We start from the raw sequence: 144179 nt of genomic DNA, 5'->3' as shown, positions 1-144179 counted from the left end.
GAATGTGTCAAAATCTTAAAAATTAACAGGTGCCCAAGCAATTTCATGCTAGAATCATCATCCAGATGCCAAAATAAACTAAATACAGCAAAAGATTTGAGTGCACAACCTTTGGTTTAGATTTGACAGCCATAATCAGCAATTGTGTACATTTGAGCTGAATGTGTCAAAATCTTAAAAATTAACAGGTGCCCAAGCAATTTCATGCTAGAATCATCATCCGGATGCCAAAATAAACTAAATACAGCAAAAGATTTGAGTGCACAACGTTTGGTTTAGATTTGACAGCCATAATCAGCAATTGTGTACATTTGAGCTGAATGTGTCAAAATCTTAAAAATTAACAGGTGCCCAAGCAATTTCATGCTAGAATCATCATCCGGATGCCAAAATAAACTAAATACAGCAAAAGATTTGAGTGCACAACGTTTGGTTTAGATTTGACAGCCATAATCAGCAATTGTGTACATTTGAGCTGAATGTGTCAAAATCTTAAAAATTAACAGGTGCCCAAGCAATTTCATGCTAGAATCATCATCCGGATGCCAAAATAAACTAAATACAGCAAAAGATTTGAGTGCACAACGTTTGGTTTAGGTTTGACAGCCATAATCACCTTTTTATTGCTTTAAATGCGTTTGTAGCGCATGATTGTACATTTGAGCTGAATGTGTCAAAATCTTAAAAATTAACAGGTGCCCAAGCAATTTCATGCTAAAATCATCATCCGGATGCCAAAATACACTAAATACAGCAAAAGATTTGAGTGCACAACGTTTGGTTTAGATTTGACAGCCATAATCAGCAATTGTGTACATTTGAGATGAATGTGTCAAAATCTTAAAAATTAACAGGTGCCCAAGCAATTTCATGCTAGAATCATCATCCGGATGCCAAAATAAACTAAATACAGCAAAAGATTTGAGTGCACAACGTTTGGTTTAGATTTGACAGCCATAATCAGCAATTGTGTACATTTGAGCTGAATGTGTCAAAATCTTAAAAATTAACAGGTGCCCAAGCAATTTCATGCTAGAATCATCATCCGGATGCCAAAATAAACTAAATACAGCAAAAGATTTGAGTGCACAACGTTTGGTTTAGGTTTGACAGCCATAATCACCTTTTATTGCTTTAAATGCGTTTTTAGCGCATGATTGTACATTTGAGCTGAATGTGTCAAAATCTTAAAAATTAACAGGTGCCCAAGCAATTTCATGCTAGAATCATCATCCGGATGCCAAAATAAACTAAATACAGCAAAAGATTTGAGTGCACAACGTTTGGTTTAGATTTGACAGCCATAATCAGCAATTGTGTACATTTGAGCTGAATGTGTCAAAATCTTAAAAATTAACAGGTGCCCAAGCAATTTCATGCTAGAATCATCATCCGGATGCCAAAATAAACTAAATACAGCAAAAGATTTGAGTGCACAACCTTTGGTTTAGATTTGACAGCCATAATCAGCAATTGTGTACATTTGAGCTGAATGTGTCAAAATCTTAAAAATTAACAGGTGCCCAAGCAATTTCATGCTAGAATCATCATCCGGATGCCAAAATAAACTAAATACAGCAAAAGATTTGAGTGCACAACGTTTGGTTTAGATTTGACAGCCATAATCAGCAATTGTGTACATTTGAGCTGAATGTGTCAAAATCTTAAAAATTAACAGGTGCCCAAGCAATTTCATGCTAGAATCATCATCCGGATGCCAAAATAAACTAAATACAGCAAAAGATTTGAGTGCACAACGTTTGGTTTAGGTTTGACAGCCATAATCACCTTTTTATTGCTTTAAATGCGTTTGTAGCGCATGATTGTACATTTGAGCTGAATGTGTCAAAATCTTAAAAATTAACAGGTGCCCAAGCAATTTCATGCTAAAATCATCATCCGGATGCCAAAATACACTAAATACAGCAAAAGATTTGAGTGCACAACGTTTGGTTTAGATTTGACAGCCATAATCAGCAATTGTGTACATTTGAGCTGAATGTGTCAAAATCTTAAAAATTAACAGGTGCCCAAGCAATTTCATGCTAGAATCATCATCCGGATGCCAAAATAAACTAAATACAGCAAAAGATTTGAGTGCACAACGTTTGGTTTAGATTTGACAGCCATAATCAGCAATTGTGTACATTTGAGCTGAATGTGTCAAAATCTTAAAAATTAACAGGTGCCCAAGCAATTTCATGCTAGAATCATCATCCAGATGCCAAAATAAACTAAATACAGCAAAAGATTTGAGTGCACAACGTTTGGTTTAGGTTTGACAGCTATAATCACCTTTTTATTGCTTTAAATGCGTTTTTAGCGCATGATTGTACATTTGAGCTGAATGTGTCAAAATCTTAAAAATTAACAGGTGCCCAAGCAATTTCATGCTAGAATCATCATCCGGATGCCAAAATAAACTAAATACAGCAAAAGATTTGAGTGCACAACGTTTGGTTTAGATTTGACAGCCATAATCAGCAATTGTGTACATTTGAGCTGAATGTGTCAAAATCTTAAAAATTAACAGGTGCCCAAGCAATTTCATGCTAAAATCATCATCCGGATGCCAAAATACACTAAATACAGCAAAAGATTTGAGTGCACAACGTTTGGTTTAGATTTGACAGCCATAATCAGCAATTGTGTACATTTGAGCTGAATGTGTCAAAATCTTAAAAATTAACAGGTGCCCAAGCAATTTCATGCTAGAATCATCATCCGGATGCCAAAATAAACTAAATACAGCAAAAGATTTGAGTGCACAACGTTTGGTTTAGATTTGACAGCCATAATCAGCAATTGTGTACATTTGAGCTGAATGTGTCAAAATCTTAAAAATTAACAGGTGCCCAAGCAATTTCATGCTAGAATCATCATCCAGATGCCAAAATAAACTAAATACAGCAAAAGATTTGAGTGCACAACCTTTGGTTTAGATTTGACAGCCATAATCAGCAATTGTGTACATTTGAGCTGAATGTGTCAAAATCTTAAAAATTAACAGGTGCCCAAGCAATTTCATGCTAGAATCATCATCCGGATGCCAAAATAAACTAAATACAGCAAAAGATTTGAGTGCACAACGTTTGGTTTAGATTTGACAGCCATAATCAGCAATTGTGTACATTTGAGCTGAATGTGTCAAAATCTTAAAAATTAACAGGTGCCCAAGCAATTTCATGCTAGAATCATCATCCGGATGCCAAAATAAACTAAATACAGCAAAAGATTTGAGTGCACAACGTTTGGTTTAGATTTGACAGCCATAATCAGCAATTGTGTACATTTGAGCTGAATGTGTCAAAATCTTAAAAATTAACAGGTGCCCAAGCAATTTCATGCTAGAATCATCATCCGGATGCCAAAATAAACTAAATACAGCAAAAGATTTGAGTGCACAACGTTTGGTTTAGGTTTGACAGCCATAATCACCTTTTTATTGCTTTAAATGCGTTTGTAGCGCATGATTGTACATTTGAGCTGAATGTGTCAAAATCTTAAAAATTAACAGGTGCCCAAGCAATTTCATGCTAAAATCATCATCCGGATGCCAAAATACACTAAATACAGCAAAAGATTTGAGTGCACAACGTTTGGTTTAGATTTGACAGCCATAATCAGCAATTGTGTACATTTGAGATGAATGTGTCAAAATCTTAAAAATTAACAGGTGCCCAAGCAATTTCATGCTAGAATCATCATCCGGATGCCAAAATAAACTAAATACAGCAAAAGATTTGAGTGCACAACGTTTGGTTTAGATTTGACAGCCATAATCAGCAATTGTGTACATTTGAGCTGAATGTGTCAAAATCTTAAAAATTAACAGGTGCCCAAGCAATTTCATGCTAGAATCATCATCCAGATGCCAAAATAAACTAAATACAGCAAAAGATTTGAGTGCACAACGTTTGGTTTAGGTTTGACAGCTATAATCACCTTTTTATTGCTTTAAATGCGTTTTAAGCGCATGATTGTACATTTGAGCTGAATGTGTCAAAATCTTAAAAATTAACAGGTGCCCAAGCAATTTCATGCTAGAATCATCATCCGGATGCCAAAATAAACTAAATACAGCAAAAGATTTGAGTGCACAACCTTTGGTTTAGATTTGACAGCCATAATCAGCAATTGTGTACATTTGAGCTGAATGTGTCAAAATCTTAAAAATTAACAGGTGCCCAAGCAATTTCATGCTAGAATCATCATCCGGATGCCAAAATAAACTAAATACAGCAAAAGATTTGAGTGCACAACGTTTGGTTTAGATTTGACAGCCATAATCAGCAATTGTGTACATTTGAGCTGAATGTGTCAAAATCTTAAAAATTAACAGGTGCCCAAGCAATTTCATGCTAGAATCATCATCCGGATGCCAAAATAAACTAAATACAGCAAAAGATTTGAGTGCACAACCTTTGGTTTAGATTTGACAGCCATAATCAGCAATTGTGTACATTTGAGCTGAATGTGTCAAAATCTTAAAAATTAACAGGTGCCCAAGCAATTTCATGCTAGAATCATCATCCGGATGCCAAAATAAACTAAATACAGCAAAAGATTTGAGTGCACAACGTTTGGTTTAGATTTGACAGCCATAATCAGCAATTGTGTACATTTGAGCTGAATGTGTCAAAATCTTAAAAATTAACAGGTGCCCAAGCAATTTCATGCTAGAATCATCATCCGGATGCCAAAATAAACTAAATACAGCAAAAGATTTGAGTACACAACGTTTGGTTTAGATTTGACAGCCATAATCAGCAATTGTGTACATTTGAGCTGAATGTGTCAAAATCTTAAAAATTAACAGGTGCCCAAGCAATTTCATGCTAGAATCATCATCCGGATGCCAAAATAAACTAAATACAGCAAAAGATTTGAGTGCACAACGTTTGGTTTAGGTTTGACAGCCATAATCACCTTTTTATTGCTTTAAATGCGTTTGTAGCGCATGATTGTACATTTGAGCTGAATGTGTCAAAATCTTAAAAATTAACAGGTGCCCAAGCAATTTCATGCTAAAATCATCATCCGGATGCCAAAATACACTAAATACAGCAAAAGATTTGAGTGCACAACGTTTGGTTTAGATTTGACAGCCATAATCAGCAATTGTGTACATTTGAGCTGAATGTGTCAAAATCTTAAAAATTAACAGGTGCCCAAGCAATTTCATGCTAGAATCATCATCCGGATGCCAAAATAAACTAAATACAGCAAAAGATTTGAGTGCACAACGTTTGGTTTAGATTTGACAGCCATAATCAGCAATTGTGTACATTTGAGCTGAATGTGTCAAAATCTTAAAAATTAACAGGTGCCCAAGCAATTTCATGCTAGAATCATCATCCAGATGCCAAAATAAACTAAATACAGCAAAAGATTTGAGTGCACAACGTTTGGTTTAGGTTTGACAGCTATAATCACCTTTTTATTGCTTTAAATGCGTTTTTAGCGCATGATTGTACATTTGAGCTGAATGTGTCAAAATCTTAAAAATTAACAGGTGCCCAAGCAATTTCATGCTAGAATCATCATCCGGATGCCAAAATAAACTAAATACAGCAAAAGATTTGAGTGCACAACCTTTGGTTTAGATTTGACAGCCATAATCAGCAATTGTGTACATTTGAGCTGAATGTGTCAAAATCTTAAAAATTAACAGGTGCCCAAGCAATTTCATGCTAGAATCATCATCCGGATGCCAAAATAAACTAAATACAGCAAAAGATTTGAGTGCACAACGTTTGGTTTAGATTTGACAGCCATAATCAGCAATTGTGTACATTTGAGCTGAATGTGTCAAAATCTTAAAAATTAACAGGTGCCCAAGCAATTTCATGCTAGAATCATCATCCGGATGCCAAAATAAACTAAATACAGCAAAAGATTTGAGTGCACAACCTTTGGTTTAGATTTGACAGCCATAATCAGCAATTGTGTACATTTGAGCTGAATGTGTCAAAATCTTAAAAATTAACAGGTGCCCAAGCAATTTCATGCTAGAATCATCATCCGGATGCCAAAATAAACTAAATACAGCAAAAGATTTGAGTGCACAACGTTTGGTTTAGATTTGACAGCCATAATCAGCAATTGTGTACATTTGAGCTGAATGTGTCAAAATCTTAAAAATTAACAGGTGCCCAAGCAATTTCATGCTAGAATCATCATCCGGATGCCAAAATAAACTAAATACAGCAAAAGATTTGAGTGCACAACGTTTGGTTTAGATTTGACAGCCATAATCAGCAATTGTGTACATTTGAGCTGAATGTGTCAAAATCTTAAAAATTAACAGGTGCCCAAGCAATTTCATGCTAGAATCATCATCCGGATGCCAAAATAAACTAAATACAGCAAAAGATTTGAGTGCACAACGTTTGGTTTAGGTTTGACAGCCATAATCACCTTTTTATTGCTTTAAATGCGTTTGTAGCGCATGATTGTACATTTGAGCTGAATGTGTCAAAATCTTAAAAATTAACAGGTGCCCAAGCAATTTCATGCTAAAATCATCATCCGGATGCCAAAATACACTAAATACAGCAAAAGATTTGAGTGCACAACGTTTGGTTTAGATTTGACAGCCATAATCAGCAATTGTGTACATTTGAGCTGAATGTGTCAAAATCTTAAAAATTAACAGGTGCCCAAGCAATTTCATGCTAGAATCATCATCCGGATGCCAAAATAAACTAAATACAGCAAAAGATTTGAGTGCACAACGTTTGGTTTAGGTTTGACAGCCATAATCACCTTTTATTGCTTTAAATGCGTTTTTAGCGCATGATTGTACATTTGAGCTGAATGTGTCAAAATCTTAAAAATTAACAGGTGCCCAAGCAATTTCATGCTAGAATCATCATCCGGATGACAAAATAAACTAAATACACCAAAAGATTTGAGTGCACAACGTTTGGTTTAGGTTTGACAGCCATAATCAGCAATTGTGTACATTTGAGCTGAATGTGTCAAAATCTTAAAAATTAACAGGTGCCAAAGCAATTTCATGCTAGAATCATATTCCGGATGCCAAAATAAACTAAATATAGCAAAAGATTTGAGTGCACAACGTTTGGTTTAGATTTGACAGCCATAATCAGCAATTGTGTACATTTGAGCTGAATGTGTCAAAATCTTAAAAATTAACAGGTGCCCAAGCAATTTCATGCTAGAATCATCATCCGGATGCCAAAATAAACTAAATTACAGCAAAAGATTTGAGTGCACAACGTTTGGTTTAGGTTTGACAGCCATAATCACCTTTTTATTGCTTTAAATGCGTTTTTAGCGCATGATTGTACATTTGAGCTGAATGTGTCAAAATCTTAAAAATTAACAGGTGCCCAAGCAATTTCATGCTAGAATCATCATCCGGATGCCAAAATAAACTAAATACAGCAAAAGATTTGAGTGCACAACGTTTGGTTTAGATTTGACAGCCATAATCAGCAATTGTGTACATTTGAGCTGAATGTGTCAAAATCTTAAAAATTAACAGGTGCCCAAGCAATTTCATGCTAGAATCATCATCCAGATGCCAAAATAAACTAAATACAGCAAAAGATTTGAGTGCACAACGTTTGGTTTAGGTTTGACAGCTATAATCACCTTTTTATTGCTTTAAATGCGTTTTTAGCGCGTGATTGTACATTTGAGCTGAATGTGTCAAAATCTTAAAAATTAACAGGTGCCCAAGCAATTTCATGCTAGAATCATCATCCGGATGCCAAAATAAACTAAATATAGCAAAATATTTGAGTGCACAACGTTTGGTTTAGGTTTGACAGCCATAATCAGCAATTGTGTACATTTGAGCTGAATGTGTCAAAATCTTAAAAATTAACAGGTGCCAAAGCAATTTCATGCTAGAATCATATTCCGGATGCCAAAATAAACTAAATATAGCAAAAGATTTGAGTGCACAACGTTTGGTTTAGATTTGACAGCCATAATCAGCAATTGTGTACATTTGAGCTGAATGTGTCAAAATCTTAAAAATTAACAGGTGCCCAAGCAATTTCATGCTAGAATCATCATCCGGATGCCAAAATAAACTAAATTACAGCAAAAGATTTGAGTGCACAACGTTTGGTTTAGGTTTGACAGCCATAATCACCTTTTTATTGCTTTAAATGCGTTTTTAGCGCATGATTGTACATTTGAGCTGAATGTGTCAAAATCTTAAAAATTAACAGGTGCCCAAGCAATTTCATGCTAGAATCATCATCCGGATGCCAAAATAAACTAAATACAGCAAAAGATTTGAGTGCACAACGTTTGGTTTAGATTTGACAGCCATAATCAGCAATTGTGTACATTTGAGCTGAATGTGTCAAAATCTTAAAAATTAACAGGTGCCCAAGCAATTTCATGCTAGAATCATCATCCGGATGCCAAAATAAACTAAATACAGCAAAAGATTTGAGTGCACAACGTTTGGTTTAGGTTTGACAGCCATAATCACCTTTTATTGCTTTAAATGCGTTTTTAGCGCATGATTGTACATTTGAGCTGAATGTGTCAAAATCTTAAAAATTAACAGGTGCCCAAGCAATTTCATGCTAGAATCATCATCCGGATGCCAAAATAAACTAAATACAGCAAAAGATTTGAGTGCACAACGTTTGGTTTAGATTTGACAGCCATAATCAGCAATTGTGTACATTTGAGCTGAATGTGTCAAAATCTTAAAAATTAACAGGTGCCCAAGCAATTTCATGCTAGAATCATCATCCGGATGCCAAAATAAACTAAATACAGCAAAAGATTTGAGTGCACAACGTTTGGTTTAGATTTGACAGCCATAATCAGCAATTGTGTACATTTGAGCTGAATGTGTCAAAATCTTAAAAATTAACAGGTGCCCAAGCAATTTCATGCTAGAATCATCATCCGGATGCCAAAATAAACTAAATACAGCAAAAGATTTGAGTGCACAACGTTTGGTTTAGGTTTGACAGCCATAATCACCTTTTTATTGCTTTAAATGCGTTTGTAGCGCATGATTGTACATTTGAGCTGAATGTGTCAAAATCTTAAAAATTAACAGGTGCCCAAGCAATTTCATGCTAAAATCATCATCCGGATGCCAAAATACACTAAATACAGCAAAAGATTTGAGTGCACAACGTTTGGTTTAGATTTGACAGCCATAATCAGCAATTGTGTACATTTGAGCTGAATGTGTCAAAATCTTAAAAATTAACAGGTGCCCAAGCAATTTCATGCTAGAATCATCATCCGGATGCCAAAATAAACTAAATACAGCAAAAGATTTGAGTGCACAACGTTTGGTTTAGGTTTGACAGCCATAATCACCTTTTATTGCTTTAAATGCGTTTTTAGCGCATGATTGTACATTTGAGCTGAATGTGTCAAAATCTTAAAAATTAACAGGTGCCCAAGCAATTTCATGCTAGAATCATCATCCGGATGACAAAATAAACTAAATACAGCAAAAGATTTGAGTGCACAACGTTTGGTTTAGGTTTGACAGCCATAATCAGCAATTGTGTACATTTGAGCTGAATGTGTCAAAATCTTAAAAATTAACAGGTGCCAAAGCAATTTCATGCTAGAATCATATTCCGGATGCCAAAATAAACTAAATATAGCAAAAGATTTGAGTGCACAACGTTTGGTTTAGATTTGACAGCCATAATCAGCAATTGTGTACATTTGAGCTGAATGTGTCAAAATCTTAAAAATTAACAGGTGCCCAAGCAATTTCATGCTAGAATCATCATCCGGATGCCAAAATAAACTAAATTACAGCAAAAGATTTGAGTGCACAACGTTTGGTTTAGGTTTGACAGCCATAATCACCTTTTTATTGCTTTAAATGCGTTTTTAGCGCATGATTGTACATTTGAGCTGAATGTGTCAAAATCTTAAAAATTAACAGGTGCCCAAGCAATTTCATGCTAGAATCATCATCCGGATGCCAAAATAAACTAAATACAGCAAAAGATTTGAGTGCACAACGTTTGGTTTAGATTTGACAGCCATAATCAGCAATTGTGTACATTTGAGCTGAATGTGTCAAAATCTTAAAAATTAACAGGTGCCCAAGCAATTTCATGCTAGAATCATCATCCAGATGCCAAAATAAACTAAATACAGCAAAAGATTTGAGTGCACAACGTTTGGTTTAGGTTTGACAGCTATAATCACCTTTTTATTGCTTTAAATGCGTTTTTAGCGCGTGATTGTACATTTGAGCTGAATGTGTCAAAATCTTAAAAATTAACAGGTGCCCAAGCAATTTCATGCTAGAATCATCATCCGGATGCCAAAATAAACTAAATATAGCAAAATATTTGAGTGCACAACGTTTGGTTTAGGTTTGACAGCCATAATCAGCAATTGTGTACATTTGAGCTGAATGTGTCAAAATCTTAAAAATTAACAGGTGCCAAAGCAATTTCATGCTAGAATCATATTCCGGATGCCAAAATAAACTAAATATAGCAAAAGATTTGAGTGCACAACGTTTGGTTTAGATTTGACAGCCATAATCAGCAATTGTGTACATTTGAGCTGAATGTGTCAAAATCTTAAAAATTAACAGGTGCCCAAGCAATTTCATGCTAGAATCATCATCCGGATGCCAAAATAAACTAAATTACAGCAAAAGATTTGAGTGCACAACGTTTGGTTTAGGTTTGACAGCCATAATCACCTTTTTATTGCTTTAAATGCGTTTTTAGCGCATGATTGTACATTTGAGCTGAATGTGTCAAAATCTTAAAAATTAACAGGTGCCCAAGCAATTTCATGCTAGAATCATCATCCGGATGCCAAAATAAACTAAATACAGCAAAAGATTTGAGTGCACAACGTTTGGTTTAGATTTGACAGCCATAATCAGCAATTGTGTACATTTGAGCTGAATGTGTCAAAATCTTAAAAATTAACAGGTGCCCAAGCAATTTCATGCTAGAATCATCATCCGGATGCCAAAATAAACTAAATACAGCAAAAGATTTGAGTGCACAACGTTTGGTTTAGGTTTGACAGCCATAATCACCTTTTATTGCTTTAAATGCGTTTTTAGCGCATGATTGTACATTTGAGCTGAATGTGTCAAAATCTTAAAAATTAACAGGTGCCCAAGCAATTTCATGCTAGAATCATCATCCGGATGCCAAAATAAACTAAATACAGCAAAAGATTTGAGTGCACAACGTTTGGTTTAGATTTGACAGCCATAATCAGCAATTGTGTACATTTGAGCTGAATGTGTCAAAATCTTAAAAATTAACAGGTGCCCAAGCAATTTCATGCTAGAATCATCATCCGGATGCCAAAATAAACTAAATACAGCAAAAGATTTGAGTGCACAACCTTTGGTTTAGATTTGACAGCCATAATCAGCAATTGTGTACATTTGAGCTGAATGTGTCAAAATCTTAAAAATTAACAGGTGCCCAAGCAATTTCATGCTAGAATCATCATCCGGATGCCAAAATAAACTAAATACAGCAAAAGATTTGAGTGCACAACGTTTGGTTTAGATTTGACAGCCATAATCAGCAATTGTGTACATTTGAGCTGAATGTGTCAAAATCTTAAAAATTAACAGGTGCCCAAGCAATTTCATGCTAGAATCATCATCCGGATGCCAAAATAAACTAAATACAGCAAAAGATTTGAGTGCACAACGTTTGGTTTAGATTTGACAGCCATAATCAGCAATTGTGTACATTTGAGCTGAATGTGTCAAAATCTTAAAAATTAACAGGTGCCCAAGCAATTTCATGCTAGAATCATCATCCGGATGCCAAAATAAACTAAATACAGCAAAAGATTTGAGTGCACAACGTTTGGTTTAGGTTTGACAGCCATAATCACCTTTTTATTGCTTTAAATGCGTTTGTAGCGCATGATTGTACATTTGAGCTGAATGTGTCAAAATCTTAAAAATTAACAGGTGCCCAAGCAATTTCATGCTAAAATCATCATCCGGATGCCAAAATACACTAAATACAGCAAAAGATTTGAGTGCACAACGTTTGGTTTAGATTTGACAGCCATAATCAGCAATTGTGTACATTTGAGCTGAATGTGTCAAAATCTTAAAAATTAACAGGTGCCCAAGCAATTTCATGCTAGAATCATCATCCGGATGCCAAAATAAACTAAATACAGCAAAAGATTTGAGTGCACAACGTTTGGTTTAGATTTGACAGCCATAATCAGCAATTGTGTACATTTGAGCTGAATGTGTCAAAATCTTAAAAATTAACAGGTGCCCAAGCAATTTCATGCTAGAATCATCATCCAGATGCCAAAATAAACTAAATACAGCAAAAGATTTGAGTGCACAACGTTTGGTTTAGGTTTGACAGCTATAATCACCTTTTTATTGCTTTAAATGCGTTTTTAGCGCATGATTGTACATTTGAGCTGAATGTGTCAAAATCTTAAAAATTAACAGGTGCCCAAGCAATTTCATGCTAGAATCATCATCCGGATGCCAAAATAAACTAAATACAGCAAAAGATTTGAGTGCACAACGTTTGGTTTAGATTTGACAGCCATAATCAGCAATTGTGTACATTTGAGCTGAATGTGTCAAAATCTTAAAAATTAACAGGTGCCCAAGCAATTTCATGCTAAAATCATCATCCGGATGCCAAAATACACTAAATACAGCAAAAGATTTGAGTGCACAACGTTTGGTTTAGATTTGACAGCCATAATCAGCAATTGTGTACATTTGAGCTGAATGTGTCAAAATCTTAAAAATTAACAGGTGCCCAAGCAATTTCATGCTAGAATCATCATCCGGATGCCAAAATAAACTAAATACAGCAAAAGATTTGAGTGCACAACGTTTGGTTTAGATTTGACAGCCATAATCAGCAATTGTGTACATTTGAGCTGAATGTGTCAAAATCTTAAAAATTAACAGGTGCCCAAGCAATTTCATGCTAGAATCATCATCCAGATGCCAAAATAAACTAAATACAGCAAAAGATTTGAGTGCACAACCTTTGGTTTAGATTTGACAGCCATAATCAGCAATTGTGTACATTTGAGCTGAATGTGTCAAAATCTTAAAAATTAACAGGTGCCCAAGCAATTTCATGCTAGAATCATCATCCGGATGCCAAAATAAACTAAATACAGCAAAAGATTTGAGTGCACAACGTTTGGTTTAGATTTGACAGCCATAATCAGCAATTGTGTACATTTGAGCTGAATGTGTCAAAATCTTAAAAATTAACAGGTGCCCAAGCAATTTCATGCTAGAATCATCATCCGGATGCCAAAATAAACTAAATACAGCAAAAGATTTGAGTGCACAACGTTTGGTTTAGATTTGACAGCCATAATCAGCAATTGTGTACATTTGAGCTGAATGTGTCAAAATCTTAAAAATTAACAGGTGCCCAAGCAATTTCATGCTAGAATCATCATCCGGATGCCAAAATAAACTAAATACAGCAAAAGATTTGAGTGCACAACGTTTGGTTTAGGTTTGACAGCCATAATCACCTTTTTATTGCTTTAAATGCGTTTGTAGCGCATGATTGTACATTTGAGCTGAATGTGTCAAAATCTTAAAAATTAACAGGTGCCCAAGCAATTTCATGCTAAAATCATCATCCGGATGCCAAAATACACTAAATACAGCAAAAGATTTGAGTGCACAACGTTTGGTTTAGATTTGACAGCCATAATCAGCAATTGTGTACATTTGAGATGAATGTGTCAAAATCTTAAAAATTAACAGGTGCCCAAGCAATTTCATGCTAGAATCATCATCCGGATGCCAAAATAAACTAAATACAGCAAAAGATTTGAGTGCACAACGTTTGGTTTAGATTTGACAGCCATAATCAGCAATTGTGTACATTTGAGCTGAATGTGTCAAAATCTTAAAAATTAACAGGTGCCCAAGCAATTTCATGCTAGAATCATCATCCAGATGCCAAAATAAACTAAATACAGCAAAAGATTTGAGTGCACAACGTTTGGTTTAGGTTTGACAGCTATAATCACCTTTTTATTGCTTTAAATGCGTTTTTAGCGCATGATTGTACATTTGAGCTGAATGTGTCAAAATCTTAAAAATTAACAGGTGCCCAAGCAATTTCATGCTAGAATCATCATCCGGATGCCAAAATAAACTAAATACAGCAAAAGATTTGAGTGCACAACCTTTGGTTTAGATTTGACAGCCATAATCAGCAATTGTGTACATTTGAGCTGAATGTGTCAAAATCTTAAAAATTAACAGGTGCCCAAGCAATTTCATGCTAGAATCATCATCCGGATGCCAAAATAAACTAAATACAGCAAAAGATTTGAGTGCACAACGTTTGGTTTAGATTTGACAGCCATAATCAGCAATTGTGTACATTTGAGCTGAATGTGTCAAAATCTTAAAAATTAACAGGTGCCCAAGCAATTTCATGCTAGAATCATCATCCAGATGCCAAAATAAACTAAATACAGCAAAAGATTTGAGTGCACAACGTTTGGTTTAGGTTTGACAGCTATAATCACCTTTTTATTGCTTTAAATGCGTTTTTAGCGCGTGATTGTACATTTGAGCTGAATGTGTCAAAATCTTAAAAATTAACAGGTGCCAAAGCAATTTCATGCTAGAATCATATTCCGGATGCCAAAATAAACTAAATATAGCAAAAGATTTGAGTGCACAACGTTTGGTTTAGATTTGACAGCCATAATCAGCAATTGTGTACATTTGAGCTGAATGTGTCAAAATCTTAAAAATTAACAGGTGCCCAAGCAATTTCATGCTAGAATCATCATCCGGATGCCAAAATAAACTAAATTACAGCAAAAGATTTGAGTGCACAACGTTTGGTTTAGGTTTGACAGCCATAATCACCTTTTTATTGCTTTAAATGCGTTTTTAGCGCATGATTGTACATTTGAGCTGAATGTGTCAAAATCTTAAAAATTAACAGGTGCCCAAGCAATTTCATGCTAGAATCATCATCCGGATGCCAAAATAAACTAAATACAGCAAAAGATTTGAGTGCACAACGTTTGGTTTAGATTTGACAGCCATAATCAGCAATTGTGTACATTTGAGCTGAATGTGTCAAAATCTTAAAAATTAACAGGTGCCCAAGCAATTTCATGCTAGAATCATCATCCGGATGCCAAAATAAACTAAATACAGCAAAAGATTTGAGTGCACAACGTTTGGTTTAGGTTTGACAGCCATAATCACCTTTTATTGCTTTAAATGCGTTTTTAGCGCATGATTGTACATTTGAGCTGAATGTGTCAAAATCTTAAAAATTAACAGGTGCCCAAGCAATTTCATGCTAGAATCATCATCCGGATGCCAAAATAAACTAAATACAGCAAAAGATTTGAGTGCACAACGTTTGGTTTAGATTTGACAGCCATAATCAGCAATTGTGTACATTTGAGCTGAATGTGTCAAAATCTTAAAAATTAACAGGTGCCCAAGCAATTTCATGCTAGAATCATCATCCGGATGCCAAAATAAACTAAATACAGCAAAAGATTTGAGTGCACAACCTTTGGTTTAGATTTGACAGCCATAATCAGCAATTGTGTACATTTGAGCTGAATGTGTCAAAATCTTAAAAATTAACAGGTGCCCAAGCAATTTCATGCTAGAATCATCATCCGGATGCCAAAATAAACTAAATACAGCAAAAGATTTGAGTGCACAACGTTTGGTTTAGATTTGACAGCCATAATCAGCAATTGTGTACATTTGAGCTGAATGTGTCAAAATCTTAAAAATTAACAGGTGCCCAAGCAATTTCATGCTAGAATCATCATCCGGATGCCAAAATAAACTAAATACAGCAAAAGATTTGAGTGCACAACGTTTGGTTTAGATTTGACAGCCATAATCAGCAATTGTGTACATTTGAGCTGAATGTGTCAAAATCTTAAAAATTAACAGGTGCCCAAGCAATTTCATGCTAGAATCATCATCCGGATGCCAAAATAAACTAAATACAGCAAAAGATTTGAGTGCACAACGTTTGGTTTAGGTTTGACAGCCATAATCACCTTTTTATTGCTTTAAATGCGTTTGTAGCGCATGATTGTACATTTGAGCTGAATGTGTCAAAATCTTAAAAATTAACAGGTGCCCAAGCAATTTCATGCTAAAATCATCATCCGGATGCCAAAATACACTAAATACAGCAAAAGATTTGAGTGCACAACGTTTGGTTTAGATTTGACAGCCATAATCAGCAATTGTGTACATTTGAGCTGAATGTGTCAAAATCTTAAAAATTAACAGGTGCCCAAGCAATTTCATGCTAGAATCATCATCCGGATGCCAAAATAAACTAAATACAGCAAAAGATTTGAGTGCACAACGTTTGGTTTAGATTTGACAGCCATAATCAGCAATTGTGTACATTTGAGCTGAATGTGTCAAAATCTTAAAAATTAACAGGTGCCCAAGCAATTTCATGCTAGAATCATCATCCAGATGCCAAAATAAACTAAATACAGCAAAAGATTTGAGTGCACAACGTTTGGTTTAGGTTTGACAGCTATAATCACCTTTTTATTGCTTTAAATGCGTTTTTAGCGCATGATTGTACATTTGAGCTGAATGTGTCAAAATCTTAAAAATTAACAGGTGCCCAAGCAATTTCATGCTAGAATCATCATCCGGATGCCAAAATAAACTAAATACAGCAAAAGATTTGAGTGCACAACGTTTGGTTTAGATTTGACAGCCATAATCAGCAATTGTGTACATTTGAGCTGAATGTGTCAAAATCTTAAAAATTAACAGGTGCCCAAGCAATTTCATGCTAAAATCATCATCCGGATGCCAAAATACACTAAATACAGCAAAAGATTTGAGTGCACAACGTTTGGTTTAGATTTGACAGCCATAATCAGCAATTGTGTACATTTGAGCTGAATGTGTCAAAATCTTAAAAATTAACAGGTGCCCAAGCAATTTCATGCTAGAATCATCATCCGGATGCCAAAATAAACTAAATACAGCAAAAGATTTGAGTGCACAACGTTTGGTTTAGATTTGACAGCCATAATCAGCAATTGTGTACATTTGAGCTGAATGTGTCAAAATCTTAAAAATTAACAGGTGCCCAAGCAATTTCATGCTAGAATCATCATCCAGATGCCAAAATAAACTAAATACAGCAAAAGATTTGAGTGCACAACCTTTGGTTTAGATTTGACAGCCATAATCAGCAATTGTGTACATTTGAGCTGAATGTGTCAAAATCTTAAAAATTAACAGGTGCCCAAGCAATTTCATGCTAGAATCATCATCCGGATGCCAAAATAAACTAAATACAGCAAAAGATTTGAGTGCACAACGTTTGGTTTAGATTTGACAGCCATAATCAGCAATTGTGTACATTTGAGCTGAATGTGTCAAAATCTTAAAAATTAACAGGTGCCCAAGCAATTTCATGCTAGAATCATCATCCGGATGCCAAAATAAACTAAATACAGCAAAAGATTTGAGTGCACAACGTTTGGTTTAGATTTGACAGCCATAATCAGCAATTGTGTACATTTGAGCTGAATGTGTCAAAATCTTAAAAATTAACAGGTGCCCAAGCAATTTCATGCTAGAATCATCATCCGGATGCCAAAATAAACTAAATACAGCAAAAGATTTGAGTGCACAACGTTTGGTTTAGGTTTGACAGCCATAATCACCTTTTTATTGCTTTAAATGCGTTTGTAGCGCATGATTGTACATTTGAGCTGAATGTGTCAAAATCTTAAAAATTAACAGGTGCCCAAGCAATTTCATGCTAAAATCATCATCCGGATGCCAAAATACACTAAATACAGCAAAAGATTTGAGTGCACAACGTTTGGTTTAGATTTGACAGCCATAATCAGCAATTGTGTACATTTGAGATGAATGTGTCAAAATCTTAAAAATTAACAGGTGCCCAAGCAATTTCATGCTAGAATCATCATCCGGATGCCAAAATAAACTAAATACAGCAAAAGATTTGAGTGCACAACGTTTGGTTTAGATTTGACAGCCATAATCAGCAATTGTGTACATTTGAGCTGAATGTGTCAAAATCTTAAAAATTAACAGGTGCCCAAGCAATTTCATGCTAGAATCATCATCCAGATGCCAAAATAAACTAAATACAGCAAAAGATTTGAGTGCACAACGTTTGGTTTAGGTTTGACAGCTATAATCACCTTTTTATTGCTTTAAATGCGTTTTTAGCGCATGATTGTACATTTGAGCTGAATGTGTCAAAATCTTAAAAATTAACAGGTGCCCAAGCAATTTCATGCTAGAATCATCATCCGGATGCCAAAATAAACTAAATACAGCAAAAGATTTGAGTGCACAACCTTTGGTTTAGATTTGACAGCCATAATCAGCAATTGTGTACATTTGAGCTGAATGTGTCAAAATCTTAAAAATTAACAGGTGCCCAAGCAATTTCATGCTAGAATCATCATCCGGATGCCAAAATAAACTAAATACAGCAAAAGATTTGAGTGCACAACGTTTGGTTTAGATTTGACAGCCATAATCAGCAATTGTGTACATTTGAGCTGAATGTGTCAAAATCTTAAAAATTAACAGGTGCCCAAGCAATTTCATGCTAGAATCATCATCCGGATGCCAAAATAAACTAAATACAGCAAAAGATTTGAGTGCACAACCTTTGGTTTAGATTTGACAGCCATAATCAGCAATTGTGTACATTTGAGCTGAATGTGTCAAAATCTTAAAAATTAACAGGTGCCCAAGCAATTTCATGCTAGAATCATCATCCGGATGCCAAAATAAACTAAATACAGCAAAAGATTTGAGTGCACAACGTTTGGTTTAGATTTGACAGCCATAATCAGCAATTGTGTACATTTGAGCTGAATGTGTCAAAATCTTAAAAATTAACAGGTGCCCAAGCAATTTCATGCTAGAATCATCATCCGGATGCCAAAATAAACTAAATACAGCAAAAGATTTGAGTACACAACGTTTGGTTTAGATTTGACAGCCATAATCAGCAATTGTGTACATTTGAGCTGAATGTGTCAAAATCTTAAAAATTAACAGGTGCCCAAGCAATTTCATGCTAGAATCATCATCCAGATGCCAAAATAAACTAAATACAGCAAAAGATTTGAGTGCACAACGTTTGGTTTAGGTTTGACAGCTATAATCACCTTTTTATTGCTTTAAATGCGTTTTTAGCGCGTGATTGTACATTTGAGCTGAATGTGTCAAAATCTTAAAAATTAACAGGTGCCCAAGCAATTTCATGCTAGAATCATCATCCGGATGCCAAAATAAACTAAATATAGCAAAAGATTTGAGTGCACAACGTTTGGTTTAGGTTTGACAGCCATAATCAGCAATTGTGTACATTTGAGCTGAATGTGTCAAAATCTTAAAAATTAACAGGTGCCAAAGCAATTTCATGCTAGAATCATATTCCGGATGCCAAAATAAACTAAATATAGCAAAAGATTTGAGTGCACAACGTTTGGTTTAGGTTTGACAGCCATAATCACCTTTTATTGCTTTAAATGCGTTTTTAGCGCATGATTGTACATTTGAGCTGAATGTGTCAAAATCTTAAAAATTAACAGGTGCCCAAGCAATTTCATGCTAGAATCATCATCCGGATGCCAAAATAAACTAAATACAGCAAAAGATTTGAGTGCACAACGTTTGGTTTAGATTTGACAGCCATAATCAGCAATTGTGTACATTTGAGCTGAATGTGTCAAAATCTTAAAAATTAACAGGTGCCCAAGCAATTTCATGCTAGAATCATCATCCGGATGCCAAAATAAACTAAATACAGCAAAAGATTTGAGTGCACAACCTTTGGTTTAGATTTGACAGCCATAATCAGCAATTGTGTACATTTGAGCTGAATGTGTCAAAATCTTAAAAATTAACAGGTGCCCAAGCAATTTCATGCTAGAATCATCATCCGGATGCCAAAATAAACTAAATACAGCAAAAGATTTGAGTGCACAACGTTTGGTTTAGATTTGACAGCCATAATCAGCAATTGTGTACATTTGAGCTGAATGTGTCAAAATCTTAAAAATTAACAGGTGCCCAAGCAATTTCATGCTAGAATCATCATCCGGATGCCAAAATAAACTAAATACAGCAAAAGATTTGAGTGCACAACGTTTGGTTTAGATTTGACAGCCATAATCAGCAATTGTGTACATTTGAGCTGAATGTGTCAAAATCTTAAAAATTAACAGGTGCCCAAGCAATTTCATGCTAGAATCATCATCCGGATGCCAAAATAAACTAAATACAGCAAAGGATTTGAGTGCACAACGTTTGGTTTAGGTTTGACAGCCATAATCACCTTTTTATTGCTTTAAATGCGTTTGTAGCGCATGATTGTACATTTGAGCTGAATGTGTCAAAATCTTAAAAATTAACAGGTGCCCAAGCAATTTCATGCTAAAATCATCATCCGGATGCCAAAATACACTAAATACAGCAAAAGATTTGAGTGCACAACGTTTGGTTTAGATTTGACAGCCATAATCAGCAATTGTGTACATTTGAGCTGAATGTGTCAAAATCTTAAAAATTAACAGGTGCCCAAGCAATTTCATGCTAGAATCATCATCCGGATGCCAAAATAAACTAAATACAGCAAAAGATTTGAGTGCACAACCTTTGGTTTAGATTTGACAGCCATAATCAGCAATTGTGTACATTTGAGCTGAATGTGTCAAAATCTTAAAAATTAACAGGTGCCCAAGCAATTTCATGCTAGAATCATCATCCGGATGCCAAAATAAACTAAATACAGCAAAAGATTTGAGTGCACAACGTTTGGTTTAGATTTGACAGCCATAATCAGCAATTGTGTACATTTGAGCTGAATGTGTCAAAATCTTAAAAATTAACAGGTGCCCAAGCAATTTCATGCTAGAATCATCATCCGGATGCCAAAATAAACTAAATACAGCAAAAGATTTGAGTGCACAACGTTTGGTTTAGGTTTGACAGCCATAATCACCTTTTTATTGCTTTAAATGCGTTTGTAGCGCATGATTGTACATTTGAGCTGAATGTGTCAAAATCTTAAAAATTAACAGGTGCCCAAGCAATTTCATGCTAAAATCATCATCCGGATGCCAAAATACACTAAATACAGCAAAAGATTTGAGTGCACAACGTTTGGTTTAGATTTGACAGCCATAATCAGCAATTGTGTACATTTGAGCTGAATGTGTCAAAATCTTAAAAATTAACAGGTGCCCAAGCAATTTCATGCTAGAATCATCATCCGGATGCCAAAATAAACTAAATACAGCAAAAGATTTGAGTGCACAACGTTTGGTTTAGATTTGACAGCCATAATCAGCAATTGTGTACATTTGAGCTGAATGTGTCAAAATCTTAAAAATTAACAGGTGCCCAAGCAATTTCATGCTAGAATCATCATCCAGATGCCAAAATAAACTAAATACAGCAAAAGATTTGAGTGCACAACGTTTGGTTTAGGTTTGACAGCTATAATCACCTTTTTATTGCTTTAAATGCGTTTTTAGCGCATGATTGTACATTTGAGCTGAATGTGTCAAAATCTTAAAAATTAACAGGTGCCCAAGCAATTTCATGCTAGAATCATCATCCGGATGCCAAAATAAACTAAATACAGCAAAAGATTTGAGTGCACAACGTTTGGTTTAGATTTGACAGCCATAATCAGCAATTGTGTACATTTGAGCTGAATGTGTCAAAATCTTAAAAATTAACAGGTGCCCAAGCAATTTCATGCTAAAATCATCATCCGGATGCCAAAATACACTAAATACAGCAAAAGATTTGAGTGCACAACGTTTGGTTTAGATTTGACAGCCATAATCAGCAATTGTGTACATTTGAGCTGAATGTGTCAAAATCTTAAAAATTAACAGGTGCCCAAGCAATTTCATGCTAGAATCATCATCCAGATGCCAAAATAAACTAAATACAGCAAAAGATTTGAGTGCACAACGTTTGGTTTAGGTTTGACAGCTATAATCACCTTTTTATTGCTTTAAATGCGTTTTTAGCGCATGATTGTACATTTGAGCTGAATGTGTCAAAATCTTAAAAATTAACAGGTGCCCAAGCAATTTCATGCTAGAATCATCATCCGGATGCCAAAATAAACTAAATACAGCAAAAGATTTGAGTGCACAACGTTTGGTTTAGATTTGACAGCCATAATCAGCAATTGTGTACATTTGAGCTGAATGTGTCAAAATCTTAAAAATTAACAGGTGCCCAAGCAATTTCATGCTAAAATCATCATCCGGATGCCAAAATACACTAAATACAGCAAAAGATTTGAGTGCACAACGTTTGGTTTAGATTTGACAGCCATAATCAGCAATTGTGTACATTTGAGCTGAATGTGTCAAAATCTTAAAAATTAACAGGTGCCCAAGCAATTTCATGCTAGAATCATCATCCGGATGCCAAAATAAACTAAATACAGCAAAAGATTTGAGTGCACAACGTTTGGTTTAGATTTGACAGCCATAATCAGCAATTGTGTACATTTGAGCTGAATGTGTCAAAATCTTAAAAATTAACAGGTGCCCAAGCAATTTCATGCTAGAATCATCATCCAGATGCCAAAATAAACTAAATACAGCAAAAGATTTGAGTGCACAACCTTTGGTTTAGATTTGACAGCCATAATCAGCAATTGTGTACATTTGAGCTGAATGTGTCAAAATCTTAAAAATTAACAGGTGCCCAAGCAATTTCATGCTAGAATCATCATCCGGATGCCAAAATAAACTAAATACAGCAAAAGATTTGAGTGCACAACGTTTGGTTTAGATTTGACAGCCATAATCAGCAATTGTGTACATTTGAGCTGAATGTGTCAAAATCTTAAAAATTAACAGGTGCCCAAGCAATTTCATGCTAGAATCATCATCCGGATGCCAAAATAAACTAAATACAGCAAAAGATTTGAGTGCACAACGTTTGGTTTAGATTTGACAGCCATAATCAGCAATTGTGTACATTTGAGCTGAATGTGTCAAAATCTTAAAAATTAACAGGTGCCCAAGCAATTTCATGCTAGAATCATCATCCGGATGCCAAAATAAACTAAATACAGCAAAAGATTTGAGTGCACAACGTTTGGTTTAGGTTTGACAGCCATAATCACCTTTTTATTGCTTTAAATGCGTTTGTAGCGCATGATTGTACATTTGAGCTGAATGTGTCAAAATCTTAAAAATTAACAGGTGCCCAAGCAATTTCATGCTAAAATCATCATCCGGATGCCAAAATACACTAAATACAGCAAAAGATTTGAGTGCACAACGTTTGGTTTAGATTTGACAGCCATAATCAGCAATTGTGTACATTTGAGCTGAATGTGTCAAAATCTTAAAAATTAACAGGTGCCCAAGCAATTTCATGCTAGAATCATCATCCGGATGCCAAAATAAACTAAATACAGCAAAAGATTTGAGTGCACAACGTTTGGTTTAGATTTGACAGCCATAATCAGCAATTGTGTACATTTGAGCTGAATGTGTCAAAATCTTAAAAATTAACAGGTGCCCAAGCAATTTCATGCTAGAATCATCATCCAGATGCCAAAATAAACTAAATACAGCAAAAGATTTGAGTGCACAACGTTTGGTTTAGGTTTGACAGCTATAATCACCTTTTTATTGCTTTAAATGCGTTTTTAGCGCATGATTGTACATTTGAGCTGAATGTGTCAAAATCTTAAAAATTAACAGGTGCCCAAGCAATTTCATGCTAGAATCATCATCCGGATGCCAAAATAAACTAAATACAGCAAAAGATTTGAGTGCACAACCTTTGGTTTAGATTTGACAGCCATAATCAGCAATTGTGTACATTTGAGCTGAATGTGTCAAAATCTTAAAAATTAACAGGTGCCCAAGCAATTTCATGCTAGAATCATCATCCGGATACCAAAATAAACTAAATACAGCAAAAGATTTGAGTGCACAACGTTTGGTTTAGATTTGACAGCCATAATCAGCAATTGTGTACATTTGAGCTGAATGTGTCAAAATCTTAAAAATTAACAGGTGCCCAAGCAATTTCATGCTAGAATCATCATCCGGATGCCAAAATAAACTAAATACAGCAAAAGATTTGAGTGCACAACCTTTGGTTTAGATTTGACAGCCATAATCAGCAATTGTGTACATTTGAGCTGAATGTGTCAAAATCTTAAAAATTAACAGGTGCCCAAGCAATTTCATGCTAGAATCATCATCCGGATGCCAAAATAAACTAAATACAGCAAAAGATTTGAGTGCACAACCTTTGGTTTAGATTTGACAGCCATAATCAGCAATTGTGTACATTTGAGCTGAATGTGTCAAAATCTTAAAAATTAACAGGTGCCCAAGCAATTTCATGCTAGAATCATCATCCGGATGCCAAAATAAACTAAATACAGCAAAAGATTTGAGTGCACAACGTTTGGTTTAGATTTGACAGCCATAATCAGCAATTGTGTACATTTGAGCTGAATGTGTCAAAATCTTAAAAATTAACAGGTGCCCAAGCAATTTCATGCTAGAATCATCATCCGGATGCCAAAATAAACTAAATACAGCAAAAGATTTGAGTGCACAACGTTTGGTTTAGATTTGACAGCCATAATCAGCAATTGTGTACATTTGAGCTGAATGTGTCAAAATCTTAAAAATTAACAGGTGCCCAAGCAATTTCATGCTAGAATCATCATCCGGATGCCAAAATAAACTAAATACAGCAAAAGATTTGAGTGCACAACGTTTGGTTTAGGTTTGACAGCCATAATCACCTTTTTATTGCTTTAAATGCGTTTGTAGCGCATGATTGTACATTTGAGCTGAATGTGTCAAAATCTTAAAAATTAACAGGTGCCCAAGCAATTTCATGCTAAAATCATCATCCGGATGCCAAAATACACTAAATACAGCAAAAGATTTGAGTGCACAACGTTTGGTTTAGATTTGACAGCCATAATCAGCAATTGTGTACATTTGAGCTGAATGTGTCAAAATCTTAAAAATTAACAGGTGCCCAAGCAATTTCATGCTAGAATCATCATCCGGATGCCAAAATAAACTAAATACAGCAAAAGATTTGAGTGCACAACGTTTGGTTTAGATTTGACAGCCATAATCAGCAATTGTGTACATTTGAGCTGAATGTGTCAAAATCTTAAAAATTAACAGGTGCCCAAGCAATTTCATGCTAGAATCATCATCCAGATGCCAAAATAAACTAAATACAGCAAAAGATTTGAGTGCACAACGTTTGGTTTAGGTTTGACAGCTATAATCACCTTTTTATTGCTTTAAATGCGTTTTTAGCGCATGATTGTACATTTGAGCTGAATGTGTCAAAATCTTAAAAATTAACAGGTGCCCAAGCAATTTCATGCTAGAATCATCATCCGGATGCCAAAATAAACTAAATACAGCAAAAGATTTGAGTGCACAACGTTTGGTTTAGATTTGACAGCCATAATCAGCAATTGTGTACATTTGAGCTGAATGTGTCAAAATCTTAAAAATTAACAGGTGCCCAAGCAATTTCATGCTAAAATCATCATCCGGATGCCAAAATACACTAAATACAGCAAAAGATTTGAGTGCACAACGTTTGGTTTAGATTTGACAGCCATAATCAGCAATTGTGTACATTTGAGCTGAATGTGTCAAAATCTTAAAAATTAACAGGTGCCCAAGCAATTTCATGCTAGAATCATCATCCGGATGCCAAAATAAACTAAATACAGCAAAAGATTTGAGTGCACAACGTTTGGTTTAGATTTGACAGCCATAATCAGCAATTGTGTACATTTGAGCTGAATGTGTCAAAATCTTAAAAATTAACAGGTGCCCAAGCAATTTCATGCTAGAATCATCATCCAGATGCCAAAATAAACTAAATACAGCAAAAGATTTGAGTGCACAACCTTTGGTTTAGATTTGACAGCCATAATCAGCAATTGTGTACATTTGAGCTGAATGTGTCAAAATCTTAAAAATTAACAGGTGCCCAAGCAATTTCATGCTAGAATCATCATCCGGATGCCAAAATAAACTAAATACAGCAAAAGATTTGAGTGCACAACGTTTGGTTTAGATTTGACAGCCATAATCAGCAATTGTGTACATTTGAGCTGAATGTGTCAAAATCTTAAAAATTAACAGGTGCCCAAGCAATTTCATGCTAGAATCATCATCCGGATGCCAAAATAAACTAAATACAGCAAAAGATTTGAGTGCACAACGTTTGGTTTAGATTTGACAGCCATAATCAGCAATTGTGTACATTTGAGCTGAATGTGTCAAAATCTTAAAAATTAACAGGTGCCCAAGCAATTTCATGCTAGAATCATCATCCGGATGCCAAAATAAACTAAATACAGCAAAAGATTTGAGTGCACAACGTTTGGTTTAGGTTTGACAGCCATAATCACCTTTTTATTGCTTTAAATGCGTTTGTAGCGCATGATTGTACATTTGAGCTGAATGTGTCAAAATCTTAAAAATTAACAGGTGCCCAAGCAATTTCATGCTAAAATCATCATCCGGATGCCAAAATACACTAAATACAGCAAAAGATTTGAGTGCACAACGTTTGGTTTAGATTTGACAGCCATAATCAGCAATTGTGTACATTTGAGCTGAATGTGTCAAAATCTTAAAAATTAACAGGTGCCCAAGCAATTTCATGCTAGAATCATCATCCGGATGCCAAAATAAACTAAATACAGCAAAAGATTTGAGTGCACAACGTTTGGTTTAGATTTGACAGCCATAATCAGCAATTGTGTACATTTGAGCTGAATGTGTCAAAATCTTAAAAATTAACAGGTGCCCAAGCAATTTCATGCTAGAATCATCATCCAGATGCCAAAATAAACTAAATACAGCAAAAGATTTGAGTGCACAACGTTTGGTTTAGGTTTGACAGCTATAATCACCTTTTTATTGCTTTAAATGCGTTTTTAGCGCATGATTGTACATTTGAGCTGAATGTGTCAAAATCTTAAAAATTAACAGGTGCCCAAGCAATTTCATGCTAGAATCATCATCCGGATGCCAAAATAAACTAAATACAGCAAAAGATTTGAGTGCACAACCTTTGGTTTAGATTTGACAGCCATAATCAGCAATTGTGTACATTTGAGCTGAATGTGTCAAAATCTTAAAAATTAACAGGTGCCCAAGCAATTTCATGCTAGAATCATCATCCGGATACCAAAATAAACTAAATACAGCAAAAGATTTGAGTGCACAACGTTTGGTTTAGATTTGACAGCCATAATCAGCAATTGTGTACATTTGAGCTGAATGTGTCAAAATCTTAAAAATTAACAGGTGCCCAAGCAATTTCATGCTAGAATCATCATCCGGATGCCAAAATAAACTAAATACAGCAAAAGATTTGAGTGCACAACCTTTGGTTTAGATTTGACAGCCATAATCAGCAATTGTGTACATTTGAGCTGAATGTGTCAAAATCTTAAAAATTAACAGGTGCCCAAGCAATTTCATGCTAGAATCATCATCCGGATGCCAAAATAAACTAAATACAGCAAAAGATTTGAGTGCACAACCTTTGGTTTAGATTTGACAGCCATAATCAGCAATTGTGTACATTTGAGCTGAATGTGTCAAAATCTTAAAAATTAACAGGTGCCCAAGCAATTTCATGCTAGAATCATCATCCGGATGCCAAAATAAACTAAATACAGCAAAAGATTTGAGTGCACAACGTTTGGTTTAGATTTGACAGCCATAATCAGCAATTGTGTACATTTGAGCTGAATGTGTCAAAATCTTAAAAATTAACAGGTGCCCAAGCAATTTCATGCTAGAATCATCATCCGGATGCCAAAATAAACTAAATACAGCAAAAGATTTGAGTGCACAACGTTTGGTTTAGATTTGACAGCCATAATCAGCAATTGTGTACATTTGAGCTGAATGTGTCAAAATCTTAAAAATTAACAGGTGCCCAAGCAATTTCATGCTAGAATCATCATCCGGATGCCAAAATAAACTAAATACAGCAAAAGATTTGAGTGCACAACGTTTGGTTTAGGTTTGACAGCCATAATCACCTTTTTATTGCTTTAAATGCGTTTGTAGCGCATGATTGTACATTTGAGCTGAATGTGTCAAAATCTTAAAAATTAACAGGTGCCCAAGCAATTTCATGCTAAAATCATCATCCGGATGCCAAAATACACTAAATACAGCAAAAGATTTGAGTGCACAACGTTTGGTTTAGATTTGACAGCCATAATCAGCAATTGTGTACATTTGAGCTGAATGTGTCAAAATCTTAAAAATTAACAGGTGCCCAAGCAATTTCATGCTAGAATCATCATCCGGATGCCAAAATAAACTAAATACAGCAAAAGATTTGAGTGCACAACGTTTGGTTTAGATTTGACAGCCATAATCAGCAATTGTGTACATTTGAGCTGAATGTGTCAAAATCTTAAAAATTAACAGGTGCCCAAGCAATTTCATGCTAGAATCATCATCCAGATGCCAAAATAAACTAAATACAGCAAAAGATTTGAGTGCACAACGTTTGGTTTAGGTTTGACAGCTATAATCACCTTTTTATTGCTTTAAATGCGTTTTTAGCGCATGATTGTACATTTGAGCTGAATGTGTCAAAATCTTAAAAATTAACAGGTGCCCAAGCAATTTCATGCTAGAATCATCATCCGGATGCCAAAATAAACTAAATACAGCAAAAGATTTGAGTGCACAACCTTTGGTTTAGATTTGACAGCCATAATCAGCAATTGTGTACATTTGAGCTGAATGTGTCAAAATCTTAAAAATTAACAGGTGCCCAAGCAATTTCATGCTAGAATCATCATCCGGATGCCAAAATAAACTAAATACAGCAAAAGATTTGAGTGCACAACGTTTGGTTTAGATTTGACAGCCATAATCAGCAATTGTGTACATTTGAGCTGAATGTGTCAAAATCTTAAAAATTAACAGGTGCCCAAGCAATTTCATGCTAGAATCATCATCCGGATGCCAAAATAAACTAAATACAGCAAAAGATTTGAGTGCACAACCTTTGGTTTAGATTTGACAGCCATAATCAGCAATTGTGTACATTTGAGCTGAATGTGTCAAAATCTTAAAAATTAACAGGTGCCCAAGCAATTTCATGCTAGAATCATCATCCGGATGCCAAAATAAACTAAATACAGCAAAAGATTTGAGTGCACAACGTTTGGTTTAGATTTGACAGCCATAATCAGCAATTGTGTACATTTGAGCTGAATGTGTCAAAATCTTAAAAATTAACAGGTGCCCAAGCAATTTCATGCTAGAATCATCATCCGGATGCCAAAATAAACTAAATACAGCAAAAGATTTGAGTGCACAACGTTTGGTTTAGATTTGACAGCCATAATCAGCAATTGTGTACATTTGAGCTGAATGTGTCAAAATCTTAAAAATTAACAGGTGCCCAAGCAATTTCATGCTAGAATCATCATCCGGATGCCAAAATAAACTAAATACAGCAAAAGATTTGAGTACACAACGTTTGGTTTAGATTTGACAGCCATAATCAGCAATTGTGTACATTTGAGCTGAATGTGTCAAAATCTTAAAAATTAACAGGTGCCCAAGCAATTTCATGCTAGAATCATCATCCAGATGCCAAAATAAACTAAATACAGCAAAAGATTTGAGTGCACAACGTTTGGTTTAGGTTTGACAGCTATAATCACCTTTTTATTGCTTTAAATGCGTTTTTAGCGCGTGATTGTACATTTGAGCTGAATGTGTCAAAATCTTAAAAATTAACAGGTGCCCAAGCAATTTCATGCTAGAATCATCATCCGGATGCCAAAATAAACTAAATATAGCAAAAGATTTGAGTGCACAACGTTTGGTTTAGGTTTGACAGCCATAATCAGCAATTGTGTACATTTGAGCTGAATGTGTCAAAATCTTAAAAATTAACAGGTGCCAAAGCAATTTCATGCTAGAATCATATTCCGGATGCCAAAATAAACTAAATATAGCAAAAGATTTGAGTGCACAACGTTTGGTTTAGATTTGACAGCCATAATCAGCAATTGTGTACATTTGAGCTGAATGTGTCAAAATCTTAAAAATTAACAGGTGCCCAAGCAATTTCATGCTAGAATCATCATCCGGATGCCAAAATAAACTAAATTACAGCAAAAGATTTGAGTGCACAACGTTTGGTTTAGGTTTGACAGCCATAATCACCTTTTTATTGCTTTAAATGCGTTTTTAGCGCATGATTGTACATTTGAGCTGAATGTGTCAAAATCTTAAAAATTAACAGGTGCCCAAGCAATTTCATGCTAGAATCATCATCGGATGCCAAAATAAACTAAATACAGCAAAAGATTTGAGTGCACAACGTTTGGTTTAGATTTGACAGCCATAATCAGCAATTGTGTACATTTGAGCTGAATGTGTCAAAATCTTAAAAATTAACAGGTGCCCAAGCAATTTCATGCTAGAATCATCATCCGGATGCCAAAATAAACTAAATACAGCAAAAGATTTGAGTGCACAACGTTTGGTTTAGGTTTGACAGCCATAATCACCTTTTATTGCTTTAAATGCGTTTTTAGCGCATGATTGTACATTTGAGCTGAATGTGTCAAAATCTTAAAAATTAACAGGTGCCCAAGCAATTTCATGCTAGAATCATCATCCGGATGACAAAATAAACTAAATACAGCAAAAGATTTGAGTGCACAACGTTTGGTTTAGATTTGACAGCCATAATCAGCAATTGTGTACATTTGAGCTGAATGTGTCAAAATCTTAAAAATTAACAGGTGCCCAAGCAATTTCATGCTAGAATCATCATCCGGATGCCAAAATAAACTAAATACAGCAAAAGATTTGAGTGCACAACCTTTGGTTTAGATTTGACAGCCATAATCAGCAATTGTGTACATTTGAGCTGAATGTGTCAAAATCTTAAAAATTAACAGGTGCCCAAGCAATTTCATGCTAGAATCATCATCCGGATGCCAAAATAAACTAAATACAGCAAAAGATTTGAGTGCACAACGTTTGGTTTAGATTTGACAGCCATAATCAGCAATTGTGTACATTTGAGCTGAATGTGTCAAAATCTTAAAAATTAACAGGTGCCCAAGCAATTTCATGCTAGAATCATCATCCAGATGCCAAAATAAACTAAATACAGCAAAAGATTTGAGTGCACAACGTTTGGTTTAGGTTTGACAGCTATAATCACCTTTTTATTGCTTTAAATGCGTTTTTAGCGCATGATTGTACATTTGAGCTGAATGTGTCAAAATCTTAAAAATTAACAGGTGCCCAAGCAATTTCATGCTAGAATCATCATCCGGATGCCAAAATAAATTAAATATAGCAAAAGATTTGAGTGCACAACGTTTGGTTTAGGTTTGACGGCCATAATCAGCAATTGTGTACATTTGAGCTGAATGTGTCAAAATCTTAAAAATTAACAGGTGCCAAAGCAATTTCATGCTAGAATCATATTCCGGATGCCAAAATAAACTAAATATAGCAAAAGATTTGAGTGCACAACGTTTGGTTTAGATTTGACAGCCATAATCAGCAATTGTGTACATTTGAGCTGAATGTGTCAAAATCTTAAAAATTAACAGGTGCCCAAGCAATTTCATGCTAGAATCATCATCCGGATGCCAAAATAAACTAAATTACAGCAAAAGATTTGAGTGCACAACGTTTGGTTTAGGTTTGACAGCCATAATCACCTTTTTATTGCTTTAAATGCGTTTTTAGCGCATGATTGTACATTTGAGCTGAATGTGTCAAAATCTTAAAAATTAACAGGTGCCCAAGCAATTTCATGCTAGAATCATCATCCGGATGCCAAAATAAACTAAATACAGCAAAAGATTTGAGTGCACAACGTTTGGTTTAGATTTGACAGCCATAATCAGCAATTGTGTACATTTGAGCTGAATGTGTCAAAATCTTAAAAATTAACAGGTGCCCAAGCAATTTCATGCTAGAATCATCATCCGGATGCCAAAATAAACTAAATACAGCAAAAGATTTGAGTGCACAACGTTTGGTTTAGATTTGACAGCCATAATCAGCAATTGTGTACATTTGAGCTGAATGTGTCAAAATCTTAAAAATTAACAGGTGCCCAAGCAATTTCATGCTAGAATCATCATCCGGATGCCAAAATAAACTAAATACAGCAAAAGATTTGAGTACACAACGTTTGGTTTAGATTTGACAGCCATAATCAGCAATTGTGTACATTTGAGCTGAATGTGTCAAAATCTTAAAAATTAACAGGTGCCCAAGCAATTTCATGCTAGAATCATCATCCAGATGCCAAAATAAACTAAATACAGCAAAAGATTTGAGTGCACAACGTTTGGTTTAGGTTTGACAGCTATAATCACCTTTTTATTGCTTTAAATGCGTTTTTAGCGCGTGATTGTACATTTGAGCTGAATGTGTCAAAATCTTAAAAATTAACAGGTGCCCAAGCAATTTCATGCTAGAATCATCATCCGGATGCCAAAATAAACTAAATATAGCAAAAGATTTGAGTGCACAACGTTTGGTTTAGGTTTGACAGCCATAATCAGCAATTGTGTACATTTGAGCTGAATGTGTCAAAATCTTAAAAATTAACAGGTGCCCAAGCAATTTCATGCTAGAATCATCATCCGGATGCCAAAATAAACTAAATACAGCAAAAGATTTGAGTGCACAACGTTTGGTTTAGATTTGACAGCCATAATCAGCAATTGTGTACATTTGAGCTGAATGTGTCAAAATCTTAAAAATTAACAGGTGCCCAAGCAATTTCATGCTAGAATCATCATCCGGATGCCAAAATAAACTAAATACAGCAAAAGATTTGAGTGCACAACGTTTGGTTTAGATTTGACAGCCATAATCAGCAATTGTGTACATTTGAGCTGAATGTGTCAAAATCTTAAAAATTAACAGGTGCCCAAGCAATTTCATGCTAGAATCATCATCCGGATGCCAAAATAAACTAAATACAGCAAAAGATTTGAGTACACAACGTTTGGTTTAGATTTGACAGCCATAATCAGCAATTGTGTACATTTGAGCTGAATGTGTCAAAATCTTAAAAATTAACAGGTGCCCAAGCAATTTCATGCTAGAATCATCATCCAGATGCCAAAATAAACTAAATACAGCAAAAGATTTGAGTGCACAACGTTTGGTTTAGGTTTGACAGCTATAATCACCTTTTTATTGCTTTAAATGCGTTTTTAGCGCGTGATTGTACATTTGAGCTGAATGTGTCAAAATCTTAAAAATTAACAGGTGCCCAAGCAATTTCATGCTAGAATCATCATCCGGATGCCAAAATAAACTAAATATAGCAAAAGATTTGAGTGCACAACGTTTGGTTTAGGTTTGACAGCCATAATCAGCAATTGTGTACATTTGAGCTGAATGTGTCAAAATCTTAAAAATTAACAGGTGCCAAAGCAATTTCATGCTAGAATCATATTCCGGATGCCAAAATAAACTAAATATAGCAAAAGATTTGAGTGCACAACGTTTGGTTTAGATTTGACAGCCATAATCAGCAATTGTGTACATTTGAGCTGAATGTGTCAAAATCTTAAAAATTAACAGGTGCCCAAGCAATTTCATGCTAGAATCATCATCCGGATGCCAAAATAAACTAAATTACAGCAAAAGATTTGAGTGCACAACGTTTGGTTTAGGTTTGACAGCCATAATCACCTTTTTATTGCTTTAAATGCGTTTTTAGCGCATGATTGTACATTTGAGCTGAATGTGTCAAAATCTTAAAAATTAACAGGTGCCCAAGCAATTTCATGCTAGAATCATCATCCGGATGCCAAAATAAACTAAATACAGCAAAAGATTTGAGTGCACAACGTTTGGTTTAGATTTGACAGCCATAATCAGCAATTGTGTACATTTGAGCTGAATGTGTCAAAATCTTAAAAATTAACAGGTGCCCAAGCAATTTCATGCTAAAATCATCATCCGGATGCCAAAATACACTAAATACAGCAAAAGATTTGAGTGCACAACGTTTGGTTTAGATTTGACAGCCATAATCAGCAATTGTGTACATTTGAGCTGAATGTGTCAAAATCTTAAAAATTAACAGGTGCCCAAGCAATTTCATGCTAGAATCATCATCCGGATGCCAAAATAAACTAAATACAGCAAAAGATTTGAGTGCACAACGTTTGGTTTAGATTTGACAGCCATAATCAGCAATTGTGTACATTTGAGCTGAATGTGTCAAAATCTTAAAAATTAACAGGTGCCCAAGCAATTTCATGCTAGAATCATCATCCAGATGCCAAAATAAACTAAATACAGCAAAAGATTTGAGTGCACAACCTTTGGTTTAGATTTGACAGCCATAATCAGCAATTGTGTACATTTGAGCTGAATGTGTCAAAATCTTAAAAATTAACAGGTGCCCAAGCAATTTCATGCTAGAATCATCATCCGGATGCCAAAATAAACTAAATACAGCAAAAGATTTGAGTGCACAACGTTTGGTTTAGATTTGACAGCCATAATCAGCAATTGTGTACATTTGAGCTGAATGTGTCAAAATCTTAAAAATTAACAGGTGCCCAAGCAATTTCATGCTAGAATCATCATCCGGATGCCAAAATAAACTAAATACAGCAAAAGATTTGAGTGCACAACGTTTGGTTTAGATTTGACAGCCATAATCAGCAATTGTGTACATTTGAGCTGAATGTGTCAAAATCTTAAAAATTAACAGGTGCCCAAGCAATTTCATGCTAGAATCATCATCCGGATGCCAAAATAAACTAAATACAGCAAAAGATTTGAGTGCACAACGTTTGGTTTAGGTTTGACAGCCATAATCACCTTTTTATTGCTTTAAATGCGTTTGTAGCGCATGATTGTACATTTGAGCTGAATGTGTCAAAATCTTAAAAATTAACAGGTGCCCAAGCAATTTCATGCTAAAATCATCATCCGGATGCCAAAATACACTAAATACAGCAAAAGATTTGAGTGCACAACGTTTGGTTTAGATTTGACAGCCATAATCAGCAATTGTGTACATTTGAGCTGAATGTGTCAAAATCTTAAAAATTAACAGGTGCCCAAGCAATTTCATGCTAGAATCATCATCCGGATGCCAAAATAAACTAAATACAGCAAAAGATTTGAGTGCACAACGTTTGGTTTAGATTTGACAGCCATAATCAGCAATTGTGTACATTTGAGCTGAATGTGTCAAAATCTTAAAAATTAACAGGTGCCCAAGCAATTTCATGCTAGAATCATCATCCAGATGCCAAAATAAACTAAATACAGCAAAAGATTTGAGTGCACAACGTTTGGTTTAGGTTTGACAGCTATAATCACCTTTTTATTGCTTTAAATGCGTTTTTAGCGCATGATTGTACATTTGAGCTGAATGTGTCAAAATCTTAAAAATTAACAGGTGCCCAAGCAATTTCATGCTAGAATCATCATCCGGATGCCAAAATAAACTAAATACAGCAAAAGATTTGAGTGCACAACCTTTGGTTTAGATTTGACAGCCATAATCAGCAATTGTGTACATTTGAGCTGAATGTGTCAAAATCTTAAAAATTAACAGGTGCCCAAGCAATTTCATGCTAGAATCATCATCCGGATGCCAAAATAAACTAAATACAGCAAAAGATTTGAGTGCACAACGTTTGGTTTAGATTTGACAGCCATAATCAGCAATTGTGTACATTTGAGCTGAATGTGTCAAAATCTTAAAAATTAACAGGTGCCCAAGCAATTTCATGCTAGAATCATCATCCGGATGCCAAAATAAACTAAATACAGCAAAAGATTTGAGTGCACAACCTTTGGTTTAGATTTGACAGCCATAATCAGCAATTGTGTACATTTGAGCTGAATGTGTCAAAATCTTAAAAATTAACAGGTGCCCAAGCAATTTCATGCTAGAATCATCATCCGGATGCCAAAATAAACTAAATACAGCAAAAGATTTGAGTGCACAACGTTTGGTTTAGATTTGACAGCCATAATCAGCAATTGTGTACATTTGAGCTGAATGTGTCAAAATCTTAAAAATTAACAGGTGCCCAAGCAATTTCATGCTAGAATTATCATCCGGATGCCAAAATAAACTAAATACAGCAAAAGATTTGAGTGCACAACGTTTGGTTTAGATTTGACAGCCATAATCAGCAATTGTGTACATTTGAGCTGAATGTGTCAAAATCTTAAAAATTAACAGGTGCCCAAGCAATTTCATGCTAGAATCATCATCCGGATGCCAAAATAAACTAAATACAGCAAAAGATTTGAGTACACAACGTTTGGTTTAGATTTGACAGCCATAATCAGCAATTGTGTACATTTGAGCTGAATGTGTCAAAATCTTAAAAATTAACAGGTGCCCAAGCAATTTCATGCTAGAATCATCATCCAGATGCCAAAATAAACTAAATACAGCAAAAGATTTGAGTGCACAACGTTTGGTTTAGGTTTGACAGCTATAATCACCTTTTTATTGCTTTAAATGCGTTTTTAGCGCGTGATTGTACATTTGAGCTGAATGTGTCAAAATCTTAAAAATTAACAGGTGCCCAAGCAATTTCATGCTAGAATCATCATCCGGATGCCAAAATAAACTAAATATAGCAAAAGATTTGAGTGCACAACGTTTGGTTTAGGTTTGACAGCCATAATCAGCAATTGTGTACATTTGAGCTGAATGTGTCAAAATCTTAAAAATTAACAGGTGCCCAAGCAATTTCATGCTAGAATCATCATCCGGATGCCAAAATAAACTAAATACAGCAAAAGATTTGAGTGCACAACGTTTGGTTTAGATTTGACAGCCATAATCAGCAATTGTGTACATTTGAGCTGAATGTGTCAAAATCTTAAAAATTAACAGGTGCCCAAGCAATTTCATGCTAGAATCATCATCCGGATGCCAAAATAAACTAAATACAGCAAAAGATTTGAGTGCACAACGTTTGGTTTAGATTTGACAGCCATAATCAGCAATTGTGTACATTTGAGCTGAATGTGTCAAAATCTTAAAAATTAACAGGTGCCCAAGCAATTTCATGCTAGAATCATCATCCGGATGCCAAAATAAACTAAATACAGCAAAAGATTTGAGTACACAACGTTTGGTTTAGATTTGACAGCCATAATCAGCAATTGTGTACATTTGAGCTGAATGTGTCAAAATCTTAAAAATTAACAGGTGCCCAAGCAATTTCATGCTAGAATCATCATCCAGATGCCAAAATAAACTAAATACAGCAAAAGATTTGAGTGCACAACGTTTGGTTTAGGTTTGACAGCTATAATCACCTTTTTATTGCTTTAAATGCGTTTTTAGCGCGTGATTGTACATTTGAGCTGAATGTGTCAAAATCTTAAAAATTAACAGGTGCCCAAGCAATTTCATGCTAGAATCATCATCCGGATGCCAAAATAAACTAAATATAGCAAAAGATTTGAGTGCACAACGTTTGGTTTAGGTTTGACAGCCATAATCAGCAATTGTGTACATTTGAGCTGAATGTGTCAAAATCTTAAAAATTAACAGGTGCCAAAGCAATTTCATGCTAGAATCATATTCCGGATGCCAAAATAAACTAAATATAGCAAAAGATTTGAGTGCACAACGTTTGGTTTAGATTTGACAGCCATAATCAGCAATTGTGTACATTTGAGCTGAATGTGTCAAAATCTTAAAAATTAACAGGTGCCCAAGCAATTTCATGCTAGAATCATCATCCGGATGCCAAAATAAACTAAATACAGCAAAAGATTTGAGTGCACAACGTTTGGTTTAGATTTGACAGCCATAATCAGCAATTGTGTACATTTGAGCTGAATGTGTCAAAATCTTAAAAATTAACAGGTGCCCAAGCAATTTCATGCTAGAATCATCATCCAGATGCCAAAATAAACTAAATACAGCAAAAGATTTGAGTGCACAACGTTTGGTTTAGGTTTGACAGCTATAATCACCTTTTTATTGCTTTAAATGCGTTTTTAGCGCATGATTGTACATTTGAGCTGAATGTGTCAAAATCTTAAAAATTAACAGGTGCCCAAGCAATTTCATGCTAGAATCATCATCCGGATGCCAAAATAAACTAAATACAGCAAAAGATTTGAGTGCACAACCTTTGGTTTAGATTTGACAGCCATAATCAGCAATTGTGTACATTTGAGCTGAATGTGTCAAAATCTTAAAAATTAACAGGTGCCCAAGCAATTTCATACTAGAATCATCATCCGGATGCCAAAATAAACTAAATACAGCAAAAGATTTGAGTGCACAACGTTTGGTTTAGATTTGACAGCCATAATCAGCAATTGTGTACATTTGAGCTGAATGTGTCAAAATCTTAAAAATTAACAGGTGCCCAAGCAATTTCATGCTAGAATCATCATCCGGATGCCAAAATAAACTAAATACAGCAAAAGATTTGAGTGCACAACCTTTGGTTTAGATTTGACAGCCATAATCAGCAATTGTGTACATTTGAGCTGAATGTGTCAAAATCTTAAAAATTAACAGGTGCCCAAGCAATTTCATGCTAGAATCATCATCCGGATGCCAAAATAAACTAAATACAGCAAAAGATTTGAGTGCACAACGTTTGGTTTAGATTTGACAGCCATAATCAGCAATTGTGTACATTTGAGCTGAATGTGTCAAAATCTTAAAAATTAACAGGTGCCCAAGCAATTTCATGCTAGAATCATCATCCGGATGCCAAAATAAACTAAATACAGCAAAAGATTTGAGTGCACAACGTTTGGTTTAGATTTGACAGCCATAATCAGCAATTGTGTACATTTGAGCTGAATGTGTCAAAATCTTAAAAATTAACAGGTGCCCAAGCAATTTCATGCTAGAATCATCATCCGGATGCCAAAATAAACTAAATACAGCAAAAGATTTGAGTACACAACGTTTGGTTTAGATTTGACAGCCATAATCAGCAATTGTGTACATTTGAGCTGAATGTGTCAAAATCTTAAAAATTAACAGGTGCCCAAGCAATTTCATGCTAGAATCATCATCCAGATGCCAAAATAAACTAAATACAGCAAAAGATTTGAGTGCACAACGTTTGGTTTAGGTTTGACAGCTATAATCACCTTTTTATTGCTTTAAATGCGTTTTTAGCGCGTGATTGTACATTTGAGCTGAATGTGTCAAAATCTTAAAAATTAACAGGTGCCCAAGCAATTTCATGCTAGAATCATCATCCGGATGCCAAAATAAACTAAATATAGCAAAAGATTTGAGTGCACAACGTTTGGTTTAGGTTTGACAGCCATAATCAGCAATTGTGTACATTTGAGCTGAATGTGTCAAAATCTTAAAAATTAACAGGTGCCAAAGCAATTTCATGCTAGAATCATATTCCGGATGCCAAAATAAACTAAATATAGCAAAAGATTTGAGTGCACAACGTTTGGTTTAGATTTGACAGCCATAATCAGCAATTGTGTACATTTGAGCTGAATGTGTCAAAATCTTAAAAATTAACAGGTGCCCAAGCAATTTCATGCTAGAATCATCATCCGGATGCCAAAATAAACTAAATTACAGCAAAAGATTTGAGTGCACAACGTTTGGTTTAGGTTTGACAGCCATAATCACCTTTTTATTGCTTTAAATGCGTTTTTAGCGCATGATTGTACATTTGAGCTGAATGTGTCAAAATCTTAAAAATTAACAGGTGCCCAAGCAATTTCATGCTAGAATCATCATCGGATGCCAAAATAAACTAAATACAGCAAAAGATTTGAGTGCACAACGTTTGGTTTAGATTTGACAGCCATAATCAGCAATTGTGTACATTTGAGCTGAATGTGTCAAAATCTTAAAAATTAACAGGTGCCCAAGCAATTTCATGCTAGAATCATCATCCGGATGCCAAAATAAACTAAATACAGCAAAAGATTTGAGTGCACAACGTTTGGTTTAGGTTTGACAGCCATAATCACCTTTTATTGCTTTAAATGCGTTTTTAGCGCATGATTGTACATTTGAGCTGAATGTGTCAAAATCTTAAAAATTAACAGGTGCCCAAGCAATTTCATGCTAGAATCATCATCCGGATGCCAAAATAAACTAAATACAGCAAAAGATTTGAGTGCACAACCTTTGGTTTAGATTTGACAGCCATAATCAGCAATTGTGTACATTTGAGCTGAATGTGTCAAAATCTTAAAAATTAACAGGTGCCCAAGCAATTTCATGCTAGAATCATCATCCGGATGCCAAAATAAACTAAATACAGCAAAAGATTTGAGTGCACAACGTTTGGTTTAGATTTGACAGCCATAATCAGCAATTGTGTACATTTGAGCTGAATGTGTCAAAATCTTAAAAATTAACAGGTGCCCAAGCAATTTCATGCTAGAATCATCATCCGGATGCCAAAATAAACTAAATACAGCAAAAGATTTGAGTGCACAACCTTTGGTTTAGATTTGACAGCCATAATCAGCAATTGTGTACATTTGAGCTGAATGTGTCAAAATCTTAAAAATTAACAGGTGCCCAAGCAATTTCATGCTAGAATCATCATCCGGATGCCAAAATAAACTAAATACAGCAAAAGATTTGAGTGCACAACGTTTGGTTTAGATTTGACAGCCATAATCAGCAATTGTGTACATTTGAGCTGAATGTGTCAAAATCTTAAAAATTAACAGGTGCCCAAGCAATTTCATGCTAGAATCATCATCCAGATGCCAAAATAAACTAAATACAGCAAAAGATTTGAGTGCACAACGTTTGGTTTAGGTTTGACAGCTATAATCACCTTTTTATTGCTTTAAATGCGTTTTTAGCGCATGATTGTACATTTGAGCTGAATGTGTCAAAATCTTAAAAATTAACAGGTGCCCAAGCAATTTCATGCTAGAATCATCATCCGGATGCCAAAATAAATTAAATATAGCAAAAGATTTGAGTGCACAACGTTTGGTTTAGGTTTGACAGCCATAATCAGCAATTGTGTACATTTGAGCTGAATGTGTCAAAATCTTAAAAATTAACAGGTGCCAAAGCAATTTCATGCTAGAATCATATTCCGGATGCCAAAATAAACTAAATATAGCAAAAGATTTGAGTGCATAACGTTTGGTTTAGATTTGACAGCCATAATCAGCAATTGTGTACATTTGAGCTGAATGTGTCAAAATCTTAAAAATTAACAGGTGCCCAAGCAATTTCATGCTAGAATCATCATCCGGATGCCAAAATAAACTAAATTACAGCAAAAGATTTGAGTGCACAACGTTTGGTTTAGGTTTGACAGCCATAATCACCTTTTTATTGCTTTAAATGCGTTTTTAGCGCATGATTGTACATTTGAGCTGAATGTGTCAAAATCTTAAAAATTAACAGGTGCCCAAGCAATTTCATGCTAGAATCATCATCCGGATGCCAAAATAAACTAAATACAGCAAAAGATTTGAGTGCACAACGTTTGGTTTAGATTTGACAGCCATAATCAGCAATTGTGTACATTTGAGCTGAATGTGTCAAAATCTTAAAAATTAACAGGTGCCCAAGCAATTTCATGCTAGAATCATCATCCGGATGCCAAAATAAACTAAATACAGCAAAAGATTTGAGTGCACAACGTTTGGTTTAGGTTTGACAGCCATAATCACCTTTTATTGCTTTAAATGCGTTTTTAGCGCATGATTGTACATTTGAGCTGAATGTGTCAAAATCTTAAAAATTAACAGGTGCCCAAGCAATTTCATGCTAGAATCATCATCCGGATGCCAAAATAAACTAAATACAGCAAAAGATTTGAGTGCACAACGTTTGGTTTAGATTTGACAGCCATAATCAGCAATTGTGTACATTTGAGCTGAATGTGTCAAAATCTTAAAAATTAACAGGTGCCCAAGCAATTTCATGCTAGAATCATCATCCGGATGCCAAAATAAACTAAATACAGCAAAAGATTTGAGTGCACAACGTTTGGTTTAGATTTGACAGCCATAATCAGCAATTGTGTACATTTGAGCTGAATGTGTCAAAATCTTAAAAATTAACAGGTGCCCAAGCAATTTCATGCTAGAATCATCATCCGGATGCCAAAATAAACTAAATACAGCAAAAGATTTGAGTACACAACGTTTGGTTTAGATTTGACAGCCATAATCAGCAATTGTGTACATTTGAGCTGAATGTGTCAAAATCTTAAAAATTAACAGGTGCCCAAGCAATTTCATGCTAGAATCATCATCCAGATGCCAAAATAAACTAAATACAGCAAAAGATTTGAGTGCACAACGTTTGGTTTAGGTTTGACAGCTATAATCACCTTTTTATTGCTTTAAATGCGTTTTTAGCGCGTGATTGTACATTTGAGCTGAATGTGTCAAAATCTTAAAAATTAACAGGTGCCCAAGCAATTTCATGCTAGAATCATCATCCGGATGCCAAAATAAACTAAATATAGCAAAAGATTTGAGTGCACAACGTTTGGTTTAGGTTTGACAGCCATAATCAGCAATTGTGTACATTTGAGCTGAATGTGTCAAAATCTTAAAAATTAACAGGTGCCCAAGCAATTTCATGCTAGAATCATCATCCGGATGCCAAAATAAACTAAATACAGCAAAAGATTTGAGTGCACAACGTTTGGTTTAGATTTGACAGCCATAATCAGCAATTGTGTACATTTGAGCTGAATGTGTCAAAATCTTAAAAATTAACAGGTGCCCAAGCAATTTCATGCTAGAATCATCATCCGGATGCCAAAATAAACTAAATACAGCAAAAGATTTGAGTGCACAACGTTTGGTTTAGATTTGACAGCCATAATCAGCAATTGTGTACATTTGAGCTGAATGTGTCAAAATCTTAAAAATTAACAGGTGCCCAAGCAATTTCATGCTAGAATCATCATCCGGATGCCAAAATAAACTAAATACAGCAAAAGATTTGAGTACACAACGTTTGGTTTAGATTTGACAGCCATAATCAGCAATTGTGTACATTTGAGCTGAATGTGTCAAAATCTTAAAAATTAACAGGTGCCCAAGCAATTTCATGCTAGAATCATCATCCAGATGCCAAAATAAACTAAATACAGCAAAAGATTTGAGTGCACAACGTTTGGTTTAGGTTTGACAGCTATAATCACCTTTTTATTGCTTTAAATGCGTTTTTAGCGCGTGATTGTACATTTGAGCTGAATGTGTCAAAATCTTAAAAATTAACAGGTGCCCAAGCAATTTCATGCTAGAATCATCATCCGGATGCCAAAATAAACTAAATATAGCAAAAGATTTGAGTGCACAACGTTTGGTTTAGGTTTGACAGCCATAATCAGCAATTGTGTACATTTGAGCTGAATGTGTCAAAATCTTAAAAATTAACAGGTGCCAAAGCAATTTCATGCTAGAATCATATTCCGGATGCCAAAATAAACTAAATATAGCAAAAGATTTGAGTGCACAACGTTTGGTTTAGATTTGACAGCCATAATCAGCAATTGTGTACATTTGAGCTGAATGTGTCAAAATCTTAAAAATTAACAGGTGCCCAAGCAATTTCATGCTAGAATCATCATCCGGATGCCAAAATAAACTAAATACAGCAAAAGATTTGAGTGCACAACGTTTGGTTTAGGTTTGACAGCCATAATCACCTTTTTATTGCTTTAAATGCGTTTTTAGCGCATGATTGTACATTTGAGCTGAATGTGTCAAAATCTTAAAAATTAACAGGTGCCCAAGCAATTTCATGCTAGAATCATCATCCGGATGCCAAAATAAACTAAATACAGCAAAAGATTTGAGTGCACAACGTTTGGTTTAGGTTTGACAGCCATAATCACCTTTTTATTGCTTTAAATGCGTTTGTAGCGCATGATTGTACATTTGAGCTGAATGTGTCAAAATCTTAAAAATTAACAGGTGCCCAAGCAATTTCATGCTAGAATCATCATCCGGATGCCAAAATAAACTAAATACAGCAAAAGATTTGAGTGCACAACGTTTGGTTTAGGTTTGACAGCCATAATCACCTTTTTATTGCTTTAAATGCGTTTTTAGCGCATGATTGTACATTTGAGCTGAATGTGTCAAAATCTTAAAAATTAACAGGTGCCCAAGCAATTTCATGCTAGAATCATCATCCGGATGCCAAAATAAACTAAATACAGCAAAAGATTTGAGTGCACAACGTTTGGTTTAGATTTGACAGCCATAATCAGCAATTGTGTACATTTGAGCTGAATGTGTCAAAATCTTAAAAATTAACAGGTGCCCAAGCAATTTCATGCTAGAATCATCATCCGGATGCCAAAATAAACTAAATACAGCAAAGGATTTGAGTGCACAACGTTTGGTTTAGGTTTGACAGCCATAATCACCTTTTTATTGCTTTAAATGCGTTTTTAGCGCATGATTGTACATTTGAGCTGAATGTGTCAAAATCTTAAAAATTAACAGGTGCCCAAGCAATTTCATGCTAGAATCATCATCCGGATGCCAAAATAAACTAAATACAGCAAAAGATTTGAGTGCACAACGTTTGGTTTAGATTTGACAGCCATAATCAGCAATTGTGTACATTTGAGCTGAATGTGTCAAAATCTTAAAAATTAACAGGTGCCAAAGCAATTTCATGCTAGAATCATATTCCGGATGCCAAAATAAACTAAATATAGCAAAAGATTTGAGTGCACAACGTTTGGTTTAGATTTGACAGCCATAATCAGCAATTGTGTACATTTGAGCTGAATGTGTCAAAATCTTAAAAATTAACAGGTGCCCAAGCAATTTCATGCTAGAATCATCATCCGGATGCCAAAATAAACTAAATACAGCAAAAGATTTGAGTGCACAACGTTTGGTTTAGGTTTGACAGCCATAATCACCTTTTTATTGCTTTAAATGCGTTTTTAGCGCATGATTGTACATTTGAGCTGAATGTGTCAAAATCTTAAAAATTAACAGGTGCCCAAGCAATTTCATGCTAGAATCATCATCCGGATGCCAAAATAAACTAAATACAGCAAAAGATTTGAGTGCACAACGTTTGGTTTAGGTTTGACAGCCATAATCACCTTTTTATTGCTTTAAATGCGTTTGTAGCGCATGATTGTACATTTGAGCTGAATGTGTCAAAATCTTAAAAATTAACAGGTGCCCAAGCAATTTCATGCTAGAATCATCATCCGGATGCCAAAATAAACTAAATACAGCAAAAGATTTGAGTGCACAACGTTTGGTTTAGGTTTGACAGCCATAATCACCTTTTTATTGCTTTAAATGCGTTTTTAGCGCATGATTGTACATTTGAGCTGAATGTGTCAAAATCTTAAAAATTAACAGGTGCCCAAGCAATTTCATGCTAGAATCATCATCCGGATGCCAAAATAAACTAAATACAGCAAAAGATTTGAGTGCACAACGTTTGGTTTAGATTTGACAGCCATAATCAGCAATTGTGTACATTTGAGCTGAATGTGTCAAAATCTTAAAAATTAACAGGTGCCCAAGCAATTTCATGCTAGAATCATCATCCGGATGCCAAAATAAACTAAATACAGCAAAGGATTTGAGTGCACAACGTTTGGTTTAGGTTTGACAGCCATAATCACCTTTTTATTGCTTTAAATGCGTTTTTAGCGCATGATTGTACATTTGAGCTGAATGTGTCAAAATCTTAAAAATTAACAGGTGCCCAAGCAATTTCATGCTAGAATCATCATCCGGATGCCAAAATAAACTAAATACAGCAAAAGATTTGAGTGCACAACGTTTGGTTTAGATTTGACAGCCATAATCAGCAATTGTGTACATTTGAGCTGAATGTGTCAAAATCTTAAAAATTAACAGGTGCCCAAGCAATTTCATGCTAGAATCATCATCCGGATGCCAAAATAAACTAAATACAGCAAAAGATTTGAGTGCACAACGTTTGGTTTAGGTTTGACAGCCATAATCACCTTTTTATTGCTTTAAATGCGTTTTTAGCGCATGATTGTACATTTGAGCTGAATGTGTCAAAATCTTAAAAATTAACAGGTGCCCAAGCAATTTCATGCTAGAATCATCATCCGGATGCCAAAATAAACTAAATACAGCAAAAGATTTGAGTGCACAACGTTTGGTTTAGATTTGACAGCCATAATCAGCAATTGTGTACATTTGAGCTGAATGTGTCAAAATCTTAAAAATTAACAGGTGCCCAAGCAATTTCATGCTAGAATCATCATCCGGATGCCAAAATAAACTAAATACAGCAAAAGATTTGAGTGCACAACGTTTGGTTTAGGTTTGACAGCCATAATCACCTTTTTATTGCTTTAAATGCGTTTTTAGCGCATGATTGTACATTTGAGCTGAATGTGTCAAAATCTTAAAAATTAACAGGTGCCCAAGCAATTTCATGCTAGAATCATCATCCGGATGCCAAAATAAACTAAATACAGCAAAAGATTTGAGTGCACAACGTTTGGTTTAGATTTGACAGCCATAATCAGCAATTGTGTACATTTGAGCTGAATGTGTCAAAATCTTAAAAATTAACAGGTGCCCAAGCAATTTCATGCTAGAATCATCATCCGGATGCCAAAATAAACTAAATACAGCAAAAGATTTGAGTGCACAACGTTTGGTTTAGGTTTGACAGCCATAATCACCTTTTTATTGCTTTAAATGCGTTTTTAGCGCATGATTGTACATTTGAGCTGAATGTGTCAAAATCTTAAAAATTAACAGGTGCCCAAGCAATTTCATGCTAGAATCATCATCCGGATGCCAAAATAAACTAAATACAGCAAAAGATTTGAGTGCACAACGTTTGGTTTAGATTTGACAGCCATAATCAGCAATTGTGTACATTTGAGCTGAATGTGTCAAAATCTTAAAAATTAACAGGTGCCCAAGCAATTTCATGCTAGAATCATCATCCGGATGCCAAAATAAACTAAATACAGCAAAAGATTTGAGTGCACAACGTTTGGTTTAGATTTGACAGCCATAATCATCAATTGTGTACATTTGAGCTGAATGTGTCAAAATCTTAAAAATTAACAGGTGCCCAAGCAATTTCATGCTAGAATCATCATCCGGATGCCAAAATAAACTAAATACAGCAAAAGATTTGAGTGCACAACGTTTGGTTTAGGTTTGACAGCCATAATCACCTTTTTATTGCTTTAAATGCGTTTTTAGCGCATGGTTGTACATTTGAGCTGAATGTGTCAAAATCTTAAAAATTAACAGGTGCCCAAGCAATTTCATGCTAGAATCATCATCCGGATGCCAAAATAAACTAAATACAGCAAAAGATTTGAGTGCACAACGTTTGGTTTAGGTTTGACAGCCATAATCACCTTTTTATTGCTTTAAATGCGTTTTTAGCGCATGATTGTACATTTGAGCTGAATGTGTCAAAATCTTAAAAATTAACAGGTGCCCAAGCAATTTCATGCTAGAATCATCATCCGGATGCCAAAATAAACTAAATACAGCAAAAGATTTGAGTGCACAACGTTTGGTTTAGATTTGACAGCCATAATCAGCAATTGTGTACATTTGAGCTGAATGTGTCAAAATCTTAAAAATTAACAGGTGCCCAAGCAATTTCATGCTAGGATCATCATCCGGATGCCAAAATAAACTAAATACAGCAAAAGATTTGAGTGCACAACGTTTGGTTTAGATTTGACAGCCATAATCATCAATTGTGTACATTTGAGCTGAATGTGTCAAAATCTTAAAAATTAACAGGTGCCCAAGCAATTTCATGCTAGAATCATCATCCGGATGCCAAAATAAACTAAATACAGCAAAAGATTTGAGTGCACAACGTTCGGTTTAGATTTGACAGCCATAATCAGCAATTGTGTACATTTGAGCTGAATGTGTCAAAATCTTAAAAATTAACAGGTGCCCAGCAATTTCATGCTAGAATCATCATCCGGATGCCAAAATAAACTAAATACAGCAAAAGATTTGAGTGCACAACGTTTGGTTTAGGTTTGACAGCCATAATCACCTTTTTATTGCTTTAAATGCGTTTTTAGCGCATGGTTGTACATTTGAGCTGAATGTGTCAAAATCTTAAAAATTAACAGGTGCCCAAGCAATTTCATGCTAGAATCATCATCCGGATGCCAAAATAAACTAAATACAGCAAAAGATTTGAGTGCACAACGTTTGGTTTAGGTTTGACAGCCATAATCACCTTTTTATTGCTTTAAATGCGTTTTTAGCGCATGATTGTACATTTGAGCTGAATGTGTCAAAATCTTAAAAATTAACAGGTGCCCAAGCAATTTCATGCTAGAATCATCATCCGGATGCCAAAATAAACTAAATACAGCAAAAGATTTGAGTGCACAACGTTTGGTTTAGATTTGACAGCCATAATCAGCAATTGTGTACATTTGAGCTGAATGTGTCAAAATCTTAAAAATTAACAGGTGCCCAAGCAATTTCATGCTAGAATCATCATCCGGATGCCAAAATAAACTAAATACAGCAAAAGATTTGAGTGCACAACGTTTGGTTTAGATTTGACAGCCATAATCATCAATTGTGTACATTTGAGCTGAATGTGTCAAAATCTTAAAAATTAACAGGTGCCCAAGCAATTTCATGCTAGAATCATCATCCGGATGCCAAAATAAACTAAATACAGCAAAAGATTTGAGTGCACAACGTTCGGTTTAGATTTGACAGCCATAATCAGCAATTGTGTACATTTGAGCTGAATGTGTCAAAATCTTAAAAATTAACAGGTGCCCAGCAATTTCATGCTAGAATCATCATCCGGATGCCAAAATAAACTAAATACAGCAAAAGATTTGAGTGCACAACGTTTGGTTTAGGTTTGACAGCCATAATCACCTTTTTATTGCTTTAAATGCGTTTGTAGCGCATGATTGTACATTTGAGCTGAATGTGTCAAAATCTTAAAAATTAACAGGTGCCCAAGCAATTTCATGCTAGAATCATCATCCGGATGCCAAAATAAACTAAATACAGCAAAAGATTTGAGTGCACAACGTTTGGTTTAGATTTGACAGCCATAATCAGCAATTGTGTACATTTGAGCTGAATGTGTCAAAATCTTAAAAATTAACAGGTGCCCAAGCAATTTCATGCTAGAATCATCATCCGGATGCCAAAATAAACTAAATACAGCAAAGGATTTGAGTGCACAACGTTTGGTTTAGGTTTGACAGCCATAATCACCTTTTTATTGCTTTAAATGCGTTTTTAGCGCATGATTGTACATTTGAGCTGAATGTGTCAAAATCGTAAAAATTAACAGGTGCCCAAGCAATTTCATGCTAGAATCATCATCCGGATGCCAAAATAAACTAAATACAGCAAAAGATTTGAGTGCACAACGTTTGGTTTAGATTTGACAGCCATAATCAGCAATTGTGTACATTTGAGCTGAATGTGTCAAAATCTTAAAAATTAACAGGTGCCCAAGCAATTTCATGCTAGAATCATCATCCGGATGCCAAAATAAACTAAATACAGCAAAAGACTTGAGTGCACAACGTTTGGTTTAGGTTTGACAGCCATAATCACCTTTTTATTGCTTTAAATGCATTTTTAGCGCATGATTGTACATTTGAGCTGAATGTGTCAAAATCTTAAAAATTAACAGGTGCCCAAGCAATTTCATGCTAGAATCATCATCCGGATGCCAAAATAAACTAAATACAGCAAAAGATTTGAGTGCACAACGTTTGGTTTAGATTTGACAGCCATAATCAGCAATTGTGTACATTTGAGGTGAATGTGTCAAAATCTTAAAAATTAACAGGTGCCCAAGCAATTTCATGCTAGAATCATCATCCGGATGCCAAAATAAACTAAATACAGCAAAAGATTTGAGTGCACAACGTTTGGTTTAGGTTTGACAGCCATAATCACCTTTTTATTGCTTTAAATGCGTTTTTAGCGCATGATTGTACATTTGAGCTGAATGTGTCAAAATCTTAAAAATTAACAGGTGCCCAAGCAATTTCATGCTAGAATCATCATCCGGATGCCAAAATAAACTAAATACAGCAAAAGATTTGAGTGCACAACGTTTGGTTTAGATTTGACAGCCATAATCAGCAATTGTGTACATTTGAGCTGAATGTGTCAAAATCTTAAAAATTAACAGGTGCCCAAGCAATTTCATGCTAGAATCATCATCCGGATGCCAAAATAAACTAAATATAGCAAAAGATTTGAGTGCACAACGTTTGGTTTAGGTTTGACAGCCATAATCAGCAATTGTGTACATTTGAGCTGAATGTGTCAAAATCTTAAAAATTAACAGGTGCCAAAGCAATTTCATGCTAGAATCATATTCCGGATGCCAAAATAAACTAAATATAGCAAAAGATTTGAGTGCACAACGTTTGGTTTAGATTTGACAGCCATAATCAGCAATTGTGTACATTTGAGCTGAATGTGTCAAAATCTTAAAAATTAACAGGTGCCCAAGCAATTTCATGCTAGAATCATCATCCGGATGCCAAAATAAACTAAATACAGCAAAAGATTTGAGTGCACAACGTTTGGTTTAGGTTTGACAGCCATAATCACCTTTTTATTGCTTTAAATGCGTTTTTAGCGCATGATTGTACATTTGAGCTGAATGTGTCAAAATCTTAAAAATTAACAGGTGCCCAAGCAATTTCATGCTAGAATCATCATCCGGATGCCAAAATAAACTAAATACAGCAAAAGATTTGAGTGCACAACGTTTGGTTTAGGTTTGACAGCCATAATCACCTTTTTATTGCTTTAAATGCGTTTGTAGCGCATGATTGTACATTTGAGCTGAATGTGTCAAAATCTTAAAAATTAACAGGTGCCCAAGCAATTTCATGCTAGAATCATCATCCGGATGCCAAAATAAACTAAATACAGCAAAAGATTTGAGTGCACAACGTTTGGTTTAGGTTTGACAGCCATAATCACCTTTTTATTGCTTTAAATGCGTTTTTAGCGCATGATTGTACATTTGAGCTGAATGTGTCAAAATCTTAAAAATTTACAGGTGCCCAAGCAATTTCATGCTAGAATCATCATCCGGATGCCAAAATAAACTAAATACAGCAAAAGATTTGAGTGCACAACGTTTGGTTTAGATTTGACAGCCATAATCAGCAATTGTGTACATTTGAGCTGAATGTGTCAAAATCTTAAAAATTAACAGGTGCCCAAGCAATTTCATGCTAGAATCATCATCCGGATGCCAAAATAAACTAAATACAGCAAAGGATTTGAGTGCACAACGTTTGGTTTAGGTTTGACAGCCATAATCACCTTTTTATTGCTTTAAATGCGTTTTTAGCGCATGATTGTACATTTGAGCTGAATGTGTCAAAATCTTAAAAATTAACAGGTGCCCAAGCAATTTCATGCTAGAATCATCATCCGGATGCCAAAATAAACTAAATACAGCAAAAGATTTGAGTGCACAACGTTTGGTTTAGATTTGACAGCCATAATCAGCAATTGTGTACATTTGAGCTGAATGTGTCAAAATCTTAAAAATTAACAGGTGCCCAAGCAATTTCATGCTAGAATCATCATCCGGATGCCAAAATAAACTAAATACAGCAAAAGATTTGAGTGCACAACGTTTGGTTTAGGTTTGACAGCCATAATCACCTTTTTATTGCTTTAAATGCGTTTTTAGCGCATGATTGTACATTTGAGCTGAATGTGTCAAAATCTTAAAAATTAACAGGTGCCCAAGCAATTTCATGCTAGAATCATCATCCGGATGCCAAAATAAACTAAATACAGCAAAAGATTTGAGTGCACAACGTTTGGTTTAGATTTGACAGCCATAATCAGCAATTGTGTACATTTGAGCTGAATGTGTCAAAATCTTAAAAATTAACAGGTGCCCAAGCAATTTCATGCTAGAATCATCATCCGGATGCCAAAATAAACTAAATACAGCAAAAGATTTGAGTGCACAACGTTTGGTTTAGGTTTGACAGCCATAATCACCTTTTTATTGCTTTAAATGCGTTTTTAGCGCATGATTGTACATTTGAGCTGAATGTGTCAAAATCTTAAAAATTAACAGGTGCCCAAGCAATTTCATGCTAGAATCATCATCCGGATGCCAAAATAAACTAAATACAGCAAAAGATTTGAGTGCACAACGTTTGGTTTAGATTTGACAGCCATAATCAGCAATTGTGTACATTTGAGCTGAATGTGTCAAAATCTTAAAAATTAACAGGTGCCCAAGCAATTTCATGCTAGAATCATCATCCGGATGCCAAAATAAACTAAATACAGCAAAAGATTTGAGTGCACAACGTTTGGTTTAGGTTTGACAGCCATAATCACCTTTTTATTGCTTTAAATGCGTTTTTAGCGCATGATTGTACATTTGAGCTGAATGTGTCAAAATCTTAAAAATTAACAGGTGCCCAAGCAATTTCATGCTAGAATCATCATCCGGATGCCAAAATAAACTAAATACAGCAAAAGATTTGAGTGCACAACGTTTGGTTTAGATTTGACAGCCATAATCAGCAATTGTGTACATTTGAGCTGAATGTGTCAAAATCTTAAAAATTAACAGGTGCCCAAGCAATTTCATGCTAGAATCATCATCCGGATGCCAAAATAAACTAAATACAGCAAAAGATTTGAGTGCACAACGTTTGGTTTAGATTTGACAGCCATAATCATCAATTGTGTACATTTGAGCTGAATGTGTCAAAATCTTAAAAATTAACAGGTGCCCAAGCAATTTCATGCTAGAATCATCATCCGGATGCCAAAATAAACTAAATACAGCAAAAGATTTGAGTGCACAACGTTTGGTTTAGGTTTGACAGCCATAATCACCTTTTTATTGCTTTAAATGCGTTTTTAGCGCATGGTTGTACATTTGAGCTGAATGTGTCAAAATCTTAAAAATTAACAGGTGCCCAAGCAATTTCATGCTAGAATCATCATCCGGATGCCAAAATAAACTAAATACAGCAAAAGATTTGAGTGCACAACGTTTGGTTTAGGTTTGACAGCCATAATCACCTTTTTATTGCTTTAAATGCGTTTTTAGCGCATGATTGTACATTTGAGCTGAATGTGTCAAAATCTTAAAAATTAACAGGTGCCCAAGCAATTTCATGCTAGAATCATCATCCGGATGCCAAAATAAACTAAATACAGCAAAAGATTTGAGTGCACAACGTTTGGTTTAGATTTGACAGCCATAATCAGCAATTGTGTACATTTGAGCTGAATGTGTCAAAATCTTAAAAATTAACAGGTGCCCAAGCAATTTCATGCTAGGATCATCATCCGGATGCCAAAATAAACTAAATACAGCAAAAGATTTGAGTGCACAACGTTTGGTTTAGATTTGACAGCCATAATCATCAATTGTGTACATTTGAGCTGAATGTGTCAAAATCTTAAAAATTAACAGGTGCCCAAGCAATTTCATGCTAGAATCATCATCCGGATGCCAAAATAAACTAAATACAGCAAAAGATTTGAGTGCACAACGTTCGGTTTAGATTTGACAGCCATAATCAGCAATTGTGTACATTTGAGCTGAATGTGTCAAAATCTTAAAAATTAACAGGTGCCCAGCAATTTCATGCTAGAATCATCATCCGGATGCCAAAATAAACTAAATACAGCAAAAGATTTGAGTGCACAACGTTTGGTTTAGGTTTGACAGCCATAATCACCTTTTTATTGCTTTAAATGCGTTTTTAGCGCATGGTTGTACATTTGAGCTGAATGTGTCAAAATCTTAAAAATTAACAGGTGCCCAAGCAATTTCATGCTAGAATCATCATCCGGATGCCAAAATAAACTAAATACAGCAAAAGATTTGAGTGCACAACGTTTGGTTTAGGTTTGACAGCCATAATCACCTTTTTATTGCTTTAAATGCGTTTTTAGCGCATGATTGTACATTTGAGCTGAATGTGTCAAAATCTTAAAAATTAACAGGTGCCCAAGCAATTTCATGCTAGAATCATCATCCGGATGCCAAAATAAACTAAATACAGCAAAAGATTTGAGTGCACAACGTTTGGTTTAGATTTGACAGCCATAATCAGCAATTGTGTACATTTGAGCTGAATGTGTCAAAATCTTAAAAATTAACAGGTGCCCAAGCAATTTCATGCTAGAATCATCATCCGGATGCCAAAATAAACTAAATACAGCAAAAGATTTGAGTGCACAACGTTTGGTTTAGATTTGACAGCCATAATCATCAATTGTGTACATTTGAGCTGAATGTGTCAAAATCTTAAAAATTAACAGGTGCCCAAGCAATTTCATGCTAGAATCATCATCCGGATGCCAAAATAAACTAAATACAGCAAAAGATTTGAGTGCACAACGTTCGGTTTAGATTTGACAGCCATAATCAGCAATTGTGTACATTTGAGCTGAATGTGTCAAAATCTTAAAAATTAACAGGTGCCCAGCAATTTCATGCTAGAATCATCATCCGGATGCCAAAATAAACTAAATACAGCAAAAGATTTGAGTGCACAACGTTTGGTTTAGGTTTGACAGCCATAATCACCTTTTTATTGCTTTAAATGCGTTTGTAGCGCATGATTGTACATTTGAGCTGAATGTGTCAAAATCTTAAAAATTAACAGGTGCCCAAGCAATTTCATGCTAGAATCATCATCCGGATGCCAAAATAAACTAAATACAGCAAAAGATTTGAGTGCACAACGTTTGGTTTAGATTTGACAGCCATAATCAGCAATTGTGTACATTTGAGCTGAATGTGTCAAAATCTTAAAAATTAACAGGTGCCCAAGCAATTTCATGCTAGAATCATCATCCGGATGCCAAAATAAACTAAATACAGCAAAGGATTTGAGTGCACAACGTTTGGTTTAGGTTTGACAGCCATAATCACCTTTTTATTGCTTTAAATGCGTTTTTAGCGCATGATTGTACATTTGAGCTGAATGTGTCAAAATCGTAAAAATTAACAGGTGCCCAAGCAATTTCATGCTAGAATCATCATCCGGATGCCAAAATAAACTAAATACAGCAAAAGATTTGAGTGCACAACGTTTGGTTTAGATTTGACAGCCATAATCAGCAATTGTGTACATTTGAGCTGAATGTGTCAAAATCTTAAAAATTAACAGGTGCCCAAGCAATTTCATGCTAGAATCATCATCCGGATGCCAAAATAAACTAAATACAGCAAAAGACTTGAGTGCACAACGTTTGGTTTAGGTTTGACAGCCATAATCACCTTTTTATTGCTTTAAATGCATTTTTAGCGCATGATTGTACATTTGAGCTGAATGTGTCAAAATCTTAAAAATTAACAGGTGCCCAAGCAATTTCATGCTAGAATCATCATCCGGATGCCAAAATAAACTAAATACAGCAAAAGATTTGAGTGCACAACGTTTGGTTTAGATTTGACAGCCATAATCAGCAATTGTGTACATTTGAGGTGAATGTGTCAAAATCTTAAAAATTAACAGGTGCCCAAGCAATTTCATGCTAGAATCATCATCCGGATGCCAAAATAAACTAAATACAGCAAAAGATTTGAGTGCACAACGTTTGGTTTAGGTTTGACAGCCATAATCACCTTTTTATTGCTTTAAATGCGTTTTTAGCGCATGATTGTACATTTGAGCTGAATGTGTCAAAATCTTAAAAATTAACAGGTGCCCAAGCAATTTCATGCTAGAATCATCATCCGGATGCCAAAATAAACTAAATACAGCAAAAGATTTGAGTGCACAACGTTTGGTTTAGATTTGACAGCCATAATCAGCAATTGTGTACATTTGAGCTGAATGTGTCAAAATCTTAAAAATTAACAGGTGCCCAAGCAATTTCATGCTAGAATCATCATCCGGATGCCAAAATAAACTAAATATAGCAAAAGATTTGAGTGCACAACGTTTGGTTTAGGTTTGACAGCCATAATCAGCAATTGTGTACATTTGAGCTGAATGTGTCAAAATCTTAAAAATTAACAGGTGCCAAAGCAATTTCATGCTAGAATCATATTCCGGATGCCAAAATAAACTAAATATAGCAAAAGATTTGAGTGCACAACGTTTGGTTTAGATTTGACAGCCATAATCAGCAATTGTGTACATTTGAGCTGAATGTGTCAAAATCTTAAAAATTAACAGGTGCCCAAGCAATTTCATGCTAGAATCATCATCCGGATGCCAAAATAAACTAAATACAGCAAAAGATTTGAGTGCACAACGTTTGGTTTAGGTTTGACAGCCATAATCACCTTTTTATTGCTTTAAATGCGTTTTTAGCGCATGATTGTACATTTGAGCTGAATGTGTCAAAATCTTAAAAATTAACAGGTGCCCAAGCAATTTCATGCTAGAATCATCATCCGGATGCCAAAATAAACTAAATACAGCAAAAGATTTGAGTGCACAACGTTTGGTTTAGGTTTGACAGCCATAATCACCTTTTTATTGCTTTAAATGCGTTTGTAGCGCATGATTGTACATTTGAGCTGAATGTGTCAAAATCTTAAAAATTAACAGGTGCCCAAGCAATTTCATGCTAGAATCATCATCCGGATGCCAAAATAAACTAAATACAGCAAAAGATTTGAGTGCACAACGTTTGGTTTAGGTTTGACAGCCATAATCACCTTTTTATTGCTTTAAATGCGTTTTTAGCGCATGATTGTACATTTGAGCTGAATGTGTCAAAATCTTAAAAATTTACAGGTGCCCAAGCAATTTCATGCTAGAATCATCATCCGGATGCCAAAATAAACTAAATACAGCAAAAGATTTGAGTGCACAACGTTTGGTTTAGATTTGACAGCCATAATCAGCAATTGTGTACATTTGAGCTGAATGTGTCAAAATCTTAAAAATTAACAGGTGCCCAAGCAATTTCATGCTAGAATCATCATCCGGATGCCAAAATAAACTAAATACAGCAAAGGATTTGAGTGCACAACGTTTGGTTTAGGTTTGACAGCCATAATCACCTTTTTATTGCTTTAAATGCGTTTTTAGCGCATGATTGTACATTTGAGCTGAATGTGTCAAAATCTTAAAAATTAACAGGTGCCCAAGCAATTTCATGCTAGAATCATCATCCGGATGCCAAAATAAACTAAATACAGCAAAAGATTTGAGTGCACAACGTTTGGTTTAGATTTGACAGCCATAATCAGCAATTGTGTACATTTGAGCTGAATGTGTCAAAATCTTAAAAATTAACAGGTGCCAAAGCAATTTCATGCTAGAATCATATTCCGGATGCCAAAATAAACTAAATATAGCAAAAGATTTGAGTGCACAACGTTTGGTTTAGATTTGACAGCCATAATCAGCAATTGTGTACATTTGAGCTGAATGTGTCAAAATCTTAAAAATTAACAGGTGCCCAAGCAATTTCATGCTAGAATCATCATCCGGATGCCAAAATAAACTAAATACAGCAAAAGATTTGAGTGCACAACGTTTGGTTTAGGTTTGACAGCCATAATCACCTTTTTATTGCTTTAAATGCGTTTTTAGCGCATGATTGTACATTTGAGCTGAATGTGTCAAAATCTTAAAAATTAACAGGTGCCCAAGCAATTTCATGCTAGAATCATCATCCGGATGCCAAAATAAACTAAATACAGCAAAAGATTTGAGTGCACAACGTTTGGTTTAGGTTTGACAGCCATAATCACCTTTTTATTGCTTTAAATGCGTTTGTAGCGCATGATTGTACATTTGAGCTGAATGTGTCAAAATCTTAAAAATTAACAGGTGCCCAAGCAATTTCATGCTAGAATCATCATCCGGATGCCAAAATAAACTAAATACAGCAAAAGATTTGAGTGCACAACGTTTGGTTTAGGTTTGACAGCCATAATCACCTTTTTATTGCTTTAAATGCGTTTTTAGCGCATGATTGTACATTTGAGCTGAATGTGTCAAAATCTTAAAAATTAACAGGTGCCCAAGCAATTTCATGCTAGAATCATCATCCGGATGCCAAAATAAACTAAATACAGCAAAAGATTTGAGTGCACAACGTTTGGTTTAGATTTGACAGCCATAATCAGCAATTGTGTACATTTGAGCTGAATGTGTCAAAATCTTAAAAATTAACAGGTGCCCAAGCAATTTCATGCTAGAATCATCATCCGGATGCCAAAATAAACTAAATACAGCAAAGGATTTGAGTGCACAACGTTTGGTTTAGGTTTGACAGCCATAATCACCTTTTTATTGCTTTAAATGCGTTTTTAGCGCATGATTGTACATTTGAGCTGAATGTGTCAAAATCTTAAAAATTAACAGGTGCCCAAGCAATTTCATGCTAGAATCATCATCCGGATGCCAAAATAAACTAAATACAGCAAAAGATTTGAGTGCACAACGTTTGGTTTAGATTTGACAGCCATAATCAGCAATTGTGTACATTTGAGCTGAATGTGTCAAAATCTTAAAAATTAACAGGTGCCCAAGCAATTTCATGCTAGAATCATCATCCGGATGCCAAAATAAACTAAATACAGCAAAAGATTTGAGTGCACAACGTTTGGTTTAGGTTTGACAGCCATAATCACCTTTTTATTGCTTTAAATGCGTTTTTAGCGCATGATTGTACATTTGAGCTGAATGTGTCAAAATCTTAAAAATTAACAGGTGCCCAAGCAATTTCATGCTAGAATCATCATCCGGATGCCAAAATAAACTAAATACAGCAAAAGATTTGAGTGCACAACGTTTGGTTTAGATTTGACAGCCATAATCAGCAATTGTGTACATTTGAGCTGAATGTGTCAAAATCTTAAAAATTAACAGGTGCCCAAGCAATTTCATGCTAGAATCATCATCCGGATGCCAAAATAAACTAAATACAGCAAAAGATTTTAGTGCACAACGTTTGGTTTAGGTTTGACAGCCATAATCACCTTTTTATTGCTTTAAATGCGTTTTTAGCGCATGATTGTACATTTGAGCTGAATGTGTCAAAATCTTAAAAATTAACAGGTGCCCAAGCAATTTCATGCTAGAATCATCATCCGGATGCCAAAATAAACTAAATACAGCAAAAGATTTGAGTGCACAACGTTTGGTTTAGATTTGACAGCCATAATCAGCAATTGTGTACATTTGAGCTGAATGTGTCAAAATCTTAAAAATTAACAGGTGCCCAAGCAATTTCATGCTAGAATCATCATCCGGATGCCAAAATAAACTAAATACAGCAAAAGATTTGAGTGCACAACGTTTGGTTTAGATTTGACAGCCATAATCATCAATTGTGTACATTTGAGCTGAATGTGTCAAAATCTTAAAAATTAACAGGTGCCCAAGCAATTTCATGCTAGAATCATCATCCGGATGCCAAAATAAACTAAATACAGCAAAAGATTTGAGTGCACAACGTTTGGTTTAGGTTTGACAGCCATAATCACCTTTTTATTGCTTTAAATGCGTTTTTAGCGCATGGTTGTACATTTGAGCTGAATGTGTCAAAATCTTAAAAATTAACAGGTGCCCAAGCAATTTCATGCTAGAATCATCATCCGGATGCCAAAATAAACTAAATACAGCAAAAGATTTGAGTGCACAACGTTTGGTTTAGGTTTGACAGCCATAATCACCTTTTTATTGCTTTAAATGCGTTTTTAGCGCATGATTGTACATTTGAGCTGAATGTGTCAAAATCTTAAAAATTAACAGGTGCCCAAGCAATTTCATGCTAGAATCATCATCCGGATGCCAAAATAAACTAAATACAGCAAAAGATTTGAGTGCACAACGTTTGGTTTAGATTTGACAGCCATAATCAGCAATTGTGTACATTTGAGCTGAATGTGTCAAAATCTTAAAAATTAACAGGTGCCCAAGCAATTTCATGCTAGAATCATCATCCGGATGCCAAAATAAACTAAATACAGCAAAAGATTTGAGTGCACAACGTTTGGTTTAGATTTGACAGCCATAATCATCAATTGTGTACATTTGAGCTGAATGTGTCAAAATCTTAAAAATTAACAGGTGCCCAAGCAATTTCATGCTAGAATCATCATCCGGATGCCAAAATAAACTAAATACAGCAAAAGATTTGAGTGCACAACGTTTGGTTTAGGTTTGACAGCCATAATCACCTTTTTATTGCTTTAAATGCGTTTTTAGCGCATGGTTGTACATTTGAGCTGAATGTGTCAAAATCTTAAAAATTAACAGGTGCCCAAGCAATTTCATGCTAGAATCATCATCCGGATGCCAAAATAAACTAAATACAGCAAAAGATTTGAGTGCACAACGTTTGGTTTAGATTTGACAGCCATAATCAGCAATTGTGTACATTTGAGCTGAATGTGTCAAAATCTTAAAAATTAACAGGTGCCCAAGCAATTTCATGCTAGAATCATCATCCGGATGCCAAAATAAACTAAATACAGCAAAAGATTTGAGTGCACAACGTTTGGTTTAGGTTTGACAGCCATAATCACCTTTTTATTGCTTTAAATGCGTTTTTAGCGCATGATTGTACATTTGAGCTGAATGTGTCAAAATCTTAAAAATTAACAGGTGCCCAAGCAATTTCATGCTAGAATCATCATCCGGATGCCAAAATAAACTAAATACAGCAAAAGATTTGAGTGCACAACGTTTGGTTTAGATTTGACAGCCATAATCAGCAATTGTGTACATTTGAGGTGAATGTGTCAAAATCTTAAAAATTAACAGGTGCCCAAGCAATTTCATGCTAGAATCATCATCCGGACGCCAAAATAAACTAAATACAGCAAAAGATTTGAGTGCACAACGTTTGGTTTAGGTTTGACAGCCATAATCACCTTTTTATTGCTTTAAATGCGTTTTTAGCGCATGATTGTACATTTGAGCTGAATGTGTCAAAATCTTAAAAATTAACAGGTGCCCAAGCAATTTCATGCTAGAATCATCATCCGGATGCCAAAATAAACTAAATACAGCAAAAGATTTGAGTGCACAACGTTTGGTTTAGATTTGACAGCCATAATCAGCAATTCTGTACATTTGAGCTGAATGTGTCAAAATCTTAAAAATTAACAGGTGCCCAAGCAATTTCATGCTAGAATCATCATCCGGATGCCAAAATAAACTAAATACAGCAAAAGATTTGAGTGCACAACGTTTGGTTTAGGTTTGACAGCCATAATCACCTTTTTATTGCTTTAAATGCGTTTGTAGCGCATGATTGTACATTTGAGCTGAATGTGTCAAAATCTTAAAAATTAACAGGTGCCCAAGCAATTTCATGCTAGAATCATCATCCGGATGCCAAAATAAACTAAATACAGCAAAAGATTTGAGTGCACAACGTTTGGTTTAGATTTGACAGCCATAATCAGCAATTGTGTACATTTGAGCTGAATGTGTCAAAATCTTAAAAATTAACAGGTGCCCAAGCAATTTCATGCTAGAATCATCATCCGGATGCCAAAATAAACTAAATACAGCAAAGGATTTGAGTGCACAACGTTTGGTTTAGGTTTGACAGCCATAATCACCTTTTTATTGCTTTAAATGCGTTTTTAGCGCATGATTGTACATTTGAGCTGAATGTGTCAAAATCTTAAAAATTAACAGGTGCCCAAGCAATTTCATGCTAGAATCATCATCCGGATGCCAAAATAAACTAAATACAGCAAAAGATTTGAGTGCACAACGTTTGGTTTAGATTTGACAGCCATAATCAGCAATTGTGTACATTTGAGCTGAATGTGTCAAAATCTTAAAAATTAACAGGTGCCCAAGCAATTTCATGCTAGAATCATCATCCGGATGCCAAAATAAACTAAATACAGCAAAATATTTGAGTGCACAACGTTTGGTTTAGGTTTGACAGCCATAATCACCTTTTTATTGCTTTAAATGCGTTTGTAGCGCATGATTGTACATTTGAGCTGAATGTGTCAAAATCTTAAAAATTAACAGGTGCCCAAGCAATTTCATGCTAAAATCATCATCCGGATGCCAAAATACACTAAATACAGCAAAAGATTTGAGTGCACAACGTTTGGTTTAGATTTGACAGCCATAATCAGCAATTGTGTACATTTGAGCTGAATGTGTCAAAATCTTAAAAATTAACAGGTGCCCAAGCAATTTCATGCTAGAATCATCATCCGGATGCCAAAATAAACTAAATACAGCAAAAGATTTGAGTGCACAACGTTTGGTTTAGATTTGACAGCCATAATCAGCAATTGTGTACATTTGAGCTGAATGTGTCAAAATCTTAAAAATTAACAGGTGCCCAAGCAATTTCATGCTAGAATCATCATCCAGATGCCAAAATAAACTAAATACAGCAAAAGATTTGAGTGCACAACGTTTGGTTTAGGTTTGACAGCTATAATCACCTTTTTATTGCTTTAAATGCGTTTTTAGCGCATGATTGTACATTTGAGCTGAATGTGTCAAAATCTTAAAAATTAACAGGTGCCCAAGCAATTTCATGCTAGAATCATCATCCGGATGCCAAAATAAACTAAATACAGCAAAAGATTTGAGTGCACAACCTTTGGTTTAGATTTGACAGCCATAATCAGCAATTGTGTACATTTGAGCTGAATGTGTCAAAATCTTAAAAATTAACAGGTGCCCAAGCAATTTCATGCTAGAATCATCATCCGGATGCCAAAATAAACTAAATACAGCAAAAGATTTGAGTGCACAACGTTTGGTTTAGATTTGACAGCCATAATCAGCAATTGTGTACATTTGAGCTGAATGTGTCAAAATCTTAAAAATTAACAGGTGCCCAAGCAATTTCATGCTAGAATCATCATCCGGATGCCAAAATAAACTAAATACAGCAAAAGATTTGAGTGCACAACCTTTGGTTTAGATTTGACAGCCATAATCAGCAATTGTGTACATTTGAGCTGAATGTGTCAAAATCTTAAAAATTAACAGGTGCCCAAGCAATTTCATGCTAGAATCATCATCCGGATGCCAAAATAAACTAAATACAGCAAAAGATTTGAGTGCACAACGTTTGGTTTAGATTTGACAGCCATAATCAGCAATTGTGTACATTTGAGCTGAATGTGTCAAAATCTTAAAAATTAACAGGTGCCCAAGCAATTTCATGCTAGAATTATCATCCGGATGCCAAAATAAACTAAATACAGCAAAAGATTTGAGTGCACAACGTTTGGTTTAGATTTGACAGCCATAATCAGCAATTGTGTACATTTGAGCTGAATGTGTCAAAATCTTAAAAATTAACAGGTGCCCAAGCAATTTCATGCTAGAATCATCATCCGGATGCCAAAATAAACTAAATACAGCAAAAGATTTGAGTACACAACGTTTGGTTTAGATTTGACAGCCATAATCAGCAATTGTGTACATTTGAGCTGAATGTGTCAAAATCTTAAAAATTAACAGGTGCCCAAGCAATTTCATGCTAGAATCATCATCCAGATGCCAAAATAAACTAAATACAGCAAAAGATTTGAGTGCACAACGTTTGGTTTAGGTTTGACAGCTATAATCACCTTTTTATTGCTTTAAATGCGTTTTTAGCGCGTGATTGTACATTTGAGCTGAATGTGTCAAAATCTTAAAAATTAACAGGTGCCCAAGCAATTTCATGCTAGAATCATCATCCGGATGCCAAAATAAACTAAATATAGCAAAAGATTTGAGTGCACAACGTTTGGTTTAGGTTTGACAGCCATAATCAGCAATTGTGTACATTTGAGCTGAATGTGTCAAAATCTTAAAAATTAACAGGTGCCCAAGCAATTTCATGCTAGAATCATCATCCGGATGCCAAAATAAACTAAATACAGCAAAAGATTTGAGTGCACAACGTTTGGTTTAGATTTGACAGCCATAATCAGCAATTGTGTACATTTGAGCTGAATGTGTCAAAATCTTAAAAATTAACAGGTGCCCAAGCAATTTCATGCTAGAATCATCATCCGGATGCCAAAATAAACTAAATACAGCAAAAGATTTGAGTGCACAACGTTTGGTTTAGATTTGACAGCCATAATCAGCAATTGTGTACATTTGAGCTGAATGTGTCAAAATCTTAAAAATTAACAGGTGCCCAAGCAATTTCATGCTAGAATCATCATCCGGATGCCAAAATAAACTAAATACAGCAAAAGATTTGAGTACACAACGTTTGGTTTAGATTTGACAGCCATAATCAGCAATTGTGTACATTTGAGCTGAATGTGTCAAAATCTTAAAAATTAACAGGTGCCCAAGCAATTTCATGCTAGAATCATCATCCAGATGCCAAAATAAACTAAATACAGCAAAAGATTTGAGTGCACAACGTTTGGTTTAGGTTTGACAGCTATAATCACCTTTTTATTGCTTTAAATGCGTTTTTAGCGCGTGATTGTACATTTGAGCTGAATGTGTCAAAATCTTAAAAATTAACAGGTGCCCAAGCAATTTCATGCTAGAATCATCATCCGGATGCCAAAATAAACTAAATATAGCAAAAGATTTGAGTGCACAACGTTTGGTTTAGGTTTGACAGCCATAATCAGCAATTGTGTACATTTGAGCTGAATGTGTCAAAATCTTAAAAATTAACAGGTGCCAAAGCAATTTCATGCTAGAATCATATTCCGGATGCCAAAATAAACTAAATATAGCAAAAGATTTGAGTGCACAACGTTTGGTTTAGATTTGACAGCCATAATCAGCAATTGTGTACATTTGAGCTGAATGTGTCAAAATCTTAAAAATTAACAGGTGCCCAAGCAATTTCATGCTAGAATCATCATCCGGATGCCAAAATAAACTAAATACAGCAAAAGATTTGAGTGCACAACGTTTGGTTTAGATTTGACAGCCATAATCAGCAATTGTGTACATTTGAGCTGAATGTGTCAAAATCTTAAAAATTAACAGGTGCCCAAGCAATTTCATGCTAGAATCATCATCCAGATGCCAAAATAAACTAAATACAGCAAAAGATTTGAGTGCACAACGTTTGGTTTAGGTTTGACAGCTATAATCACCTTTTTATTGCTTTAAATGCGTTTTTAGCGCATGATTGTACATTTGAGCTGAATGTGTCAAAATCTTAAAAATTAACAGGTGCCCAAGCAATTTCATGCTAGAATCATCATCCGGATGCCAAAATAAACTAAATACAGCAAAAGATTTGAGTGCACAACCTTTGGTTTAGATTTGACAGCCATAATCAGCAATTGTGTACATTTGAGCTGAATGTGTCAAAATCTTAAAAATTAACAGGTGCCCAAGCAATTTCATGCTAGAATCATCATCCGGATGCCAAAATAAACTAAATACAGCAAAAGATTTGAGTGCACAACGTTTGGTTTAGATTTGACAGCCATAATCAGCAATTGTGTACATTTGAGCTGAATGTGTCAAAATCTTAAAAATTAACAGGTGCCCAAGCAATTTCATGCTAGAATCATCATCCGGATGCCAAAATAAACTAAATACAGCAAAAGATTTGAGTGCACAACCTTTGGTTTAGATTTGACAGCCATAATCAGCAATTGTGTACATTTGAGCTGAATGTGTCAAAATCTTAAAAATTAACAGGTGCCCAAGCAATTTCATGCTAGAATCATCATCCGGATGCCAAAATAAACTAAATACAGCAAAAGATTTGAGTGCACAACGTTTGGTTTAGATTTGACAGCCATAATCAGCAATTGTGTACATTTGAGCTGAATGTGTCAAAATCTTAAAAATTAACAGGTGCCCAAGCAATTTCATGCTAGAATCATCATCCGGATGCCAAAATAAACTAAATACAGCAAAAGATTTGAGTGCACAACGTTTGGTTTAGATTTGACAGCCATAATCAGCAATTGTGTACATTTGAGCTGAATGTGTCAAAATCTTAAAAATTAACAGGTGCCCAAGCAATTTCATGCTAGAATCATCATCCGGATGCCAAAATAAACTAAATACAGCAAAAGATTTGAGTACACAACGTTTGGTTTAGATTTGACAGCCATAATCAGCAATTGTGTACATTTGAGCTGAATGTGTCAAAATCTTAAAAATTAACAGGTGCCCAAGCAATTTCATGCTAGAATCATCATCCAGATGCCAAAATAAACTAAATACAGCAAAAGATTTGAGTGCACAACGTTTGGTTTAGGTTTGACAGCTATAATCACCTTTTTATTGCTTTAAATGCGTTTTTAGCGCGTGATTGTACATTTGAGCTGAATGTGTCAAAATCTTAAAAATTAACAGGTGCCCAAGCAATTTCATGCTAGAATCATCATCCGGATGCCAAAATAAACTAAATATAGCAAAAGATTTGAGTGCACAACGTTTGGTTTAGGTTTGACAGCCATAATCAGCAATTGTGTACATTTGAGCTGAATGTGTCAAAATCTTAAAAATTAACAGGTGCCAAAGCAATTTCATGCTAGAATCATATTCCGGATGCCAAAATAAACTAAATATAGCAAAAGATTTGAGTGCACAACGTTTGGTTTAGATTTGACAGCCATAATCAGCAATTGTGTACATTTGAGCTGAATGTGTCAAAATCTTAAAAATTAACAGGTGCCCAAGCAATTTCATGCTAGAATCATCATCCGGATGCCAAAATAAACTAAATTACAGCAAAAGATTTGAGTGCACAACGTTTGGTTTAGGTTTGACAGCCATAATCACCTTTTTATTGCTTTAAATGCGTTTTTAGCGCATGATTGTACATTTGAGCTGAATGTGTCAAAATCTTAAAAATTAACAGGTGCCCAAGCAATTTCATGCTAGAATCATCATCGGATGCCAAAATAAACTAAATACAGCAAAAGATTTGAGTGCACAACGTTTGGTTTAGATTTGACAGCCATAATCAGCAATTGTGTACATTTGAGCTGAATGTGTCAAAATCTTAAAAATTAACAGGTGCCCAAGCAATTTCATGCTAGAATCATCATCCGGATGCCAAAATAAACTAAATACAGCAAAAGATTTGAGTGCACAACGTTTGGTTTAGGTTTGACAGCCATAATCACCTTTTATTGCTTTAAATGCGTTTTTAGCGCATGATTGTACATTTGAGCTGAATGTGTCAAAATCTTAAAAATTAACAGGTGCCCAAGCAATTTCATGCTAGAATCATCATCCGGATGCCAAAATAAACTAAATACAGCAAAAGATTTGAGTGCACAACGTTTGGTTTAGATTTGACAGCCATAATCAGCAATTGTGTACATTTGAGCTGAATGTGTCAAAATCTTAAAAATTAACAGGTGCCCAAGCAATTTCATGCTAGAATCATCATCCGGATGCCAAAATAAACTAAATACAGCAAAAGATTTGAGTGCACAACCTTTGGTTTAGATTTGACAGCCATAATCAGCAATTGTGTACATTTGAGCTGAATGTGTCAAAATCTTAAAAATTAACAGGTGCCCAAGCAATTTCATGCTAGAATCATCATCCGGATGCCAAAATAAACTAAATACAGCAAAAGATTTGAGTGCACAACGTTTGGTTTAGATTTGACAGCCATAATCAGCAATTGTGTACATTTGAGCTGAATGTGTCAAAATCTTAAAAATTAACAGGTGCCCAAGCAATTTCATGCTAGAATCATCATCCAGATGCCAAAATAAACTAAATACAGCAAAAGATTTGAGTGCACAACGTTTGGTTTAGGTTTGACAGCTATAATCACCTTTTTATTGCTTTAAATGCGTTTTTAGCGCATGATTGTACATTTGAGCTGAATGTGTCAAAATCTTAAAAATTAACAGGTGCCCAAGCAATTTCATGCTAGAATCATCATCCGGATGCCAAAATAAATTAAATATAGCAAAAGATTTGAGTGCACAACGTTTGGTTTAGGTTTGACAGCCATAATCAGCAATTGTGTACATTTGAGCTGAATGTGTCAAAATCTTAAAAATTAACAGGTGCCAAAGCAATTTCATGCTAGAATCATATTCCGGATGCCAAAATAAACTAAATATAGCAAAAGATTTGAGTGCATAACGTTTGGTTTAGATTTGACAGCCATAATCAGCAATTGTGTACATTTGAGCTGAATGTGTCAAAATCTTAAAAATTAACAGGTGCCCAAGCAATTTCATGCTAGAATCATCATCCGGATGCCAAAATAAACTAAATTACAGCAAAAGATTTGAGTGCACAACGTTTGGTTTAGGTTTGACAGCCATAATCACCTTTTTATTGCTTTAAATGCGTTTTTAGCGCATGATTGTACATTTGAGCTGAATGTGTCAAAATCTTAAAAATTAACAGGTGCCCAAGCAATTTCATGCTAGAATCATCATCCGGATGCCAAAATAAACTAAATACAGCAAAAGATTTGAGTGCACAACGTTTGGTTTAGATTTGACAGCCATAATCAGCAATTGTGTACATTTGAGCTGAATGTGTCAAAATCTTAAAAATTAACAGGTGCCCAAGCAATTTCATGCTAGAATCATCATCCGGATGCCAAAATAAACTAAATACAGCAAAAGATTTGAGTGCACAACGTTTGGTTTAGGTTTGACAGCCATAATCACCTTTTATTGCTTTAAATGCGTTTTTAGCGCATGATTGTACATTTGAGCTGAATGTGTCAAAATCTTAAAAATTAACAGGTGCCCAAGCAATTTCATGCTAGAATCATCATCCGGATGCCAAAATAAACTAAATACAGCAAAAGATTTGAGTGCACAACGTTTGGTTTAGATTTGACAGCCATAATCAGCAATTGTGTACATTTGAGCTGAATGTGTCAAAATCTTAAAAATTAACAGGTGCCCAAGCAATTTCATGCTAGAATCATCATCCGGATGCCAAAATAAACTAAATACAGCAAAAGATTTGAGTGCACAACGTTTGGTTTAGATTTGACAGCCATAATCAGCAATTGTGTACATTTGAGCTGAATGTGTCAAAATCTTAAAAATTAACAGGTGCCCAAGCAATTTCATGCTAGAATCATCATCCGGATGCCAAAATAAACTAAATACAGCAAAAGATTTGAGTACACAACGTTTGGTTTAGATTTGACAGCCATAATCAGCAATTGTGTACATTTGAGCTGAATGTGTCAAAATCTTAAAAATTAACAGGTGCCCAAGCAATTTCATGCTAGAATCATCATCCAGATGCCAAAATAAACTAAATACAGCAAAAGATTTGAGTGCACAACGTTTGGTTTAGGTTTGACAGCTATAATCACCTTTTTATTGCTTTAAATGCGTTTTTAGCGCGTGATTGTACATTTGAGCTGAATGTGTCAAAATCTTAAAAATTAACAGGTGCCCAAGCAATTTCATGCTAGAATCATCATCCGGATGCCAAAATAAACTAAATATAGCAAAAGATTTGAGTGCACAACGTTTGGTTTAGGTTTGACAGCCATAATCAGCAATTGTGTACATTTGAGCTGAATGTGTCAAAATCTTAAAAATTAACAGGTGCCCAAGCAATTTCATGCTAGAATCATCATCCGGATGCCAAAATAAACTAAATACAGCAAAAGATTTGAGTGCACAACGTTTGGTTTAGATTTGACAGCCATAATCAGCAATTGTGTACATTTGAGCTGAATGTGTCAAAATCTTAAAAATTAACAGGTGCCCAAGCAATTTCATGCTAGAATCATCATCCGGATGCCAAAATAAACTAAATACAGCAAAAGATTTGAGTGCACAACCTTTGGTTTAGATTTGACAGCCATAATCAGCAATTGTGTACATTTGAGCTGAATGTGTCAAAATCTTAAAAATTAACAGGTGCCCAAGCAATTTCATGCTAGAATCATCATCCGGATGCCAAAATAAACTAAATACAGCAAAAGATTTGAGTGCACAACGTTTGGTTTAGATTTGACAGCCATAATCAGCAATTGTGTACATTTGAGCTGAATGTGTCAAAATCTTAAAAATTAACAGGTGCCCAAGCAATTTCATGCTAGAATTATCATCCGGATGCCAAAATAAACTAAATACAGCAAAAGATTTGAGTGCACAACGTTTGGTTTAGATTTGACAGCCATAATCAGCAATTGTGTACATTTGAGCTGAATGTGTCAAAATCTTAAAAATTAACAGGTGCCCAAGCAATTTCATGCTAGAATCATCATCCGGATGCCAAAATAAACTAAATACAGCAAAAGATTTGAGTACACAACGTTTGGTTTAGATTTGACAGCCATAATCAGCAATTGTGTACATTTGAGCTGAATGTGTCAAAATCTTAAAAATTAACAGGTGCCCAAGCAATTTCATGCTAGAATCATCATCCAGATGCCAAAATAAACTAAATACAGCAAAAGATTTGAGTGCACAACGTTTGGTTTAGGTTTGACAGCTATAATCACCTTTTTATTGCTTTAAATGCGTTTTTAGCGCGTGATTGTACATTTGAGCTGAATGTGTCAAAATCTTAAAAATTAACAGGTGCCCAAGCAATTTCATGCTAGAATCATCATCCGGATGCCAAAATAAACTAAATATAGCAAAAGATTTGAGTGCACAACGTTTGGTTTAGGTTTGACAGCCATAATCAGCAATTGTGTACATTTGAGCTGAATGTGTCAAAATCTTAAAAATTAACAGGTGCCCAAGCAATTTCATGCTAGAATCATCATCCGGATGCCAAAATAAACTAAATACAGCAAAAGATTTGAGTGCACAACGTTTGGTTTAGATTTGACAGCCATAATCAGCAATTGTGTACATTTGAGCTGAATGTGTCAAAATCTTAAAAATTAACAGGTGCCCAAGCAATTTCATGCTAGAATCATCATCCGGATGCCAAAATAAACTAAATACAGCAAAAGATTTGAGTGCACAACGTTTGGTTTAGATTTGACAGCCATAATCAGCAATTGTGTACATTTGAGCTGAATGTGTCAAAATCTTAAAAATTAACAGGTGCCCAAGCAATTTCATGCTAGAATCATCATCCGGATGCCAAAATAAACTAAATACAGCAAAAGATTTGAGTACACAACGTTTGGTTTAGATTTGACAGCCATAATCAGCAATTGTGTACATTTGAGCTGAATGTGTCAAAATCTTAAAAATTAACAGGTGCCCAAGCAATTTCATGCTAGAATCATCATCCAGATGCCAAAATAAACTAAATACAGCAAAAGATTTGAGTGCACAACGTTTGGTTTAGGTTTGACAGCTATAATCACCTTTTTATTGCTTTAAATGCGTTTTTAGCGCGTGATTGTACATTTGAGCTGAATGTGTCAAAATCTTAAAAATTAACAGGTGCCCAAGCAATTTCATGCTAGAATCATCATCCGGATGCCAAAATAAACTAAATATAGCAAAAGATTTGAGTGCACAACGTTTGGTTTAGGTTTGACAGCCATAATCAGCAATTGTGTACATTTGAGCTGAATGTGTCAAAATCTTAAAAATTAACAGGTGCCAAAGCAATTTCATGCTAGAATCATATTCCGGATGCCAAAATAAACTAAATATAGCAAAAGATTTGAGTGCACAACGTTTGGTTTAGATTTGACAGCCATAATCAGCAATTGTGTACATTTGAGCTGAATGTGTCAAAATCTTAAAAATTAACAGGTGCCCAAGCAATTTCATGCTAGAATCATCATCCGGATGCCAAAATAAACTAAATACAGCAAAAGATTTGAGTGCACAACGTTTGGTTTAGATTTGACAGCCATAATCAGCAATTGTGTACATTTGAGCTGAATGTGTCAAAATCTTAAAAATTAACAGGTGCCCAAGCAATTTCATGCTAGAATCATCATCCAGATGCCAAAATAAACTAAATACAGCAAAAGATTTGAGTGCACAACGTTTGGTTTAGGTTTGACAGCTATAATCACCTTTTTATTGCTTTAAATGCGTTTTTAGCGCATGATTGTACATTTGAGCTGAATGTGTCAAAATCTTAAAAATTAACAGGTGCCCAAGCAATTTCATGCTAGAATCATCATCCGGATGCCAAAATAAACTAAATACAGCAAAAGATTTGAGTGCACAACCTTTGGTTTAGATTTGACAGCCATAATCAGCAATTGTGTACATTTGAGCTGAATGTGTCAAAATCTTAAAAATTAACAGGTGCCCAAGCAATTTCATGCTAGAATCATCATCCGGATGCCAAAATAAACTAAATACAGCAAAAGATTTGAGTGCACAACGTTTGGTTTAGATTTGACAGCCATAATCAGCAATTGTGTACATTTGAGCTGAATGTGTCAAAATCTTAAAAATTAACAGGTGCCCAAGCAATTTCATGCTAGAATCATCATCCGGATGCCAAAATAAACTAAATACAGCAAAAGATTTGAGTGCACAACCTTTGGTTTAGATTTGACAGCCATAATCAGCAATTGTGTACATTTGAGCTGAATGTGTCAAAATCTTAAAAATTAACAGGTGCCCAAGCAATTTCATGCTAGAATCATCATCCGGATGCCAAAATAAACTAAATACAGCAAAAGATTTGAGTGCACAACCTTTGGTTTAGATTTGACAGCCATAATCAGCAATTGTGTACATTTGAGCTGAATGTGTCAAAATCTTAAAAATTAACAGGTGCCCAAGCAATTTCATGCTAGAATCATCATCCGGATGCCAAAATAAACTAAATACAGCAAAAGATTTGAGTGCACAACGTTTGGTTTAGATTTGACAGCCATAATCAGCAATTGTGTACATTTGAGCTGAATGTGTCAAAATCTTAAAAATTAACAGGTGCCCAAGCAATTTCATGCTAGAATCATCATCCGGATGCCAAAATAAACTAAATACAGCAAAAGATTTGAGTGCACAACGTTTGGTTTAGATTTGACAGCCATAATCAGCAATTGTGTACATTTGAGCTGAATGTGTCAAAATCTTAAAAATTAACAGGTGCCCAAGCAATTTCATGCTAGAATCATCATCCGGATGCCAAAATAAACTAAATACAGCAAAAGATTTGAGTACACAACGTTTGGTTTAGATTTGACAGCCATAATCAGCAATTGTGTACATTTGAGCTGAATGTGTCAAAATCTTAAAAATTAACAGGTGCCCAAGCAATTTCATGCTAGAATCATCATCCAGATGCCAAAATAAACTAAATACAGCAAAAGATTTGAGTGCACAACGTTTGGTTTAGGTTTGACAGCTATAATCACCTTTTTATTGCTTTAAATGCGTTTTTAGCGCGTGATTGTACATTTGAGCTGAATGTGTCAAAATCTTAAAAATTAACAGGTGCCCAAGCAATTTCATGCTAGAATCATCATCCGGATGCCAAAATAAACTAAATATAGCAAAAGATTTGAGTGCACAACGTTTGGTTTAGGTTTGACAGCCATAATCAGCAATTGTGTACATTTGAGCTGAATGTGTCAAAATCTTAAAAATTAACAGGTGCCAAAGCAATTTCATGCTAGAATCATATTCCGGATGCCAAAATAAACTAAATATAGCAAAAGATTTGAGTGCACAACGTTTGGTTTAGATTTGACAGCCATAATCAGCAATTGTGTACATTTGAGCTGAATGTGTCAAAATCTTAAAAATTAACAGGTGCCCAAGCAATTTCATGCTAGAATCATCATCCGGATGCCAAAATAAACTAAATTACAGCAAAAGATTTGAGTGCACAACGTTTGGTTTAGGTTTGACAGCCATAATCACCTTTTTATTGCTTTAAATGCGTTTTTAGCGCATGATTGTACATTTGAGCTGAATGTGTCAAAATCTTAAAAATTAACAGGTGCCCAAGCAATTTCATGCTAGAATCATCATCGGATGCCAAAATAAACTAAATACAGCAAAAGATTTGAGTGCACAACGTTTGGTTTAGATTTGACAGCCATAATCAGCAATTGTGTACATTTGAGCTGAATGTGTCAAAATCTTAAAAATTAACAGGTGCCCAAGCAATTTCATGCTAGAATCATCATCCGGATGCCAAAATAAACTAAATACAGCAAAAGATTTGAGTGCACAACGTTTGGTTTAGGTTTGACAGCCATAATCACCTTTTATTGCTTTAAATGCGTTTTTAGCGCATGATTGTACATTTGAGCTGAATGTGTCAAAATCTTAAAAATTAACAGGTGCCCAAGCAATTTCATGCTAGAATCATCATCCGGATGCCAAAATAAACTAAATACAGCAAAAGATTTGAGTGCACAACGTTTGGTTTAGATTTGACAGCCATAATCAGCAATTGTGTACATTTGAGCTGAATGTGTCAAAATCTTAAAAATTAACAGGTGCCCAAGCAATTTCATGCTAGAATCATCATCCGGATGCCAAAATAAACTAAATACAGCAAAAGATTTGAGTGCACAACCTTTGGTTTAGATTTGACAGCCATAATCAGCAATTGTGTACATTTGAGCTGAATGTGTCAAAATCTTAAAAATTAACAGGTGCCCAAGCAATTTCATGCTAGAATCATCATCCGGATGCCAAAATAAACTAAATACAGCAAAAGATTTGAGTGCACAACGTTTGGTTTAGATTTGACAGCCATAATCAGCAATTGTGTACATTTGAGCTGAATGTGTCAAAATCTTAAAAATTAACAGGTGCCCAAGCAATTTCATGCTAGAATCATCATCCAGATGCCAAAATAAACTAAATACAGCAAAAGATTTGAGTGCACAACGTTTGGTTTAGGTTTGACAGCTATAATCACCTTTTTATTGCTTTAAATGCGTTTTTAGCGCATGATTGTACATTTGAGCTGAATGTGTCAAAATCTTAAAAATTAACAGGTGCCCAAGCAATTTCATGCTAGAATCATCATCCGGATGCCAAAATAAATTAAATATAGCAAAAGATTTGAGTGCACAACGTTTGGTTTAGGTTTGACAGCCATAATCAGCAATTGTGTACATTTGAGCTGAATGTGTCAAAATCTTAAAAATTAACAGGTGCCAAAGCAATTTCATGCTAGAATCATATTCCGGATGCCAAAATAAACTAAATATAGCAAAAGATTTGAGTGCATAACGTTTGGTTTAGATTTGACAGCCATAATCAGCAATTGTGTACATTTGAGCTGAATGTGTCAAAATCTTAAAAATTAACAGGTGCCCAAGCAATTTCATGCTAGAATCATCATCCGGATGCCAAAATAAACTAAATTACAGCAAAAGATTTGAGTGCACAACGTTTGGTTTAGGTTTGACAGCCATAATCACCTTTTTATTGCTTTAAATGCGTTTTTAGCGCATGATTGTACATTTGAGCTGAATGTGTCAAAATCTTAAAAATTAACAGGTGCCCAAGCAATTTCATGCTAGAATCATCATCCGGATGCCAAAATAAACTAAATACAGCAAAAGATTTGAGTGCACAACGTTTGGTTTAGATTTGACAGCCATAATCAGCAATTGTGTACATTTGAGCTGAATGTGTCAAAATCTTAAAAATTAACAGGTGCCCAAGCAATTTCATGCTAGAATCATCATCCGGATGCCAAAATAAACTAAATACAGCAAAAGATTTGAGTGCACAACGTTTGGTTTAGGTTTGACAGCCATAATCACCTTTTATTGCTTTAAATGCGTTTTTAGCGCATGATTGTACATTTGAGCTGAATGTGTCAAAATCTTAAAAATTAACAGGTGCCCAAGCAATTTCATGCTAGAATCATCATCCGGATGCCAAAATAAACTAAATACAGCAAAAGATTTGAGTGCACAACGTTTGGTTTAGATTTGACAGCCATAATCAGCAATTGTGTACATTTGAGCTGAATGTGTCAAAATCTTAAAAATTAACAGGTGCCCAAGCAATTTCATGCTAGAATCATCATCCGGATGCCAAAATAAACTAAATACAGCAAAAGATTTGAGTGCACAACGTTTGGTTTAGATTTGACAGCCATAATCAGCAATTGTGTACATTTGAGCTGAATGTGTCAAAATCTTAAAAATTAACAGGTGCCCAAGCAATTTCATGCTAGAATCATCATCCGGATGCCAAAATAAACTAAATACAGCAAAAGATTTGAGTACACAACGTTTGGTTTAGATTTGACAGCCATAATCAGCAATTGTGTACATTTGAGCTGAATGTGTCAAAATCTTAAAAATTAACAGGTGCCCAAGCAATTTCATGCTAGAATCATCATCCAGATGCCAAAATAAACTAAATACAGCAAAAGATTTGAGTGCACAACGTTTGGTTTAGGTTTGACAGCTATAATCACCTTTTTATTGCTTTAAATGCGTTTTTAGCGCGTGATTGTACATTTGAGCTGAATGTGTCAAAATCTTAAAAATTAACAGGTGCCCAAGCAATTTCATGCTAGAATCATCATCCGGATGCCAAAATAAACTAAATATAGCAAAAGATTTGAGTGCACAACGTTTGGTTTAGGTTTGACAGCCATAATCAGCAATTGTGTACATTTGAGCTGAATGTGTCAAAATCTTAAAAATTAACAGGTGCCCAAGCAATTTCATGCTAGAATCATCATCCGGATGCCAAAATAAACTAAATACAGCAAAAGATTTGAGTGCACAACGTTTGGTTTAGATTTGACAGCCATAATCAGCAATTGTGTACATTTGAGCTGAATGTGTCAAAATCTTAAAAATTAACAGGTGCCCAAGCAATTTCATGCTAGAATCATCATCCGGATGCCAAAATAAACTAAATACAGCAAAAGATTTGAGTGCACAACCTTTGGTTTAGATTTGACAGCCATAATCAGCAATTGTGTACATTTGAGCTGAATGTGTCAAAATCTTAAAAATTAACAGGTGCCCAAGCAATTTCATGCTAGAATCATCATCCGGATGCCAAAATAAACTAAATACAGCAAAAGATTTGAGTGCACAACGTTTGGTTTAGATTTGACAGCCATAATCAGCAATTGTGTACATTTGAGCTGAATGTGTCAAAATCTTAAAAATTAACAGGTGCCCAAGCAATTTCATGCTAGAATTATCATCCGGATGCCAAAATAAACTAAATACAGCAAAAGATTTGAGTGCACAACGTTTGGTTTAGATTTGACAGCCATAATCAGCAATTGTGTACATTTGAGCTGAATGTGTCAAAATCTTAAAAATTAACAGGTGCCCAAGCAATTTCATGCTAGAATCATCATCCGGATGCCAAAATAAACTAAATACAGCAAAAGATTTGAGTACACAACGTTTGGTTTAGATTTGACAGCCATAATCAGCAATTGTGTACATTTGAGCTGAATGTGTCAAAATCTTAAAAATTAACAGGTGCCCAAGCAATTTCATGCTAGAATCATCATCCAGATGCCAAAATAAACTAAATACAGCAAAAGATTTGAGTGCACAACGTTTGGTTTAGGTTTGACAGCTATAATCACCTTTTTATTGCTTTAAATGCGTTTTTAGCGCGTGATTGTACATTTGAGCTGAATGTGTCAAAATCTTAAAAATTAACAGGTGCCCAAGCAATTTCATGCTAGAATCATCATCCGGATGCCAAAATAAACTAAATATAGCAAAAGATTTGAGTGCACAACGTTTGGTTTAGGTTTGACAGCCATAATCAGCAATTGTGTACATTTGAGCTGAATGTGTCAAAATCTTAAAAATTAACAGGTGCCCAAGCAATTTCATGCTAGAATCATCATCCGGATGCCAAAATAAACTAAATACAGCAAAAGATTTGAGTGCACAACGTTTGGTTTAGATTTGACAGCCATAATCAGCAATTGTGTACATTTGAGCTGAATGTGTCAAAATCTTAAAAATTAACAGGTGCCCAAGCAATTTCATGCTAGAATCATCATCCGGATGCCAAAATAAACTAAATACAGCAAAAGATTTGAGTGCACAACGTTTGGTTTAGATTTGACAGCCATAATCAGCAATTGTGTACATTTGAGCTGAATGTGTCAAAATCTTAAAAATTAACAGGTGCCCAAGCAATTTCATGCTAGAATCATCATCCGGATGCCAAAATAAACTAAATACAGCAAAAGATTTGAGTACACAACGTTTGGTTTAGATTTGACAGCCATAATCAGCAATTGTGTACATTTGAGCTGAATGTGTCAAAATCTTAAAAATTAACAGGTGCCCAAGCAATTTCATGCTAGAATCATCATCCAGATGCCAAAATAAACTAAATACAGCAAAAGATTTGAGTGCACAACGTTTGGTTTAGGTTTGACAGCTATAATCACCTTTTTATTGCTTTAAATGCGTTTTTAGCGCGTGATTGTACATTTGAGCTGAATGTGTCAAAATCTTAAAAATTAACAGGTGCCCAAGCAATTTCATGCTAGAATCATCATCCGGATGCCAAAATAAACTAAATATAGCAAAAGATTTGAGTGCACAACGTTTGGTTTAGGTTTGACAGCCATAATCAGCAATTGTGTACATTTGAGCTGAATGTGTCAAAATCTTAAAAATTAACAGGTGCCAAAGCAATTTCATGCTAGAATCATATTCCGGATGCCAAAATAAACTAAATATAGCAAAAGATTTGAGTGCACAACGTTTGGTTTAGATTTGACAGCCATAATCAGCAATTGTGTACATTTGAGCTGAATGTGTCAAAATCTTAAAAATTAACAGGTGCCCAAGCAATTTCATGCTAGAATCATCATCCGGATGCCAAAATAAACTAAATACAGCAAAAGATTTGAGTGCACAACGTTTGGTTTAGATTTGACAGCCATAATCAGCAATTGTGTACATTTGAGCTGAATGTGTCAAAATCTTAAAAATTAACAGGTGCCCAAGCAATTTCATGCTAGAATCATCATCCAGATGCCAAAATAAACTAAATACAGCAAAAGATTTGAGTGCACAACGTTTGGTTTAGGTTTGACAGCTATAATCACCTTTTTATTGCTTTAAATGCGTTTTTAGCGCATGATTGTACATTTGAGCTGAATGTGTCAAAATCTTAAAAATTAACAGGTGCCCAAGCAATTTCATGCTAGAATCATCATCCGGATGCCAAAATAAACTAAATACAGCAAAAGATTTGAGTGCACAACCTTTGGTTTAGATTTGACAGCCATAATCAGCAATTGTGTACATTTGAGCTGAATGTGTCAAAATCTTAAAAATTAACAGGTGCCCAAGCAATTTCATGCTAGAATCATCATCCGGATGCCAAAATAAACTAAATACAGCAAAAGATTTGAGTGCACAACGTTTGGTTTAGATTTGACAGCCATAATCAGCAATTGTGTACATTTGAGCTGAATGTGTCAAAATCTTAAAAATTAACAGGTGCCCAAGCAATTTCATGCTAGAATTATCATCCGGATGCCAAAATAAACTAAATACAGCAAAAGATTTGAGTGCACAACGTTTGGTTTAGATTTGACAGCCATAATCAGCAATTGTGTACATTTGAGCTGAATGTGTCAAAATCTTAAAAATTAACAGGTGCCCAAGCAATTTCATGCTAGAATCATCATCCAGATGCCAAAATAAACTAAATACAGCAAAAGATTTGAGTGCACAACGTTTGGTTTAGGTTTGACAGCTATAATCACCTTTTTATTGCTTTAAATGCGTTTTTAGCGCGTGATTGTACATTTGAGCTGAATGTGTCAAAATCTTAAAAATTAACAGGTGCCCAAGCAATTTCATGCTAGAATCATCATCCGGATGCCAAAATAAACTAAATATAGCAAAAGATTTGAGTGCACAACGTTTGGTTTAGGTTTGACAGCCATAATCAGCAATTGTGTACATTTGAGCTGAATGTGTCAAAATCTTAAAAATTAACAGGTGCCAAAGCAATTTCATGCTAGAATCATATTCCGGATGCCAAAATAAACTAAATATAGCAAAAGATTTGAGTGCACAACGTTTGGTTTAGATTTGACAGCCATAATCAGCAATTGTGTACATTTGAGCTGAATGTGTCAAAATCTTAAAAATTAACAGGTGCCCAAGCAATTTCATGCTAGAATCATCATCCGGATGCCAAAATAAACTAAATACAGCAAAAGATTTGAGTGCACAACGTTTGGTTTAGGTTTGACAGCCATAATCACCTTTTTATTGCTTTAAATGCGTTTTTAGCGCATGATTGTACATTTGAGCTGAATGTGTCAAAATCTTAAAAATTAACAGGTGCCCAAGCAATTTCATGCTAGAATCATCATCCGGATGCCAAAATAAACTAAATACAGCAAAAGATTTGAGTGCACAACGTTTGGTTTAGGTTTGACAGCCATAATCACCTTTTTATTGCTTTAAATGCGTTTGTAGCGCATGATTGTACATTTGAGCTGAATGTGTCAAAATCTTAAAAATTAACAGGTGCCCAAGCAATTTCATGCTAGAATCATCATCCGGATGCCAAAATAAACTAAATACAGCAAAAGATTTGAGTGCACAACGTTTGGTTTAGGTTTGACAGCCATAATCACCTTTTTATTGCTTTAAATGCGTTTTTAGCGCATGATTGTACATTTGAGCTGAATGTGTCAAAATCTTAAAAATTAACAGGTGCCCAAGCAATTTCATGCTAGAATCATCATCCGGATGCCAAAATAAACTAAATACAGCAAAAGATTTGAGTGCACAACGTTTGGTTTAGATTTGACAGCCATAATCAGCAATTGTGTACATTTGAGCTGAATGTGTCAAAATCTTAAAAATTAACAGGTGCCCAAGCAATTTCATGCTAGAATCATCATCCGGATGCCAAAATAAACTAAATACAGCAAAGGATTTGAGTGCACAACGTTTGGTTTAGGTTTGACAGCCATAATCACCTTTTTATTGCTTTAAATGCGTTTTTAGCGCATGATTGTACATTTGAGCTGAATGTGTCAAAATCTTAAAAATTAACAGGTGCCCAAGCAATTTCATGCTAGAATCATCATCCGGATGCCAAAATAAACTAAATACAGCAAAAGATTTGAGTGCACAACGTTTGGTTTAGATTTGACAGCCATAATCAGCAATTGTGTACATTTGAGCTGAATGTGTCAAAATCTTAAAAATTAACAGGTGCCAAAGCAATTTCATGCTAGAATCATATTCCGGATGCCAAAATAAACTAAATATAGCAAAAGATTTGAGTGCACAACGTTTGGTTTAGATTTGACAGCCATAATCAGCAATTGTGTACATTTGAGCTGAATGTGTCAAAATCTTAAAAATTAACAGGTGCCCAAGCAATTTCATGCTAGAATCATCATCCGGATGCCAAAATAAACTAAATACAGCAAAAGATTTGAGTGCACAACGTTTGGTTTAGGTTTGACAGCCATAATCACCTTTTTATTGCTTTAAATGCGTTTTTAGCGCATGATTGTACATTTGAGCTGAATGTGTCAAAATCTTAAAAATTAACAGGTGCCCAAGCAATTTCATGCTAGAATCATCATCCGGATGCCAAAATAAACTAAATACAGCAAAAGATTTGAGTGCACAACGTTTGGTTTAGGTTTGACAGCCATAATCACCTTTTTATTGCTTTAAATGCGTTTGTAGCGCATGATTGTACATTTGAGCTGAATGTGTCAAAATCTTAAAAATTAACAGGTGCCCAAGCAATTTCATGCTAGAATCATCATCCGGATGCCAAAATAAACTAAATACAGCAAAAGATTTGAGTGCACAACGTTTGGTTTAGGTTTGACAGCCATAATCACCTTTTTATTGCTTTAAATGCGTTTTTAGCGCATGATTGTACATTTGAGCTGAATGTGTCAAAATCTTAAAAATTAACAGGTGCCCAAGCAATTTCATGCTAGAATCATCATCCGGATGCCAAAATAAACTAAATACAGCAAAAGATTTGAGTGCACAACGTTTGGTTTAGATTTGACAGCCATAATCAGCAATTGTGTACATTTGAGCTGAATGTGTCAAAATCTTAAAAATTAACAGGTGCCCAAGCAATTTCATGCTAGAATCATCATCCGGATGCCAAAATAAACTAAATACAGCAAAGGATTTGAGTGCACAACGTTTGGTTTAGGTTTGACAGCCATAATCACCTTTTTATTGCTTTAAATGCGTTTTTAGCGCATGATTGTACATTTGAGCTGAATGTGTCAAAATCTTAAAAATTAACAGGTGCCCAAGCAATTTCATGCTAGAATCATCATCCGGATGCCAAAATAAACTAAATACAGCAAAAGATTTGAGTGCACAACGTTTGGTTTAGATTTGACAGCCATAATCAGCAATTGTGTACATTTGAGCTGAATGTGTCAAAATCTTAAAAATTAACAGGTGCCCAAGCAATTTCATGCTAGAATCATCATCCGGATGCCAAAATAAACTAAATACAGCAAAAGATTTGAGTGCACAACGTTTGGTTTAGGTTTGACAGCCATAATCACCTTTTTATTGCTTTAAATGCGTTTTTAGCGCATGATTGTACATTTGAGCTGAATGTGTCAAAATCTTAAAAATTAACAGGTGCCCAAGCAATTTCATGCTAGAATCATCATCCGGATGCCAAAATAAACTAAATACAGCAAAAGATTTGAGTGCACAACGTTTGGTTTAGATTTGACAGCCATAATCAGCAATTGTGTACATTTGAGCTGAATGTGTCAAAATCTTAAAAATTAACAGGTGCCCAAGCAATTTCATGCTAGAATCATCATCCGGATGCCAAAATAAACTAAATACAGCAAAAGATTTGAGTGCACAACGTTTGGTTTAGGTTTGACAGCCATAATCACCTTTTTATTGCTTTAAATGCGTTTTTAGCGCATGATTGTACATTTGAGCTGAATGTGTCAAAATCTTAAAAATTAACAGGTGCCCAAGCAATTTCATGCTAGAATCATCATCCGGATGCCAAAATAAACTAAATACAGCAAAAGATTTGAGTGCACAACGTTTGGTTTAGATTTGACAGCCATAATCAGCAATTGTGTACATTTGAGCTGAATGTGTCAAAATCTTAAAAATTAACAGGTGCCCAAGCAATTTCATGCTAGAATCATCATCCGGATGCCAAAATAAACTAAATACAGCAAAAGATTTGAGTGCACAACGTTTGGTTTAGGTTTGACAGCCATAATCACCTTTTTATTGCTTTAAATGCGTTTTTAGCGCATGATTGTACATTTGAGCTGAATGTGTCAAAATCTTAAAAATTAACAGGTGCCCAAGCAATTTCATGCTAGAATCATCATCCGGATGCCAAAATAAACTAAATACAGCAAAAGATTTGAGTGCACAACGTTTGGTTTAGATTTGACAGCCATAATCAGCAATTGTGTACATTTGAGCTGAATGTGTCAAAATCTTAAAAATTAACAGGTGCCCAAGCAATTTCATGCTAGAATCATCATCCGGATGCCAAAATAAACTAAATACAGCAAAAGATTTGAGTGCACAACGTTTGGTTTAGATTTGACAGCCATAATCATCAATTGTGTACATTTGAGCTGAATGTGTCAAAATCTTAAAAATTAACAGGTGCCCAAGCAATTTCATGCTAGAATCATCATCCGGATGCCAAAATAAACTAAATACAGCAAAAGATTTGAGTGCACAACGTTTGGTTTAGGTTTGACAGCCATAATCACCTTTTTATTGCTTTAAATGCGTTTTTAGCGCATGGTTGTACATTTGAGCTGAATGTGTCAAAATCTTAAAAATTAACAGGTGCCCAAGCAATTTCATGCTAGAATCATCATCCGGATGCCAAAATAAACTAAATACAGCAAAAGATTTGAGTGCACAACGTTTGGTTTAGGTTTGACAGCCATAATCACCTTTTTATTGCTTTAAATGCGTTTTTAGCGCATGATTGTACATTTGAGCTGAATGTGTCAAAATCTTAAAAATTAACAGGTGCCCAAGCAATTTCATGCTAGAATCATCATCCGGATGCCAAAATAAACTAAATACAGCAAAAGATTTGAGTGCACAACGTTTGGTTTAGATTTGACAGCCATAATCAGCAATTGTGTACATTTGAGCTGAATGTGTCAAAATCTTAAAAATTAACAGGTGCCCAAGCAATTTCATGCTAGAATCATCATCCGGATGCCAAAATAAACTAAATACAGCAAAAGATTTGAGTGCACAACGTTTGGTTTAGATTTGACAGCCATAATCATCAATTGTGTACATTTGAGCTGAATGTGTCAAAATCTTAAAAATTAACAGGTGCCCAAGCAATTTCATGCTAGAATCATCATCCGGATGCCAAAATAAACTAAATACAGCAAAAGATTTGAGTGCACAACGTTCGGTTTAGATTTGACAGCCATAATCAGCAATTGTGTACATTTGAGCTGAATGTGTCAAAATCTTAAAAATTAACAGGTGCCCAGCAATTTCATGCTAGAATCATCATCCGGATGCCAAAATAAACTAAATACAGCAAAAGATTTGAGTGCACAACGTTTGGTTTAGGTTTGACAGCCATAATCACCTTTTTATTGCTTTAAATGCGTTTTTAGCGCATGGTTGTACATTTGAGCTGAATGTGTCAAAATCTTAAAAATTAACAGGTGCCCAAGCAATTTCATGCTAGAATCATCATCCGGATGCCAAAATAAACTAAATACAGCAAAAGATTTGAGTGCACAACGTTTGGTTTAGGTTTGACAGCCATAATCACCTTTTTATTGCTTTAAATGCGTTTTTAGCGCATGATTGTACATTTGAGCTGAATGTGTCAAAATCTTAAAAATTAACAGGTGCCCAAGCAATTTCATGCTAGAATCATCATCCGGATGCCAAAATAAACTAAATACAGCAAAAGATTTGAGTGCACAACGTTTGGTTTAGATTTGACAGCCATAATCAGCAATTGTGTACATTTGAGCTGAATGTGTCAAAATCTTAAAAATTAACAGGTGCCCAAGCAATTTCATGCTAGAATCATCATCCGGATGCCAAAATAAACTAAATACAGCAAAAGATTTGAGTGCACAACGTTTGGTTTAGATTTGACAGCCATAATCAGCAATTGTGTACATTTGAGCTGAATGTGTCAAAATCTTAAAAATTAACAGGTGCCCAAGCAATTTCATGCTAGAATCATCATCCGGATGCCAAAATAAACTAAATACAGCAAAGGATTTGAGTGCACAACGTTTGGTTTAGGTTTGACAGCCATAATCACCTTTTTATTGCTTTAAATGCGTTTTTAGCGCATGATTGTACATTTGAGCTGAATGTGTCAAAATCTTAAAAATTAACAGGTGCCCAAGCAATTTCATGCTAGAATCATCATCCGGATGCCAAAATAAACTAAATACAGCAAAAGATTTGAGTGCACAACGTTTGGTTTAGATTTGACAGCCATAATCAGCAATTGTGTACATTTGAGCTGAATGTGTCAAAATCTTAAAAATTAACAGGTGCCCAAGCAATTTCATGCTAGAATCATCATCCGGATGCCAAAATAAACTAAATACAGCAAAAGATTTGAGTGCACAACGTTTGGTTTAGGTTTGACAGCCATAATCACCTTTTTATTGCTTTAAATGCGTTTTTAGCGCATGATTGTACATTTGAGCTGAATGTGTCAAAATCTTAAAAATTAACAGGTGCCCAAGCAATTTCATGCTAGAATCATCATCCGGATGCCAAAATAAACTAAATACAGCAAAAGATTTGAGTGCACAACGTTTGGTTTAGATTTGACAGCCATAATCAGCAATTGTGTACATTTGAGCTGAATGTGTCAAAATCTTAAAAATTAACAGGTGCCCAAGCAATTTCATGCTAGAATCATCATCCGGATGCCAAAATAAACTAAATACAGCAAAAGATTTGAGTGCACAACGTTTGGTTTAGGTTTGACAGCCATAATCACCTTTTTATTGCTTTAAATGCGTTTTTAGCGCATGATTGTACATTTGAGCTGAATGTGTCAAAATCTTAAAAATTAACAGGTGCCCAAGCAATTTCATGCTAGAATCATCATCCGGATGCCAAAATAAACTAAATACAGCAAAAGATTTGAGTGCACAACGTTTGGTTTAGATTTGACAGCCATAATCAGCAATTGTGTACATTTGAGCTGAATGTGTCAAAATCTTAAAAATTAACAGGTGCCCAAGCAATTTCATGCTAGAATCATCATCCGGATGCCAAAATAAACTAAATACAGCAAAAGATTTGAGTGCACAACGTTTGGTTTAGGTTTGACAGCCATAATCACCTTTTTATTGCTTTAAATGCGTTTTTAGCGCATGATTGTACATTTGAGCTGAATGTGTCAAAATCTTAAAAATTAACAGGTGCCCAAGCAATTTCATGCTAGAATCATCATCCGGATGCCAAAATAAACTAAATACAGCAAAAGATTTGAGTGCACAACGTTTGGTTTAGATTTGACAGCCATAATCAGCAATTGTGTACATTTGAGCTGAATGTGTCAAAATCTTAAAAATTAACAGGTGCCCAAGCAATTTCATGCTAGAATCATCATCCGGATGCCAAAATAAACTAAATACAGCAAAAGATTTGAGTGCACAACGTTTGGTTTAGATTTGACAGCCATAATCATCAATTGTGTACATTTGAGCTGAATGTGTCAAAATCTTAAAAATTAACAGGTGCCCAAGCAATTTCATGCTAGAATCATCATCCGGATGCCAAAATAAACTAAATACAGCAAAAGATTTGAGTGCACAACGTTTGGTTTAGGTTTGACAGCCATAATCACCTTTTTATTGCTTTAAATGCGTTTTTAGCGCATGGTTGTACATTTGAGCTGAATGTGTCAAAATCTTAAAAATTAACAGGTGCCCAAGCAATTTCATGCTAGAATCATCATCCGGATGCCAAAATAAACTAAATACAGCAAAAGATTTGAGTGCACAACGTTTGGTTTAGGTTTGACAGCCATAATCACCTTTTTATTGCTTTAAATGCGTTTTTAGCGCATGATTGTACATTTGAGCTGAATGTGTCAAAATCTTAAAAATTAACAGGTGCCCAAGCAATTTCATGCTAGAATCATCATCCGGATGCCAAAATAAACTAAATACAGCAAAAGATTTGAGTGCACAACGTTTGGTTTAGATTTGACAGCCATAATCAGCAATTGTGTACATTTGAGCTGAATGTGTCAAAATCTTAAAAATTAACAGGTGCCCAAGCAATTTCATGCTAGAATCATCATCCGGATGCCAAAATAAACTAAATACAGCAAAAGATTTGAGTGCACAACGTTTGGTTTAGATTTGACAGCCATAATCATCAATTGTGTACATTTGAGCTGAATGTGTCAAAATCTTAAAAATTAACAGGTGCCCAAGCAATTTCATGCTAGAATCATCATCCGGATGCCAAAATAAACTAAATACAGCAAAAGATTTGAGTGCACAACGTTCGGTTTAGATTTGACAGCCATAATCAGCAATTGTGTACATTTGAGCTGAATGTGTCAAAATCTTAAAAATTAACAGGTGCCCAGCAATTTCATGCTAGAATCATCATCCGGATGCCAAAATAAACTAAATACAGCAAAAGATTTGAGTGCACAACGTTTGGTTTAGGTTTGACAGCCATAATCACCTTTTTATTGCTTTAAATGCGTTTTTAGCGCATGGTTGTACATTTGAGCTGAATGTGTCAAAATCTTAAAAATTAACAGGTGCCCAAGCAATTTCATGCTAGAATCATCATCCGGATGCCAAAATAAACTAAATACAGCAAAAGATTTGAGTGCACAACGTTTGGTTTAGGTTTGACAGCCATAATCACCTTTTTATTGCTTTAAATGCGTTTTTAGCGCATGATTGTACATTTGAGCTGAATGTGTCAAAATCTTAAAAATTAACAGGTGCCCAAGCAATTTCATGCTAGAATCATCATCCGGATGCCAAAATAAACTAAATACAGCAAAAGATTTGAGTGCACAACGTTTGGTTTAGATTTGACAGCCATAATCAGCAATTGTGTACATTTGAGCTGAATGTGTCAAAATCTTAAAAATTAACAGGTGCCCAAGCAATTTCATGCTAGAATCATCATCCGGATGCCAAAATAAACTAAATACAGCAAAAGATTTGAGTGCACAACGTTTGGTTTAGATTTGACAGCCATAATCATCAATTGTGTACATTTGAGCTGAATGTGTCAAAATCTTAAAAATTAACAGGTGCCCAAGCAATTTCATGCTAGAATCATCATCCGGATGCCAAAATAAACTAAATACAGCAAAAGATTTGAGTGCACAACGTTCGGTTTAGATTTGACAGCCATAATCAGCAATTGTGTACATTTGAGCTGAATGTGTCAAAATCTTAAAAATTAACAGGTGCCCAGCAATTTCATGCTAGAATCATCATCCGGATGCCAAAATAAACTAAATACAGCAAAAGATTTGAGTGCACAACGTTTGGTTTAGGTTTGACAGCCATAATCACCTTTTTATTGCTTTAAATGCGTTTGTAGCGCATGATTGTACATTTGAGCTGAATGTGTCAAAATCTTAAAAATTAACAGGTGCCCAAGCAATTTCATGCTAGAATCATCATCCGGATGCCAAAATAAACTAAATACAGCAAAAGATTTGAGTGCACAACGTTTGGTTTAGATTTGACAGCCATAATCAGCAATTGTGTACATTTGAGCTGAATGTGTCAAAATCTTAAAAATTAACAGGTGCCCAAGCAATTTCATGCTAGAATCATCATCCGGATGCCAAAATAAACTAAATACAGCAAAGGATTTGAGTGCACAACGTTTGGTTTAGGTTTGACAGCCATAATCACCTTTTTATTGCTTTAAATGCGTTTTTAGCGCATGATTGTACATTTGAGCTGAATGTGTCAAAATCGTAAAAATTAACAGGTGCCCAAGCAATTTCATGCTAGAATCATCATCCGGATGCCAAAATAAACTAAATACAGCAAAAGATTTGAGTGCACAACGTTTGGTTTAGATTTGACAGCCATAATCAGCAATTGTGTACATTTGAGCTGAATGTGTCAAAATCTTAAAAATTAACAGGTGCCCAAGCAATTTCATGCTAGAATCATCATCCGGATGCCAAAATAAACTAAATACAGCAAAAGACTTGAGTGCACAACGTTTGGTTTAGGTTTGACAGCCATAATCACCTTTTTATTGCTTTAAATGCATTTTTAGCGCATGATTGTACATTTGAGCTGAATGTGTCAAAATCTTAAAAATTAACAGGTGCCCAAGCAATTTCATGCTAGAATCATCATCCGGATGCCAAAATAAACTAAATACAGCAAAAGATTTGAGTGCACAACGTTTGGTTTAGATTTGACAGCCATAATCAGCAATTGTGTACATTTGAGGTGAATGTGTCAAAATCTTAAAAATTAACAGGTGCCCAAGCAATTTCATGCTAGAATCATCATCCGGATGCCAAAATAAACTAAATACAGCAAAAGATTTGAGTGCACAACGTTTGGTTTAGGTTTGACAGCCATAATCACCTTTTTATTGCTTTAAATGCGTTTTTAGCGCATGATTGTACATTTGAGCTGAATGTGTCAAAATCTTAAAAATTAACAGGTGCCCAAGCAATTTCATGCTAGAATCATCATCCGGATGCCAAAATAAACTAAATACAGCAAAAGATTTGAGTGCACAACGTTTGGTTTAGATTTGACAGCCATAATCAGCAATTGTGTACATTTGAGCTGAATGTGTCAAAATCTTAAAAATTAACAGGTGCCCAAGCAATTTCATGCTAGAATCATCATCCGGATGCCAAAATAAACTAAATATAGCAAAAGATTTGAGTGCACAACGTTTGGTTTAGGTTTGACAGCCATAATCAGCAATTGTGTACATTTGAGCTGAATGTGTCAAAATCTTAAAAATTAACAGGTGCCAAAGCAATTTCATGCTAGAATCATATTCCGGATGCCAAAATAAACTAAATATAGCAAAAGATTTGAGTGCACAACGTTTGGTTTAGATTTGACAGCCATAATCAGCAATTGTGTACATTTGAGCTGAATGTGTCAAAATCTTAAAAATTAACAGGTGCCCAAGCAATTTCATGCTAGAATCATCATCCGGATGCCAAAATAAACTAAATACAGCAAAAGATTTGAGTGCACAACGTTTGGTTTAGGTTTGACAGCCATAATCACCTTTTTATTGCTTTAAATGCGTTTTTAGCGCATGATTGTACATTTGAGCTGAATGTGTCAAAATCTTAAAAATTAACAGGTGCCCAAGCAATTTCATGCTAGAATCATCATCCGGATGCCAAAATAAACTAAATACAGCAAAAGATTTGAGTGCACAACGTTTGGTTTAGGTTTGACAGCCATAATCACCTTTTTATTGCTTTAAATGCGTTTGTAGCGCATGATTGTACATTTGAGCTGAATGTGTCAAAATCTTAAAAATTAACAGGTGCCCAAGCAATTTCATGCTAGAATCATCATCCGGATGCCAAAATAAACTAAATACAGCAAAAGATTTGAGTGCACAACGTTTGGTTTAGGTTTGACAGCCATAATCACCTTTTTATTGCTTTAAATGCGTTTTTAGCGCATGATTGTACATTTGAGCTGAATGTGTCAAAATCTTAAAAATTTACAGGTGCCCAAGCAATTTCATGCTAGAATCATCATCCGGATGCCAAAATAAACTAAATACAGCAAAAGATTTGAGTGCACAACGTTTGGTTTAGATTTGACAGCCATAATCAGCAATTGTGTACATTTGAGCTGAATGTGTCAAAATCTTAAAAATTAACAGGTGCCAAAGCAATTTCATGCTAGAATCATATTCCGGATGCCAAAATAAACTAAATATAGCAAAAGATTTGAGTGCACAACGTTTGGTTTAGATTTGACAGCCATAATCAGCAATTGTGTACATTTGAGCTGAATGTGTCAAAATCTTAAAAATTAACAGGTGCCCAAGCAATTTCATGCTAGAATCATCATCCGGATGCCAAAATAAACTAAATACAGCAAAAGATTTGAGTGCACAACGTTTGGTTTAGGTTTGACAGCCATAATCACCTTTTTATTGCTTTAAATGCGTTTTTAGCGCATGATTGTACATTTGAGCTGAATATGTCAAAATCTTAAAAATTAACAGGTGCCCAAGCAATTTCATGCTAGAATCATCATCCGGATGCCAAAATAAACTAAATACAGCAAAAGATTTGAGTGCACAACGTTTGGTTTAGGTTTGACAGCCATAATCACCTTTTTATTGCTTTAAATGCGTTTTTAGCGCATGATTGTACATTTGAGCTGAATGTGTCAAAATCTTAAAAATTAACAGGTGCCCAAGCAATTTCATGCTAGAATCATCATCCGGATGCCAAAATAAACTAAATACAGCAAAAGATTTGAGTGCACAACGTTTGGTTTAGATTTGACAGCCATAATCAGCAATTGTGTACATTTGAGCTGAATGTGTCAAAATCTTAAAAATTAACAGGTGCCCAAGCAATTTCATGCTAGAATCATCATCCGGATGCCAAAATAAACTAAATACAGCAAAGGATTTGAGTGCACAACGTTTGGTTTAGGTTTGACAGCCATAATCACCTTTTTATTGCTTTAAATGCGTTTTTAGCGCATGATTGTACATTTGAGCTGAATGTGTCAAAATCTTAAAAATTAACAGGTGCCCAAGCAATTTCATGCTAGAATCATCATCCGGATGCCAAAATAAACTAAATACAGCAAAAGATTTGAGTGCACAACGTTTGGTTTAGATTTGACAGCCATAATCAGCAATTGTGTACATTTGAGCTGAATGTGTCAAAATCTTAAAAATTAACAGGTGCCCAAGCAATTTCATGCTAGAATCATCATCCGGATGCCAAAATAAACTAAATACAGCAAAAGATTTGAGTGCACAACGTTTGGTTTAGGTTTGACAGCCATAATCACCTTTTTATTGCTTTAAATGCGTTTTTAGCGCATGATTGTACATTTGAGCTGAATGTGTCAAAATCTTAAAAATTAACAGGTGCCCAAGCAATTTCATGCTAGAATCATCATCCGGATGCCAAAATAAACTAAATACAGCAAAAGATTTGAGTGCACAACGTTTGGTTTAGATTTGACAGCCATAATCAGCAATTGTGTACATTTGAGCTGAATGTGTCAAAATCTTAAAAATTAACAGGTGCCCAAGCAATTTCATGCTAGAATCATCATCCGGATGCCAAAATAAACTAAATACAGCAAAAGATTTGAGTGCACAACGTTTGGTTTAGGTTTGACAGCCATAATCACCTTTTTATTGCTTTAAATGCGTTTTTAGCGCATGATTGTACATTTGAGCTGAATGTGTCAAAATCTTAAAAATTAACAGGTGCCCAAGCAATTTCATGCTAGAATCATCATCCGGATGCCAAAATAAACTAAATACAGCAAAAGATTTGAGTGCACAACGTTTGGTTTAGATTTGACAGCCATAATCAGCAATTGTGTACATTTGAGCTGAATGTGTCAAAATCTTAAAAATTAACAGGTGCCCAAGCAATTTCATGCTAGAATCATCATCCGGATGCCAAAATAAACTAAATACAGCAAAAGATTTGAGTGCACAACGTTTGGTTTAGATTTGACAGCCATAATCAGCAATTGTGTACATTTGAGCTGAATGTGTCAAAATCTTAAAAATTAACAGGTGCCCAAGCAATTTCATGCTAGAATCATCATCCGGATGCCAAAATAAACTAAATACAGCAAAGGATTTGAGTGCACAACGTTTGGTTTAGGTTTGACAGCCATAATCACCTTTTTATTGCTTTAAATGCGTTTTTAGCGCATGATTGTACATTTGAGCTGAATGTGTCAAAATCTTAAAAATTAACAGGTGCCCAAGCAATTTCATGCTAGAATCATCATCCGGATGCCAAAATAAACTAAATACAGCAAAAGATTTGAGTGCACAACGTTTGGTTTAGATTTGACAGCCATAATCAGCAATTGTGTACATTTGAGCTGAATGTGTCAAAATCTTAAAAATTAACAGGTGCCCAAGCAATTTCATGCTAGAATCATCATCCGGATGCCAAAATAAACTAAATACAGCAAAAGATTTGAGTGCACAACGTTTGGTTTAGGTTTGACAGCCATAATCACCTTTTTATTGCTTTAAATGCGTTTTTAGCGCATGATTGTACATTTGAGCTGAATGTGTCAAAATCTTAAAAATTAACAGGTGCCCAAGCAATTTCATGCTAGAATCATCATCCGGATGCCAAAATAAACTAAATACAGCAAAAGATTTGAGTGCACAACGTTTGGTTTAGATTTGACAGCCATAATCAGCAATTGTGTACATTTGAGCTGAATGTGTCAAAATCTTAAAAATTAACAGGTGCCCAAGCAATTTCATGCTAGAATCATCATCCGGATGCCAAAATAAACTAAATACAGCAAAAGATTTGAGTGCACAACGTTTGGTTTAGGTTTGACAGCCATAATCACCTTTTTATTGCTTTAAATGCGTTTTTAGCGCATGATTGTACATTTGAGCTGAATGTGTCAAAATCTTAAAAATTAACAGGTGCCCAAGCAATTTCATGCTAGAATCATCATCCGGATGCCAAAATAAACTAAATACAGCAAAAGATTTGAGTGCACAACGTTTGGTTTAGATTTGACAGCCATAATCAGCAATTGTGTACATTTGAGCTGAATGTGTCAAAATCTTAAAAATTAACAGGTGCCCAAGCAATTTCATGCTAGAATCATCATCCGGATGCCAAAATAAACTAAATACAGCAAAAGATTTGAGTGCACAACGTTTGGTTTAGGTTTGACAGCCATAATCACCTTTTTATTGCTTTAAATGCGTTTTTAGCGCATGATTGTACATTTGAGCTGAATGTGTCAAAATCTTAAAAATTAACAGGTGCCCAAGCAATTTCATGCTAGAATCATCATCCGGATGCCAAAATAAACTAAATACAGCAAAAGATTTGAGTGCACAACGTTTGGTTTAGATTTGACAGCCATAATCAGCAATTGTGTACATTTGAGCTGAATGTGTCAAAATCTTAAAAATTAACAGGTGCCCAAGCAATTTCATGCTAGAATCATCATCCGGATGCCAAAATAAACTAAATACAGCAAAAGATTTGAGTGCACAACGTTTGGTTTAGATTTGACAGCCATAATCATCAATTGTGTACATTTGAGCTGAATGTGTCAAAATCTTAAAAATTAACAGGTGCCCAAGCAATTTCATGCTAGAATCATCATCCGGATGCCAAAATAAACTAAATACAGCCAAAGATTTGAGTGCACAACGTTTGGTTTAGGTTTGACAGCCATAATCACCTTTTTATTGCTTTAAATGCGTTTTTAGCGCATGGTTGTACATTTGAGCTGAATGTGTCAAAATCTTAAAAATTAACAGGTGCCCAAGCAATTTCATGCTAGAATCATCATCCGGATGCCAAAATAAACTAAATACAGCAAAAGATTTGAGTGCACAACGTTTGGTTTAGGTTTGACAGCCATAATCACCTTTTTATTGCTTTAAATGCGTTTTTAGCGCATGATTGTACATTTGAGCTGAATGTGTCAAAATCTTAAAAATTAACAGGTGCCCAAGCAATTTCATGCTAGAATCATCATCCGGATGCCAAAATAAACTAAATACAGCAAAAGATTTGAGTGCACAACGTTTGGTTTAGATTTGACAGCCATAATCAGCAATTGTGTACATTTGAGCTGAATGTGTCAAAATCTTAAAAATTAACAGGTGCCCAAGCAATTTCATGCTAGAATCATCATCCGGATGCCAAAATAAACTAAATACAGCAAAAGATTTGAGTGCACAACGTTTGGTTTAGATTTGACAGCCATAATCATCAATTGTGTACATTTGAGCTGAATGTGTCAAAATCTTAAAAATTAACAGGTGCCCAAGCAATTTCATGCTAGAATCATCATCCGGATGCCAAAATAAACTAAATACAGCAAAAGATTTGAGTGCACAACGTTTGGTTTAGGTTTGACAGCCATAATCACCTTTTTATTGCTTTAAATGCGTTTTTAGCGCATGGTTGTACATTTGAGCTGAATGTGTCAAAATCTTAAAAATTAACAGGTGCCCAAGCAATTTCATGCTAGAATCATCATCCGGATGCCAAAATAAACTAAATACAGCAAAAGATTTGAGTGCACAACGTTTGGTTTAGATTTGACAGCCATAATCAGCAATTGTGTACATTTGAGCTGAATGTGTCAAAATCTTAAAAATTAACAGGTGCCCAAGCAATTTCATGCTAGAATCATCATCCGGATGCCAAAATAAACTAAATACAGCAAAAGATTTGAGTGCACAACGTTTGGTTTAGGTTTGACAGCCATAATCACCTTTTTATTGCTTTAAATGCGTTTTTAGCGCATGATTGTACATTTGAGCTGAATGTGTCAAAATCTTAAAAATTAACAGGTGCCCAAGCAATTTCATGCTAGAATCATCATCCGGATGCCAAAATAAACTAAATACAGCAAAAGATTTGAGTGCACAACGTTTGGTTTAGATTTGACAGCCATAATCAGCAATTGTGTACATTTGAGGTGAATGTGTCAAAATCTTAAAAATTAACAGGTGCCCAAGCAATTTCATGCTAGAATCATCATCCGGACGCCAAAATAAACTAAATACAGCAAAAGATTTGAGTGCACAACGTTTGGTTTAGATTTGACAGCCATAATCACCTTTTTATTGCTTTAAATGCGTTTTTAGCGCATGATTGTACATTTGAGCTGAATGTGTCAAAATCTTAAAAATTAACAGGTGCCCAAGCAATTTCATGCTAGAATCATCATCCGGATGCCAAAATAAACTAAATACAGCAAAAGATTTGAGTGCACAACGTTTGGTTTAGATTTGACAGCCATAATCAGCAATTCTGTACATTTGAGCTGAATGTGTCAAAATCTTAAAAATTAACAGGTGCCCAAGCAATTTCATGCTAGAATCATCATCCGGATGCCAAAATAAACTAAATACAGCAAAAGATTTGAGTGCACAACGTTTGGTTTAGGTTTGACAGCCATAATCACCTTTTTATTGCTTTAAATGCGTTTGTAGCGCATGATTGTACATTTGAGCTGAATGTGTCAAAATCTTAAAAATTAACAGGTGCCCAAGCAATTTCATGCTAGAATCATCATCCGGATGCCAAAATAAACTAAATACAGCAAAAGATTTGAGTGCACAACGTTTGGTTTAGATTTGACAGCCATAATCAGCAATTGTGTACATTTGAGCTGAATGTGTCAAAATCTTAAAAATTAACAGGTGCCCAAGCAATTTCATGCTAGAATCATCATCCGGATGCCAAAATAAACTAAATACAGCAAAGGATTTGAGTGCACAACGTTTGGTTTAGGTTTGACAGCCATAATCACCTTTTTATTGCTTTAAATGCGTTTTTAGCGCATGATTGTACATTTGAGCTGAATGTGTCAAAATCTTAAAAATTAACAGGTGCCCAAGCAATTTCATGCTAGAATCATCATCCGGATGCCAAAATAAACTAAATACAGCAAAAGATTTGAGTGCACAACGTTTGGTTTAGGTTTGACAGCCATAATCAGCAATTGTGTACATTTGAGCTGAATGTGTCAAAATCTTAAAAATTAACAGGTGCCCAAGCAATTTCATGCGAGAATCATCATCCGGATGCCAAAATAAACTAAATATAGCAAAAGATTTGAGTGCACAACGTTTGGTTTAGGTTTGACAGCCATTATCACCTTTTTATTGCTTTAAATGCGTTTGTAGCGCATGATTGTACATTTGAGCTGAATGTGTCAAAATCTTAAAAATTAACAGGTGCCCAAGCAATTTCATGCTAGAATCATCATCCGGATGCCAAAATAAACTAAATACAGCAAAAGATTTGAGTGCACAACGTTTGGTTTAGATTTGACAGCCATAATCAGCAATTGTGTACATTTGAGCTGAATGTGTCAAAATCTTAAAAATTAACAGGTGCCCAAGCAATTTCATGCTAGAATCATCATCCGGATGCCAAAATAAACTAAATACAGCAAAAGATTTGAGTGCACAACGTTTGGTTTAGGTTTGACAGCCATAATCACCTTTTTATTGCTTTAAATGCGTTTTTAGCGCATGATTGTACATTTGAGCTGAATGTGTCAAAATCTTAAAAATTAACAGGTGCCCAAGCAATTTCATGCTAGAATCATCATCCGGATGCCAAAATAAACTAAATACAGCAAAAGATTTGAGTGCACAACGTTCGGTTTAGATTTGACAGCCATAATCAGCAATTGTGTACATTTGAGCTGAATGTGTCAAAATCTTAAAAATTAACAGGTGCCCAGCAATTTCATGCTAGAATCATCATCCGGATGCCAAAATAAACTAAATACAGCAAAAGATTTGAGTGCACAACGTTTGGTTTAGGTTTGACAGCCATAATCACCTTTTTATTGCTTTAAATGCGTTTGTAGCGCATGATTGTACATTTGAGCTGAATGTGTCAAAATCTTAAAAATTAACAGGTGCCCAAGCAATTTCATGCTAGAATCATCATCCGGATGCCAAAATAAACTAAATACAGCAAAAGATTTGAGTGCACAACGTTTGGTTTAGATTTGACAGCCATAATCAGCAATTGTGTACATTTGAGCTGAATGTGTCAAAATCTTAAAAATTAACAGGTGCCCAAGCAATTTCATGCTAGAATCATCATCCGGATGCCAAAATAAACTAAATACAGCAAAGGATTTGAGTGCACAACGTTTGGTTTAGGTTTGACAGCCATAATCACCTTTTTATTGCTTTAAATGCGTTTTTAGCGCATGATTGTACATTTGAGCTGAATGTGTCAAAATCGTAAAAATTAACAGGTGCCCAAGCAATTTCATGCTAGAATCATCATCCGGATGCCAAAATAAACTAAATACAGCAAAAGATTTGAGTGCACAACGTTTGGTTTAGATTTGACAGCCATAATCAGCAATTGTGTACATTTGAGCTGAATGTGTCAAAATCTTAAAAATTAACAGGTGCCCAAGCAATTTCATGCTAGAATCATCATCCGGATGCCAAAATAAACTAAATACAGCAAAAGACTTGAGTGCACAACGTTTGGTTTAGGTTTGACAGCCATAATCACCTTTTTATTGCTTTAAATGCATTTTTAGCGCATGATTGTACATTTGAGCTGAATGTGTCAAAATCTTAAAAATTAACAGGTGCCCAAGCAATTTCATGCTAGAATCATCATCCGGATGCCAAAATAAACTAAATACAGCAAAAGATTTGAGTGCACAACGTTTGGTTTAGATTTGACAGCCATAATCAGCAATTGTGTACATTTGAGGTGAATGTGTCAAAATCTTAAAAATTAACAGGTGCCCAAGCAATTTCATGCTAGAATCATCATCCGGATGCCAAAATAAACTAAATACAGCAAAAGATTTGAGTGCACAACGTTTGGTTTAGGTTTGACAGCCATAATCACCTTTTTATTGCTTTAAATGCGTTTTTAGCGCATGATTGTACATTTGAGCTGAATGTGTCAAAATCTTAAAAATTAACAGGTGCCCAAGCAATTTCATGCTAGAATCATCATCCGGATGCCAAAATAAACTAAATACAGCAAAAGATTTGAGTGCACAACGTTTGGTTTAGATTTGACAGCCATAATCAGCAATTGTGTACATTTGAGCTGAATGTGTCAAAATCTTAAAAATTAACAGGTGCCCAAGCAATTTCATGCTAGAATCCTCATCCGGATGCCAAAATAAACTAAATACAGCAAAAGATTTGAGTGCACAACGTTTGGTTTAGGTTTGACAGCCATAATCACCTTTTTATTGCTTTAAATGCGTTTTTAGCGCATGATTGTACATTTGAGCTGAATGTGTCAAAATCTTAAAAATTAACAGGTGCCCAAGCAATTTCATGCTAGAAACATCATCCGGATGCCAAAATAAACTAAATACAGCAAAAGATTTGAGTGCACAACGTTTGGTTTAGATTTGACAGCCATAATCAGCAATTGTGTACATTTGAGCTGAATGTGTCAAAATCTTAAAAATTAACAGGTGCCCAAGCAATTTCATGCTAGAAACATCATCCGGATGCCAAAATAAACTAAATACAGCAAAAGATTTGAGTGCACAACGTTTGGTTTAGATTTGACAGCCATAATCAGCAATTGTGTACATTTGAGCTGAATGTGTCAAAATCTTAAAAATTAACAGGTGCCCAAGCAATTTCATGCTAGAATCATCATCCGGATGCCAAAATAAACTAAATACAGCAAAAGATTTGAGTGCACAACGTTTGGTTTAGGTTTGACAGCCATAATCACCTTTTTATTGCTTTAAATGCGTTTTTAGCGCATGATTGTACATTTGAGCTGAATGTGTCAAAATCTTAAAAATTAACAGGTGCCCAAGCAATTTCATGCTAGAATCATCATCCGGATGCCAAAATAAACTAAATACAGCAAAAGATTTGAGTGCACAACGTTTGGTTTAGGTTTGACAGCCATTATCACCTTTTTATTGCTTTAAATGCGTTTTTAGCGCATGATTGTACATTTGAGCTGAATGTGTCAAAATCTTAAAAATTAACAGGTGCCCAAGCAATTTCATGCTAGAATCATCATCCGGTTGCCAAAATAAACTAAATACAGCAAAAGATTTGAGTGCACAACGTTTGGTTTAGATTTGACAGCCATAATCAGCAATTGTGTACATTTGAGCTGAATGTGTCAAAATCTTAAAAATTAACAGGTGCCCAAGCAATTTCATGCTAGAATCATCATCCGGATGCCAAAATAAACTAAATACAGCAAAAGATTTGAGTGCACAACGTTTGGTTTAGGTTTGACAGCCATAATCAGCAATTGTGTACATTTGAGCTGAATGTGTCAAAATCTTAAAAATTAACAGGTGCCCAAGCAATTTCATGCGAGAATCATCATCCGGATGCCAAAATAAACTAAATATAGCAAAAGATTTGAGTGCACAACGTTTGGTTTAGGTTTGACAGCCATTATCACCTTTTTATTGCTTTAAATGCGTTTGTAGCGCATGATTGTACATTTGAGCTGAATGTGTCAAAATCTTAAAAATTAACAGGTGCCCAAGCAATTTCATGCTAGAATCATCATCCGGATGCCAAAATAAACTAAATACAGCAAAAGATTTGAGTGCACAACGTTTGGTTTAGGTTTGACAGCCATAATCACCTTTTTATTGCTTTAAATGCGTTTGTAGCGCATGATTGTACATTTGAGCTGAATGTGTCAAAATCTTAAAAATTAACAGGTGCCCAAGCAATTTCATGCTAGAATCATCATCCGGATGCCAAAATAAACTAAATACAGCAAAAGATTTGAGTGCACAACGTTTGGTTTAGGTTTGACAGCCATAATCACCTTTTTATTGCTTTAAATGCGTTTTTAGCGCATGATTGTACATTTGAGCTGAATGTGTCAAAATCTTAAAAATTAACAGGTGCCCAAGCAATTTCATGCTAGAATCATCATCCGGATGCCAAAATAAACTAAATACAGCAAAAGATTTGAGTGCACAACGTTTGGTTTAGATTTGACAGCCATAATCAGCAATTGTGTACATTTGAGCTGAATGTGTCAAAATCTTAAAAATTAACAGGTGCCCAAGCAATTTCATGCTAGAATCATCATCCGGATGCCAAAATAAACTAAATACAGCAAAGGATTTGAGTGCACAACGTTTGGTTTAGGTTTGACAGCCATAATCACCTTTTTATTGCTTTAAATGCGTTTTTAGCGCATGATTGTACATTTGAGCTGAATGTGTCAAAATCTTAAAAATTAACAGGTGCCCAAGCAATTTCATGCTAGAATCATCATCCGGATGCCAAAATAAACTAAATACAGCAAAAGATTTGAGTGCACAACGTTTGGTTTAGATTTGACAGCCATAATCAGCAATTGTGTACATTTGAGCTGAATGTGTCAAAATCTTAAAAATTAACAGGTGCCCAAGCAATTTCATGCTAGAATCATCATCCGGATGCCAAAATAAACTAAATACAGCAAAAGATTTGAGTGCACAACGTTTGGTTTAGGTTTGACAGCCATAATCACCTTTTTATTGCTTTAAATGCGTTTTTAGCGCATGATTGTACATTTGAGCTGAATGTGTCAAAATCTTAAAAATTAACAGGTGCCCAAGCAATTTCATGCTAGAATCATCATCCGGATGCCAAAATAAACTAAATACAGCAAAAGATTTGAGTGCACAACGTTTGGTTTAGATTTGACAGCCATAATCAGCAATTGTGTACATTTGAGCTGAATGTGTCAAAATCTTAAAAATTAACAGGTGCCCAAGCAATTTCATGCTAGAATCATCATCCGGATGCCAAAATAAACTAAATACAGCAAAAGATTTGAGTGCACAACGTTTGGTTTAGGTTTGACAGCCATAATCACCTTTTTATTGCTTTAAATGCGTTTTTAGCGCATGATTGTACATTTGAGCTGAATGTGTCAAAATCTTAAAAATTAACAGGTGCCCAAGCAATTTCATGCTAGAATCATCATCCGGATGCCAAAATAAACTAAATACAGCAAAAGATTTGAGTGCACAACGTTTGGTTTAGATTTGACAGCCATAATCAGCAATTGTGTACATTTGAGCTGAATGTGTCAAAATCTTAAAAATTAACAGGTGCCCAAGCAATTTCATGCTAGAATCATCATCCGGATGCCAAAATAAACTAAATACAGCAAAAGATTTGAGTGCACAACGTTTGGTTTAGGTTTGACAGCCATAATCACCTTTTTATTGCTTTAAATGCGTTTTTAGCGCATGATTGTACATTTGAGCTGAATGTGTCAAAATCTTAAAAATTAACAGGTGCCCAAGCAATTTCATGCTAGAATCATCATCCGGATGCCAAAATAAACTAAATACAGCAAAAGATTTGAGTGCACAACGTTTGGTTTAGATTTGACAGCCATAATCAGCAATTGTGTACATTTGAGCTGAATGTGTCAAAATCTTAAAAATTAACAGGTGCCCAAGCAATTTCATGCTAGAATCATCATCCGGATGCCAAAATAAACTAAATACAGCAAAAGATTTGAGTGCACAACGTTTGGTTTAGATTTGACAGCCATAATCATCAATTGTGTACATTTGAGCTGAATGTGTCAAAATCTTAAAAATTAACAGGTGCCCAAGCAATTTCATGCTAGAATCATCATCCGGATGCCAAAATAAACTAAATACAGCAAAAGATTTGAGTGCACAACGTTTGGTTTAGGTTTGACAGCCATAATCACCTTTTTATTGCTTTAAATGCGTTTTTAGCGCATGGTTGTACATTTGAGCTGAATGTGTCAAAATCTTAAAAATTAACAGGTGCCCAAGCGATTTCATGCTAGAATCATCATCCGGATGCCAAAATAAACTAAATACAGCAAAAGATTTGAGTGCACAACGTTTGGTTTAGGTTTGACAGCCATAATCACCTTTTTATTGCTTTAAATGCGTTTTTAGCGCATGATTGTACATTTGAGCTGAATGTGTCAAAATCTTAAAAATTAACAGGTGCCCAAGCAATTTCATGCTAGAATCATCATCCGGATGCCAAAATAAACTAAATACAGCAAAAGATTTGAGTGCACAACGTTTGGTTTAGATTTGACAGCCATAATCATCAATTGTGTACATTTGAGCTGAATGTGTCAAAATCTTAAAAATTAACAGGTGCCCAAGCAATTTCATGCTAGAATCATCATCCGGATGCCAAAATAAACTAAATACAGCAAAAGATTTGAGTGCACAACGTTTGGTTTAGGTTTGACAGCCATAATCACCTTTTTATTGCTTTAAATGCGTTTTTAGCGCATGATTGTACATTTGAGCTGAATGTGTCAAAATCTTAAAAATTAACAGGTGCCCAAGCAATTTCATGCTAGAATCATCATCCGGATGCCAAAATAAACTAAATACAGCAAAAGATTTGAGTGCACAACGTTTGGTTTAGATTTGACAGCCATAATCAGCAATTGTGTACATTTGAGCTGAATGTGTCAAAATCTTAAAAATTAACAGGTGCCCAAGCAATTTCATGCTAGAATCATCATCCGGATGCCAAAATAAACTAAATACAGCAAAGGATTTGAGTGCACAACGTTTGGTTTAGGTTTGACAGCCATAATCACCTTTTTATTGCTTTAAATGCGTTTTTAGCGCATGATTGTACATTTGAGCTGAATGTGTCAAAATCGTAAAAATTAACAGGTGCCCAATCAATTTCATGCTAGAATCATCATCCGGATGCCAAAATAAACTAAATACAGCAAAAGATTTGAGTGCACAACGTTTGGTTTAGATTTGACAGCCATAATCAGCAATTGTGTACATTTGAGCTGAATGTGTCAAAATCTTAAAAATTAACAGGTGCCCAAGCAATTTCATGCTAGAATCATCATCCGGATGCCAAAATAAACTAAATACAGCAAAAGACTTGAGTGCACAACGTTTGGTTTAGGTTTGACAGCCATAATCACCTTTTTATTGCTTTAAATGCATTTTTAGCGCATGATTGTACATTTGAGCTGAATGTGTCAAAATCTTAAAAATTAACAGGTGCCCAAGCAATTTCATGCTAGAATCATCATCCGGATGCCAAAATAAACTAAATACAGCAAAAGATTTGAGTGCACAACGTTTGGTTTAGATTTGACAGCCATAATCAGCAATTGTGTACATTTGAGGTGAATGTGTCAAAATCTTAAAAATTAACAGGTGCCCAAGCAATTTCATGCTAGAATCATCATCCGGATGCCAAAATAAACTAAATACAGCAAAAGATTTGAGTGCACAACGTTTGGTTTAGGTTTGACAGCCATAATCACCTTTTTATTGCTTTAAATGCGTTTTTAGCGCATGATTGTACATTTGAGCTGAATGTGTCAAAATCTTAAAAATTAACAGGTGCCCAAGCAATTTCATGCTAGAATCATCATCCGGATGCCAAAATAAACTAAATACAGCAAAAGATTTGAGTGCACAACGTTTGGTTTAGATTTGACAGCCATAATCAGCAATTGTGTACATTTGAGCTGAATGTGTCAAAATCTTAAAAATTAACAGGTGCCCAAGCAATTTCATGCTAGAATCCTCATCCGGATGCCAAAATAAACTAAATACAGCAAAAGATTTGAGTGCACAACGTTTGGTTTAGGTTTGACAGCCATAATCACCTTTTTATTGCTTTAAATGCGTTTTTAGCGCATGATTGTACATTTGAGCTGAATGTGTCAAAATCTTAAAAATTAACAGGTGCCCAAGCAATTTCATGCTAGAAACATCATCCGGATGCCAAAATAAACTAAATACAGCAAAAGATTTGAGTGCACAACGTTTGGTTTAGATTTGACAGCCATAATCAGCAATTGTGTACATTTGAGCTGAATGTATCAAAATCTTAAAAATTAACAGGTGCCCAAGCAATTTCATGCTAGAAACATCATCCGGATGCCAAAATAAACTAAATACAGCAAAAGATTTGAGTGCACAACGTTTGGTTTAGATTTGACAGCCATAATCAGCAATTGTGTACATTTGAGCTGAATGTGTCAAAATCTTAAAAATTAACAGGTGCCCAAGCAATTTCATGCTAGAATCATCATCCGGATGCCAAAATAAACTAAATACAGCAAAAGATTTGAGTGCACAACGTTTGGTTTAGGTTTGACAGCCATAATCACCTTTTTATTGCTTTAAATGCGTTTTTAGCGCATGATTGTACATTTGAGCTGAATGTGTCAAAATCTTAAAAATTAACAGGTGCCCAAGCAATTTCATGCTAGAATCATCATCCGGATGCCAAAATAAACTAAATACAGCAAAAGATTTGAGTGCACAACGTTTGGTTTAGGTTTGACAGCCATTATCACCTTTTTATTGCTTTAAATGCGTTTTTAGCGCATGATTGTACATTTGAGCTGAATGTGTCAAAATCTTAAAAATTAACAGGTGCCCAAGCAATTTCATGCTAGAATCATCATCCGGTTGCCAAAATAAACTAAATACAGCAAAAGATTTGAGTGCACAACGTTTGGTTTAGATTTGACAGCCATAATCAGCAATTGTGTACATTTGAGCTGAATGTGTCAAAATCTTAAAAATTAACAGGTGCCCAAGCAATTTCATGCTAGAATCATCATCCGGATGCCAAAATAAACTAAATACAGCAAAAGATTTGAGTGCACAACGTTTGGTTTAGGTTTGACAGCCATAATCAGCAATTGTGTACATTTGAGCTGAATGTGTCAAAATCTTAAAAATTAACAGGTGCCCAAGCAATTTCATGCGAGAATCATCATCCGGATGCCAAAATAAACTAAATATAGCAAAAGATTTGAGTGCACAACGTTTGGTTTAGGTTTGACAGCCATTATCACCTTTTTATTGCTTTAAATGCGTTTGTAGCGCATGATTGTACATTTGAGCTGAATGTGTCAAAATCTTAAAAATTAACAGGTGCCCAAGCAATTTCATGCTAGAATCATCATCCGGATGCCAAAATAAACTAAATACAGCAAAAGATTTGAGTGCACAACGTTTGGTTTAGATTTGACAGCCATAATCAGCAATTGTGTACATTTGAGCTGAATGTGTCAAAATCTTAAAAATTAACAGGTGCCCAAGCAAATTCATGCTAGAATCATCATCCGGATGCCAAAATAAACTAAATACAGCAAAAGATTTGATTGCACAACGTTTGGTTTAGGTTTGACAGCCATAATCACCTTTTTATTGCTTTAAATGCGTTTTTAGCGCATGATTGTACATTTGAGCTGAATGTGTCAAAATCTTAAAAATTAACAGGTGCCCAAGCAATTTCATGCTAGAATCCTCATCCGGATGCCAAAATAAACTAAATACAGCAAAAGATTTGAGTGCACAACGTTTGGTTTAGGTTTGACAGCCATAATCACCTTTTTATTGCTTTAAATGCGTTTTTAGCGCATGATTGTACATTTGAGCTGAATGTGTCAAAATCTTAAAAATTAACAGGTGCCCAAGCAATTTCATGCTAGAAACATCATCCGGATGCCAAAATAAACTAAATACAGCAAAAGATTTGAGTGCACAACGTTTGGTTTAGATTTGACAGCCATAATCAGCAATTGTGTACATTTGAGCTGAATGTGTCAAAATCTTAAAAATTAACAGGTGCCCAAGCAATTTCATGCTAGAAACATCATCCGGATGCCAAAATAAACTAAATACAGCAAAAGATTTGAGTGCACAACGTTTGGTTTAGATTTGACAGCCATAATCAGCAATTGTGTACATTTGAGCTGAATGTGTCAAAATCTTAAAAATTAACAGGTGCCCAAGCAATTTCATGCTAGAAACATCATCCGGATGCCAAAATAAACTAAATACAGCAAAAGATTTGAGTGCACAACGTTTGGTTTAGATTTGACAGCCATAATCAGCAATTGTGTACATTTGAGCTGAATGTGTCAAAATCTTAAAAATTAACAGGTGCCCAAGCAATTTCATGCTAGAATCATCATCCGGATGCCAAAATAAACTAAATACAGCAAAAGATTTGAGTGCACAACGTTTGGTTTAGGTTTGACAGCCATAATCACCTTTTTATTGCTTTAAATGCGTTTTTAGCGCATGATTGTACATTTGAGCTGAATGTGTCAAAATCTTAAAAATTAACAGGTGCCCAAGCAATTTCATGCTAGAATCATCATCCGGATGCCAAAATAAACTAAATACAGCAAAAGATTTGAGTGCACAACGTTTGGTTTAGGTTTGACAGCCATTATCACCTTTTTATTGCTTTAAATGCGTTTTTAGCGCATGATTGTACATTTGAGCTGAATGTGTCAAAATCTTAAAAATTAACAGGTGCCCAAGCAATTTCATGCTAGAATCATCATCCGGTTGCCAAAATAAACTAAATACAGCAAAAGATTTGAGTGCACAACGTTTGGTTTAGATTTGACAGCCATAATCAGCAATTGTGTACATTTGAGCTGAATGTGTCAAAATCTTAAAAATTAACAGGTGCCCAAGCAATTTCATGCTAGAATCATCATCCGGATGCCAAAATAAACTAAATACAGCAAAAGATTTGAGTGCACAACGTTTGGTTTAGGTTTGACAGCCATAATCAGCAATTGTGTACATTTGAGCTGAATGTGTCAAAATCTTAAAAATTAACAGGTGCCCAAGCAATTTCATGCGAGAATCATCATCCGGATGCCAAAATAAACTAAATATAGCAAAAGATTTGAGTGCACAACGTTTGGTTTAGGTTTGACAGCCATTATCACCTTTTTATTGCTTTAAATGCGTTTGTAGCGCATGATTGTACATTTGAGCTGAATGTGTCAAAATCTTAAAAATTAACAGGTGCCCAAGCAATTTCATGCTAGAATCATCATCCGGATGCCAAAATAAACTAAATACAGCAAAAGATTTGAGTGCACAACGTTTGGTTTAGATTTGACAGCCATAATCAGCAATTGTGTACATTTGAGCTGAATGTGTCAAAATCTTAAAAATTAACAGGTGCCCAAGCAAATTCATGCTAGAATCATCATCCGGATGCCAAAATAAACTAAATACAGCAAAAGATTTGATTGCACAACGTTTGGTTTAGGTTTGACAGCCATAATCACCTTTTTATTGCTTTAAATGCGTTTTTAGCGCATGATTGTACATTTGAGCTGAATGTGTCAAAATCTTAAAAATTAACAGGTGCCCAAGCAATTTCATGCTAGAATCCTCATCCGGATGCCAAAATAAACTAAATACAGCAAAATATTTGAGTGCACAACGTTTGGTTTAGGTTTGACAGCCATAATCACCTTTTTATTGCTTTAAATGCGTTTTTAGCGCATGATTGTACATTTGAGCTGAATGTGTCAAAATCTTAAAAATTAACAGGTGCCCAAGCAATTTCATGCTAGAAACATCATCCGGATGCCAAAATAAACTAAATACAGCAAAAGACTTGAGTGCACAACGTTTGGTTTAGATTTGACAGCCATAATCAGCAATTGTGTACATTTGAGCTGAATGTGTCAAAATCTTAAAAATTAACAGGTGCCCAAGCAATTTCATGCTAGAATCATCATCCGGATGCCAAAATAAACTAAATACAGCAAAAGATTTGAGTGCACAACGTTTGGTTTAGATTTGACAGCCATAATCAGCAATTGTGTACATTTGAGCTGAATGTGTCAAAATCTTAAAAATTAACAGGTGCCCAAGCAATTTCATGCTAGAATCATCATCCGGATGCCAAAATAAACTAAATACAGCAAAGGATTTGAGTGCACAACGTTTGGTTTAGGTTTGACAGCCATAATCACCTTTTTATTGCTTTAAATGCGTTTTTAGCGCATGATTGTACATTTGAGCTGAATGTGTCAAAATCGTAAAAATTAACAGGTGCCCAAGCAATTTCATGCTAGAATCATCATCCGGATGCCAAAATAAACTAAATACAGCAAAAGATTTGAGTGCACAACGTTTGGTTTAGATTTGACAGCCATAATCAGCAATTGTGTACATTTGAGCTGAATGTGTCAAAATCTTAAAAATTAACAGGTGCCCAAGCAATTTCATGCTAGAATCATCATCCGGATGCCAAAATAAACTAAATACAGCAAAAGACTTGAGTGCACAACGTTTGGTTTAGGTTTGACAGCCATAATCACCTTTTTATTGCTTTAAATGCATTTTTAGCGCATGATTGTACATTTGAGCTGAATGTGTCAAAATCTTAAAAATTAACAGGTGCCCAAGCAATTTCATGCTAGAATCATCATCCGGATGCCAAAATAAACTAAATACAGCAAAAGATTTGAGTGCACAACGTTTGGTTTAGATTTGACAGCCATAATCAGCAATTGTGTACATTTGAGGTGAATGTGTCAAAATCTTAAAAATTAACAGGTGCCCAAGCAATTTCATGCTAGAATCATCATCCGGATGCCAAAATAAACTAAATACAGCAAAAGATTTGAGTGCACAACGTTTGGTTTAGGTTTGACAGCCATAATCACCTTTTTATTGCTTTAAATGCGTTTTTAGCGCATGATTGTACATTTGAGCTGAATGTGTCAAAATCTTAAAAATTAACAGGTGCCCAAGCAATTTCATGCTAGAATCATCATCCGGATGCCAAAATAAACTAAATACAGCAAAAGATTTGAGTGCACAACGTTTGGTTTAGATTTGACAGCCATAATCAGCAATTGTGTACATTTGAGCTGAATGTGTCAAAATCTTAAAAATTAACAGGTGCCCAAGCAATTTCATGCTAGAATCCTCATCCGGATGCCAAAATAAACTAAATACAGCAAAAGATTTGAGTGCACAACGTTTGGTTTAGGTTTGACAGCCATAATCACCTTTTTATTGCTTTAAATGCGTTTTTAGCGCATGATTGTACATTTGAGCTGAATGTGTCAAAATCTTAAAAATTAACAGGTGCCCAAGCAATTTCATGCTAGAATCATCATCCGGATGCCAAAATAAACTAAATACAGCAAAAGATTTGAGTGCACAACGTTTGGTTTAGGTTTGACAGCCATAATCACCTTTTTATTGCTTTAAATGCGTTTTTAGCGCATGATTGTACATTTGAGCTGAATGTGTCAAAATCTTAAAAATTAACAGGTGCCCAAGCAATTTCATGCTAGAATCATCATCCGGATGCCAAAATAAACTAAATACAGCAAAAGATTTGAGTGCACAACGTTTGGTTTAGGTTTGACAGCCATTATCACCTTTTTATTGCTTTAAATGCGTTTTTAGCGCATGATTGTACATTTGAGCTGAATGTGTCAAAATCTTAAAAATTAACAGGTGCCCAAGCAATTTCATGCTAGAATCATCATCCGGTTGCCAAAATAAACTAAATACAGCAAAAGATTTGAGTGCACAACGTTTGGTTTAGATTTGACAGCCATAATCAGCAATTGTGTACATTTGAGCTGAATGTGTCAAAATCTTAAAAATTAACAGGTGCCCAAGCAATTTCATGCTAGAATCATCATCCGGATGCCAAAATAAACTAAATACAGCAAAAGATTTGAGTGCACAACGTTTGGTTTAGGTTTGACAGCCATAATCAGCAATTGTGTACATTTGAGCTGAATGTGTCAAAATCTTAAAAATTAACAGGTGCCCAAGCAATTTCATGCGAGAATCATCATCCGGATGCCAAAATAAACTAAATATAGCAAAAGATTTGAGTGCACAACGTTTGGTTTAGGTTTGACAGCCATTATCACCTTTTTATTGCTTTAAATGCGTTTGTAGCGCATGATTGTACATTTGAGCTGAATGTGTCAAAATCTTAAAAATTAACAGGTGCCCAAGCAATTTCATGCTAGAATCATCATCCGGATGCCAAAATAAACTAAATACAGCAAAAGATTTGAGTGCACAACGTTTGGTTTAGATTTGACAGCCATAATCAGCAATTGTGTACATTTGAGCTGAATGTGTCAAAATCTTAAAAATTAACAGGTGCCCAAGCAAATTCATGCTAGAATCATCATCCGGATGCCAAAATAAACTAAATACAGCAAAAGATTTGATTGCACAACGTTTGGTTTAGGTTTGACAGCCATAATCACCTTTTTATTGCTTTAAATGCGTTTTTAGCGCATGATTGTACATTTGAGCTGAATGTGTCAAAATCTTAAAAATTAACAGGGGCCCAAGCAATTTCATGCTAGAAACATCATCCGGATGCCAAAATAAACTAAATACAGCAAAAGATTTGAGTGCACAACGTTTGGTTTAGATTTGACAGCCATAATCAGCAATTGTGTACATTTGAGCTGAATGTGTCAAAATCTTAAAAATTAACAGGTGCCCAAGCAATTTCATGCTAGAAACATCATCCGGATGCCAAAATAAACTAAATACAGCAAAAGATTTGAGTGCACAACGTTTGGTTTAGATTTGACAGCCATAATCAGCAATTGTGTACATTTGAGCTGAATGTGTCAAAATCTTAAAAATTAACAGGTGCCCAAGCAATTTCATGCTAGAAACATCATCCGGATGCCAAAATAAACTAAATACAGCAAAAGATTTGAGTGCACAACGTTTGGTTTAGATTTGACAGCCATAATCAGCAATTGTATACATTTGAGCTGAATGTGTCAAAATCTTAAAAATTAACAGGTGCCCAAGAAATTTCATGCTAGAATCATCATCCGGATGCCAAAATAAACTAAATACAGCAAAAGATTTGAGTGCACAACGTTTGGTTTAGGTTTGACAGCCATAATCACCTTTTTATTGCTTTAAATGCGTTTTTAGCGCATGATTGTACATTTGAGCTGAATGTGTCAAAATCTTAAAAATTAACAGGTGCCCAAGCAATTTCATGCTAGAATCATCATCCGGATGCCAAAATAAACTAAATACAGCAAAAGATTTGAGTGCACAACGTTTGGTTTAGGTTTGACAGCCATTATCACCTTTTTATTGCTTTAAATGCGTTTTTAGCGCATGATTGTACATTTGAGCTGAATGTGTCAAAATCTTAAAAATTAACAGGTGCCCAAGCAATTTCATGCTAGAATCATCATCCGGTTGCCAAAATAAACTAAATACAGCAAAAGATTTGAGTGCACAACGTTTGGTTTAGATTTGACAGCCATAATCAGCAATTGTGTACATTTGAGCTGAATGTGTCAAAATCTTAAAAATTAACAGGTGCCCAAGCAATTTCATGCTAGAATCATCATCCGGATGCCAAAATAAACTAAATACAGCAAAAGATTTGAGTGCACAACGTTTGGTTTAGGTTTGACAGCCATAATCAGCAATTGTGTACATTTGAGCTGAATGTGTCAAAATCTTAAAAATTAACAGGTGCCCAAGCAATTTCATGCGAGAATCATCATCCGGATGCCAAAATAAACTAAATATAGCAAAAGATTTGAGTGCACAACGTTTGGTTTAGGTTTGACAGCCATTATCACCTTTTTATTGCTTTAAATGCGTTTGTAGCGCATGATTGTACATTTGAGCTGAATGTGTCAAAATCTTAAAAATTAACAGGTGCCCAAGCAATTTCATGCTAGAATCATCATCCGGATGCCAAAATAAACTAAATACAGCAAAAGATTTGAGTGCACAACGTTTGGTTTAGATTTGACAGCCATAATCAGCAATTGTGTACATTTGAGCTGAATGTGTCAAAATCTTAAAAATTAACAGGTGCCCAAGCAATTTCATGCTAGAAACATCATCCGGATGCCAAAATAAACTAAATACAGCAAAAGATTTGAGTGCACAACGTTTGGTTTAGATTTGACAGCCATAATCAGCAATTGTGTACATTTGAGCTGAATGTGTCAAAATCTTAAAAATTAACAGGTGCCCAAGCAATTTCATGCTAGAAACATCATCCGGATGCCAAAATAAACTAAATACAGCAAAAGATTTGAGTGCACAACGTTTGGTTTAGATTTGACAGCCATAATCAGCAATTGTGTACATTTGAGCTGAATGTGTCAAAATCTTAAAAATTAACAGGTGCCCAAGCAATTTCATGCTAGAATCATCATCCGGATGCCAAAATAAACTAAATACAGCAAAAGATTTGAGTGCACAACGTTTGGTTTAGGTTTGACAGCCATAATCACCTTTTTATTGCTTTAAATGCGTTTTTAGCGCATGATTGTACATTTGAGCTGAATGTGTCAAAATCTTAAAAATTAACAGGTGCCCAAGCAATTTCATGCTAGAATCATCATCCGGATGCCAAAATAAACTAAATACAGCAAAAGATTTGAGTGCACAACGTTTGGTTTAGGTTTGACAGCCATTATCACCTTTTTATTGCTTTAAATGCGTTTTTAGCGCATGATTGTACATTTGAGCTGAATGTGTCAAAATCTTAAAAATTAACAGGTGCCCAAGCAATTTCATGCTAGAATCATCATCCGGTTGCCAAAATAAACTAAATACAGCAAAAGATTTGAGTGCACAACGTTTGGTTTAGATTTGACAGCCATAATCAGCAATTGTGTACATTTGAGCTGAATGTGTCAAAATCTTAAAAATTAACAGGTGCCCAAGCAATTTCATGCTAGAATCATCATCCGGATGCCAAAATAAACTAAATACAGCAAAAGATTTGAGTGCACAACGTTTGGTTTAGGTTTGACAGCCATAATCAGCAATTGTGTACATTTGAGCTGAATGTGTCAAAATCTTAAAAATTAACAGGTGCCCAAGCAATTTCATGCGAGAATCATCATCCGGATGCCAAAATAAACTAAATATAGCAAAAGATTTGAGTGCACAACGTTTGGTTTAGGTTTGACAGCCATTATCACCTTTTTATTGCTTTAAATGCGTTTGTAGCGCATGATTGTACATTTGAGCTGAATGTGTCAAAATCTTAAAAATTAACAGGTGCCCAAGCAATTTCATGCTAGAATCATCATCTGGATGCCAAAATAAACTAAATACAGCAAAAGATTTGAGTGCACAACGTTTGGTTTAGATTTGACAGCCATAATCAGCAATTGTGTACATTTGAGCTGAATGTGTCAAAATCTTAAAAATTAACAGGTGCCCAAGCAAATTCATGCTAGAATCATCATCCGGATGCCAAAATAAACTAAATACAGCAAAAGATTTGATTGCACAACGTTTGGTTTAGGTTTGACAGCCATAATCACCTTTTTATTGCTTTAAATGCGTTTTTAGCGCATGATTGTACATTTGAGCTGAATGTGTCAAAATCTTAAAAATTAACAGGTGCCCAAGCAATTTCATGCTAGAATCATCATCCGGATGCCAAAATAAACTAAATACAGCAAAAGATTTGAGTGCACAACGTTTGGTTTAGGTTTGACAGCCATAATCACCTTTTTATTGCTTTAAATGCGTTTTTAGCGCATGATTGTACATTTGAGCTGAATGTGTCAAAATCTTAAAAATTAACAGGTGCCCAAGCAATTTCATGCTAGAATCATCATCCGGATGCCAAAATAAACAAATACAGCAAAAGATTTGAGTGCACAACGTTTGGTTTAGGTTTGACAGCCATAATCACCTTTTTATTGCTTTAAATGCGTTTTTAGCGCATGATTGTACATTTGAGCCGAATGTGTCAAAATCTTAAAAATTAACAGGTGCCCAAGCAATTTCATGCTAGAATCATCATCCGGATGCCAAAATAAACTAAATACAGCAAAAGATTTGAGTGCACAACGTTTGGTTTAGATTTGACAGCCATAATCAGCAATTGTGTACATTTGAGCTGAATGTGTCAAAATCTTAAAAATTAACAGGTGCCCAAGCAATTTCATGCTAGAATCCTCATCCGGATGCCAAAATAAACTAAATACAGCAAAAGATTTGAGTGCACAACGTTTGGTTTAGGTTTGACAGCCATAATCACCTTTTTATTGCTTTAAATGCGTTTTTAGCGCATGATTGTACATTTGAGCTGAATGTGTCAAAATCTTAAAAATTAACAGGTGCCCAAGCAATTTCATGCTAGAAACATCATCCGGATGCCAAAATAAACTAAATACAGCAAAAGATTTGAGTGCACAACGTTTGGTTTAGATTTGACAGCCATAATCAGCAATTGTGTACATTTGAGCTGAATGTGTCAAAATCTTAAAAATTAACAGGTGCCCAAGCAATTTCATGCTAGAAACATCATCCGGATGCCAAAATAAACTAAATACAGCAAAAGATTTGAGTGCACAACGTTTGGTTTAGATTTGACAGCCATAATCAGCAATTGTGTACATTTGAGCTGAATGTGTCAAAATCTTAAAAATTAACAGGTGCCCAAGCAATTTCATGCTAGAATCATCATCCGGATGCCAAAATAAACTAAATACAGCAAAAGATTTGAGTGCACAACGTTTGGTTTAGGTTTGACAGCCATAATCACCTTTTTATTGCTTTAAATGCGTTTTTAGCGCATGATTGTACATTTGAGCTGAATGTGTCAAAATCTTAAAAATTAACAGGTGCCCAAGCAATTTCATGCTAGAATCATCATCCGGATGCCAAAATAAACTAAATACAGCAAAAGATTTGAGTGCACAACGTTTGGTTTAGGTTTGACAGCCATTATCACCTTTTTATTGCTTTAAATGCGTTTTTAGCGCATGATTGTACATTTGAGCTGAATGTGTCAAAATCTTAAAAATTAACAGGTGCCCAAGCAATTTCATGCTAGAATCATCATCCGGTTGCCAAAATAAACTAAATACAGCAAAAGATTTGAGTGCACAACGTTTGGTTTAGATTTGACAGCCATAATCAGCAATTGTGTACATTTGAGCTGAATGTGTCAAAATCTTAAAAATTAACAGGTGCCCAAGCAATTTCATGCTAGAATCATCATCCGGATGCCAAAATAAACTAAATACAGCAAAAGATTTGAGTGCACAACGTTTGGTTTAGGTTTGACAGCCATAATCAGCAATTGTGTACATTTGAGCTGAATGTGTCAAAATCTTAAAAATTAACAGGTGCCCAAGCAATTTCATGCGAGAATCATCATCCGGATGCCAAAATAAACTAAATATAGCAAAAGATTTGAGTGCACAACGTTTGGTTTAGGTTTGACAGCCATTATCACCTTTTTATTGCTTTAAATGCGTTTGTAGCGCATGATTGTACATTTGAGCTGAATGTGTCAAAATCTTAAAAATTAACAGGTGCCCAAGCAATTTCATGCTAGAATCATCATCCGGATGCCAAAATAAACTAAATACAGCAAAAGATTTGAGTGCACAACGTTTGGTTTAGATTTGACAGCCATAATCAGCAATTGTGTACATTTGAGCTGAATGTGTCAAAATCTTAAAAATTAACAGGTGCCCAAGCAAATTCATGCTAGAATCATCATCCGGATGCCAAAATAAACTAAATACAGCAAAAGATTTGATTGCACAACGTTTGGTTTAGGTTTGACAGCCATAATCACCTTTTTATTGCTTTAAATGCGTTTTTAGCGCATGATTGTACATTTGAGCTGAATGTGTCAAAATCTTAAAAATTAACAGGTGCCCAAGCAATTTCATGCTAGAATCCTCATCCGGATGCCAAAATAAACTAAATACAGCAAAAGATTTGAGTGCACAACGTTTGGTTTAGGTTTGACAGCCATAATCACCTTTTTATTGCTTTAAATGCGTTTTTAGCGCATGATTGTACATTTGAGCTGAATGTGTCAAAATCTTAAAAATTAACAGGTGCCCAAGCAATTTCATGCTAGAAACATCATCCGGATGCCAAAATAAACTAAATACAGCAAAAGATTTGAGTGCACAACGTTTGGTTTAGATTTGACAGCCATAATCAGCAATTGTGTACATTTGAGCTGAATGTGTCAAAATCTTAAAAATTAACAGGTGCCCAAGCAATTTCATGCTAGAATCATCATCCGGATGCCAAAATAAACTAAATACAGCAAAAGATTTGAGTGCACAACGTTTGGTTTAGGTTTGACAGCCATAATCACCTTTTTATTGCTTTAAATGCGTTTTTAGCGCATGATTGTACATTTGAGCTGAATGTGTCAAAATCTTAAAAATTAACAGGTGCCCAAGCAATTTCATGCTAGAATCATCATCCGGATGCCAAAATAAATAAATACAGCAAAAGATTTGAGTGCACAACGTTTGGTTTAGGTTTGACAGCCATAATCACCTTTTTATTGCTTTAAATGCGTTTTTAGCGCATGATTGTACATTTGAGCCGAATGTGTCAAAATCTTAAAAATTAACAGGTGCCCAAGCAATTTCATGCTAGAATCATCATCCGGATGCCAAAATAAACTAAATACAGCAAAAGATTTGAGTGCACAACGTTTGGTTTAGATTTGACAGCCATAATCAGCAATTGTGTACATTTGAGCTGAATGTGTCAAAATCTTAAAAATTAACAGGTGCCCAAGCAATTTCATGCTAGAAACATCATCCGGATGCCAAAATAAACTAAATACAGCAAAAGATTTGAGTGCACAACGTTTGGTTTAGATTTGACAGCCATAATCAGCAATTGTGTACATTTGAGCTGAATGTGTCAAAATCTTAAAAATTAACAGGTGCCCAAGCAATTTCATGCTAGAATCATCATCCGGATGCCAAAATAAACTAAATACAGCAAAAGATTTGAGTGCACAACGTTTGGTTTAGGTTTGACAGCCATAATCACCTTTTTATTGCTTTAAATGCGTTTTTAGCGCATGATTGTACATTTGAGCTGAATGTGTCAAAATCTTAAAAATTAACAGGTGCCCAAGCACTTTCATGCGAGAATCATCATCCGGATGCCAAAATAAACTAAATATAGCAAAAGATTTGAGTGCACAACGTTTGGTTTAGGTTTGACAGCCATAATCAGCAATTGTGTACATTTGAGCTGAATGTGTCAAAATCTTAAAAATTAACAGGTGCCCAAGCAATTTCATGCGAGAATCATCATCCGGATGCCAAAATAAACTAAATATAGCAAAAGATTTGAGTGCACAACGTTTGGTTTAGGTTTGACAGCCATTATCACCTTTTTATTGCTTTAAATGCGTTTGTAGCGCATGATTGTACATTTGAGCTGAATGTGTCAAAATCTTAAAAATTAACAGGTGCCCAAGCAATTTCATGCTAGAATCATCATCCGGATGCCAAAATAAACTAAATACAGCAAAAGATTTGAGTGCACAACGTTTGGTTTAGATTTGACAGCCATAATCAGCAATTGTGTACATTTGAGCTGAATGTGTCAAAATCTTAAAAATTAACAGGTGCCCAAGCAAATTCATGCTAGAATCATCATCCGGATGCCAAAATAAACTAAATACAGCAAAAGATTTGATTGCACAACGTTTGGTTTAGGTTTGACAGCCATAATCACCTTTTTATTGCTTTAAATGCGTTTTTAGCGCATGATTGTACATTTGAGCTGAATGTGTCAAAATCTTAAAAATTAACAGGTGCCCAAGCAATTTCATGCTAGAATCCTCATCCGGATGCCAAAATAAACTAAATACAGCAAAAGATTTGAGTGCACAACGTTTGGTTTAGGTTTGACAGCCATAATCACCTTTTTATTGCTTTAAATGCGTTTTTAGCGCATGATTGTACATTTGAGCTGAATGTGTCAAAATCTTAAAAATTAACAGGTGCCCAAGCAATTTCATGCTAGAAACATCATCCGGATGCCAAAATAAACTAAATACAGCAAAAGATTTGAGTGCACAACGTTTGGTTTAGATTTGACAGCCATAATCAGCAATTGTGTACATTTGAGCTGAATGTGTCAAAATCTTAAAAATTAACAGGTGCCCAAGCAATTTCATGCTAGAATCATCATCCGGATGCCAAAATAAACTAAATACAGCAAAAGATTTGAGTGCACAACGTTTGGTTTAGGTTTGACAGCCATAATCACCTTTTTATTGCTTTAAATGCGTTTTTAGCGCATGATTGTACATTTGAGCTGAATGTGTCAAAATCTTAAAAATTAACAGGTGCCCAAGCAATTTCATGCTAGAATCATCATCCGGATGCCAAAATAAATAAATACAGCAAAAGATTTGAGTGCACAACGTTTGGTTTAGGTTTGACAGCCATAATCACCTTTTTATTGCTTTAAATGCGTTTTTAGCGCATGATTGTACATTTGAGCCGAATGTGTCAAAATCTTAAAAATTAACAGGTGCCCAAGCAATTTCATGCTAGAATCATCATCCGGATGCCAAAATAAACTAAATACAGCAAAAGATTTGAGTGCACAACGTTTGGTTTAGATTTGACAGCCATAATCAGCAATTGTGTACATTTGAGCTGAATGTGTCAAAATCTTAAAAATTAACAGGTGCCCAAGCAATTTCATGCTAGAAACATCATCCGGATGCCAAAATAAACTAAATACAGCAAAAGATTTGAGTGCACAACGTTTGGTTTAGATTTGACAGCCATAATCAGCAATTGTGTACATTTGAGCTGAATGTGTCAAAATCTTAAAAATTAACAGGTGCCCAAGCAATTTCATGCTAGAATCATCATCCGGATGCCAAAATAAACTAAATACAGCAAAAGATTTGAGTGCACAACGTTTGGTTTAGGTTTGACAGCCATAATCACCTTTTTATTGCTTTAAATGCGTTTTTAGCGCATGATTGTACATTTGAGCTGAATGTGTCAAAATCTTAAAAATTAACAGGTGCCCAAGCAATTTCATGCGAGAATCATCATCCGGATGCCAAAATAAACTAAATATAGCAAAAGATTTGAGTGCACAACGTTTGGTTTAGGTTTGACAGCCATAATCAGCAATTGTGTACATTTGAGCTGAATGTGTCAAAATCTTAAAAATTAACAGGTGCCCAAGCAATTTCATGCGAGAATCATCATCCGGATGCCAAAATAAACTAAATATAGCAAAAGATTTGAGTGCACAACGTTTGGTTTAGGTTTGACAGCCATTATCACCTTTTTATTGCTTTAAATGCGTTTGTAGCGCATGATTGTACATTTGAGCTGAATGTGTCAAAATCTTAAAAATTAACAGGTGCCCAAGCAATTTCATGCTAGAATCATCATCCGGATGCCAAAATAAACTAAATACAGCAAAAGATTTGAGTGCACAACGTTTGGTTTAGATTTGACAGCCATAATCAGCAATTGTGTACATTTGAGCTGAATGTGTCAAAATCTTAAAAATTAACAGGTGCCCAAGCAAATTCATGCTAGAATCATCATCCGGATGCCAAAATAAACTAAATACAGCAAAAGATTTGATTGCACAACGTTTGGTTTAGGTTTGACAGCCATAATCACCTTTTTATTGCTTTAAATGCGTTTTTAGCGCATGATTGTACATTTGAGCTGAATGTGTCAAAATCTTAAAAATTAACAGGTGCCCAAGCAATTTCATGCTAGAATCCTCATCCGGATGCCAAAATAAACTAAATACAGCAAAAGATTTGAGTGCACAACGTTTGGTTTAGGTTTGACAGCCATAATCACCTTTTTATTGCTTTAAATGCGTTTTTAGCGCATGATTGTACATTTGAGCTGAATGTGTCAAAATCTTAAAAATTAACAGGTGCCCAAGCAATTTCATGCTAGAAACATCATCCGGATGCCAAAATAAACTAAATACAGCAAAAGATTTGAGTGCACAACGTTTGGTTTAGATTTGACAGCCATAATCAGCAATTGTGTACATTTGAGCTGAATGTGTCAAAATCTTAAAAATTAACAGGTGCCCAAGCAATTTCATGCTAGAATCATCATCCGGATGCCAAAATAAACTAAATACAGCAAAAGATTTGAGTGCACAACGTTTGGTTTAGGTTTGACAGCCATAATCACCTTTTTATTGCTTTAAATGCGTTTTTAGCGCATGATTGTACATTTGAGCTGAATGTGTCAAAATCTTAAAAATTAACAGGTGCCCAAGCAATTTCATGCTAGAATCATCATCCGGATGCCAAAATAAATAAATACAGCAAAAGATTTGAGTGCACAACGTTTGGTTTAGGTTTGACAGCCATAATCACCTTTTTATTGCTTTAAATGCGTTTTTAGCGCATGATTGTACATTTGAGCCGAATGTGTCAAAATCTTAAAAATTAACAGGTGCCCAAGCAATTTCATGCTAGAATCATCATCCGGATGCCAAAATAAACTAAATACAGCAAAAGATTTGAGTGCACAACGTTTGGTTTAGATTTGACAGCCATAATCAGCAATTGTGTACATTTGAGCTGAATGTGTCAAAATCTTAAAAATTAACAGGTGCCCAAGCAATTTCATGCTAGAATCATCATCCGGATGCCAAAATAAACTAAATACAGCAAAAGATTTGAGTGCACAACGTTTGGTTTAGGTTTGACAGCCATAATCAGCAATTGTGTACATTTGAGCTGAATGTGTCAAAATCTTAAAAATTAACAGGTGCCCAAGCAATTTCATGCGAGAATCATCATCCGGATGCCTAAATAAACTAAATATAGCAAAAGATTTGAGTGCACAACGTTTGGTTTAGGTTTGACAGCCATTATCACCTTTTTATTGCTTTAAATGCGTTTGTAGCGCATGATTGTACATTTGAGCTGAATGTGTCAAAATCTTAAAAATTAACAGGTGCCCAAGCAATTTCATGCTAGAATCATCATCCGGATGCCAAAATAAACTAAATACAGCAAAAGATTTGAGTGCACAACGTTTGGTTTAGATTTGACAGCCATAATCAGCAATTGTGTACATTTGAGCTGAATGTGTCAAAATCTTAAAAATTAACAGGTGCCCAAGCAAATTCATGCTAGAATCATCATCCGGATGCCAAAATAAACTAAATACAGCAAAAGATTTGATTGCACAACGTTTGGTTTAGGTTTGACAGCCATAATCACCTTTTTATTGCTTTAAATGCGTTTTTAGCGATGATTGTACATTTGAGCTGAATGTGTCAAAATCTTAAAAATTAACAGGTGCCCAAGCAATTTCATGCTAGAATCCTCATCCGGATGCCAAAATAAACTAAATACAGCAAAAGATTTGAGTGCACAACGTTTGGTTTAGGTTTGACAGCCATAATCACCTTTTTATTGCTTTAAATGCGTTTTTAGCGCATGATTGTACATTTGAGCCGAATGTGTCAAAATCTTAAAAATTAACAGGTGCCCAAGCAATTTCATGCTAGAATCATCATCCGGATGCCAAAATAAACTAAATACAGCAAAAGATTTGAGTGCACAACGTTTGGTTTAGATTTGACAGCCATAATCAGCAATTGTGTACATTTGAGCTGAATGTGTCAAAATCTTAAAAATTAACAGGTGCCCAAGCAATTTCATGCTAGAATCCTCATCCGGATGCCAAAATAAACTAAATACAGCAAAAGATTTGAGTGCACAACGTTTGGTTTAGGTTTGACAGCCATAATCACCTTTTTATTGCTTTAAATGCGTTTTTAGCGCATGATTGTACATTTGAGCTGAATGTGTCAAAATCTTAAAAATTAACAGGTGCCCAAGCAATTTCATGCTAGAAACATCATCCGGATGCCAAAATAAACTAAATACAGCAAAAGATTTGAGTGCACAACGTTTGGTTTAGATTTGACAGCCATAATCAGCAATTGTGTACATTTGAGCTGAATGTGTCAAAATCTTAAAAATTAACAGGTGCCCAAGCAATTTCATGCTAGAAACATCATCCGGATGCCAAAATAAACTAAATACAGCAAAAGATTTGAGTGCACAACGTTTGGTTTAGATTTGACAGCCATAATCAGCAATTGTGTACATTTGAGCTGAATGTGTCAAAATCTTAAAAATTAACAGGTGCCCAAGCAATTTCATGCTAGAATCATCATCCGGATGCCAAAATAAACTAAATACAGCAAAAGATTTGAGTGCACAACGTTTGGTTTAGGTTTGACAGCCATAATCACCTTTTTATTGCTTTAAATGCGTTTTTAGCGCATGATTGTACATTTGAGCTGAATGTGTCAAAATCTTAAAAATTAACAGGTGCCCAAGCAATTTCATGCTAGAATCATCATCCGGATGCCAAAATAAACTAAATACAGCAAAAGATTTGAGTGCACAACGTTTGGTTTAGGTTTGACAGCCATTATCACCTTTTTATTGCTTTAAATGCGTTTTTAGCGCATGATTGTACATTTGAGCTGAATGTGTCAAAATCTTAAAAATTAACAGGTGCCCAAGCAATTTCATGCTAGAATCATCATCCGGTTGCCAAAATAAACTAAATACAGCAAAAGATTTGAGTGCACAACGTTTGGTTTAGATTTGACAGCCATAATCAGCAATTGTGTACATTTGAGCTGAATGTGTCAAAATCTTAAAAATTAACAGGTGCCCAAGCAATTTCATGCTAGAATCATCATCCGGATGCCAAAATAAACTAAATACAGCAAAAGATTTGAGTGCACAACGTTTGGTTTAGGTTTGACAGCCATAATCAGCAATTGTGTACATTTGAGCTGAATGTGTCAAAATCTTAAAAATTAACAGGTGCCCAAGCAATTTCATGCGAGAATCATCATCCGGATGCCAAAATAAACTAAATATAGCAAAAGATTTGAGTGCACAACGTTTGGTTTAGGTTTGACAGCCATTATCACCTTTTTATTGCTTTAAATGCGTTTGTAGCGCATGATTGTACATTTGAGCTGAATGTGTCAAAATCTTAAAAATTAACAGGTGCCCAAGCAATTTCATGCTAGAATCATCATCCGGATGCCAAAATAAACTAAATACAGCAAAAGATTTGAGTGCACAACGTTTGGTTTAGATTTGACAGCCATAATCAGCAATTGTGTACATTTGAGCTGAATGTGTCAAAATCTTAAAAATTAACAGGTGCCCAAGCAAATTCATGCTAGAATCATCATCCGGATGCCAAAATAAACTAAATACAGCAAAAGATTTGATTGCACAACGTTTGGTTTAGGTTTGACAGCCATAATCACCTTTTTATTGCTTTAAATGCGTTTTTAGCGCATGATTGTACATTTGAGCTGAATGTGTCAAAATCTTAAAAATTAACAGGTGCCCAAGCAATTTCATGCTAGAATCCTCATCCGGATGCCAAAATAAACTAAATACAGCAAAAGATTTGAGTGCACAACGTTTGGTTTAGGTTTGACAGCCATAATCACCTTTTTATTGCTTTAAATGCGTTTTTAGCGCATGATTGTACATTTGAGCTGAATGTGTCAAAATCTTAAAAATTAACAGGTGCCCAAGCAATTTCATGCTAGAAACATCATCCGGATGCCAAAATAAACTAAATACAGCAAAAGATTTGAGTGCACAACGTTTGGTTTAGATTTGACAGCCATAATCAGCAATTGTGTACATTTGAGCTGAATGTGTCAAAATCTTAAAAATTAACAGGTGCCCAAGCAATTTCATGCTAGAATCATCATCCGGATGCCAAAATAAACTAAATACAGCAAAAGATTTGAGTGCACAACGTTTGGTTTAGGTTTGACAGCCATAATCACCTTTTTATTGCTTTAAATGCGTTTTTAGCGCATGATTGTACATTTGAGCTGAATGTGTCAAAATCTTAAAAATTAACAGGTGCCCAAGCAATTTCATGCTAGAATCATCATCCGGATGCCAAAATAAATAAATACAGCAAAAGATTTGAGTGCACAACGTTTGGTTTAGGTTTGACAGCCATAATCACCTTTTTATTGCTTTAAATGCGTTTTTAGCGCATGATTGTATATTTGAGCCGAATGTGTCAAAATCTTAAAAATTAACAGGTGCCCAAGCAATTTCATGCTAGAATCATCATCCGGATGCCAAAATAAACTAAATACAGCAAAAGATTTGAGTGCACAACGTTTGGTTTAGATTTGACAGCCATAATCAGCAATTGTGTACATTTGAGCTGAATGTGTCAAAATCTTAAAAATTAACAGGTGCCCAAGCAATTTCATGCTAGAATCATCATCCGGATGCCAAAATAAACTAAATACAGCAAAAGATTTGAGTGCACAACGTTTGGTTTAGGTTTGACAGCCATAATCAGCAATTGTGTACATTTGAGCTGAATGTGTCAAAATCTTAAAAATTAACAGGTGCCCAAGCAATTTCATGCGAGAATCATCATCCGGATGCCAAAATAAACTAAATATAGCAAAAGATTTGAGTGCACAACGTTTGGTTTAGGTTTGACAGCCATTATCACCTTTTTATTGCTTTAAATGCGTTTGTAGCGCATGATTGTACATTTGAGCTGAATGTGTCAAAATCTTAAAAATTAACAGGTGCCCAAGCAATTTCATGCTAGAATCATCATCCGGATGCCAAAATAAACTAAATACAGCAAAAGATTTGAGTGCACAACGTTTGGTTTAGATTTGACAGCCATAATCAGCAATTGTGTACATTTGAGCTGAATGTGTCAAAATCTTAAAAATTAACAGGTGCCCAAGCAAATTCATGCTAGAATCATCATCCGGATGCCAAAATAAACTAAATACAGCAAAAGATTTGATTGCACAACGTTTGGTTTAGGTTTGACAGCCATAATCACCTTTTTATTGCTTTAAATGCGTTTTTAGCGATGATTGTACATTTGAGCTGAATGTGTCAAAATCTTAAAAATTAACAGGTGCCCAAGCAATTTCATGCTAGAATCCTCATCCGGATGCCAAAATAAACTAAATACAGCAAAAGATTTGAGTGCACAACGTTTGGTTTAGGTTTGACAGCCATAATCACCTTTTTATTGCTTTAAATGCGTTTTTAGCGCATGATTGTACATTTGAGCTGAATGTGTCAAAATCTTAAAAATTAACAGGTGCCCAAGCAATTTCATGCTAGAATCATCATCCGGATGCCAAAATAAACTAAATACAGCAAAAGATTTGATTGCACAACGTTTGGTTTAGGTTTGACAGCCATAATCACCTTTTTATTGCTTTAAATGCGTTTTTAGCGCATGATTGTACATTTGAGCTGAATGTGTCAAAATCTTAAAAATTAACAGGTGCCCAAGCAATTTCATGCTAGAATCCTCATCCGGATGCCAAAATAAACTAAATACAGCAAAAGATTTGAGTGCACAACGTTTGGTTTAGGTTTGACAGCCATAATCACCTTTTTATTGCTTTAAATGCGTTTTTAGCGCATGATTGTACATTTGAGCTGAATGTGTCAAAATCTTAAAAATTAACAGGTGCCCAAGCAATTTCATGCTAGAAACATCATCCGGATGCCAAAATAAACTAAATACAGCAAAAGATTTGAGTGCACAACGTTTGGTTTAGATTTGACAGCCATAATCAGCAATTGTGTACATTTGAGCTGAATGTGTCAAAATCTTAAAAATTAACAGGTGCCCAAGCAATTTCATGCTAGAATCCTCATCCGGATGCCAAAATAAACTAAATACAGCAAAAGATTTGAGTGCACAACGTTTGGTTTAGGTTTGACAGCCATAATCACCTTTTTATTGCTTTAAATGTGTCACGCCGCCACCTGCGTGACAGGCCTTTATTGTCATAGTCATGTTTCCTGTTTTATTTTGATAGTCCTGACTCCACTCTCACCCCAGGTCACTTACCCTTCCTGCAGCCTCACTGATTACCGGTCCCCGCCCATGATCATCTCCACCTGCCACCAATCAACCAAGACAATAAAAGCCACCTGCACTTTCCCCTCAGTGCCGAAGTGTCACCGTCAGTGCATGGAAGCGTCCCAAAGTCCTTATGTCCTTGTTCATGTTGCCTAGCGTTTTTGCCTTGTTTTTGTGCCTTTTCCTCCCTTTTGGAGCGCCTTTAGTTACCCCTTTTGCCATGTGCCCTTTTTCCTCCCTAGCGGAGCGCTTTTCGTTGTCCCCAGTACCCTTTGCCTGTTTTTTCCTCCCTAGTGGAGCGTTTTTTGTTCTCCACTTTTTTCCCTCCCTGTTCTCCTCTCAGTTTGAGAGGAGACCCCTGTTGGCCGGGAATAAACCTGCTGCCTGGGTGGCCTACCTTTATCCTGCGTCTGAGTCCTACTTGACCCCGCCTTGACAGTACACTTCGGCCAGCATGGACCCAGCGGGAGTGTCCAACTTGGAGACCTGGCAGAGGCTTGAAGACATCGCCCGAGTCATTGCAGAGATAAAAGAGTTGATGGCTTTGGACCGTGGCGACTGGGGTGAAGGGTCGGACTGGCCTCAGAACCCCGAACCTCGTCTGCTGCAGCCTCTCGCCCCTGAACCTCGTCTGCTGGAGCCTCTCGCTCCTGAACCTCGTCTGCTGGAGCCTCTCGCTCCTGAACCTCGTCTGTTGCAGCTTCTCGCCCCTGAACCTCGTCTGCTGCAGCCTCTCGCTCCTGAACCTCGTCGGCTGCCGCCTCTCGCCCCGGAGCCTCGCCGGGCGCCGCCCAGGGTCCCGGAGCCTCGCCGGGCGCCGCCCAAAGTCCGGGAGCCTCGCCGGGCGCCGCCCAAAGTCCGGGAGCCTCGCCGGGCGCCGCCCAAAGTCCGGGAGCCTCGCCGGGCGCCGCCCAAAGTCCGGGAGCCTCGCCGGGCGCCGCCCAAAGTCCGGGAGCCTCGCCGGGCGCCGCCCAAAGTCCGGGAGCCTCGCCGGGCGCCGCCCAAAGTCCGGGAGCCTCGCCGGGCGCCGCCCAAAGTCCGGGAGCCTCGCCGGGCGCCGCCCAAAGTCCGGGAGCCTCGCCGGGCGCCGCCCAAAGTTCCGGAGCCTCGCCGGGCGCCGCCCAAAGTTCCGGAACCTCGCCGGGCGCCGCCCAAAGTTCCGGAACCTCGCCGGGCGCCGCCCAAAGTTCCGGAACCTCGCCGGGCGCCGCCCAAAGTTCCGGAACCTCGCCGGGCGCCGCCCAAAGTTCCGGAACCTCGCCGGGCGCCGCCCAAAGTTCCGGAACCTCGCCAGGCAACGCTCAAAGTCCCGGCGGCGCAAGCCCTGCGGCTGCCTTCACCTCTCGTTGGGCGTCGAGGACGCCCTCCTGACTGGCCCCGCTGGGACTCTCTCGTCGGGCTTCGCGGACGCCCTCCTGAACTGCTTTTTGTCTGTACGGATGGGTGGGCCGTGTTCCCACCTCCGTGCCCCCTTCCGCCCGCCCTTGTTTTTGGACTCTTTGGGTCGGATGGCCGTCAGGAGCCGGCCATTGAGGGGGGGGTACTGTCACGCCGCCACCTGCGTGACATGCCTTTATTGTCATAGTCATGTTTCCTGTTTTATTTTGATAGTCCTGACTCCACTCTCACCCCAGGTCACTTACCCTTCCTGCAGCCTCACTGATTACCGGTCCCCGCCCATGATCATCTCCACCTGCCACCAATCAACCAAGACAATAAAAGCCACCTGCACTTTCCCCTCAGTGCCGAAGTGTCACCGTCAGTGCATGGAAGCGTCCCACAGTCCTTATGTCCTTGTTCATGTTGCCTAGCGTTTTTGCCTTGTTTTTGTGCCTTTTCCTCCCTTTTGGAGCGCCTTTAGTTACCCCTTTTGCCTTGTGCCCTTTTTCCTCCCTAGCGGAGCGCTTTTCGTTGTCCCCAGTACCCTTTGCCTGTTTTTTCCTCCCTAGTGGAGCGTTTTTTGTTCTCCACTTTTTTCCCTCCCTGTTCTCCTCTCAGTTTGAGAGGAGACCCCTGTTGGCCGGGAATAAACCTGCTGCCTGGGTGGCCTACCTTTATCCTGCGTCTGAGTCCTACCTCTCCACGTCGTGTCAAAATGCGTTTTTAGCGCATGATTGTACATTTGAGCTGAATGTGTCAAAATCTTAAAAATTAACAGGTGCCCAAGCAATTTCATGCTAGAAACATCATCCGGATGCCAAAATAAATAAATACAGCAAAAGATTTGAGTGCACAACGTTTGGTTTAGGTTTGACAGCCATAATCACCTTTTTATTGCTTTAAATGCGTTTTTAGCGCATGATTGTACATTTGAGCCGAATGTGTCAAAATCTTAAAAATTAACAGGTGCCCAAGCAATTTCATGCTAGAATCATCATCCGGATGCCAAAATAAACTAAATACAGCAAAAGATTTGAGTGCACAACATTTGGTTTAGATTTGACAGCCATAATCAGCAATTGTGTACATTTGAGCTGAATGTGTCAAAATCTTAAAAATTAACAGGTGCCCAAGCAATTTCATGCTAGAATCATCATCCGGATGCCAAAATAAACTAAATACAGCAAAAGATTTGAGTGCACAACGTTTGGTTTAGGTTTGACAGCCATAATCAGCAATTGTGTACATTTGAGCTGAATGTGTCAAAATCTTAAAAATTAACAGGTGCCCAAGCAATTTCATGCGAGAATCATCATCCGGATGCCAAAATAAACTAAATATAGCAAAAGATTTGAGTGCACAACGTTTGGTTTAGGTTTGACAGCCATTATCACCTTTTTATTGCTTTAAATGCGTTTGTAGCGCATGATTGTACATTTGAGCTGAATGTGTCAAAATCTTAAAAATTAACAGGTGCCCAAGCAATTTCATGCTAGAATCATCATCCGGATGCCAAAATAAACTAAATACAGCAAAAGATTTGAGTGCACAACGTTTGGTTTAGATTTGACAGCCATAATCAGCAATTGTGTACATTTGAGCTGAATGTGTCAAAATCTTAAAAATTAACAGGTGCCCAAGCAAATTCATGCTAGAATCATCATCCGGATGCCAAAATAAACTAAATACAGCAAAAGATTTGATTGCACAACGTTTGGTTTAGGTTTGACAGCCATAATCACCTTTTTATTGCTTTAAATGCGTTTTTAGCGCATGATTGTACATTTGAGCTGAATGTGTCAAAATCTTAAAAATTAACAGGTGCCCAAGCAATTTCATGCTAGAATCCTCATCCGGATGCCAAAATAAACTAAATACAGCAAAAGATTTGAGTGCACAACGTTTGGTTTAGGTTTGACAGCCATAATCACCTTTTTATTGCTTTAAATGCGTTTTTAGCGCATGATTGTACATTTGAGCTGAATGTGTCAAAATCTTAAAAATTAACAGGTGCCCAAGCAATTTCATGCTAGAATCCTCATCCGGATGCCAAAATAAACTAAATACAGCAAAAGATTTGAGTGCACAACGTTTGGTTTAGGTTTGACAGCCATAATCACCTTTTTATTGCTTTAAATGCGTTTTTAGCGCATGATTGTACATTTGAGCTGAATGTGTCAAAATCTTAAAAATTAACAGGTGCCCAAGCAATTTCATGCTAGAAACATCATCCGGATGCCAAAATAAACTAAATACAGCAAAAGATTTGAGTGCACAACGTTTGGTTTAGATTTGACAGCCATAATCAGCAATTGTGTACATTTGAGCTGAATGTGTCAAAATCTTAAAAATTAACAGGTGCCCAAGCAATTTCATGCTAGAATCATCATCCGGATGCCAAAATAAACTAAATACAGCAAAAGATTTGAGTGCACAACGTTTGGTTTAGGTTTGACAGCCATAATCACCTTTTTATTGCTTTAAATGCGTTTTTAGCGCATGATTGTACATTTGAGCTGAATGTGTCAAAATCTTAAAAATTAACAGGTGCCCAAGCAATTTCATGCTAGAATCATCATCCGGATGCCAAAATAAACTAAATACAGCAAAAGATTTGAGTGCACAACGTTTGGTTTAGATTTGACAGCCATAATCAGCAATTGTGTACATTTGAGCTGAATGTGTCAAAATCTTAAAAATTAACAGGTGCCCAAGCAATTTCATGCTAGAATCATCATCCGGATGCCAAAATAAACTAAATACAGCAAAAGATTTGAGTGCACAACGTTTGGTTTAGGTTTGACAGCCATAATCAGCAATTGTGTACATTTGAGCTGAATGTGTCAAAATCTTAAAAATTAACAGGTGCCCAAGCAATTTCATGCGAGAATCATCATCCGGATGCCAAAATAAACTAAATATAGCAAAAGATTTGAGTGCACAACGTTTGGTTTAGGTTTGACAGCCATTATCACCTTTTTATTGCTTTAAATGCGTTTGTAGCGCATGATTGTACATTTGAGCTGAATGTGTCAAAATCTTAAAAATTAACAGGTGCCCAAGCAATTTCATGCTAGAATCATCATCCGGATGCCAAAATAAACTAAATACAGCAAAAGATTTGAGTGCACAACGTTTGGTTTAGATTTGACAGCCATAATCAGCAATTGTGTACATTTGAGCTGAATGTGTCAAAATCTTAAAAATTAACAGGTGCCCAAGCAATTTCATGCTAGAATCATCATCCGGATGCCAAAATAAACTAAATACAGCAAAAGATTTGAGTGCACAACGTTTGGTTTAGGTTTGACAGCCATAATCACCTTTTTATTGCTTTAAATGCGTTTTTAGCGCATGATTGTACATTTGAGCTGAATGTGTCAAAATCTTAAAAATTAACAGGTGCCCAAGCAATTTCATGCTAGAATCATCATCCGGATGCCAAAATAAACTAAATACAGCAAAAGATTTGAGTGCACAACGTTTGGTTTAGATTTGACAGCCATAATCAGCAATTGTGTACATTTGAGCTGAATGTGTCAAAATCTTAAAAATTAACAGGTGCCCAGCAATTTCATGCTAGAATCATCATCCGGATGCCAAAATAAACTAAATACAGCAAAAGATTTGAGTGCACAACGTTTGGTTTAGGTTTGACAGCCATAATCACCTTTTTATTGCTTTAAATGCGTTTGTAGCGCATGATTGTACATTTGAGCTGAATGTGTCAAAATCTTAAAAATTAACAGGTGCCCAAGCAATTTCATGCTAGAATCATCATCCGGATGCCAAAATAAACTAAATACAGCAAAAGATTTGAGTGCACAACGTTTGGTTTAGGTTTGACAGCCATAATCACCTTTTTATTGCTTTAAATGCGTTTTTAGCGCATGATTGTACATTTGAGCTGAATGTGTCAAAATCTTAAAAATTAACAGGTGCCCAAGCAATTTCATGCTAGAATCATCATCCGGATGCCAAAATAAACTAAATACAGCAAAAGATTTGAGTGCACAACGTTTGGTTTAGATTTGACAGCCATAATCAGCAATTGTGTACATTTGAGCTGAATGTGTCAAAATCTTAAAAATTAACAGGTGCCCAGCAATTTCATGCTAGAATCATCATCCGGATGCCAAAATAAACTAAATACAGCAAAAGATTTGAGTGCACAACGTTTGGTTTAGGTTTGACAGCCATAATCACCTTTTTATTGCTTTAAATGCGTTTGTAGCGCATGATTGTACATTTGAGCTGAATGTGTCAAAATCTTAAAAATTAACAGGTGCCCAAGCAATTTCATGCTAGAATCATCATCCGGATGCCAAAATAAACTAAATACAGCAAAAGATTTGAGTGCACAACGTTTGGTTTAGGTTTGACAGCCATAATCACCTTTTTATTGCTTTAAATGCGTTTTTAGCGCATGATTGTACATTTGAGCTGAATGTGTCAAAATCTTAAAAATTAACAGGTGCCCAAGCAATTTCATGCTAGAATCATCATCCGGATGCCAAAATAAACTAAATACAGCAAAAGATTTGAGTGCACAACGTTTGGTTTAGATTTGACAGCCATAATCAGCAATTGTGTACATTTGAGCTGAATGTGTCAAAATCTTAAAAATTAACAGGTGCCCAGCAATTTCATGCTAGAATCATCATCCGGATGCCAAAATAAACTAAATACAGCAAAAGATTTGAGTGCACAACGTTTGGTTTAGGTTTGACAGCCATAATCACCTTTTTATTGCTTTAAATGCGTTTGTAGCGCATGATTGTACATTTGAGCTGAATGTGTCAAAATCTTAAAAATTAACAGGTGCCCAAGCAATTTCATGCTAGAATCATCATCCGGATGCCAAAATAAACTAAATACAGCAAAAGATTTGAGTGCACAACGTTTGGTTTAGGTTTGACAGCCATAATCACCTTTTTATTGCTTTAAATGCGTTTTTAGCGCATGATTGTACATTTGAGCTGAATGTGTCAAAATCTTAAAAATTAACAGGTGCCCAAGCAATTTCATGCTAGAATCATCATCCGGATGCCAAAATAAACTAAATACAGCAAAAGATTTGAGTGCACAACGTTTGGTTTAGATTTGACAGCCATAATCAGCAATTGTGTACATTTGAGCTGAATGTGTCAAAATCTTAAAAATTAACAGGTGCCCAAGCAATTTCATGCTAGAATCATCATCCGGATGCCAAAATAAACTAAATACAGCAAAAGATTTGAGTGCACAACGTTTGGTTTAGGTTTGACAGCCATAATCAGCAATTGTGTACATTTGAGCTGAATGTGTCAAAATCTTAAAAATTAACAGGTGCCCAAGCAATTTCATGCGAGAATCATCATCCGGATGCCAAAATAAACTAAATATAGCAAAAGATTTGAGTGCACAACGTTTGGTTTAGGTTTGACAGCCATTATCACCTTTTTATTGCTTTAAATGCGTTTGTAGCGCATGATTGTACATTTGAGCTGAATGTGTCAAAATCTTAAAAATTAACAGGTGCCCAAGCAATTTCATGCTAGAATCATCATCCGGATGCCAAAATAAACTAAATACAGCAAAAGATTTGAGTGCACAACGTTTGGTTTAGATTTGACAGCCATAATCAGCAATTGTGTACATTTGAGCTGAATGTGTCAAAATCTTAAAAATTAACAGGTGCCCAAGCAATTTCATGCTAGAATCATCATCCGGATGCCAAAATAAACTAAATACAGCAAAAGATTTGAGTGCACAACGTTTGGTTTAGGTTTGACAGCCATAATCACCTTTTTATTGCTTTAAATGCGTTTTTAGCGCATGATTGTACATTTGAGCTGAATGTGTCAAAATCTTAAAAATTAACAGGTGCCCAAGCAATTTCATGCTAGAATCATCATCCGGATGCCAAAATAAACTAAATACAGCAAAAGATTTGAGTGCACAACGTTTGGTTTAGGTTTGACAGCCATAATCACCTTTTTATTGCTTTAAATGCGTTTTTAGCGCATGATTGTACATTTGAGCTGAATGTGTCAAAATCTTAAAAATTAACAGGTGCCCAAGCAATTTCATGCTAGAATCATCATCCGGATGCCAAAATAAACTAAATACAGCAAAAGATTTGAGTGCACAACGTTTGGTTTAGATTTGACAGCCATAATCAGCAATTGTGTACATTTGAGCTGAATGTGTCAAAATCTTAAAAATTAACAGGTGCCCAAGCAATTTCATGCTAGAATCATCATCCGGATGCCAAAATAAACTAAATACAGCAAAAGATTTGAGTGCACAACGTTTGGTTTAGGTTTGACAGCCATAATCAGCAATTGTGTACATTTGAGCTGAATGTGTCAAAATCTTAAAAATTAACAGGTGCCCAAGCAATTTCATGCGAGAATCATCATCCGGATGCCAAAATAAACTAAATATAGCAAAAGATTTGAGTGCACAACGTTTGGTTTAGGTTTGACAGCCATTATCACCTTTTTATTGCTTTAAATGCGTTTGTAGCGCATGATTGTACATTTGAGCTGAATGTGTCAAAATCTTAAAAATTAACAGGTGCCCAAGCAATTTCATGCTAGAATCATCATCCGGATGCCAAAATAAACTAAATACAGCAAAAGATTTGAGTGCACAACGTTTGGTTTAGATTTGACAGCCATAATCAGCAATTGTGTACATTTGAGCTGAATGTGTCAAAATCTTAAAAATTAACAGGTGCCCAAGCAATTTCATGCTAGAATCATCATCCGGATGCCAAAATAAACTAAATACAGCAAAAGATTTGAGTGCACAACGTTTGGTTTAGGTTTGACAGCCATAATCACCTTTTTATTGCTTTAAATGCGTTTTTAGCGCATGATTGTACATTTGAGCTGAATGTGTCAAAATCTTAAAAATTAACAGGTGCCCAAGCAATTTCATGCTAGAATCATCATCCGGATGCCAAAATAAACTAAATACAGCAAAAGATTTGAGTGCACAACGTTTGGTTTAGATTTGACAGCCATAATCAGCAATTGTGTACATTTGAGCTGAATGTGTCAAAATCTTAAAAATTAACAGGTGCCCAGCAATTTCATGCTAGAATCATCATCCGGATGCCAAAATAAACTAAATACAGCAAAAGATTTGAGTGCACAACGTTTGGTTTAGGTTTGACAGCCATAATCACCTTTTTATTGCTTTAAATGCGTTTGTAGCGCATGATTGTACATTTGAGCTGAATGTGTCAAAATCTTAAAAATTAACAGGTGCCCAAGCAATTTCATGCTAGAATCATCATCCGGATGCCAAAATAAACTAAATACAGCAAAACATTTGAGTGCACAACGTTTGGTTTAGGTTTGACAGCCATAATCACCTTTTTATTGCTTTAAATGCGTTTTTAGCGCATGATTGTACATTTGAGCTGAATGTGTCAAAATCTTAAAAATTAACAGGTGCCCAAGCAATTTCATGCTAGAATCATCATCCGGATGCCAAAATAAACTAAATACAGCAAAAGATTTGAGTGCACAACGTTTGGTTTAGATTTGACAGCCATAATCAGCAATTGTGTACATTTGAGCTGAATGTGTCAAAATCTTAAAAATTAACAGGTGCCCAAGCAATTTCATGCTAGAATCATCATCCGGATGCCAAAATAAACTAAATACAGCAAAGGATTTGAGTGCACAACGTTTGGTTTAGGTTTGACAGCCATAATCACCTTTTTATTGCTTTAAATGCGTTTTTAGCGCATGATTGTACATTTGAGCTGAATGTGTCAAAATCTTAAAAATTAACAGGTGCCCAAGCAATTTCATGCTAGAATCATCATCCGGATGCCAAAATAAACTAAATACAGCAAAAGATTTGAGTGCACAACGTTTGGTTTAGATTTGACAGCCATAATCAGCAATTGTGTACATTTGAGCTGAATGTGTCAAAATCTTAAAAATTAACAGGTGCCCAAGCAATTTCATGCTAGAATCATCATCCGGATGCCAAAATAAACTAAATACAGCAAAAGATTTGAGTGCACAACGTTTGGTTTAGGTTTGACAGCCATAATCACCTTTTTATTGCTTTAAATGCGTTTTTAGCGCATGATTGTACATTTGAGCTGAATGTGTCAAAATCTTAAAAATTAACAGGTGCCCAAGCAATTTCATGCTAGAATCATCATCCGGATGCCAAAATAAACTAAATACAGCAAAAGATTTGAGTGCACAACGTTTGGTTTAGATTTGACAGCCATAATCAGCAATTGTGTACATTTGAGCTGAATGTGTCAAAATCTTAAAAATTAACAGGTGCCCAAGCAATTTCATGCTAGAATCATCATCCGGATGCCAAAATAAACTAAATACAGCAAAAGATTTGAGTGCACAACGTTTGGTTTAGGTTTGACAGCCATAATCACCTTTTTATTGCTTTAAATGCGTTTTTAGCGCATGATTGTACATTTGAGCTGAATGTGTCAAAATCTTAAAAATTAACAGGTGCCCAAGCAATTTCATGCTAGAATCATCATCCGGATGCCAAAATAAACTAAATACAGCAAAAGATTTGAGTGCACAACGTTTGGTTTAGATTTGACAGCCATAATCAGCAATTGTGTACATTTGAGCTGAATGTGTCAAAATCTTAAAAATTAACAGGTGCCCAAGCAATTTCATGCTAGAATCATCATCCGGATGCCAAAATAAACTAAATACAGCAAAAGATTTGAGTGCACAACGTTTGGTTTAGGTTTGACAGCCATAATCACCTTTTTATTGCTTTAAATGCGTTTTTAGCGCATGATTGTACATTTGAGCTGAATGTGTCAAAATCTTAAAAATTAACAGGTGCCCAAGCAATTTCATGCTAGAATCATCATCCGGATGCCAAAATAAACTAAATACAGCAAAAGATTTGAGTGCACAACGTTTGGTTTAGATTTGACAGCCATAATCAGCAATTGTGTACATTTGAGCTGAATGTGTCAAAATCTTAAAAATTAACAGGTGCCCAAGCAATTTCATGCTAGAATCATCATCCGGATGCCAAAATAAACTAAATACAGCAAAAGATTTGAGTGCACAACGTTTGGTTTAGATTTGACAGCCATAATCATCAATTGTGTACATTTGAGCTGAATGTGTCAAAATCTTAAAAATTAACAGGTGCCCAAGCAATTTCATGCTAGAATCATCATCCGGATGCCAAAATAAACTAAATACAGCAAAAGATTTGAGTGCACAACGTTTGGTTTAGGTTTGACAGCCATAATCACCTTTTTATTGCTTTAAATGCGTTTTTAGCGCATGGTTGTACATTTGAGCTGAATGTGTCAAAATCTTAAAAATTAACAGGTGCCCAAGCAATTTCATGCTAGAATCATCATCCGGATGCCAAAATAAACTAAATACAGCAAAAGATTTGAGTGCACAACGTTTGGTTTAGGTTTGACAGCCATAATCACCTTTTTATTGCTTTAAATGCGTTTTTAGCGCATGATTGTACATTTGAGCTGAATGTGTCAAAATCTTAAAAATTAACAGGTGCCCAAGCAATTTCATGCTAGAATCATCATCCGGATGCCAAAATAAACTAAATACAGCAAAAGATTTGAGTGCACAACGTTTGGTTTAGATTTGACAGCCATAATCAGCAATTGTGTACATTTGAGCTGAATGTGTCAAAATCTTAAAAATTAACAGGTGCCCAAGCAATTTCATGCTAGAATCATCATCCGGATGCCAAAATAAACTAAATACAGCAAAAGATTTGAGTGCACAACGTTTGGTTTAGATTTGACAGCCATAATCATCAATTGTGTACATTTGAGCTGAATGTGTCAAAATCTTAAAAATTAACAGGTGCCCAAGCAATTTCATGCTAGAATCATCATCCGGATGCCAAAATAAACTAAATACAGCAAAAGATTTGAGTGCACAACGTTTGGTTTAGGTTTGACAGCCATAATCACCTTTTTATTGCTTTAAATGCGTTTTTAGCGCATGGTTGTACATTTGAGCTGAATGTGTCAAAATCTTAAAAATTAACAGGTGCCCAAGCAATTTCATGCTAGAATCATCATCCGGATGCCAAAATAAACTAAATACAGCAAAAGATTTGAGTGCACAACGTTTGGTTTAGGTTTGACAGCCATAATCAGCAATTGTGTACATTTGAGCTGAATGTGTCAAAATCTTAAAAATTAACAGGTGCCCAAGCAATTTCATGCTAGAATCATCATCCGGATGCCAAAATAAACTAAATACAGCAAAAGATTTGAGTGCACAACGTTTGGTTTAGGTTTGACAGCCATTATCACCTTTTTATTGCTTTAAATGCGTTTTTAGCGCATGATTGTACATTTGAGCTGAATGTGTCAAAATCTTAAAAATTAACAGGTGCCCAAGCAATTTCATGCTAGAATCATCATCCGGTTGCCAAAATAAACTAAATACAGCAAAAGATTTGAGTGCACAACGTTTGGTTTAGATTTGACAGCCATAATCAGCAATTGTGTACATTTGAGCTGAATGTGTCAAAATCTTAAAAATTAACAGGTGCCCAAGCAATTTCATGCTAGAATCATCATCCGGATGCCAAAATAAACTAAATACAGCAAAAGATTTGAGTGCACAACGTTTGGTTTAGGTTTGACAGCCATTATCACCTTTTTATTGCTTTAAATGCGTTTTTAGCGCATGATTGTACATTTGAGCTGAATGTGTCAAAATCTTAAAAATTAACAGGTGCCCAAGCAATTTCATGCTAGAATCATCATCCGGTTGCCAAAATAAACTAAATACAGCAAAAGATTTGAGTGCACAACGTTTGGTTTAGATTTGACAGCCATAATCAGCAATTGTGTACATTTGAGCTGAATGTGTCAAAATCTTAAAAATTAACAGGTGCCCAAGCAATTTCATGCTAGAATCATCATCCGGATGCCAAAATAAACTAAATACAGCAAAAGATTTGAGTGCACAACGTTTGGTTTAGGTTTGACAGCCATTATCACCTTTTTATTGCTTTAAATGCGTTTTTAGCGCATGATTGTACATTTGAGCTGAATGTGTCAAAATCTTAAAAATTAACAGGTGCCCAAGCAATTTCATGCTAGAATCATAATCCGGATGCCAAAATAAACAAAATACAGCAAAAGATTTGAGTGCACAACGTTTGGTTTAGATTTGACAGCCATAATCAGCAATTGTATACATTTGAGCTGAATGTGTCAAAATCTTAAAAATTAACAGGTGCCCAAGCAATTTCATGCTAGAATCATCATCCGGATGCCAAAATAAACTAAATACAGCAAAAGATTTGAGTGCACAACGTTTGGTTTAGGTTTGACAGCCATAATCACCTTTTTATTGCTTTAAATGCGTTTTTAGCGCATGATTGTACATTTGAGCTGAATGTGTCAAAATCTTAAAAATTAACAGGTGCCCAAGCAATTTCATGCTAGAATCATAATCCGGATGCCAAAATAAACTAAATACAGCAAAAGATTTGAGTGCACAACGTTTGGTTTAGATTTGACAGCCATAATCAGCAATTGTGTACATTTGAGCTGAATGTGTCAAAATCTTAAAAATTAACAGGTGCCCAAGCAATTTCATGCTAGAATCATCATCCGGATGCCAAAATAAACTAAATACAGCAAAAGATTTGAGTGCACAACGTTTGGTTTAGGTTTGACAGCCATAATCAGCAATTGTGTACATTTGAGCTGAATGTGTCAAAATCTTAAAAATTAACAGGTGCCCAAGCAATTTCATGCGAGAATCATCATCCGGATGCCAAAATAAACTAAATACAGCAAAACATTTGAGTGCACAACGTTTGGTTTAGGTTTGACAGCCATAATCACCTTTTTATTGCTTTAAATGCGTTTTTAGCGCATGATTGTACATTTGAGCTGAATGTGTCAAAATCTTAAAAATTAACAGGTGCCCAAGCAATTTCATGCTAGAATCATCATCCGGATGCCAAAATAAACTAAATACAGCAAAAGATTTGAGTGCACAACGTTTGGTTTAGATTTGACAGCCATAATGAGCAATTGTGTACATTTGAGCTGAATGTGTCAAAATCTTAAAAATTAACAGGTGCCCAAGCAATTTCATGCTAGAATCATCATCCGGATGCCAAAATAAACTAAATACAGCAAAAGATTTGAGTGCACAACGTTTGGTTTAGGTTTGACAGCCATAATCACCTTTTTATTGCTTTAAATGCGTTTTTAGCGCATGATTGTACATTTGAGCTGAATGTGTCAAAATCTTAAAAATTAACAGGTGCCCAAGCAATTTCATGCTAGAATCATCATCCGGATGCCAAAATAAACTAAATACAGCAAAAGATTTGAGTGCACAACGTTTGGTTTAGATTTGACAGCCATAATCAGCAATTGTGTACATTTGAGCTGAATGTGTCAAAATCTTAAAAATTAACAGGTGCCCAAGCAATTTCATGCTAGAATCATCATCCGGATGCCAAAATAAACTAAATACAGCAAAAGATTTGAGTGCACAACGTTTGGTTTAGGTTTGACAGCCATAATCACCTTTTTATTGCTTTAAATGCGTTTTTAGCGCATGATTGTACATTTGAGCTGAATGTGTCAAAATCTTAAAAATTAACAGGTGCCCAAGCAATTTCATGCTAGAATCATCATCCGGATGCCAAAATAAACTAAATACAGCAAAAGATTTGAGTGCACAACGTTTGGTTTAGATTTGACAGCCATAATCAGCAATTGTGTACATTTGAGCTGAATGTGTCAAAATCTTAAAAATTAACAGGTGCCCAAGCAATTTCATGCTAGAATCATCATCCGGATGCCAAAATAAACTAAATACAGCAAAAGATTTGAGTGCACAACGTTTGGTTTAGGTTTGACAGCCATAATCACCTTTTTATTGCTTTAAATGCGTTTTTAGCGCATGATTGTACATTTGAGCTGAATGTGTCAAAATCTTAAAAATTAACAGGTGCCCAAGCAATTTCATGCTAGAATCATCATCCGGATGCCAAAATAAACTAAATACAGCAAAAGATTTGAGTGCACAACGTTTGGTTTAGATTTGACAGCCATAATCAGCAATTGTGTACATTTGAGCTGAATGTGTCAAAATCTTAAAAATTAACAGGTGCCCAAGCAATTTCATGCTAGAATCATCATCCGGATGCCAAAATAAACTAAATACAGCAAAAGATTTGAGTGCACAACGTTTGGTTTAGATTTGACAGCCATAATCATCAATTGTGTACATTTGAGCTGAATGTGTCAAAATCTTAAAAATTAACAGGTGCCCAAGCAATTTCATGCTAGAATCATCATCCGGATGCCAAAATAAACTAAATACAGCAAAAGATTTGAGTGCACAACGTTTGGTTTAGGTTTGACAGCCATAATCACCTTTTTATTGCTTTAAATGCGTTTTTAGCGCATGGTTGTACATTTGAGCTGAATGTGTCAAAATCTTAAAAATTAACAGGTGCCCAAGCAATTTCATGCTAGAATCATCATCCGGATGCCAAAATAAACTAAATACAGCAAAAGATTTGAGTGCACAACGTTTGGTTTAGGTTTGACAGCCATAATCACCTTTTTATTGCTTTAAATGCGTTTTTAGCGCATGATTGTACATTTGAGCTGAATGTGTCAAAATCTTAAAAATTAACAGGTGCCCAAGCAATTTCATGCTAGAATCATCATCCGGATGCCAAAATAAACTAAATACAGCAAAAGATTTGAGTGCACAACGTTTGGTTTAGATTTGACAGCCATAATCAGCAATTGTGTACATTTGAGCTGAATGTGTCAAAATCTTAAAAATTAACAGGTGCCCAAGCAATTTCATGCTAGAATCATCATCCGGATGCCAAAATAAACTAAATACAGCAAAAGATTTGAGTGCACAACGTTTGGTTTAGGTTTGACAGCCATAATCACCTTTTTATTGCTTTAAATGCGTTTTTAGCGCATGATTGTACATTTGAGCTGAATGTGTCAAAATCTTAAAAATTAACAGGTGCCCAAGCAATTTCATGCTAGAATCATCATCCGGATGCCAAAATAAACTAAATACAGCAAAAGATTTGAGTGCACAACGTTTGGTTTAGATTTGACAGCCATAATCAGCAATTGTGTACATTTGAGCTGAATGTGTCAAAATCTTAAAAATTAACAGGTGCCCAAGCAATTTCATGCTAGAATCATCATCCGGATGCCAAAATAAACTAAATACAGCAAAAGATTTGAGTGCACAACGTTTGGTTTAGGTTTGACAGCCATAATCACCTTTTTATTGCTTTAAATGCGTTTTTAGCGCATGATTGTACATTTGAGCTGAATGTGTCAAAATCTTAAAAATTAACAGGTGCCCAAGCAATTTCATGCTAGAATCATCATCCGGATGCCAAAATAAACTAAATACAGCAAAAGATTTGAGTGCACAACGTTTGGTTTAGATTTGACAGCCATAATCAGCAATTGTGTACATTTGAGCTGAATGTGTCAAAATCTTAAAAATTAACAGGTGCCCAAGCAATTTCATGCTAGAATCATCATCCGGATGCCAAAATAAACTAAATACAGCAAAAGATTTGAGTGCACAACGTTTGGTTTAGGTTTGACAGCCATAATCACCTTTTTATTGCTTTAAATGCGTTTTTAGCGCATGATTGTACATTTGAGCTGAATGTGTCAAAATCTTAAAAATTAACAGGTGCCCAAGCAATTTCATGCTAGAATCATCATCCGGATGCCAAAATAAACTAAATACAGCAAAAGATTTGAGTGCACAACGTTTGGTTTAGATTTGACAGCCATAATCAGCAATTGTGTACATTTGAGCTGAATGTGTCAAAATCTTAAAAATTAACAGGTGCCCAAGCAATTTCATGCTAGAATCATCATCCGGATGCCAAAATAAACTAAATACAGCAAAAGATTTGAGTGCACAACGTTTGGTTTAGGTTTGACAGCCATAATCACCTTTTTATTGCTTTAAATGCGTTTTTAGCGCATGATTGTACATTTGAGCTGAATGTGTCAAAATCTTAAAAATTAACAGGTGCCCAAGCAATTTCATGCTAGAATCATCATCCGGATGCCAAAATAAACTAAATACAGCAAAAGATTTGAGTGCACAACGTTTGGTTTAGATTTGACAGCCATAATCAGCAATTGTGTACATTTGAGCTGAATGTGTCAAAATCTTAAAAATTAACAGGTGCCCAAGCAATTTCATGCTAGAATCATCATCCGGATGCCAAAATAAACTAAATACAGCAAAAGATTTGAGTGCACAACGTTTGGTTTAGATTTGACAGCCATAATCATCAATTGTGTACATTTGAGCTGAATGTGTCAAAATCTTAAAAATTAACAGGTGCCCAAGCAATTTCATGCTAGAATCATCATCCGGATGCCAAAATAAACTAAATACAGCAAAAGATTTGAGTGCACAACGTTTGGTTTAGGTTTGACAGCCATAATCACCTTTTTATTGCTTTAAATGCGTTTTTAGCGCATGGTTGTACATTTGAGCTGAATGTGTCAAAATCTTAAAAATTAACAGGTGCCCAAGCAATTTCATGCTAGAATCATCATCCGGATGCCAAAATAAACTAAATACAGCAAAAGATTTGAGTGCACAACGTTTGGTTTAGGTTTGACAGCCATAATCACCTTTTTATTGCTTTAAATGCGTTTTTAGCGCATGATTGTACATTTGAGCTGAATGTGTCAAAATCTTAAAAATTAACAGGTGCCCAAGCAATTTCATGCTAGAATCATCATCCGGATGCCAAAATAAACTAAATACAGCAAAAGATTTGAGTGCACAACGTTTGGTTTAGATTTGACAGCCATAATCAGCAATTGTGTACATTTGAGCTGAATGTGTCAAAATCTTAAAAATTAACAGGTGCCCAAGCAATTTCATGCTAGAATCATCATCCGGATGCCAAAATAAACTAAATACAGCAAAAGATTTGAGTGCACAACGTTTGGTTTAGATTTGACAGCCATAATCATCAATTGTGTACATTTGAGCTGAATGTGTCAAAATCTTAAAAATTAACAGGTGCCCAAGCAATTTCATGCTAGAATCATCATCCGGATGCCAAAATAAACTAAATACAGCAAAAGATTTGAGTGCACAACGTTTGGTTTAGGTTTGACAGCCATAATCACCTTTTTATTGCTTTAAATGCGTTTTTAGCGCATGGTTGTACATTTGAGCTGAATGTGTCAAAATCTTAAAAATTAACAGGTGCCCAAGCAATTTCATGCTAGAATCATCATCCGGATGCCAAAATAAACTAAATACAGCAAAAGATTTGAGTGCACAACGTTTGGTTTAGGTTTGACAGCCATAATCAGCAATTGTGTACATTTGAGCTGAATGTGTCAAAATCTTAAAAATTAACAGGTGCCCAAGCAATTTCATGCTAGAATCATCATCCGGATGCCAAAATAAACTAAATACAGCAAAAGATTTGAGTGCACAACGTTTGGTTTAGGTTTGACAGCCATTATCACCTTTTTATTGCTTTAAATGCGTTTTTAGCGCATGATTGTACATTTGAGCTGAATGTGTCAAAATCTTAAAAATTAACAGGTGCCCAAGCAATTTCA

The sequence above is a fragment of the Festucalex cinctus genome, chromosome 5, assembly GCF_051991245.1.
Source record: "Festucalex cinctus isolate MCC-2025b chromosome 5, RoL_Fcin_1.0, whole genome shotgun sequence".
Lineage (NCBI taxonomy): Eukaryota > Metazoa > Chordata > Actinopteri > Syngnathiformes > Syngnathidae > Festucalex > Festucalex cinctus.
The sequence above is the reverse complement of the archived record's forward strand: the minus strand, read 5'-3'. Positions refer to the sequence as shown.